The following is a 144,179-nucleotide window of genomic DNA, read 5'->3' on the forward strand; positions in this document are numbered from 1 at the left end:
AAGAGAAGACTGTTATAGTCGTAAATTATTCTTTAAGAAAGGAAGTAAACATAAATGAAGAAACATCAAGTAATTTTCGGAAAAAGGTAAAGGCAATATTAAAACCAAACTAGAGACAACATAATAATATTTTGGGTTTTCGTTCAGATTTTTTTTTAAGCGAGATTTTAAGCAACAAAAGCATAAATACAGTTTGTTTCAAACAAATTTTTGCAGAATAGCAGTGTATTCTTACATTATTTCTCATAATATGAAGTAAAATACATTTCATAGGGGTCATATTTTATTTCTAAAAATTTAGGGACGTAGTAAATAAGGAAAAATCATTAAAAAAGTTAATCATATAGAAAAATCACATATGCAGTTAGTTAATTTTCTAACTAGTTTTCTTATATGTATAGTTATATGTACTTTATATACATGTATTAATTTATGTAAATATTTTCCAATAACGTGTTTACAATAATTTGAATAATTCGCAATGTAAAGTATTTGAATAATTATTGAAATATTTCAAAATCTTCTAGATTCTAGAGCATTGTGCAAACATATGATATTTTTTATTTTAATAATAAACGCGAGGAAAACTGCGAGTATAGATTTGAAGGGCCGAATTTTGAACAGTATACATTTTATGTTTGCTAGACAAGTTTAAAATATCGATACTTCAAGAATGTGTCAATGATTTCATAAATATTCAATAGAACATTAAACGATTTCAAAAAATTAGAAGAGTGTGTAAATATTAAAAGAGTGTTATTGTTATAAAATTAGTGAAAGTTCAACAGAACTAATTTTATAACAATAACACTAGGAACTAGACAAATCTGTTTGAATTAATCAAATTCAATATTTCATTTAAGTTTTAGCATGAAAAGTTTCAAAATCTAATTAATTTTTTATAATTTTTGGTAATGCTGTATACGGCAGTATTCACGCAACCTTCTATAATAATACATATTTGTATAACATTAATGATTCTTGTCACTCATGATTCAACATGCATCCTCACCAATTATGCGTATTTTGTCTCAACAACCTTGTTAATCGTTTTTAAATGCTGATTAATTTGCATATAGTTCATAAAACAAATCCAACTATTGCAGATTCTATTTACCATGAACACATTTTCTTATTTCAATTATTTAATTTCAGTTTTTCCAATACCAATTCCAAAACTTTTAAAATTATGTAAAAAACAAAAAATTTTGCAAATTTTAAAACCAATCAAATATATTTATTCATATTTTATAATTAAATCAATTTCAATAATATTTTCAATAAATATCCTTTTTAAAACTAATTTTATACTTCTATAAACAAAAACCAAACAAAAGGACAATATGTATAATATAATTATATAATTTCATTCGTTTAAATCTGTGTATGTTTTGTATGTATAAAATTATTCAATAAAACACAAAAAAATTTTTAAACTAATTTTCATCACAGCTTGGTTTGTTTTTCATTACATTTACCTCCTATACACATTAATACAGTTATAATATCAATATATAGCTATATACAAATAAATATATTTATATTAAAGATAAAATCTGTATGTACATTATATATATATATACCAACATTAAAATATTAATATAGATGTTGTTGTAATAACCCTTCAATTAACCAAGGAAGCCATAAATAAATCTAAAATTATTATCCTTTCTAAACCTTTCCGAAAACAAGTAAAAACAAGAATTATTAAATTTAGAACTGAAAGCGCAAATAAAATTAACTTTTAGAGTTCTACTAAAATCCACCTTTACCATAACTAAGTTAGAGAATTATATACAGACTATATAAGTAAAATTTATGTTTAGTATTATAGTACATAAATGTATATAGATGCGTTACATTGTATATATGTGTTGAATAACGGTTAAAGAAATAAAAATAATTGAAATGGAGAAAATTTTTTAGATATCACGCATTATTTTAGGATACAAATGTTTAATCTACGAGGTGAATTTATATTTAACTACCAAAGGAAAATAAATAGCTAGAAGTTTATTGAGCTCATTACGATTAATATTCTAATCTTTTCTGCATTTTTTAAAGTTCATATTGAGAAAGTATTATGCAAATTAGAATTAAGAAATTAAGAAAATTCGATCGCAATAACTCACATGTCAGCTTATTTGTTTCTTAAACTGGTTGTATTTGAGGGCAGATATTAAGGAATAATGTTGAGAGCATTGCAACATATTGCAACAGATTTTGCTGAATATTTAGCTTGCTTTAAATTTATTTGACTGTCTTCACTGAATTATTTAATGTGATTTAAAAGAGCGGTCGGTTTTTGGATTTGACAACTTATATATCAGTTATATTCATTTTTCATCGCACTATCTTGTTTTTGTATTCTCTTCAGCAAATTGTTATTAATTTATAGAAAAGCATTATAAACTAAAAATTATAAAGCCATTATAAACTAAGAAACAAATTTCTAATGCTTTACAATTCATATTGTATTTGTGTATGAGTATAGAAATGAAAAATATCAACCCAACCGTTTAAAAACCTTTTAAAGTAACCAGCTATACCTTTTTGAAAAGAAAATCTCTATTTATGAAAATTAACTAATTATAAATATGCATGTAAGGTATAAGCTAGAGAGAAGGAAGAGCACGGTTTATTTTATTTTCTAAGAGTACTACAAGTTTAACACGAAATGGTAGTTTGGTGTTAGTAGAAATAATTGTTGAGAATTCGGAGCTTATTTTCAAAATTTAATTTGAAATTTTCCTAAATTTTGAGCGTTTCTTGTAAATTTATAATTTTCACATAATGCATTAATTGAGATATTGTTGTGCTCTTTAAGTAAAAATAGAAATAAAACTTCCTTATATTGTTTTTCTTCCGTATAAAAGTATAATATGGTAACCCTTAACTTGATAATTGGTACTGTAAATTCATAACTCAAAAAAATGTAGGATAACATAAAACAAAAATAATATGGGGATTTTCTTTTTTTTTTTCAATTATTGTTTTTATTTTTGCAAAAATTGTTTAACTTTCTTCCTCATTAATCCTTGGGTGACTACCCGTACAAAAAAATAAATCATTTTGGTTCTCACGATAAAAATAAATTTTATAAAATTATACCTGTGTACATATTATGTGCATAAATATATATGTATGTCTATATTTGGTAAGATTTGGTATAATACACAAAATTTTATGAGCATTCATATAATTTTTAAATGTAACTTTGTGTAAACGGAATATAATGTAGATCACAGAAAAAAAAAATATAAAAACTTAAGGTAGAAAACATTGATGTCCTTTATCCTTTTTCATAATATTATGTAATGTTATTGTTCCTGAATATTAGAAGCAACAATGTGCTACTTTTGGTGATCATAAATATTTTTCCACAAAATTTTAAATCTTATACTACACGTTATTTAAAGCAGAATATGGAGAACACGGAAGCTTTGTATACATAGAAATTACGATAAATATTTCAAATTTAGAAATAACAATTAGATTTTTCCTTCCATGATTTCATCTGTAATACATCTGATTTCTTAATATAATTTTGTCGAAATCTTGGTTCGTAAGCTACAACATTTGTGGATAACTGAATATAGTTTAGAATACTTAGGAGTGAATTTGTTTTGATCTTAACCATTTTATTCTGTTAATTGGGGCAATAATTGAATTCTACAAAATCTTAATGACTTAAAATAAATTAACAAATTGTACTCCTCAATAATTAAATTGTTACATATAGCTTATAATGTAGGACAACTATTTAGAACATAATTAATTTATTTAAGGAATTTTATTCCATATTTTGTGGTTAACAATTAAAAATTTCCATTCTAATAATTTTGATTAACTATTTTACATTATATTATTAATTAACATTATATATATATACATATATTAAATAGGTAAATCTTAATATTTTATGAAAGAGTAAATTTTATAGATGTAGCTATTTATTTTGTATAAGAAGAAAAAGAATTTACTAGTTGATTTCATATTGCATAATTAATAAATTTCTGCAAAAAAACACAAAAGGTGCATGCGTACTCATACAAAAACTAAATTATAGTATGTAATGATAAAAATATCAACTCGTATGTATACCGGGACACATATAAAAATATTTAATAAGTGATAAAACTGGAACACTATTTGCATATTTCACGGTTCTTCTACTACTATAAGGAAGAATAAAATATTATAAAATAAAACTTTATGATTATGGGCTCGTAAATTCTATTCTAGTATTGGAATTCTAGTATTTGTATTCTAGTGTTGTAGATTATTTGTAGATTCTACAATTCTGGACTTACCATTCTAGTGTTAGTATAGTATGAGCATAATTGGCTAAAAAATGAATTTCGATTACTTCCGTCCCGTGTTGTAAGTTACTATTTCTTTACAAGTGCCATAAAGTCAATGATTAATCGTTATTAATAGCCTGATTCGTATTCTTTCCTATGAACTACTTTTGATAATTTTTAAAAGCACTTCTTTATTAAAAAAAATGTACTTTAGAATTCTTTGTCTTATTGAAAAATAATTGTTATCTTTATGTATTTAAAGGAATATTACAAAAAAAAAAAATATTTTGTAACTTTTTCTCAACAATATGGTAAAAAGTTCGAAATAATTATCCGCTTCATAGAAACATTATTGATCGATTCGCTTTTTCCTTTTCATTTTTTTTTTGTTAATTCAAATTTCTTTTTAATGAAAAATATTGTTAAGTAGGTATATAGGGATAAATTATCAAGTAAAAGGAAGCTTGTTTTTTTTGTAGTTTTTGTTTTAAAAAATTTTTCATAAAAAGGGAAAAAAGTCGATAACATTCAAATGACCTAGATCTTTAATTTTGCTCCAATAGCTATTTTGACAATTATTACTAAACTATAGAAAATAATTTTCGCATTCTTATTTTAACAAAAGAACAGTAAAATGCATAAATATTTATCCTTATTCCATTTTCATTTTTTTTTTTAATTTTTTCTTATTTTTAAATTAAAAGTTTCTTATTTCGAATTATATTCGTAAATATGTACATATTTTACTTTTATTTGTATTTAAGTTTTTTGTTTTGTATGCAATGCACGTTCACATAAAATTGTTATAAATAGAAAGTAAAAACTCCCATGCAATAAAAGCAAATAAAGAACACATCACTGAATGCAAAAAAGGATCCTCTTTCTCTCATGTATGTATATATGTATATAGACGAGTATAACCTATAATCCTTATAAAATTCCTTACTTTCATTGAATGGTTTGTTTTTGTTCTATTTACAACACCAATATTTTATTTTCATGTATAAATAAGTATATTTCTCAATGGCTCTTTATTTTCAGCCAGAAGTATAAAAGAGAAAATCTTACTCTTTCGTTATTTACTCTATGTACATATAGGTGATAATTTTATTTTATTTATTCTCAGAATGACAATTGGGTTGTGTTCGCGAACCAATTCCAATAAGTTAAGAAATTTGACAGAATAATGAATGAGTTAATTACAAGAACGATTGATTTATTACAGTAATAATAGCACCATCAAATCTGACAGAATCATCTCGCCGCCAAATCTTCAAAATTCTTATTTAAACACAATATTTTTTTTAATTAATTATCTCATTGTTTCGAAATTCGGGAAGAAATTACCCATTTTATCATTTTTTCTAAGTTGAATCGAATGATTAAAACCATTTAATCGTCCACCCTCTGTTAAATCTGTTGCGCAGTCGTACAAGGGTACTCTTCTTCTTTATTCTTCTCTCTGAGCTGGGGGTTTTTTTCTAGCAGATTATATAGATTAGGCCTCTCATTGTAGATTAGGGTTTGGCATTAGTTATGATAATAGAATTTGTTACCAAATAATTTAACAGGAACTCTTCCCAATTTTTAGTATTGGATTTTATTAAAATTAGGTTGGAAAAATTATATTAAAATTTAAATAGTAATGAAACTGAATTAAATTAAAATTAAATTCGAAGAAATATCTTTGTATCATCGGCTCATCATGAATAGGAAATATGCTAGTACATTCTTAAAGGAATTTATTACAATACGTATGGAATTTTTTTATATATAGAATATAAAATAAAGGTGAAAATTGAAAGTTATATAGGTAGGAATAGAAAGTATTGTACAACTAGAATTGATGATGTTCATTCCATTAAATCAACTTTCATTTTGAATATTGTGTGTGCATATATTTATATATAAAAGTGTATATAAAAAAGAAAAACAATAAAAACCTTTTGCAGTTCATTAAATATACACAATATGAGGAAAAGAGAGAAAATTCAAACATACAACTTGTTCTTGTGTTACACTAGTACGTTCAATGAAATGAAATGAAAACAAAAACAGAAAAAAAACTTGACTTATGTGTTGATATTAATATTTCAATATCTAAGAAAGTTTAGGTGAGAAATTCAATAAAATGTTGAAAAATTCGAAATTCAATTATATTTATGTAGATGATGAGAAAGAGAAGAAAAAAAAATTCTTATTATTTTGGATTATATTCTTTAATATCATATTATGCGTTATAATTATGCAACACACACATTTTTCTTTTTATTTATGCAAGTTTTAATTAAAAATTCATTTTATATTCTGTAGAATACTGAAGGAGAAGTTTATTACAGGAATCTTCATTGTTAATTACTTTATGCCGTAAACGTAATTGATTTTCTCATGATGAAGTAAGATTTTAAGCTCATTTTATTCGTTAGACTGTTTTCTATTTAACTATAGGTCTGCTCTACTTGTTTTGAGTTTTGATTCTTCCAAGTTTATTCAATGATATTTTATTATTTATATAGTTTATGCTAACTAAATACAAGTCTATGTAGTTTTAGAATTAATTTCCATGATCGGAAAAATTTAACCCATTAATTGTATAATCGAAAGTTTCTCGTAATATAATTGAAATTTCAATTAATAAATGTAAATTTTAATTGAATAGATTTTTTAATGTTTTATGAAAGCCTAGTTTTAATAAAACATAAACTTTATTTTTCAAATTATCAGGTTCTTGGTTATAATTGAAATTCTTGTAAGAAATTAAAGTATTTGAGTATTAGCGACTCAAGCTAGGACGTTTAGAAAATTGTAAGACATTTATACTAAGGAGCAATTGAAATTTATAATAGAATCTTTACATTTAATCTACTTTTGGAATAGCACTTCATTCACAATATTCAAAGATAAATTTATACAAAAAACTTTAGTTGGACTACAGTGTTCAGTATTGAGTTCGATTAATTCAGCTCATGGTATTGAGTTCGATCATTCACCTTGCATATAATTTCATACTGTGCAAAATTTTTCCAATGGAAAACTTTCTCAACAATTTTTGTTGTTCTTAATTTTTTTTTTGCGAAATAGAATTGTTTTTCTATTCGACTGGCTTACCTACTTTTATAATTTATAAAAAAAAATTTATAGAAATTCGGTAACAGTTGCAATTTTCTATATTATTATTATATAATTATGAGTTTATCATATTATCTTAATTTTAAATATAATAAATTAAACAAAAAAAAAACAAAAAACTTTGTTTATAAACATGTTTACATGCAACAATGCACATTTTTGATTATAAATCCCGTTATATATTTTTATTTTTTAATTTAGTATAATTTTTGTATTTAATTTTTTTTAAAATTTAACAAAAAAAAAAATTATTTTATTTAAAATGTTATGTATAATTATAATGCTAATAATCTACATTTTAAAACTAGTTCAAACAATTGTACTAAAAAAAAAACAAGAAAAGCAAACAACAACATGAAAAAGTTTTTGAAAACTTTTGCAAAATGAACGAAAACTTTTCCTGTTTTCAAAAAAAAAAAAAAACTACAAAAGTTCCAAGCAACTAAAAATTACATTTTTCCCCCTTTTGTTATACCCTGCACTTCGTGAAGGGTATATTAACTTTGGTATGGAGTTTGTAACTACTTGAAGGAGTCATCTGCGGTATGGACATATATATATATTCTTGCTCAGCGTAAAATTCTGAGTCGATTTAGACATGTCCGTCTGTCTGTCCGTCCGTCCGTCCGTCCGTCCGTCCGTCCGTCCGATCGCACGATAACTCAAAAACGAATAATGCAATCGACACCAAACTTTCACAAGTTTTTTCTTTTGTGCCAAGGACGAGCCCTATTGTTATTGGACTAATTCGGACAACGGGTTCGGGTAGCTGCCATACAACTCAAAGAGTTTATTTTAAATATTTCAAAAACTAATAAAGGTATAAATATAAAATTTTGTATACATGTGTCCAATTATATTCTACACATGTTCTAAAAATTATAATGGGATAGCTGCACCGGTTCGGGTGGCTGCCATACAACTCCAAAAGCAAATTTTAAATATTTTGAAGAAATATAAAGTCAGATTCATGAAACTTAGCAGTCATGTGTCCAATTATAGGTCAAATATATTTCTGAAGTTTTAGAGGAATCGCTTGACAGGTTCGGGTACCTGCCATACAACTCCAGAAGCTAATTTTAAATATTTGGAAAAATAATAAAGTCAGATTCATGAAACTTGGCAATCATGTGTCCAATTATGGCTCAAATATATTTCTGAAGTTTTGGTGGAATTGCTCGACAGGTTCGAGTAGCTCCCATACAAGTCTAAAAGCTTATTTTAAATATTTGGAAAAATAATAAAGTCAAATTCATGAGACTTGGCAGTCGTGTGTCCAATTATAGGTCCGACATATTTCTAAAGCTTTGGTGCGATTTCTTGGCAGGTTCGAGTAGCTCCCATGCAAGTCTAAAAGCTTATTCTTAATATTTGGAAAAATAATAGAGTCAGATTCATGAAACTTGGCAGTTGTGTGTCCGATTATAGATCAGATATATTTGTGAAGTTTTGATGGAATTGCTTGACAGGTTCAGGTACTTGCCATAAAACTCCAAAAGCTTATTCTAAATATTTGGAAAAATAATAAAGTCAGATTCATGAAACTTGGCAGTCGGATGTCCAATTATAGGTCAGACATGTCCGTGAAGTTTCTATAGAATGATTTTAGAGGTTCAAGTAATTGCTACACAATAACGAATGGTGCAGGGTATAATTCAATCGGTTTATACCGACTGAAACGTTTTTACTTGTTTTATATTTTGTTTGTTTTTTTTTTTACTTCCTTTACGTTTGTTTTCATTTTCTCCTAGTGCGCTCTCTTTATTAAATCTGCCCGTTTACAAATACACAAATCTCATATTTCTTTCATACATATATATATATACATATTAATAATTTTTTTTGCTATTTTCATTTATAAAAATTCTAAAAACGTTTCACTATGAAAAATGCTTCAAATATCCTTGTTAATAAATTTTTATTATGAATGCATTTTATATGTGCGTGCGGTTTTTTTTTTACTTACCTTACATTTATTTTTATTTTTGTGTTTGTTTTTTTCTACATTCATATATTAAATTTAGTGTACTGTACATAATATGTAAATATACTTTGTTTAGTAAGAAAAGAAAAAAATTTTTACATTATAAATATTACATCCTTCTATACGGATCTGATGTTATTTTATATACGCATACATTTAATATGTATGTGTACTGTAGTAATGTTATGTAGATATGCGGTTTCATATAGGCACGCATAACAAATTTTCAATAAACATTAATTGTTATAACACAAAAAAGCAAAAGTATTAGGTTTAGATGTAGTTACGCAAAATGTTGGCAACATCCCTATTGGACTTTCAATTGTTATTTTTAAATTAGTCATTCAATAAGGTTTATTACTGTAGTATTAATTTTTAGGTTTTATCAAGTATTTAATTTGGAAACTTGTTGACAATGAAATTGCAATTCTTTAATTTTTTTTAAATATTTAAGTGAATTTGATAAAATTATTAAAAATTTTTTTTTAAGCTTAAAAAATTCTTTTAAAATAAAAGAATTGACTACAAAGTTATGGGAATATTGAAGAAAGTTACCAGTGGATTTCGGGCGCTAACGATTTTGTTTATTTAAGTTTTTTTTAATTTTATAACTACTTCATTTTCAGTAAAAATATTGAGCAAATATTGAAAAAAATTTTCGGTCAATAAAAAATCTTACTTTTATTCAGTAAGGAACAATTTTCTTTAACGTCTACTAGGGATACGTACAAGTCAACTGAACATAATATTACGCATGAAAATAAGAAGAGAAAGAGAGTCAGAGAGCCAGGATAAAAAATTTATTTAAAAAAATTCATTTTTTCAATCGTTATTGTTAGCGTATAGTGTAGAGAGAAACTGTTTATTCGAGAATATTAAGGTGGAAACAATTTTCAAATTGAACATTTTACACACAAAATATTAAAAAACAACAGAAAAAGAGAGGCGGAAAAAATAAAAATCAAAACCAAAAACACAATAATAAAATGCGGGAAATATCAAAGATCCTTATAAAATTATAGCTGATTTTTTTGTTTTGTTTTTATTTTTACGTTAGAAAACGTTTTGTAACATTAATTTTCGATGTTTTTTTTTTCTTGTTTTTGCATTTAATTTTTTTCTTACCTACCAAAAAAAAAATTTTTTTCATGTTGTTTTTTTCTTTGTCAGACAACATAAATTTATTTACCGTTATTATAACATGACATTGTAAATATGTATCAAAATTTAATAGAAGGAATAAAAAAAAATATGATAAGAAATAAATATGAGAGAAAGAGAAAGAAAAATATAAAAGCAATTCTATATCAGATCCTGTAGACTGAGAGATAAGGGAAAATATAGTGTATAAAATTAACAGTAACAAAAACGATAACGGAACCAGCATGAAAAATATATGATCTTATAAACAGTTACAATACTTTTTAATATTTGATGCTGGAAATAAATTTGAATGGTTAAAATTGTACAATTTATAAATATATGAGTGTGTATATAGGTTTATACAAGTATACGCAGGAAAAGATAGTTAGTTGTTATTCGCGAGTGATTTTTTGTGTATGTACGAAACAATGAAAACCTCATATAGCAGAGGACTGATTTTAATTGACATTTCTAAAATCAAATTTAAATTGGGTTTCCTTTTCGTTATTCCAAAGAATATTTGTCATTTACATTTTTCAAAGGTTAAGGGATATTTTTAGTTGCGTATCTAAGTTGCGTATTAAGTTTGCTTCGAATATTGTGCGTATTTTACAGTACTGGTATTAACAGCAGTTATATTTACAGTAACTTAATACTTAGTCAATATTTTCTCTCGATATCTTCTTTACTAATTGTGTCACTTTGTTATCAATTACTGTATTTAGTTGCTTCTTACCTTAATATGTAATTAAATTGGCTTGTTCAAAAAAGAACAAACAAAATGACAATAAAATTTTCAAAGTTAAGCTAATGTAACTGCCGACCAGAAAGTAAAGAAGTAAAAAATCAGTAAATAGAACGAAAGTATAACTAATGCAACTCTAAGTAAAATGTCTACAAGAATAGTTACTTTTAAAAAAACTAATTACATAATTGTTAAATCTAATAAAAGTACTAACTAATTCAAAAATTAGTTAATATTTTTTTGTCCTAATTGACGAATAACTTTAATTATAGTAGTTAAGAATCAGAAACATTTTTTAAATGAATATCTCAACACTTCTTTCAGTTTTTAAATTGATCATCCTAAAAGTATGCAATTCTATGATATACATGTTTTGTTATTTGAGTGAAAGTAATTTAAATTTTGTAGTGGATTGTTTTTAAAGGCCGTATTTTAACTTGTTCAAGACAAAAGTGCTACTTTACATATAATTGGTTTGATCCAACTTATTTGATAACAAACCAAAGGGAAAAACCTAACAAAAACAAAATGTAATCTTCCCAAAGAACGTTCTCATTGACAAATTTTTTGTGTTAAATACGTTAAAACCACCATTTCTTTTGATATTATTTTTTTTCATATAATTTTATGTGGATGTAATCAGTTTTAAAGCTTTTCCAAATATAGGCAGCAAAACAAAAAGAAAAGACAAAATTAATACGATAAGAAACTTACAAGAGTGTATAGGTGCGTAAAATATTATAGAAAATGCTAAGCAGAAGAAAAACTTGCCAAGGAATAAGTGTTCATTTCTTTAATTTTATTTTGTTGCGGAGTATTTTGTTTATTTGGTGTTTTTGTTTCTTATATAATGCAATGTTCCTTAAAAAATTATAATAAAAATATGTAAAACGTGTATATAAACTTAATCACATAATATATTCGTATATATTATAAACAAATATAATAAATAAGTTAAAATTAAGTATGAATAACATGTAAATTGACATGAAGATGACTTTCATTTAAAAAAAAAAAATAGAGTAGAAAAATTTTATGAGAAAAAAAAATGCGATAGAAGCTCACTTGTATATTTTATAAGAAGGAAAATTAAAAGTGGTTTGGTGTTGAATAGGGGGTGAATAAAAAATAATTTTTATATTTGAGGTTCATGTATGTATGTGCTATAAAATTTTTTCTTATAAGAGTGTTTATTTATTTTCTGGATGATTAAAAGCATACGTTATTAAATTAAATTATAACAGAGAGAGGTCTGACATTTTAACAGAAAAACGTTTAATCGTTTCTTAAAAATAATTGTTTTTTTGTTTAATTTTATGTAGCTAATAATTTATGAAAAGCACGTACAATGTTTTCTTTTGATTTATTATTGCCTTAATATTATATTAAAAGTATAAGAGAAGTAATTTCGAAGGATGTAACCATTATTAATCAAGTGAATTAAATACATAGGTTTTTTTTGGTAATATTTTTCTTTTATTTTTTATTAAATAAGAAATTATAGATGCAATAATAGTTGTGAATTGGTTTCTGTTTCTATTTTCTGAAATTCAGAAAAATAAAGATTGGGAAATAATATACTGATATAGATTAAAAATAATATTTTATTGAAAAAGTACACGACATGGAATTAAATTAGATCTCTAAAATATTCTGCTATTTTGCTAAAAGACAAACTTTTAAGAAATATCTCCATAGGGTAAACTAAAGTGAGCTCTCGGTTTTAATTTAGATTGTAATTAAGCTCTATATAAGCTCTCTTAAGCTAATAGTATAATAATCATAATAGTAAAATTGGTTCACAATAAAATTTCTACAAGTACATACCTATACTTGGGAGGAGCTTGCGGAAATTAAAATAATTTGTAATAAAAATTGATTTTCTGATTTTATTTTCAAAGTTTCAAATATAAAATTTTTTTGATTTTAAAGCATAGGTTTGAATTTTTAGAAAATTTCACAAGAGTTTTAACAATAATGCCTAGTTAGAGTTGTGAACAATTCAGAGGTGCTGCTTTTTAATTAAAATTATCAGGGTAAAGGAACAAAAAATATTTTTAATCAACATTGTGGGAAAATTGAAAAATAAAATTTTTTATCAAAATTCAATATTAAATTTTCGTAGAGAATTTAAATTTAAGAATTTTAATAATTTGTATGCTTAGATATTATTAGCATACTTATTAATAATTAGTACAAAATATTTAATTGGAGTCGCAGGATAAAAAAACAAAATTATTTTTGCCTTATTTTGAAAGGTACTTTTTTTTTTATTTTGTTATGACTACGTTTATCAACGTAAAGATAAAAATAATTTTTCCTTTTCAAAAATATATTTTTAATTTTAGTCCTTAAAATATTCCATTTCTTGGTGCTTTTTTTTTATTTTTTAATGTCTGGCATATTTATTTTGTTATTTTATGCTATTATTATACAACGTTCATATATTTTTGTGTTTATTCATATTACCATTTTACACCATTCAACATATTATGCATGTATATAAAGTACGGGGATAATATGTGAAATATTCATGAAGTTAACAGAATCACAACATAAAGTATTAATAAATAAGAAGAAATCTTAAAAATAATTTAATGCTCAGTCATTTTATATTCGAATTATTTATGATGTCTTAAAATATTTCCTTTATATATTTCAGCTTTATATGTGTATTCTTTTTTTCGTATATGAAAAAATTTAAACCTCAAATGAAAATAGCATAACATTTTATATATCTAAAATTATATACTGTATATATGTATGATGTATGTATATAAATAATATAGAAGTACAATCTGTGTTATATTAAAAGGCAAATTAAAGTAAGAGGAATGAATATGAGACAGTAAAGAAAATTAAATCAGGAAGTATAATAAGAATTCATTTAATACATTTCATAATAAGTGTACAAAGAAATTTTTGGAAATTTTGAAAAAAAAAAATGCATTAAATATGAAGATTATAAGCTTTTAGTGTTTTCTTATGTAATTTCAATTGGATTTCAAAAATTCTTGCAAGTACGAGTATGGTATTAAAAATAAAAAATTTCGTTTAAGAGTAAAATCTTCATCTTGCATTGATACTACCTGAATTCAATTTAATGTAACGAAACTTGATCAACCAAATTTTGACCATATTTTTATTGGGAAATCAATTATAAAATAAAAAGACTGTATATACCTCGATTGGATTCAGAAACAGTGAAATTTCATGCGTGTAACACAAAACAAATTAGGGCGTTCCATAAAATTATTGATAATAAAATAATTGTTATTAGTTAGGATAATCAGAGAAATTCTTTTGCTCATATTTATGATTTTCTTAATGCGTTAATCAAATGAAGAAGCAATGGGAAATATTGTTTTGATTTTCGATTTCAAACTTCTATTCTAATATAATTTTACTCACATATTATAAACGTTATTTACAATTTATTATACTTTTGCTAAAATACTATTAGGATTTTATTAAAATTTCTTTTTGTTGCTAATAACAACGATCTATACGACTTGATCCAGAATTTTTTCCTTACCTTTCAAAATTTTAATTTTTGCTTTGTTTTTGGTTATATCTATATGCACAAGATATACAGGAATATTGTTGTGTTAGCTTACAAAAGTGAAAAATTGAAGAAAAAAAATCATGGATCTGTAACCGATTTTTGTTTCCAAAGAAAAAAAAAAACAACAAATATAGAGGAGAAAAGCTACTTTGATTCCGTAGACACTTATTTTTTATAATATTTATTTATTTTTATATATTCCAAAACGCATACACATAATATATAAAATACATACCCATATACCTATATACCTACGCATTTATTCATTTTTTTTTTGTTAAATGTTTTCTTCCTTTGTTATTTTTCCTTTATCCTACTCAATTTCATATCCTTTTAAGGAGTTTTACATGATTTGGTTCGTTGGTCTTGCACGCAATTTAGGCAATTTTTCTCTTAAATTTTTTTTTTCCAATTTCATTCTTCTTTCTTTTTTTGCTTATATTATTCGTTCTTATAGATGAGGAATATTTTCATTGCATGACATAATATAATATATCCAGAGTTAAGATTGAACGAGTATTTTGTTAGATTATTTAATATAATATACATATATAACAATAATAATAATGGTATAGTCTTGATCTCATATACTATACCTCATATAATAACTGAAATTTTAAGATTCCTTTAAGGTAAACCAAGGAAATTGGAGAGGAAGATGAGTGATATGAAAATTTTTTTTTGATTTTCTTTAAAATTGGATTGTATTTATATATTTATATATATAATATATATAATTATGTATAACAAAAAATATAATATGGAATAAGAAAATAAAAGAGAAAAGAGATTCCCATATGATTCCCGTTTTGTGTTTTGTTTCTCATCATTGTTATAAGGTAATGGATCGTGGTTTAAAGATGAAAATTTCATCAAAAATCATGAGGGCGATAAAAATGATTAGAAAACTGACATGGATTTCTTTCTGATAACATAAAGAACAAAAAGTGTTTTCTTTTATATTACAGTGTGGTAAGGTTGTTAGGTAGGCATTTTATATAAAAGAGATGAAAATTTTCTTGGAAAAATTAAAGTGTATCACAATATGTATAAGGAATTTTTTTTTTTTTTTGGATGATAAAATGAGGGAAATGAAGATGATTTTCTAAACGGTTTTTTATTTTTTTGATTTGTTCACAAGTGAAAAAGAAAAGAAAGGAAAGTCTACAGGATATTATTGTTTTGTTTTTCATGTTGTTGTAATGTTTGCGTTATCTTCAAAGGGATCCTTTAATTTTCTTAGTTTTTGTTTTGTTTCTTAATTTTTGTTACAAAATATTTCTGTAACATTATTATTTTTGCTTATTTTGTGTTCTTTTGTTTTTTGTATTTTGAGTGTATCCTATTAAGATTTTGATAAAATCAACAAGGATTTTGTGTACTGAAATGCTTGAATTATTTTTCATTTTCTTGATTATATTTACGGTTTTTTTCAATAATTTTTGAATTATATATTGGAAATATATTATATGTATTGTGAATTCTTGAAATAAAATATTAAATTTTAATTTTGTTTATGTTTTGCTTTTTATTTTTTGATTTTGAACATATAGAATGCTTTAATTTTGTATAGAAAACAATAGATTTGGGGAAAGAATGGTACTTACATGAATATTGTGCAGGAGTAATTTCATGAATATTATGTATTCGATGAATCATTGTAAAAGTATATACACGCATGGTATGTGATGCGGATGTGTTTTAAGAATAAAATTAATTTTCGTTAAATAATTTGATTTTTTTCTTAGTGTTAGGGTATTTACCTGTGCCATCTACATTTTGCAATCCATTTTATTCAGCAATTAAATTTTGTTATGAAAATATATTAGACTTGCAGTTTATAATAAAATTAATCATATTAAGGTGGTACTTAGCAAAATTTAAACTAGGAAACCATATTTAATCATGAAAAGCTGTAGTAAAGATGAAAATTTCTTAAGCACCTTGTGTTATTGTTTAAATTACCATCAATGAAATATTCATAAGAACTCAGGATTTTCACGTCAATAGGTCTTATGTCAGATTTTAATTGCATTTAGGCATTACAAAGTAATTAAAAGTTCTTTAACTTAATTTCTTACAAAAATAATTTTTTGGAATTAAAAATTCTTTTGTCGCCAATTAAATAATGTTTTTCCTTATTCGATTACATTTTAAATGTAATTTTTTTTTAATAAAAATATTTTAGCATTTTTTTTAAGAAAAAAAATCTTTTCTTAAAAATTTCACTTTCCCTTTGAAAACTGAAAGAAGAAAATGTTATAAGAACGGGATAAAAAGAGGTCAAGGTGTATTTTTTTTGAAAATGTCATTGAGACTTTCTAATTTGTTTGTTTGTTTTCATTTTCTGTTATTTTGTTGTTATTTTCTGTAAAGATTTGTTTTCGAAATTTAAAGGTTTCAAATTTATTAAGAGTTTCAATATTACGTACTTGATTTTTCTTTTTTTGATTTATTTTTCCAAATAATGATGATTTAATTGAGGTTCTTAAGAAATTTACGAGAAAAAAATCAATGGAAACGATTTTGTTTTTTTTTTTGGTTGCTTTCTTTGTTCTATATAGAGAGCGATTGAGTTTTTTTTTTCTGATTTTCTTTTATTTTATCCGTAAACCGCTTAAGATCAATAAGATTATTGGAAATTTTGTTAAAAATTTTAAGAAGATTATTGTTATTGTTGTTAACATTATCGTGATTGACTTGAATTTCAAGTATAAATAATTGGGGATTTTATTTATTTGATATTTATATATATGTAAATTAATTTATAGGTATATAAATTTAAGGAATAAATTAATAAAAAATGGAATTTTCTAAAAAAAATTGAAAAATTAGTGAATAATTTAAAAGAAATTGCTGTAAATATTTTTGGATATTGGAGTGTAATTTTTGCAAAATTTTTTAAATGTTTATATAACAGCAGGTTAAAGACTCGATTAGAATTTCGAATTGAATTAGAATTGTGCTCTATTTTTTTTAGAATTTTTAGATTTTATTAAATTCGAAAAGACAAATGCAAAAAATTCACAACTTAAATTTTCTATAATATGGAAAAATTTGTTCTGATTCTTCAAATTTGGAATTATGGAATTCTTTTGCTATATAACTAACTCAATGTTATAGATTTGGGGCTTGAAAGGAGAGGCATAAGTTAATTTTGTGAATTTCAACTGTTCAGATATTAAGGGTACAATTTCCAAAATTTTTTGAAGTAATTAGACAGGAATAAGATAAAGTTCAATATACGAGTAAGACGTCCATTAAGAATTTAATTTCTTATTTGAATTTCGAATTGAAAAGGATTTAAAATTTCTTACTTTTAATTTGTTTTAAAATTTTTACAAAAAATGAAATACTTACTTTCACTTTCGAATAGTTTAAGTTCAAAATTACTAACAGTTTTCACCGACTGCCCTTTGTATACTTTAAAATTAAAAAATTGAATTTAAAGAAATGAAAAGCAATATTCTTTTTTTTACTGTAAATTAAATTTTATTTTTAACACAAATAACAGTAACTTTGTACAATTTTTGTTTTTTATTTTATTAATTATAGTATTTTGTTTTATTATTTAAATTTTTAAATTTATTTAGTTAGTTTTTATGCAATTTTTTTATTTATTTTGAATATTTTTTCTTCCTTTATCAAGCTTGTACCACAAATGAGCCATTTTGAAATGTAATGAAAAGAATTTACATTTTTTACTAAAAAATAAATTATTGACTTTGATATTTTGTTAATCGCAGACATCATGTAAATATGTAAGGTTTTTATGAATTCAAATCTGGGTCTGCATATTTACATGTGTAATATATTAGTACGGAAGAGTAAAAAAAAATTTTATTTACATTATTGCCATTTTTTTATGAATTTAAATTAAAAATTATGGAAAAAAATCTAAAATTAAGCGAATTACTAAAATTAAACGAACTGATTTAATTTTGATTGCATTTACTTAATTAAATAAAGTACATTAATTTTGATTGTTTTTTTTATGTAGATAACTATAGTAAATTATTTACAAAAGTAAATTTATGTACTTAACAGTTAATTTTGTTTAAACATAATTTTAAAAGTGAGTGTTTCAATTTATGTTACAAGAACTCGATTATTGCATTTCCAAGTCGTGATTAAAGTATTCAAACGCTCAAAATTTTTTGACGCTCCTCATACTTGGACATGGCAATGATGCCTTTTATGTTAATCAACTAATTATATTTTTAAATTTTGTTTTACACTATTAATAAGAGAAATGAAGAAAAAAATATTTATTTGAGTGATATGATGCCTAAATTTTTCAACTGAATTTTAACGAAATTGATTCGACAATAAAAAGACAAAAACTGAAGTAGAATTAAAATGGAATATTAATAATTGAAAGGAGATTAAGCCTTAACTTGTATCTCACTTTTTCATCTTACTCTTTATTCACTAGTCTAATCAGAAGTTTCATTTTTGAAAATTCTAATGGTTATGTTATTTTTTCATTAATTTTGTATGCATTTTGGAGAAATTAAAACACGGAATACTCGTATGAAAAAATCTTTTGACTCGAAAATTATGCACGTATTTTAACTCGATATTCACTCAATTTTTCCACAATCGGCGAGTAAAAATGTGAGTTACACGAATAAGACTTTAATTACAGAATAATTACAATTGTTTAAGCAATGCTCCTATTGATTTATCAGAAAGTTTCTATTATAGAAAGCGTCTAATATAAGAAATAGAATTACAATTTACAATTACTTAATATTACTGTAATATTTCAGAGTTAAAATATAATTATGAATTTCTTAATTTTTATGAAAATAAATATAGTTAATTTTCTGATTTAAATGATTTTGGTTTCATAGAAAAGAAAAATCGCTCTCAACTTCTAATTTGTTCAAAGAAAATTTCATATCTACAAATAAATTAAATATTTAATTTTAGATTTAATAATTTCATTAGAAAATTATCGAAGAATCTTCTGGAAGATTTGAATTTTGAATAGCAATTGAATAATTTTTGCATAGTTCTGTAACAGTTTTTGGTACAAACTTCTTTTAAATTTACAAATTATAAAAAAATCATTTATTTCATTTGTGGTACACTCATTATGAAAGCTTGAGTTCGTCATCCCCATGGTTTTATTTCAATTATGAATTTTTTTCATTTCTAATTAAACTATAATCAGTTTAGTTTTTTTTTTTTAATTTTTTTTATAATTAGTTGATAATTTACATTGAATTTTTAAGTTAGTTTCTAAGTGCATTTTATTGAAATTTATTCTAGTATTTTTTTTTAAGAGAACTGATAAATTTTATTTATATGGTTTTTTTTTGTATTTTAATATTTTTTTGCCTGAAAATTTTTTAACTATATTGAAAAATAATTTATGTTTGTTCGTTTTTTTTTTTTACGTGCAAAAAGTTAGTGCTAAGGAATTTCTTTTTTGTTTTGTTTTTAAGATTAAATTTCATTTTATTTTCAAATTTTTTGGTTTTTTTCGTATTTTGATTTTTTTAATATCCTAAAATTTATTTCACTTTTATGAATAATATTATAATATTTATATGTATTATAGGTATGTATGTATATATGTAGATAGTTTAAATTAAGATGTACAGGATGAGTAAAAAGTTCATGTTTAAGTATAATTTTTTTTTTTTCAATGAGCAAAAAACCATTTTATGCGGACTCTTCTTAAATATTTGGAATAAATATTTGGACAATTATAACAATAAATTTTGTAAAAAGTATGTGTATTACAATAAATTTTCGTATATAATATAAAAGTAAAATAGATTTAAAAATTTTTCAATTCTATATAATTATAAATTTAATATTTCAGTCCTGTTAATTTCTAAATGGTTAAGTAAATAATGTTTTTTATTTAAAATTTGTATTTTTTTTTTAATGAATATCAAATGTTTCTAAGTATTTTAATATTTTATTTGTTCATATTAAATAATATATGTATATATGTATGTAAATACTTCTGATTTTAAATAAAATTATCAAAATTTTTACTACTTTCTGGTTTTCTTTTAGATGATAATAAGAAAATGACCGCTTAAAATGGTTAAATACGAATAAATTTGTTTTTTGTTGATTTTAATGATTGGCTGAATTTATATTTAATTAAATTATTAAATTATTATGATTATAATTAATTATATATATATTTTTTATTAAATAATGTAAAATTCTAAATTTTAAAAAATTAATTTATTTTTTCATCATTTTTTAAAAATTAAATTTATTTTGTTAACTATTGATCTGTCTTATATTAGAAGTATTCATTATAAAAGTTTGTAAATTTTATAAATCTTGCAAATATTTTCATTTAGATGGAAATGTTTTTTGTGTTGTTCAGAGGATAATATTTTGTGAACTATCGAAAAGATTGTACAAGTATGTGCATTTGTCCATTTAAATTATTCAAGTAATAATTTTTCTTCAAACAATAGAAATTTTGAGTTTATACTTACAACTTATAATTTAATATTTAATTATTGAATTAGCTAACTAAATTTAGTTTGTTAATAAATTAAATTGTGCCGTATTAAATGCTTAAAAACCAAAGAAGAATACAGAATTCCCGTGAAGTATGCAATTTTTTTTAATAATTTCTTAATACACAATTAATACTGGTATACATTTCATTTTATTCATCGGTTTTTTTTGAAAATTTATGGAAAACTTCATAATTTCTGTTCTTTTTGCATTCAATTTATCAAAATATAATGTGTTATATACTGAATTGCCAGGGCTCGTCACCAAAATAATGTTATACTTTTAAACTTTTTTCTTAATAATTTCGTCATTCTATGCATTCTTGCTTATTTGAACCACTTAATATAAAATAGTTTTATTAAATATTTTTTCCATATTCTCTATTCAACACATTTATAGAATACACAAGATTACAAAAATTTACAAAACTTAATAAATATACAATTCTAAAATGAATACAACCATTTTTTATTGGCGATTTGAAACTTTTGGAAAATTTTTGGCAGAGATAATTTACAATTTTCTTATTTTTTATATTTATATTTTTATTTGTATATATATATATATTATATATTTATTTTGGTTTCTATTTTACACCCTGTAACTATTGGTTTTGTTTTTTTTTTAATTTTTTTTGTTTTATATTTAATTCTTAAAACATATTGTACAAATATATCTGACTTGTCTATATATATATATATGCAATGATATTTATATACTGTGTATGTGTATGTGTATCTTTATATTAATTTGAATGCTATTTTTAATCCTATAAATGCATAAATGCATATTCTCTTTTTTTTTATTAATTTATTTTATAGTTTTTCGTTTTATGTTATGGTTGTTTTTTTTTTTGTTTTCTGTTTTTATAAAAATTTTTTTTTTATAATAAATTTTAATAAAAAAAATACAAATATATAAATTATTATTTTTCATACCCTTTTCTTTATCTAGTTTTATTTTTGTTTTTGTAATTTTTCACCTATCTAAATAAATTCCATTTTGTAGCATATGAGAAAAAGCAAACTAAAAATAGCAATACACTTATGCTTTTTGCATTATTTTTGCGTTTTATTTGAATATTTTAAAATAGTTTATAGGAAATAATGGTAATGATTATATAATAAAATGAACTAAAAGGACTTACGAAAAAAAAATTCAATTCAATATTTTTAATCAAAATATTCAAATTAGTTTAAGTTTTTCTATATAGTTGTTATGTTTTATAAAATTCGTTTATATTTTATTTTTATATTTAGTTTTTTATTCTAAAACAAAAATTTTTTGTACCGTACATAATTTTACATAAATATTGAATCAAGAGAGATATTTTCCTTATATTTATGTGCAGATTATGTGTATTTTTAGATAGATATATTTTCAAATGTTTATTGGTTCCGGAAAGAAGTCTTATAATTCTAAAATGGGGTAAGAATGCATTCGACATCCTACTTTGACAAGTTATTTTTAAATATTTGTAAAATAGCCCTTACCTCTGAAACACGCTAAAATACTTGAAGTATTTGTTTTAACAAAAAATATCAATACTAGCTATTCTCATGTGTAATCGTTATGAATATCATTGCAAATCATTGTCGGAAGGAAATTTTAATTATATAAAAAGAGTACAAGACATTTTCTGAAATTTTACTTCGACTTTGTAAGAAAGGAAGTCTAAGAAAGAGTTTTTGTAAAAATTTTCCATACTTATCAAATTTTTCAAACGAGTTAATATGTTTCCACATAATTATGCAAAAATTTTGTTCATATTTAAGATTTTTGAGGACCTCAAGCCGCCCTGTAAAATTTCCTTTTGAATATATTAAAATTTATCAAATATCATTGGTCCAGAGTTGCTATACTGTGCATAAAATTATATTCAATAATTTTTCTTTGTATAACTTCTTTGAGACCTGGCGTCTTATAACACGGCTTAAAATGGGCTCGAACATTCTACTTTTGTGGTACAACTTCTGAACTAATATGTTTTTATACCTTTTAGAAAGTATAAAAAAATCAAATTTTTGTTAGTAAGTGGAAGTACAGAATGAGGTACAGCAGGCCACTACGATGTTCATTAAATTTATAAACAATAAGTTATTCTATTCTGAGCCTTAATCTTAAAATATTTTAAATCTTAAAACATCTTAAGCCTTAATCTTAAAACATATAACTAAATTATCGAATAATATTTCCATTTTGTATATGAAAACAAAATATGATACGCCTTAAATATTATTATGTAAAAGTATATGTGGGAGAATAATTTTTAGTTTATTGTAAAAAAAAATTTCCTTCACTTTATGTTTAAAACAACAATATAAATGATAATATATCGATTGAGCCTAAATGTATGCAATTTAATTTAAAATATACATTATATTGTACACATAAACAATATGTGTAATAATGTATGTACATGTGTACCTTCAGAATTTGAATTTAAATATAAAAATTATCTTGTATGATTTTCATCTTTGAAATTTATTTTTATATTGTTTTTATTTATTCTTTTTTTTTGTTTTTTTTTTTTTTATTTCACTGTAGGATATATGAATAAAATTTATCCTTGAAATTGTTTCTGTTATCTTTAAATGTATATATGTATTTTTTTAAACATTTTATTATTCACAAAATTGTCGTATTTATATACAAAGTATGAAATAAAATCGATCGTAAATTTAAAAATAAAAAAAAATAAATAAAAATTACGAATATTTAAACTAAAGTACCTGTGTATATTTTTAGAAATTAATGGAATATATTTAAATTTTACTTATGTAGTGTAATAGGAGTAGTAAATAAATCGTATGTTTTTATTTTTTTTCAGATAATATTGTGTAGGTATATTGGCATTTTAAAATTTTAATTAGAAAATAATGAATATAGATTCTTCGCCAATTAATTTAAAAAAAAATAAAAATAAATGTTTTTCAAAAATAATTTTTAAACATTAAATTATCGATTATAAAGCTTAACATTGAAAATTTGCATGATAATTTTAAATATTCTTCTCCAATGGTACACTACATAGCTATTATTTTTAGTTTCAGAATAGAATTTTTTATTTCAAATACCGGCAAATAATTTCTAATTTATTGAAGTAGTATGGGTAATTAATATAATTTGAAAGGAAAATGATAATATTTTACTGCCGAAACCATATGGCATTTAATCACTTTGAGGACAAATGGCCATTAAATTACTTTTACAGAGATAGTAATGTCGCAAGCCAAAACGATTTTAAGCATCTATTTTATTAGTAAGTTATTGAATTGTGTTATATAAATTTAACATACTTATGTACAAGGGCATTCAAAAGTTAAAATTTAAGTATTAGTTTTGAAATTTTTTTAAACTGAAGGTCTTGAATAGAGAATTCCTTGGAGCCTGTTAAAATTTTCTTCAATTGAAATATTCATGAATCATTAAAATTTTTATTAATTGTTTTTAAATAAATTTTATTAAATTAATTTTTAATTTTATAATTTTTATAAAAATATATTTTATTATGTTTTAACAAAATTACATTATTATGTGATTGATTAATCAACGATTACTTTTTGAACTTTAATTTATAATCATCAATAACGGAGTGTATATAATAAGAAGAAAAAAAAAAAATGTCAAAAACTCAATCCCTTTTAAAAATCATCATCAAAAAGTTTCTCTAATAATTTAATATCAAAATCATAAATTAATAATTAAATTTATTAAGTTACTGTCAATATCTAAAATGATTTTCAATCATTTTTCATAATATATAATATATTAACTCATACCTATGTATGTACATACACATATTGCCCATGAATTGAAGATTAGTTGTTCTTTTCAAAAATTACAACCACTCTTTCGTTTTTTTGTGATTTTTTTTATTTTTCTTCTTTGACAATAATTGGTTTAATTTTTTTTTGAGCTTTCCTTGTGAAATTAAAAATGATAAAGAAGCATAAGGAGGGGAAAAGAAAGAGAGAGTGAGAGAGAAAAAAAAAATAAATAAAACTTTTTTTTTTATAAAATAATTTTTTTCCCCTTAAACTTTTCTTAGAAAAATATTTTTTAATAAATTTTCTTTTCAATTTTCTTTCAAATTTTCATTAATAAAACATTTATAATAATTTTTGTCCATTGATTTCCCTTTGAAATTATACAACTATACGCATACGCCTACATAATTTTATTGAATTATCTACACACACTTTTATAAAATACATCCCGTTTCTATATTTGTGGAGTAAAATTATATATAGTAGAGCCCCTATATCTATTTCCCTTATTATTATTATAATAAATTGAAATATAACAGAAGAAAATTAGTTTTTCTTTAATATTTTTTTTATTTTTGTTCCGAAATTTTACTTTTTTTTTATGTTTGATTATTAAAAGGCAATATAAATCAAAATAAAAAAAAAATAAAGATTAAATATTTATTTAAAAAGACAAACACACACTACTCGTATCATCTGGCATGGCGCTGTTGTATATACGAAAAATACTTGTACGCATACGGAATACAGTTGGAAATGAGTAATGGTAATAATCAAAAGGATAAGAAATCCTTTGAAAAAACGAAAATTTTCAATAAGAATAAAAAACTTTGTATATAGAGGTATATTTCGTCTTTTATGATTGCATCAATCGCCTCTTTTCTCATTTTTCGTTTTAAACTGTATAAAAAGCAGAAAAAAAAATCAAAATTTAAGGAAAATTATAAAGTAAAAAGAAAAGAGAAGGAAAACATAATAAAAATAATAAATAACAGTGAAAACCATAGAAAGTTTGAGGACCTTAAGACCATCAATTCATCAACGATTTTGATTTATGAAAGAACTGATAAGCTAAAACAGAATATAGAAAGTATAAATAAAAGAGCATGAGAAATGAGAGAAAAAAAAAAACAAATTAGCGATTTGAAAAAGAAAAAAGGTTCAGCAATAAAGAAAATTTTAACAAATATTAAAGAAACTGTAAAAATTTAAATTGTTATACGAAACTGAATTGGTTTTCGAAAATAAAAAATACTAAGATGACATTTTTATTAGGATTTAAAAGATTTATATATGCAGACTCAGTCATGATAATTTATAGCATTTCGGTTTTTAGCAAAAAAATTAAAGTCAAATATAAAGTGTTTTTGGAAGTTACTTTTATTCCAGCCTGATTGAAGATATTAAATTGAAATTGAGCCTTAAATCATAAATATAGATTAAAATGCGGAAAGGATCAGGTTGTTTTCATGAGAACTTTTAACTAAATGTTTTTGTCGAATTTCATTATTAGTGGTTTTGAGTTGTTACATGTGGTAATTCTAAATGAATTTTGTGAGAAAACTACCAAGGTACCGAAGTCACATGCATTTAAATTTTGGATTTATATATTAAATAAAAAAAAAATATTTGTGCAACGGAAGAATGATTTTTATAAATTTGAAACTGTAAAGCGGATACTAAGTCTCCAGTTCCAAAATACGGTAATATCGTTAGTTTAATTAAATACAGAGTTTATTAATGGTTTGAATAAAAGATATGAAAAGAAATTGAAAATTGCGGTTTTGTTAAGAAATTTTAAGAACAAATTCGCTTCTTTTCTTTAATATATTGATTTGATATAGATGTAGAATAGTTTTCATCTTAAATGTACTAGAACAAGTTGAATACGGTTCAATTCTTGAAAATTCCATATTATTCCATTTAAATTTTTAATGGTGTTTACACAAGCATAAAAAAAAATTATAATATTTATTGATTTTCCCAAAACTATTATAAACGTTTAACGAAAATTAAAATATATTTGTTTCAACTGAATAATTTACAAAAAAAACAAGCAATGAGAATTCAAAAAAAAAAAAATAAAGAAACAAAGACAAAATTTCTGATTTATTATTCCAATATTTTCTTTTGTAATTCTCTATTTTCCTCTATTTTCCTCTCATTTTCCTTTTAATTTCCTACCGTTTTTATTTCCCGTTCTAAAATTTTTGTATTTCTTTAAAATTTCATTTTTTTTTTCTTAAATAAATTTTTTCTTATTTTCATTTTTTCTTTTTATTATTAATATTTTCTATGAAATTGAAGTGGGAGAAGTAAGAAAAGAAAAAAGCTGGAAAATCACAAGAAATAAAAAAAAATACAAGAAACTGAGATTTTTTCTTTGTTTTTTTTTGTTTTTTTGTTTTGATCCAGGAAGATTAAATTTTGATGGTTTCACTGTTGTTGTACATGTTTTGTCGTCGTCTTGACAAATTAATCCTCGTCATTTTTGAATTAATTTTAGAATTTTCTTTTTTTTTTGTAATTTTACTGTTGTTTTATTATTAAAATTTTTTTTTCTTATTTTATTTTATTATTATTATAATTTTCTGTTTTGTTTTATTTTTTTATACTTTATCTTCTTTTGATTAATCAAATGCGAATAATTTCAATCAAAACCTTCTCATAACCTTAAAGGCAATGGCTTTAAGTCAAGTGATTTTTATTTTACCCTTAGTTTATTTAAATATGTATATATATAATACGTTTGTTTGTATATGCGTTTATTTCGTTCGTTTGGAAAAAAATCATAATAAGAAAATAAATGAGAAGGAATGGCGGATAAAGGAAACGGAAATAGAAAATTTTGATGGGTACTGCGTTATCATAATTTTCATTTTTTGTTTTTTGTTCACCTATATTGTAAAATTTTCAAAAGTGTGCTTGTGTATGTGTTGTACATGCAGCCCAAGAAAAGAACTTGTAATATTTGTTTGTAGTTGTTGTTGTTCTTGATTATCCTTAGTGGCTTATAAAATGAATACAAAAAATTTGTACCTGATTTTTCTCTTCATACCAAACATATTGAGGAAGAAAATTTATTTTTAAGTAATCATTTGTGCGTTTAGCTTTCTTTTCTTTCATTTATCTAATAGCTTTGGTTTTTTGGTTTAAAGAATGTAATAAAATTGTTGCCTCGTTTATGATGCTATTTTCACAAATATACGAATTTTATGTTGGTATACGAAGAAAAGGACATTTAGTTGTAAATCACGTTTTAAGGAATTGTGTACTTTCTTTTAATGCCAAATAAATATTTTCTCACAAATAATTAAATTTAAAATTAAAGAATTAAAAGCTGGTCATTTATTTTAATTATTAAAATTACTTGAATTTCAGTAGTAATAAACAGGTTAAATTTTTTTAATAATTTTTCAAGGATAATTTCAGTTAGCAATAAGACCGCATTGAATCATCCTACAGCTCGGAAACTTAACTATTAAGGTTTGTCTTGCTTTGATTTAATTTTTTCGTAATTGAAAGATTTTGAATAATTTTTAAATATTATTTTTGTTTTCTCTTATTATAAATGAATTTAACTTCCATCTGTTTAGTAAAGTATAAACAGAAATTAAATGAAGGTAGAGAAGACCAAAATTGGTTTTTCTTGTTTTCTTGTTTTTTTTTTGCAATCTTAAGAGCAAGGGAATAAGAAATTTCGTCTTTGTTTTGTTTTTGGTTTTACTACTTGTTTTTTACTTACGTAAAATAAATTAAAACAGTTTTAATGAATAATTATTATATTTTGGTTATTAGGAACAGAAGATGAAAAATTTAAACAGATTTGAATGTGAATTTTGGAGATGAAGAATTTTTTAAGGATGAAATTTTTTATTTATAGAGCGAGAAGAGGAAAAAATTTAAAGAGAAAAAAATCATGATATTTTTTCTTTTGTCGTTTTTCTTATTTTGTTGCAAAAAAAAAAATTTATTTTAAGGATAATTTATTTTTTGTTTTTCCTTTTTACATTTTCTTTATTTAAAGTTTGTATAAATTTCTGCTCTTTTATTTCCCTTAAGGTTAATTTTAATGTTTAATAATTATAAAATTATGAGAATTAATGAAGGATGAAAAATTATTTTAAAGCTGTTTATTGAGGTTTTTTCTTTTGCATTCGTTTTTTTTTTGTCTTTGTTTAAAAAAGTGAAGTGAAACTTATATTTTCTTTTTCTTTAAAGTTTTGTTTAAAAAAAAAATTTTTCTTTTTTTTTCTTTTTGCGGAATTGTACATTAATTTTGCATAAAATGTTCATTATACATAATTATTTTTACCACATTTTTAAAAGAATGCATTATACGCTATAAAATTATTCAACAGCTGCAGTTTATTGTTCATTTTTGTTATATAATAATGATTTTATTATAATTAAAATTATTAAAAGGAAAACGAGGAAGAAAAAAATGTTGTTGCTGGGAAAAAATTTGTTCGTTGAAGCAAAAATTTTCAGCATATTTCATTTGAATTTTTTTTTTTGTTTTTCGTATAATATTAAAATATTTTAATGCATTATGTACGAGTGTGCCACAATTCAAAAATAAATTATAATTAAAAACCGACTCATTAAATTTTATATTGGTAATTAAATATAAAAAAGCAACTTTTTAATAAAATATTTTAGTCAAAAATAAATGCTTTTTCCATTAAAATTTTTAATTCTTTATGTGCAAAATTTCAAAATAGAATTGTGTTGGATTTATTTAAACTAAAAAATTAAGATTAAAATATAATTTTTTGAAAAAATTCTTAAATATTTTTATGTAATTGATTTTTTCTGATAAATTTTTTGTTTCATCATCCGATTTTCATTCTTTTATATTTTAAAATTTTAATTTCAAATAATAATCCTTTAGGGTTATGTTATGATGTTGACCCACTTTATATGATGTAAATTTAAGTGAAGCGTATGATTGAATAAAATAAATTTTTTATAATTTAAATTGCTTTTAAAAATTTTTACTTACGGGCACATTAAATCAATATATTTTTCAAGATGTTATTCTTCTTCAAATATTTAGTTAATTTAAATCTTCCTGAGTTCTGTAAGGAATACAATCCTAAAAACTTTAATTATGGCGTAAAATAAATTGTGATGAAACATAAATATTTTCCGTATTTATTAATTTTTAATATTATAGAATTTTTTATTAATTTGTTTAAATGTTGTTGTTTAAGGCGATAATTAGTTAGAATTCAATTATTTAACTTATATTAATGTAGCGGATATTTTTAATTTAAAAATATATAAAAAATGTAACCACCAGGTGGGCGTTTTACAATATTTTAATATAGTTCATTTTAGCATATTATGGCAACACTAAAATGTCATATTATTCTGTTTCACAAAAAGAATAGTTAGTACGTTAATAGGCGACCGTCTACATTTTAAAAAGACCTAGTTAATGATAATTTAGATGACCTATAGACACCTTCTCTTCACAGTTACAATCCTAATTTCAACAGAGTTCTAATTATGTTATCATGACAAATATTTTTACATTAATTCAAACGCAAACCCTTAAATATCTCAATATATGAAAAAATGGGCTTATACCACTTTCAACAAATTCAGCTCATATATGATTTTAACTGTATCAGCTCATATATGACATTTAAAATATAATATAAATTATTGTCAAAAACATGAAGGACATAGAATAGAAGGAACTAAAAATATCTCTCTCAATAGAATTAAATTTTTTTGTTTCTCGTCCTCTTAATAATATCACAAATCACAATCCTTTTTCATATTGTATAAGTATTAAAATCGTAACAAACCTATAATATAAGAATATTTTTTTTTGCATTTAATATTTTTTAACAAAGATTTATTTTGAAATATTGAATACAAAATTATTATTAAAAAAGTTTAATGGAATTAATATTAATTAATGGAAATTCTTATAGAAATTATAAATATAATTAAATTAATAGCCGAGATAACATTCTAAATGCACATTAAAAAACTCATTCAATGTGTAATCGAGTATAATGTAGTGACATATGACGCTTAAAACTTATTGTACATAAACCATAAAACCAAAATTTTTGAAATGAAGATTTGGGAGAAAATTTGTTAGAAAATTTTATACATCTATGAAATTAAATCATTTTCAATTCCATTTAAAATTTACAGTGATTTTTATTAAAAATAAATTAACAATTTTAAATTACACATAAATTTTTTATGCTACATAAATATATTTTTTAATATTGCTTATATTATAATTATTTAAATTATAATTTAATTGAATAAAATTGATTTTAAATGCATAGTTAAATTTAATTCTGCATTATTAAAATATACAAAATAAATAAAATATAGTTATGTATAAAGATTTTTTTATTTTATATTTTTTTTTACCTAATTAAAATAATTAAATTTTATTTTTTTGTTTTTCTTAGTTCGTTTTGGAAAATTTCTTTTTTCTTTATTATATATATAACATTGTATTTTTTTTATTTTATTTCCATTAATTTATTTATATTTACTATTGTTATTATTATTATTAAATATTTTATCTTAAATTTATTATATTACTATTATATAATTATATATTAATAATTTTAAACTTATATATTAATTATTTAAGTATAGAAATATACATTTTGTGTTTTTTTATATAATATATATATATGTATAATTATATAACTTAGTTATTTTATAAATCTGTCATGTTTTCACTTATTACGACTACAGCCATGATTTTAATTTTATTTTCTTCTTTTCATTTTGATATCTTCCTTTTTATGTGTTTTTCTATATATTTAATAATTTCTATTTCATATTTTTTTTGATATTTTATTATTTTGTTAATTTTATTTATTATACAATTATTAATATTAAAATATATTATATAAGAATATATATATATATATATATATATATATTTTTTAAAATAACTATCTTGTATTAAAATTAATAATTTGTATTGATATTGATAATAAAATTAAAATATTTTTGAAGAATGTTCTTGATATTAGGTCTGTAAAATAAATTTAATTACAATAATTAAATTATTTGTGATTTTTAATTTAAAATTTTGAAAATAAATTAAAAAATTATAAGTAAAAATGAATAAATTACTTAAAATTTCCGAAAATCGTGTTTGAAATTTGATTTTTGTATTCAAGACGGTCAAATATTTATGTGCGCATACTTGTGGTATGAGAGAAATGCAAACGTTATTCTCAGTGCCTTTTAATATAAGTAACGTCGGCTGAATTCTATTCTGTTCCAACCACCATTTTTGAAAATTTTGACTTAAGAGTGGTTTTATAGGTTTTGATGGGTGATCTTTCACGTGACGTAACCCGTTTTTTCCTATCTTCCTTACTGTGTAAAATAATCGGTGCCGTTTTTGCTCCATAAACCATATTTTAAAATATTTTTTTGGCATGGGTATAGTAAAATGGTCTAAAATTGCATTTAGCATATATATTGTTTATGAAAATAGAGCAAAATTTAAAATTTAAAGGTTAAAGTTTTACTTGCTTCAAGTGCATTTAAAATGTATTAAAAAGTATAATAATAATAAATTTTTATGATATTTTTTATCTGATTAATTGAATGAAATCTGATTAATTGAATTTCTCCAAAAAATTTAGACTTGGAAAGATGAAGCTTTAGTACGTTGTACATAAATAATTAATAAATCAAACTGCCAAATAATTAATAAACCAAGATTTGAATAAAATCGTCCGAAAATTTTTTTTTAATTAAGGTTTAAACTTTCTTTTTCAAATTTCTCGAGAACGTGTTGGTGGCGTATGGAGCAAATTAGAACTCAGCCGACGATAAGCAAAATTATTACAATTAGACTAATAATTGTTGAAAATGCTTGTTAACTTTACATAAATGATAAGTTCAATGTTGTGTTAGTTTAAGATTTTAAATGATTAAAACAAATATTCCGAAATAATTTTTTTAAAATTTAAAATGAAAACATTATTCAGTTCGCATGGTAAGCCTACCTTGTAAATTAATTATTTTTGGTTCGATTAAGAAATTACACATTTTATTTAAGAAATTTTATCAAGCGAAGTTTAACTGTGTGTTAATTCTTCTAGACCGAAATATGTGAATTTTTCAACAAACATGTAAATTTTTAAGTTCTCTTCTTAAAATTTATAAATAATAATAATTTATTGGTTTTCATCAGAAATTGAATGCATTCGTCTATATAAAGCTACACAAAATATTATATGAAAATCATCATTTTATTGAAATTTTAGAACACAAAAAAAAAATCAACTTATTTAAATACAAAAACTTTGAATCGATAAATGTTCAATTTCATTAAAAACTATTCATATAATTTGTAAAATTTACAAACCATTAGTTTTTTAATTAGCAAATTTTCATTATAAATCATTTGGAATGAAAAGTAATTGAAATATGCCTCTGAAAAGAAATCATACGTCGTTATGTGAATTTAAAAAATGAATTGAAAATTTTTTGATTGCCTCATTTATTTCCCAAAAAATATAAAAAAACATGAAACCAATTTCTTTAATAATTCGATTATTTTTGATTAAAAATTGAATTAATTTGTAAAATTGGACCATAAAATCATGTTAAGAAGGATTCAATTACTTTTAATATAAAATAATATACGCATGTATGTATGAATGCGTAATATGGTATGTTTGTCCTGATGATAAAACTATAAAATAGTGCTATATGTATGTATATGTAAGTGCATTTGCTATGATATTTTACTTACCATTTCCACAATCTTTACCATTCACTAATTTTTCATTATTTAAATCATTTTTTGATAGTATAGATGTTTTAACAATTACTTCTCTACGTAATGCTGGAACTCTCATTATATCAGATATACAACGTAAATGTAATTTACCATTTGGTAAAATATAATTTAAATTATCAATATAAAATCGAATTTCAAGACTTCTTGAATAAACTGTAAAACCATCATTATTACTTGATATTTCATGCTGTTGTTGAAGAAATTCCTGTGGTGCCTATATTAATATAAGTTTTATAAAAATATTTAAATTAATACAAAAATATTTTTATTACATTCAAATTTTAGAGATTAATTCAATTAATAAATATCACTTGATAAAAGTAACCTGAATTTATGTTGGGATTAAAATCTTTGTATTTTCCAAAATTAATTCACAATTTATTTCTTTTCCAATTTTTTTCTTATGAATTAAAATCTATTTCAAAAATTCTCATATTTTTAAAGAAATTAAAAATCATTCCGGTTTAATTATTATACCATATGTGCAAATAATGTAGCAGCATGTTAGACTCTGCTGTTATATTATAGTACAGTAGTTTAATGTGTATTTTACATACAAATGAATTTAAAATTTTCGAAATGATGGACAGCTTAAAAATATTGTTGAATTTGGAATTCAAGAAAAAATTTTGTATGGTTCCTATACTCTTATTTAAAATTTCAAATAAAAAGCTTTCAGGATTTTTTTGTATCAAATAACAAAATGTAAAAGTGTAATACAAGTTTTAGTATAAAAGTATTTGATTCAAAAGACTTAAATAAAGTAGAGATTGTATTTTAAAAATATTATAGGGTTATCCAATAAAATGATTTACTTTAAATATTAAATGGGGAATTTCATGTTAAAGTACAAATTTTCTAGAGGTCTAAAGATAATAAATTTTCAATTTTCCTTTAAAAGTATCCTAATTTCCTGTTAATTATAAAATGTTAAAAGTTTAGATTGTAAATATTTTGACTCGTTTTCATTCCCCCTTTATTTCCTGTATTTCATACCCTTATCACTAAGTTAGGGGCTGTATGAGTTTTTGATTTAAAACTGTTCCAAATGAATTTATTTTCTTTATGAGAATCTTTATATGCCAAATAAATTTTATTGGAAATTTACAATTTCAAATTTATGACCCAATAAACTATACTTAATATTATTTGATGATACCATAATTCGTGTATCACCCAATGAAAAGTGCAATACTCTACTTCTTTTGATTTCTAAGTCAACTAATGGTCCTAATATTGTTGATAAATTAATGGAAATCACTAACTAAAGCAAACAAATATGATTTGTTCTTATAGGGAAAACCAATGCAAAATAAAATTAAGTAAAAAAAATAAAATAAAATTCCACTAACCTAAAGAACCCTTTAATTGAACAATTTATTTAACTTTTACTCTAATAGAAATGAAGCATCATTGCATCACATACAAATATTATTGGTAAAGTTTTACTTGCTTAGCCTATAGGCAATAATTTATATTGGAATGATTGGGAATGTTTATGATATAGTGCCGTTGTAACACTATGAAAGTGAATTTATATTTTTAGTTTTTGTTATGACAATTTTGAATTTAAATGCAAATTTGAAGAAAGTGCAAAAGTTTTCAAAATAGAAAATTTTATAATATGAACCACCCTATAATATACATGTATTATATATGCTGTTTCACAAATTTCTCTCAGTTTAATGTACAACTATATGTATACTGTATATGTATGTAGAAATACAAGGATTTTGATATTGAATTTAGAGTATACGAATGCATGAAATTTTTTCAGATATGTAAATTTCTTATTTGTATATTTATGTATAAAAACTTTTCATTTTGGAATTTGAAATCGAATATTTTGAAGCGATTTTAAAAATCTTTTGAATGTTATATAAAAATCTATATAAATAAATCTATAATATAAAAAATCTGCAATATATGTAGATGAAAAACATCCCATTCAATATATATAATTCGATATATACAAGTACAAATGTAGATTGGTAGCATGATTTGATTTATTCCTCTTGATAAAATTTACAAGTGATTTGGAACACTACTTGAAATTTTTCGATTAAAGACTTTTCGATTTTTTTTTTCTGTTAACAAATTTAAGTAAAATTTTACGAATAAATGTGTTCTATTTTGTGCATATACATACATATATATTACATACACATTTCTACGTGAAATAGCTTTACAACTGTATTTGCTTTATAACGGGGAGAATTTTTGTTTGTACGTGTATATTTGGAAAATACTCATTTATATCCTTGGAATTCAAGAGAATATGAATGTTATGTAAATATTTCGAATTTATAAATTAGATGAAATTTTTTAAAAATTGAAATGTTGATATATGAGCTAAATTGTGTTATATGTTTAGGAACTAAGTATTTTCGAATAAAAAAATATCAAATATAAGAAAATTGATTACTATAGTGAATAGTTTTGTAGTTTCAATATAGTGATTCGCACATGGTTCGAATTGTTCAGTTCTTTTCGTGTAAAAAGTATTACAGGGCTGGAAAAATTCAAAGTACAAACATTTGTGTCATAATTGAAATTTTTTTTTTCAATTGATAGCGTTTTAAATGGCTGAATAAAATTAAAATTGAGTAGTACTCTTTTATGCAATTTTCTATTGCTTCGCTATAATTTGTGTAATCACTTAGATGTAAATTAATTGTATAGTTGAATAACAGCCTTAATTTCATTGTAATGTAATGTTAGAAAATTTTTTGAATTTACTAAAAAATTTCTGTTAGTAGATTTAATTTTCAAATGAATTTGAAATGATTAATTCGTAAACCATTTGAAGAAACAATAGCCAAATTGAGAAGAAGCTGGTGAATTTTTAAGAAATACAAAATAATTGTGTTAAAAAATGTATTATTTATGAAAGAGGATCGAATATCTTAAGAAACATAATATAGTTATTAACCATTTCGTTTAATTCATGTTCTAATTGCTAATTTGTAACCTTTTCTGTTACTCAATAAACAATAATTTTCAATGTATTCGATTGATTTCTCCAATTATTAATGAATAATTTTTGCACTTTTCGTACAAAATGAAGCATACTTTTAGGGGTGCAAGTGTTTTCCTCGTATTATGCTTGGAAACTATTTAATTTCTTAAAATTCAAAAATGATAAGAAATGAAATGGAGGTTTTTTGTTGACCTTTTCCATATTAACTTTTGAAATTATATGGAAATGAACCATTTATTTTATATGCTTATTTACATGGTATATTGAAAATGTTATTTATTGCGAATGAAGCAATTTTTTTGATTTGAATTTTGAAAAATTGACTATTTTAGTGTTGCAATTTGATAAAACTGGATTTATTGTTTTTCAATATAAATTTTTTATTGTGTTTATATTAGTGAAATTAATAAATAATAATCTGTATGAAGTACAATAACATAATGATTATATGGAATATTTTAAAAATGCGCTATTATTAACATGTTTTCCTTGAAATTTCAGATGAAATCACTTGTTCTTGCCTTGATTGATTTTTATTTTAAAATTAAGTAAACATATTAAATCTGAAGTAATGAAATTTCTGTATTGTTCAATAATATTTGGGTAAGATAATTAAAAAACATATATTTAATATGCCGTACTATCATTAAAATTAAAAGCCGTGCTAGAGAACAATGGTTATTGATCTTGTTTTAAATTGACTTCTAAAGAATAGTGTACGTGCTATGTCAACTCCATAAATACATGATCTATTTTAACTTTGTATTTAAAAGTCAAAATTTATTTAATGAAAAATTAATTAAATTTTTTCCTTTTCAATTTGTTGAATTTAATCTTAAATTTTCCACACTGATTTTTTATACATTTTTATTGTTTATTTCGGATTTTCAATTAAATATCATATATGTATGTGAGTACCTGTTCATCATTTATAAACCATGTTAATGTGGCACCAGGTGATGACCAATCTGTTGTACAATTTGCTGATATTTGTTCACCAAATCGATAAAATCTACCAATATTACTAATTGTAGGACTATACTGTGGAAAAACTATATTAAAAGTGAAAAGTGAAAATTAAAAAAATAGTTTTCGTATTTAATTTTATTTTGTTTTTAATTTTTTTTTTTAATTCTTTTTGATTAAAATGTGAAGTATAAATCAAATACAAACCTCCAACAGTCATATTTGCTTGTTGACCAACTAATTTAAATTCAGGTGCATCACCAGATACTTCACAACGATATGCTCCAGATGAGTCACGTGTTAAATGTTTTAATTCAACATTGCATATAAATTGATTACAAAAATAATCTGTGCTACCAATTCTTACACCAGCCACTTCAAATGTCATTATTGAACGTTGTGTCATCGGTGAATATCTTTGAATAATTAATATTTGTATGTTGTTTTGTTGAAATTGAAAAAAAAAATGGAAATGAAACAAGAATAAAATTTTAAAATTATTTTTAAAATATAAGGAAATTTTCAAATTTATAAAAGATATTTAAAGATTTTTGATTCAAATTCAGCAAAATTCAAAGTAAAATATATTTTCTAATATATTTGGTTTTGGTTTGGAAAATCTCGTACTAGAAGGTTTTAATATGGTAATAAAATTTTCACCAATTCAAAATCAATCACATAATTTAATAACAAGCAGCCAATTTTCGTTGAAAATTTTCCAATAATACAAAATGTTTTTTTTTTTATAAATGTGATAAACAAAATTTCTGAGTTCCATTGAGATTACAAAAATAATAAAATTAATAATATTATGTGGTCCAATTTCATTAGAGGTTAATTAAATGGTTTCGAATGTCATGGGTCATCATCTAAATTTTTAAATTAAATTTATTTACGGTTTCTGTTGATTTTGTATTTTTTGCAAATTTTTTGTTATTTAAAAATATGTTTTTTTTGATGGTATAACAAAATTATTATTTCGTTCATGTATTCATACAGACATTTTAATTCCATTTTGGTTTTTAGGTAAATGCGAGTATATGGTGTAAAAGATCTTTGAATTGAAGCTTTTGTTCCTGATTGAATTCTTTTATTGAAAAAGTAAAATATGCAATTTGAAATCTAGAGGACAGAAAATTTAAGGAAATTTTTTAGGGTAGGGAAAACATTTATTAGTGAAATATAAAAAAGTCACTGAATTTTTTGATATAATCCTTATTATAAGTGTAATTAATAATGGGAAATTTATATATAATATTTTTTGTGGCCTAAATTATGTATGCATTCGCAAGTTAAATTTCATTATAAAATGTAATTTGCGGTGTTTTTCGTAAAATTGTTTACGAATCTCAGTTAGATGCCGAAATGCTACAATGGGATTAGTGAGAAACTACTAAGTGTAAGGCGAAACAAAAACATCTGTTTAATGTTTTCATATTTCCTTTAAGCGAATTTTTCGTATTTTTGCGGTGACTTGGTGACATAAAGTTTATTAACCATTGAGAGTTAATAAATTAGCTATGAGCTATTTTTCTTCAAATCTCAATTTCAGTGCAACAACATACATTTGTTGTTATACATTTGTATAGTCTCCATTTGTATTAGAAACCAGTCAATGAAGTTGATTAATATGATAACAACATTAATATAATAGCTTACAGTTGCCATCAACAACGCAAAAAATTATATATTTTTTGCTATTTTTTATTATTTTTTGCCAAATGTTGATATATTTTGTTATAAATGATGAGTTGCATATCATACTAATAAACACTTGTGTGCACGTTCGTTATAAATTTATACAAATTTATAGATATATATATATATTTTATTCGTATATTAGCACATACGTTCGTATGTGGTGTACATAAATATTAATCTAAAAACGTAAGATACAAAAGCAACCAAATTTTATACCATTCTTTGTTGATATCGAGATTTGTTTGCTTTTTTTTTGTTTTTATTGTTCTTTCTCTTTCTAACACCTATTTTCCACTATACGATTTCATTACAGTTATTTTTTTTTTTGTTTTGTTTATTGTTTTTAATATTAATTTTTTTTTCTTCTTTTGGGTATCTGGGGTTTTTGTGGTTTAACCATTGAAAATGAAATTTCATGTTGATTGAAAGTTTAATTGAATTTTCTTGTTGTAATAATATACGTATGGTTTTATATATGTATATATATTTATATTAATATGTACACAAGCATGTACTTATTGCCTTACATATAAATATAATATGTAATTTGTACAACATATATATACGTATAGAATAGTACAGTACTATACACTTGTGTGTAGAAATTTGTATTTCAAATTATTATTATAAATTTAGTATGTTGTTTATGTTGACAAATACATGTAACATGATGACATAATAATATACATGTCATAGATAATGTATGAGCACAACATGGGAATTGAATTTAAAAAAAAAAAAACAGAATAACGAAATAATATTTCTATTTAATTTATTTTATAAAAAATGTACACACACATATGAATGTGTATAAAAAGAATATAATATATCTCTGTATTTTGTAGAACAAAATAAATAGAATTTTTATTTTTACATTATATGTATAAGAGAAAGTTAAAAAATGCATTAAATGCTAATATAAGAAAAAAGTAAATGTGATTATTGAATTTGCTTTTATTTGGAAAGTTTTCAAATTTATGGCAATAAATCAATTTGTAAGGTTTAAGGATCTGTATATTTTAAGTGTATCTTAATCCTTACAAAATAAGTTTGATAATGTTTTTCTGGAAAAAAAATTATTCCTAAATATTAAATTAAATTGTGCCATGGTGTAATCATTAGAAATTTTTCATGTATTTTTCAAATTTATTTTAATCTCGTGTCACTCATCAGAAATCTCTTCCAGTTTTTTTAATATTTAAAATAATTAGCAAATGTATGAAATAAGCTTTTTGGTTCTCAATTAGCGAATTTTAATTTCAAATTAAAAAATAGAAAAATTTCTATAGTTTAGCAAAAATAAATAAAAATTTTATGTGTGAAAATGAAAAATCACGATTTTATAATGTGCTTAATATTTTTCATATTTTAACAAAAAAAAAAGGTCGAAACTATCTTCTTAAATTAACTGCTATTTGTTAAAAAATCAAAGCTTATTTCTTTATTCAAACTATAATCTTGTTAAAAGCTATTAAAATAATTATATTTGAGGTTTAATATTAAGTATATTTTATATATAGTGAATCCTAAAAACCCTAAATTTTTATAGTGATTTCATGGTTTTTGGTATATGCACAATATGTAATTGCGGAAATTTTATTTGGTGTTCTTTTATTTTATAAAATTCCTGTTTTGGAAATCAAAAGATTTTAACGAAATAGAGGAAAATATGCTAAAAGATTAGTGGTTTAGTATAATATTTAATATTATGTTATATGTTTCTAGAATATGGTACAAAGATACACAGCTATAATAAATAATAATGTTAAAGATAGAATGTTTAACAGCTATTTATAATGGAATATTTTCAATTATCTCATACATATACCCATATATGTATGGAGTACTTTTAATAAATAACATTTTAAAGGTTAAAATAATAACATATTGTCCGCATATTTTTGTGGTATTCTAATATTATAAATATAGCTGGAAGAGTTTTAATAGAAACCTTTTTAATAACAATTTTAAAATTTAAATTTTAATCTTTCCACAAATATAATAATATGTTGTTTAACGATAAGAAATTAATTTAATAATGTTAATATATTTTAAAACATGTACTTTTCTATATTATTATAATTTGCGTATTTGTATAAATAAGGGATGTAATAGTATTATAATCAAAATGTAATTAAAAAGGTTAATTTGTAAATGAAAGTCATAAATAGAGATTTTAAACACACTTTTAATTATTTAAGATTGAATATCACAAAACCAAACATGTGTTCGTATATATATGAGAGGATTTGATATATTATTTTAAGTTGAATGTTAAATTAATAATAATAATTTTAGCAACAGATGATTTTAACAATTTGGTGTTCAAAAATGAATGCTCAACTCAGGTAGGTAACGTTAAATTAAGTGCAAAAATTAAAAATGGATTAATAATTTCCCTTAAATACAAGTTGTATACTGTAAATAATTTTTAATTCTCTATTTATGTTATTTAAAAGTAGAGATAATTTATAAATTCATTAATTTGTGGCAGAAAAGAAACAAAAAATTTTAGTAATTTTTAATCACACTATTATGATTTGCTAAAATTTTACGATAATTTTTAACAAATATAATACAAATAAGACGATTTACCTCTAAATGAATGAAAATTTTTAAAGAATTTTGGAAAAAAAGTCTATAATGAGGAACTGATAATTTTCTACTTTATATGTCAGCTAAGTTAAATTAAATCCAATCAGTTTTGTAAGTTTTATTCAGGAAATTCAATTAATAATATTGGCAATACACTTGTATTTCTAAAATCATTCTGTATTTCATTCACAATGGAAATATTTAACATATGGCTAAAGTCATCACGACAATACGTATTCTCAGCTCGTTAAAATACTTTCTGTGGGCTTTTTTTGCAAAAGTATAGTCTATATGAATAAGCCAATAACAACTCCAGAGTTGCAACATAACATTCAGAACAAGATTTCTGCATTTCACGTGATAATGTGTGAGCGAGTCATTGAATACTTATTTTCGTATGGCAGCCTGTAATGCCGTCTTGTGGTGTGTAGAATAATGATGTAATATTTCTCTAAGTTATATTTTTTAATAATAACAGGAAAAAAATTAAAAAATCTTGTTTTTCGCATGTTTCATTTGTAAAGAACATTTAGACCTTTATACTATTTGCGTAAAGCCCCTGTGGGTATGTGAGCTTGTTTTTATAAAAGTTTGGAATTGAAAATTGGAAAATTTTAGTTGAAATTTCATGTTAAAAATTTTTATTAAATACTCTTATCCGTACAAATAAAATTTAGTAAGAGTTGTTGAAGTTTCATTTTTAAAATTTTACTTGTAAAATCAAAATAATATTAGAATACCGAAATTCAATAATACGTATATAATGTTTATCTATATACTTGCATTATATTGGAGTATTATGTTGACCTACTATAGAGGTCATGATTTTTGTATACATATTACCAAAATTAGTGATATTTTAAACTTTAAATTTATGTAAATTTTATTTTATAACAAATAACTATAAAATTAAATTATAGTTATTCAATATCTCAGTTTTCCTTTGCCATATTATAATACCGTATCTATTTACATAATATATGTATATTAACTGTCTATAACACAATTTTCATATTAGATTATGGGTTAGATGTTAGAGTAATTTAATTATTTAATAATATTTCAAATTTTATTGTTTCATACAAATGTCAAAGGCAATTATAAACTAATTTTAATGTACAATAATTATTGAACTTTAAATAGGAAATTAAATGAAAATTTTATTGTATGTAGGCATATACGAAACATGAATAAAATATTATTTAGGTTATTCATTTGGAAAAAAAACTAAAACAAAAAATTGTTTTTTTTTTGTTGTTGTTGTTTTTATAATCATATAATAAATAATTTGAAATTTGTATTTGACTAATTCCCATTAAGATTAGATCCGTTTAGATATAATGTGAAAAAAAAATATATTTTAATTTATTTAATTGGCTGTAATTCAATTTAATGTGCAAATATTAATTTAATTTAAAAATCTATGTAATATTAGTGAAAAAAATATTTAATTTGAATAAATAAAATGTGCACGTTTCAATAAAAAATTAGTTTAAAGTTATTTAATCTAAATTATTTAAAATAAATAATATAAAATTGTATAAGTAATTAATTAACGTATAACATGTTATATAATATTATTATATATAAAATTTCTAAATTTAATTTTTTTTTATATTCAGGATTGATTAAATTCGTGAGAAAATTCTTACAAATTTTGTAAATCTTATATTCTGAAAAAGAGTGCCCCCTAAAGTATGCAATATTTACGCTTCTGTTAATTTTCTTAAAACAATTACATTATTTTTTCAAATTTCCTTAAAGTTTTAATAATTTATATTTAATTATGATTTGCCTCATATTATTATCAACAAAAATATGAAATTTTAAATCAAAAGGGGTTCCTTAACAATGAAATTTTCCAATTTTTGAAATGACGATTAAATTAAATAAAATAAAATTTTAATTTAATAAATAATATTTGATAAATAAATGGCAATTAGCTATATGAATACAAATTAAATTTCAAAAAAAGAGAACTGCCATTATATTATGGATTTCATATACAAATATTTTGTATTTTCATATTTCAGATAAAATATCTGTTTATATTCATGATTTTATCTTTATATATTGTGCAAATAAATAATGATTTATAAATTAAGATAATGTCACTTCAAAAAAAATTTATTTCAAATAATTTTTGAGGCTATATACAGAAAACAGTTGCTCTTACTAATAAATCCGTTCTAGTAGAAGAGTTACATGAATTTATGATATGAATTTTACATAATATGAATTAAAATATGAATTATGACGCGATTAAAATCAGCAATATTTTTTAGTAAATATTTAATATTTTTGTATTAAATACATTTGACAATTTTAATATTGATATGGAATAGTCAAATTTCTTATAGTTATGGGATAATGTGCTAAAACAATGTTGTTGTAAAAATTGCTCGAATACTAATTAAATTATAATTATTTAAAGGGTAAGTTACAATTTTTAATATTTTTTGGATTTATAATTACACTAATTATCTCCCAAGGCACAAGATATTAATAAGGCTTTTATAAATTTTTAATGAAATAACGAAGTGAAGTGAGAACAATGAACACAAATATTTTAATAATTCTATTTGGGTTCTAATTTGAAATACTCTATACAACACCACTGATATTAAAATTGTTTTATAAAACATTAAATATTCTATTAAATTCTCGATATGCGCAAAATAGAAATATTCAATTTATATTTATTTCTACAAAATTTTGTAAATTAATATGTTGTACCAAATTATATCCCTAATTTACAATGAAATATCACTTAATTTAACGTGTCATTTATAATAACATTTTCCAGGGCACGTATATATTCGCACATTTAACCCTCATTTGATATTTTTCGCTATAATTTGATATTTTTTTATTATAATACGTGCGATGTAGTCAATTCATTATTACATTATCCTTTAACATGCAATAATCCTCGTACATCCTGTCAACTACAATATTTTTCCATATATCTATATTTCGATTTTATTCCTTTTGTGTGAATTTAATTACTTAAAATATAATTTTTATAATTAAAATCAAATATTTTATTATAAATATGATTTATCAAGAGCATTATGTAATTTTTTAAACTAATTTGAATTATTCGTGCATCAAAAGTTATTCACAAGTGAATAGAATTATTTGCTTTTTAATTAAATGCATTATTTTTTTGGAAATAAAAATTGAATTTTTCATGCTATATTATTAAAAGTCATACGCTTATTTTCAGGTTGAATTTGGTTTTATACATAATGGTCCAGTCCAAGAGTTAAAAGTCTCAGGAGGTGATTTATTTGAGTTTTTTAGGAAGAAAATTGTATGATTAGGGAGGGGACTCAAACCTTTACTTGTATTTGTTTTTAGCGTAGTTGATATTTTTTACAGAAATCAAAAAAGTTACTTACATAAATTATCATTTTCCCTGCAAAATGACACGCGTGTCATGAAATCCATGTATAGCAAAATTGTAAGGGATAATGTAGTGCATAAAAGAAATAGTGGGCTTTTTGAGATTATTAGCGGTTTTTAAAAAATTTTCAGTTTTCAAAATTTTTGTATTCGAGCAATTACTATTTGAAAACGGTAAATCTGACACCAATTATCTGAATACTGTTATGTAGGTTTATCAATTGACAAAAAAGTTACGGAACACGATTTTGCTCTAACTTCAACAATTTCAAAGCTATTGCGGATATTCGTCGAACAAAAACCCTAGATTTTCAAAACTATCTCTAGATTTGTTGTTGTCGAGATCATCCTAAACAACTCCAATGAATCACTCCCGAGAGCTTTAAAACTGGACCACCATGTGCATGTACTATGTAAATACGCTATAAGAATATCCCTTTAAAAATTATTTATCATTAAATATGGAAAATTTTTAAGTTTAGTTTTCTTATATATAGGTCTAATACATTTTAGACGCATAGATTTTGGAAATGCAACTTACTTTAATGTTACAAATTAATTTCAGTAATATTAGATTTATGAAATATATTTGAGATTATGAAGCTTAATAAGTACTTCCTTTTTTTCGAATAAAATTTTTAGATTTTCCATCATACAGTTAATAAGGTTATACACAAGTACAAACAATATTTTTTACAAAATTTTTTACCCTTAACCATATTAAAAATATATCAAAATTCTTATAAATTTTCTAATACAAAAAAAAAAGAACTTCTTCATTTTAAAATTAATTTGCAAAACCATAAAATTTTGATGAAAAAAATAATTAATAATAATGGAGTAAAATCACTCCGATTGATATTTGACATTGGTTATGCTTTCATGTTTAACCACAAATTTAAAAAAACCAAAAAAGGAAAACAAACTCAAAAAAAAATTTTCAATTTTTTTTTTGTTTTTTTTTTGAAAATAATTCAAGATTTTTTTTTTTTAAATAAAATGGTTGAATAAATTTTAACAAATTATTGTTGATAGGTACTTTAATGTATTTGTGGTTAAACATATTATGCCATGGCATTGCATTTATACAATATGTATGTATGTATGAATTGATATTTAATGACATACATTTTTATAATATTTAATATTGCTTTATTCTGATAAAAACCTCATATTATTATATTGTATTAAACACATTAGAATTTCAATACGTAATATATTGAAATATTTTTAATTATAAGAAGTATATTAAATTATAATACACATAACAGCAACATAATATAGTAATAATTTTGGACGTGTTCAATTTAAAATTATTATGTTAAATATTTCTCATATATATACATATATATATATAAAAACCAAAATAATTTTTCAGGATATACCTGATTCGAATAAATAATTGTCTTCGAGTTGAGTACATATTTAGTATTTTTTTTATGTTTTGCATTGTATATATACATTGTGGTGTGTTTCAGGATGCTAAAATATTAGGTTTTTCAAAAAAAAATGTACACAATATATGTACATATACGAATATATATATTTATATTGTAATTTGTGAGATTAGATTTTTATTGTTATGCACATTAAATTTATTAGGATTAAATAAGTAATTTTTTTTTAAGAGATTATAATTTATAAAATATGCATAAAATTTATTGAGTTTGAAATACAAAAAAAAAAAAAAGTGCGGTAATCGTATAGTGATCTTTTATACATTGTTTAAGTGGGGGAATTGGAAAATTGTTATATAATTTTTTGGTTTTTTGATTGCAGTTTAGTTTATTATAAAATGATTTTTATTTAATTTTATTTGGAAAATTTTAGATAAATTAAATATTTATTTTATTGTGTTTGTTTTGTGTGTTTTTTTTTTAAATTTTTTTTGTGAATTTGTTTTATTTAATTTTGTCTGTCATAGTTGAATTATTTAATTTTAAAGACTTTTTAAAATTAAATAATTCAATATTTAATATTGGATTATTGCAAAATTGTTACAGGAACCAAAATAATTAAATCGAATCTACTTCAGCTAAATTTCTATGTTAGAATGAGAGATATCCAATTTCGCGGCAGTAAAAATTTTGCTTGTATTCTTCCAGCGCGAATTTTCAAAAGATTTTATTTAATTCAATTTTTGATTTATAAAACGCAATCAATTTTTCTCAAGATTTTTAAAATTGCATAAAATGTGCTAAGTATTTTATATTTCAGATAAAAATAATTATATAGGCTTTTAGTGGAAAGGCTAGCCGATTAGTCTCGGTATTTATGTAAATTATAAAATAAAAATATTCTATATGTGTGGTTGGCTATGTTAAATTTTTAATTTCATTCTCGGAAACAGGTATAATCTTAAAAATTCTGAAATATATTAGTATTATAGGGAAAAATAAAATAGGGTTAACATTATATTAATTACTATAGGGTTGACTGGTATATTATTGAAACATATCTTAACCAAATACTTCTATAAAATATTTTTAAGTTAAAAAAATTTATTTAATTCTTATGAAAATAATTTCAGATTTTTTTTTATTTATAAAAAATAATTTTTAGTAAACAAATAAAGCGATTTGAATTTAAAATTCCATTCATAATTTATTTGAAAATAATTTCATTATTTATGCTTTATAACTAAATAATAAAATTAAATAAATATTTCTTATTTAATTTGTTCTTTAAAAATTTTTTTAACTATACTATATTCAATATAATATAATTAAATAATTTATATAATTTTCTACAACATTCTATTCTCTAGATATGTATAAATAAAATCTCTATTCTCTAGATAAGTATGAATCGTGTATTATAGATCTACAAACATTGAAAATCATTAATAATTCATGAAATAATAAAAATTGTAATTTAAAATGTAATATTTTGATCTCTATATTTTATATAATATATATGTGTGCGTATGTATATGAAATCCTTATAAATTTAATATTAAATATAATTTTATGAATTCTTAACAAATTATATTTATCCTTTTATTAATAATTCTTTGTTTTTTTTTGTTTTCTTATTATTATTTTGATATTTTTTATTTTGATATTATTGTCATATTATAAACAAATTATTCACACACTTCCATATGAAAAAAAATATTATGTAGAATATAGGGGATAAAAAATATAAAAAGGAAGAAAATAATTTACAATAGAGAAAAAAAATATATAAAATAAAGAGAAAAACTTTTAATTTCTTGCTCTCATTTTCACAGTTTTTTTTTTATGTTGGTTTAGCAACAACACTAAAAGTTTTGTATTTATGTATTGATAATCTATTCTCATACTTTTCGTTGTTCTCTCTCTTAGTCTCTTAATAAAGATTGAATTTCATACGAAAAGGGGGGTATTATTTCATATATGAAATTTCGTGTATGTATTGAGTTTTTAATGAAAATTTGTACTTTTCCTTTTAAGAGTACTTCAAAATAAGCTCTTATGGCGGGGTTCCAGTGGATGTTTGCTCCTAGTTGGTTGTATATTTGTCAATTGTTTTGTGACCTTTTTTACTTCTACAGTCATAGAGTTTTGATTAGGAAATTCGGTTAGGAGTTTATTTTAAATAAAATTTTTTGTGAAAATCTTATATTTCTGCCATGTTTGCTATAACGAAATCAAAAACCTCCTTTGGAAATTCGGATTCCTGATTATGAAAATCAACTAAATTAGAAAAAAATAATCTTTTATAATTCTGTTCAAATTTTTAGCTGTTAAATAAATATAGATTTATTTAAATTCGGAAAGTATTATTCAACTTCACGTCATGTAGTCGAATATGAGACGATCACATCCTATTTGTTTTTTTTTTTGTTAATAATTTATACAAATGTTCTATTCATATTTTCTAATTTCTATTCATTTACTCATTCTTTGTGGTATATAAAATTATTATATGTACATACATATTTGGTTTTTCTTTTGTTAGTTATTTTCCTATAAACATTTAACAACTATTTAACACCCCATACCACCCACTTGAAAATTATAATAATATTTGTGGTTTTTAGCAACAGTTTCTTTTTTTATTCAAGTTTTTGTTTTTTACTTTTCGATATCATCTTCACATCTCTATATCTCATTTTTTTTGCCTGTTTCTCATTCTATTGTTATTTTCATGATTGTGTTTTTTTTTGTGCTGGTCATAAAATTTCTATATATTCATATAATATGTAATCAATGGTTTTGTATATCTATAATAAGATAATAATTTGTTAATAATATACGAATATTTCTTTATAATACATAATGTATGTATGTAGGTTAGACATTAAACTATTTACGTGTTGTCATATTATTTATACATTCTATATTCTATATTGTGTATTAAAATATCTATTATATTGCAGGAAGCTCAATTGTATATATATCTATATATAAATATGCATATATAAATTTGTATTTAATATATGATAATGATTTCAAAAATCCTGATCAATGATTAGACATATGAGAATATTTTAGTGACTCACACAAGGGATGCAATATATCTGCTTACTGTTAATATTAAAAGTTACATATTAAAAGTTATATATACACATATTCGGAGTGATAGAAAAAGGACATTATTAACAAAAAAAAAAATGAAGGAAAAGAATTAATACTATTTTGATTTACGATTTTGATTTATGAATACATAAATATTAACATTTAATATTTTATTGATTGGTACAAAACGAGGTTTTGTCGGTTTTTTTTCTATTCTGTTTTGCTTTTTAATATTTATGTTTCAAATGTTATTTCTATAGAAAAATTGCAAGGATTTATTCAAATTTTATGCACATACATAAATATTTCTAAATAAGTATACAGGATGTGTACATGAATTTAATATGTTTAAACCATGGGGATGTAGAACAAGGGAAAATTGATATAAGGACTGCAAATCACGATTTAGGAGGGTATTTCCAATAGAGAAACTTTCATACACAATTAAGACTAAATTTATTTTTACATTGAGGTTCTAGTGGAAATAAGGATTAAATGTAAAAAATTTTTTTTTTATCCTACTTCGCTCCTGGGAGGAACATAGGGCTAGTGTATGATATTGTAGATAACCATTAACTAGATTCTTGACTTTACTGGATAGGTGAGAAGCCTACCATAAAATATTTTAAATACATATAATTATCTATCGTTACACTTGTTTTCAAATTAACCTTTTCCTTGTTTTAAAATGGGTTATTAATCAAAAATATTTTGGAAAACAATTATTTTAAATTTGAATTTTTATAAAAATTCTGTACCATAATAATAGTTTGCTAATTACAGCTCGAAATTTTCATCACATTAAGGGAAGTGCAAGTAATTTATTACAATTTGTTCTTTTATTCAAAATCATCCTGTACAATAAATAGTTTGAATGGAAAAAAGAAATGTATAATTTCATATTCCATCATAAAAATATTTCATTTATGTGCATGTTCTATATTATATATGTACGTTTGAAAAATCATAAAAGGAGATTTTATTGGAATTTTATGGAACTGAAATACATATCGAATAATAATTTAGTTAGATCAACAATATTTTTCTTTTGTACTTGTCGGACAAAATATAATATTAAATTTCGAATATAGAAGAAAATCCAAATTTAATATGTCCTCTCTCTTTTTTTTTTGTTGTAATAAATAAAAATATAGAATGAATTTTAGAAATGAAAATTATCAGAAGAATTTAAGATTTAAAACTTAAATTTTTTTAGATAAATTTTAAAAAAAAATTCTATTTAAATCAAAACTGAATTTTATGATAAGGATAAAAATTTCGCAAATTTTCAATGAATTGCATTTTTTTGTTTGTTTTCTATTTTCTATTGAAATTTAATAAAATTTAAAAAGGACTCTTAATTCAAGCATTATTCAGCTATATTAAATGTGTAGGCTTAATAATTTCAAAATCTTGTTTTGATTCAAATTATTTCATAGTTATTTAAGAAACTGAAAATTTGAGCTGTTAAATAATTTTAGAAATTTTAAAATTATTTATCAGCTCAAAGAAATAAATAGTATTTCCTCTTAATTCTGTGAATTCTTTTTTCTCGCTCAAACTATACCTTGCGGTGATAGCTTTTCAATTCATCTGGCTGCAGTTAATTCTCTCAAAACTAATTTGATTCAATAATTACTAATTTACTTACGAAATTCCTCAACAACTCCAATCCAATCAAAGGTTACCTTGTATATTTTAAAATTAAATGCGTAGATATCAAGATCATATCATAACCCTATGTACATAATATATAAAATAAAATATAATTATGTTATCTATAAATTTAGCTAGATAAATATTCGGTCAAAGTAATACATTTCATTCAACATTACCATTAAAATTTTTTTATTTCTAAAAATTACAATGTCCTTGTTATCATATGCAATAAAATTGTAAAAAATAATTTAAAATTTATATTTTTCATTCGAATGCAGAATTTTGAATTAATTTTAGTTTGTTTTTTTGCGGTTCATTTTGTATGTTATGTAAAAGAATTAATTGATAGTTTTTGAACTTTGAATTTATTGGAAATTTTTAATTTAAATATTTTTATATTAGTAGGCTAGAAGCTATACGTATAGAATTTTTGTTAATCAGAATATTTATAACAAATTTTATTTTTCGTTTATGGTATTTTATAGAAAAAATTTAATTGTAATGTTAGTAGTTATACCAAAATTATTTCATAAAATTATCTGGAATACTTATTAAAATTATTACTCTAAAAATACTCAAGAACAATGAATATTGTATGATTCTTTGAAAAATCGATTTTTTGGCTCTTATAATGAAAGAAGCAATACAGTTTCCATTTGTATATTACAAATATTTTCAAAATTCTGGTTGTGTTTTTGGAAGTGAGAATTAAAAACTCTACAATTTCCCTATAATTTTAAAATGATCCCGTGCAAAGTGGACGTACCTATATAACAATTCTAAAACTTTTATACAATTTAAAAATAAGATTCATGAATAGGGGATTGGAATTTTCTTTTAAAATTTCGTTCTTTAATAATATAAATTATATTGTTAAATAGTTAATTAAAAATTAAAATTCACTTAATTGACTATAAAATATTTAAAATTTTACACACTTTTAAAAATAAATAGAAGATATAATTGTATGTATAACGATTACCTCGCATAAAGATTAGGAATATGGGGGAAAAATTATAAAATTTTAAATTAGGAAAAAATTCTATAATAAAATCATTTTATGTGGATGATATACGTTTACAGTTCCATTTATAACATCAGAACGAGAGACTCATTTTTACGCTCATCATGGGAGAGTTTTTTCTACGCACATTAAATTTTGTCATATGTCTATTTTTCACTTAAAGGATCTTCCTTAAATAGTTTGTGTTCGTAGTTTTCTGATATTACCCTCGATATATTATGGAGGCACATTAACGAAATAATTTGTATCAATTATTGAGTATATTGGAAATTATTATGTTTCTGTGAATATCTAATCCGCTGTTGCTAAGACTAACTTAAAATTTTTTGATATTATTTTTTATATCTTTATATTGTAATCATTTCAGTATCCCTCGTCTACATTCAGGGATTTAATTTTAATAGATTATAATCATAGTGCTACTATCTATATAACACTAAATATATATTTTTATTTTCGTAAGAGTTCTCCTTTTTCATCTTTATCCTTCCTTTACATTTTCCATTTCAAAAGTTTTTGATATTAAAAAAAAAAATCGAAAAAAAATTATAATTTTTTTTTTTTATTTTTTATATTAAATATTTCACTTTAAAATTTTATCTATTGTTAAAAAATTATAATATGGTAATATGGGAATATTTTTCATTTTATGGGTAACAGGGTCAAGGATTAGTAGCTATTTAGTATCATTTAGTGTATATCCTCATATACATACGTATATATACGTATATGCAATACAAATATAGAAAAAGAGAAAAATAAGTTGAATTTTTAAATTACACACACACAGATACATTCACACATCATAACTATATTCTTTTGATATTTAATTTTTTCACTTTTTTTTTTTCTTTTTATAATAATATGAATTTTGAAATAAGTTATATAATAGTGGTTATTTTGAAATAAAAAAAAATAGTAGAAAAGATTTTCTTTGATAATGAATTTTTTATTTATTTAATTTATAAAGCTCTGCATTTTAGTAGCCGAGAAGTTGTGCAGCTTTTCGTTATTTTGAAATTAAATTTTAATTTAATCAAATTTCTTTTCTGCTTTTATGTTTTTTTTTTCTTTACAAAATTTAATATTTTTATTTTAATAGATTGGTAATTGTACTATATATATTGTTCTATTTAAATAAAAATACTTTAAGGATACGGGAGCGGAAATGTACATTTTAATTTTGAAATTTAATTTGAAAAAAAAAAAAAATTGGAATCCATTAGCTAATCGATTTCAATGCAGTTTAATTTTTGAATTGAATTTTTGATTGGTTTTTACTTGTATTTGCATTTTTATTATTTGAAATTTTATTTGAATTTTTTATTATTTTTGTAATTAAAGGAACGATTTATAATGGAAGTAGGTATACAGAATCTATATTATGTTAACATAAGGAAAAAATTTGTATTTTAACTTGTAATGATTCGATGTCTGTTAATGTTGCCTGTGCAACTCAAATTTATCGAAAGAAAATATTGTAATATAATAATAAATTTAATTTCTCATTTTGGGCACAATTCTTCGTACCATACTGACAAATTATTTGAAATTTAGTAATAATTTTCATAATTATAAATTTAAATTATCTAAACGAATTTCAGTCCTAGTAAACAATTTTTCAACTAATAAAGAATACATGAAACAATTTTCATTTGAAAATTTTTATGAACTTCTCGAAAAATATAGAGAATTTTCTATATAGATCCATTTGATAATTCTTCTCGATTCTCTTTTGAAATTTTACATAAACCGTTTCATATGAAAAAGTAAAGGTATTAGAATATTAAAGCTCAACATTTTATGATAAACATCTAAATTTTTAGTATTTATGAACTAAAAATTCGGCCCACTTAATTTGAGCAATTGCATTAATAGAATAGAATAAGAGTTAACCATCCTGAAATTGAACATTATATATAGAATTTGTTTTATTATCAACTTACCTAAAAAATTCCAATCCATCTTTATAAAATTTTACAGAATTTAGTTTATGTTTTCCCATTTCATATGTACATGATAATTTTGCTATGGTTCGATAATCTGCAACACGTGGTACTGTTAAATTTGTTAATGATAGTGCTTTAATTAAACGTAAATCTGAAATTAATTTGAAAAAAGAAAAATTATGTTTTTTATTTTATAAAATCCACTTCAATAAATTATTCTTTTAATTTGTTATTAACTTTTAAAAATTATTAATTTGTATTTCTATATAAAATTGAATTATTTTTGTTATACATAATCGGTTTAAATTATGCATGTAATTCGAAATTATTTTTGAATTATTCACATTAAAAATTTATTTATATATACATACATGTATTTTAGTATTAAATAGTCATTAATTGAATAAATTTCAAATAATAATTAATTAAATATAAAAATAATTTTTTAAGTGCTATTTCAGTAAAATTCTAAAAAAAAAATATTATTTTAGTTAATATTACAACGTAAGTCTATAAGTACATTTTTAATAAAAAACTTATTAACTGAAATGAGAAGCAGAAATTCAAAGATTTCTGTTTTATTTTTTTTACACGGTTACGAAAATATTCAAAAAGATGACTAACTTTTCACACTGATTTGTTTCTTTTAAAAAATGCGGCCCCTAAAAATATGCAAATTTGAATTTTTTTAAATTTCTGGTGCAAAAATTGAAAAGTTTTCAAATCTCTGGTAATTTTTTTAAATATTTAAAATTTCACAAAAAACTTGCTATAATTATACTGAACTATTGGATCTGTTTTCCTAAAATAAAAAATAATTTTAATTTGTGTTTGTGAATGAATTCAATAATTTTATTTGAAAAGATTTGCAATTAAATCGCTGGAACATTTTTTAATAATTAAATACTTTTCACACTCTTAATAACCTAGAAAATTTATGCAAATCTTTCATTAATTGAAAAAATTAAAATGTTTAAATTTAATTTAATATTTGACCATGGTATAATTTTAGTATATTTAAAAAATAAATACTAAATAGCGTGCAGATTTAATAGAATTTTGGTAATGATCAATAAATTGAATTTGGTTTTGTTAAATGCTTTGTAAAAAATATTTTCTGCTATTTTTTTAATTGAAGATTTGTGAAAATAAAAAATTTAATTAGAAAAGTAGACCTTTTTAAGTAAAATACGTAGATGTTTCAAAATTTTACATTATTCACATATAACATTTTGAGCTTTAATTAAAATTTATTTTCCCGAAATTTCATTTATTTTTGGTTTTCAAGTAACACCATCATTACCAATTTAACATAATATTTAACATGGCTATAAAAAATATTAAATGTTATAATTTTCACATAAAAAATATGTAATTTTCTTTTAATGTTTCATTACAGCTAATTATATTCTTAAATTGTTATAAATTATAATATGAATGTGAATATGAATATTTATGTATCTACGCATTATGTACTTAAAATAATAATTACAATGATACTCGTAATGTAAAAAAATTATTCAATATGAAAATTCTTATAAAAAAACAATTAAATCATATACAATAATAAAAAAAAGAAGGAAAATAAAAATCAAAATAAACGTCAACACCAACAAGTCGAAATACCGAATTTGGTTTACCTTTGAATATTTCCAAAAAAAAAAAAAAAAAACAACAAGGAACATAAGAGGAGAAAATTTATTTCTCATATATCCTTTATTATTATTATTATTTTTATGATTATTTCTTTTGTGTCCTTAAAAGTTAATCCTTTTAACATACTTCCTTTTTGTTTTGTGTTACTTTAAGTTGTACCTTCCGCAGAGAATGGCAAAAAAAAGGAAAAAATCCAAAAAAATAAAAACAATTTTTATTTTTTTAAGTAACATAAAAATTATGCGACTTTATTTTTTATGTTTTATTTTCGTTTTTTTTTTTCTAAAGTACAGACGCCTATAAATATTTTCATACATATTTTTCTCCCCTTTTTATATTTATTATCCTCTTTATCCTTTTTGTTTTTTATTATAACAGGGAACATTTTTCCTTTTCCTTTCCGTTTTTTTTTTTGTTTTTTTGAGACCATGAAAGTAAACATGGGTCAAATTATATCACGCATTTAAGAATATCCTTTTAGATAAAGAATTTTTAAATAAAAAAAATTATGTAAAATTTGAATATGTTATTTTTGTACATGATTATATTGTATACTTAACATATAATATGAGTTAAAATTTTAAATATTAATGTATAGGTATTATGTACATATGTGTATGTGTATAAACATTTGAAATCTATCTGAAAACGTTATGTAAATCTAAAGTATTCCTAGAGAATTGATAACAGAACTGTTAAAAGAATAAATGAAAAAAAATGTTCTCTGGTTCCGGATTTTTGACCTCTCCTTGCATTTTTCTTGTACATCACACAAGAGTTACCAGACTTATACTTAAAAAATTTAAAATTAGACTATTAAATTAAAATTTTGTTTAAGTTACAATGAAAATTAATGTTGCTCTTTCAGTTTCAATATAAGAGAGCGTAAATGGAATTTTTGATTTACTCAGAGTGAAAGAGAAATTATTCAGATTGAAAGAGAACTCAGAGTAAAAGAGAAATTAATGTCGTAACTAAACTCAATAATGTCATAAACTGGCTCAAATGGTCAATAACATAAAAATATTTAGGAAAATAAGAATAATTAGAACAATAATAAGAATGAGAGAGCCGGAATTAGTAGCTTATATACTTTTGAGAAAATTTATATCATAGGAGTAGGAGTTATTAACCAAAAATAATTATACTGTGCGAGTTACACTTAAAGTTGTAATAAAGCTTTAAATTTACCAATATATTTTATTTAAAATTTCAACATATTTAATAACTAATAGAAATTTAATGAATTTTTAATAATAAACTGAATTTGTAAATTGAAACTCAAATATAAGAATTAAATTTTAACGTAGATGTTATTTATTGGTATTTATGGAAATAATCTAATCCATATATTTTTAAATTTAAACAAAATAGATGCTATTTTCTCCAAATTAAACAAAAAAGAATGAAAATAATAAATATCGCAATATAAAAGTATTATGGAGCAACAAAAATCAACAAAAACAAAAAAAAAATTTATAAAATTCTCAAATATTTTTAATATTATACGTGTGATATGTATAGGAAATTTTTAATGCCTCTTGTGAGAGTAATTATCTTAAGTATTCACCGCAGGTTAAGTTATAAACAGGTTATACCTACACTTTCCCCTTTATTTCTTTACAAACATATATTGAAACCAATCTCTATTTATTTTTTTTTTTTTTCAATTTTATTAATTTTTTTTCATTTTGTTTATATGTGTGTATATACACAAAAGGTTATGTTTTACACGTATGTGCTTTATAACTTTTGTTAATATGTAAATTTGTATATTTTTGTATTTGAGCCCTTAAAATATATTAAAATGGTACAAAAATATTTGTTATATCTTTAAATTTCAAGGATACGAGTATTATATAGACAAAAACTTTTCATTTCTTCTTCTTGCTATATAGAGCTGTATTAACTTCCACATTCTTATTACATGTTGACACATTCGTTAGAAGTCTATTATTATATAATATGTATATTGTTGTTTGGTGTTGAAATTTGAAATGTCATTGACAAAAATGATTTTTACCTTATCTACATAAATGGTTACCCTATATGAACGGCATATTTTATTTTACTTTGAAGTGTTTTCAGTATGAATCAGAAATATTAGAGCAAAATAATACAAAGGAGCATGAGTTTTAACTTTTTGTTCTATAGTGGAAAATGAAAAAAAAACATACACACACATGTACAATATCGTAGACAGAATTGTGTGTATACATTAAGTATGTATATAATTTCTCTATTTGTAGAATAGAATATTATTATATAGTATAATTTTTGAAATTAAGTGATTTTCATAATGGGACTTTAGTTGTTTAAAGTGTTGGTAAATAGCAAACATGTGTAACTCTATATATGTGTATGAAGGCGTTTACATATATACAAATAATATTTTCATATTTGTATCAATAAATTTGATTATATATTTACATTATATTTAGGTATTTAAAATTATAAATATTATATAATTTATTTAATTATTTTAAATTGTTGAAGTTGTTCATTATAATGTTGATTATATTTAATTAACTAAAAATAAAAGTGTAATTTTTAATAATAATAAAATAATATAAAAATGAAAATGAGGAAAAAAAATAAAAAAATAATTTAAAATTATTCTCTAGAACTTAATTTTTTTGTAAAAAAAATTGAAGAGTAGTAGAGTTTTTGGTTTTTTCATTTTTGATTTTTATCATTTTACATAATTAGATTTTGTATTATTTTTTGTTTTTTATTAAATATTTAAAATTTAATTGAATGCACGTGAATGAATAAATTATTTTTTTAAAAACTATAATTTAAAAACGTTTAAAAAATTATTTTGAAATTAAATTAAAGTTAATTTTTTTAAATATTATAGAATTGATCTGTAACAGGGGTTGAATATTTCCTGATTTTAGGCAATATAATTAGAATGGGTATGAAGTCCTGCATTCATATTTATAATGGGTATGAAGTCCGCATTCATACTCATTTAAAAAAATTTAAATTTGCTATATAAATTTTAAAATTTATGTTAATTAAATTTAATTCATTTTATAATTTAAACAATTTTATTAAATTAAGTTCTAAATTGACTGTATGTTTTTTTTTTAAATAAACGACAGTAGAGGCTCAGGCAGATATGCAGTTTATGTTTAAGTACGCACACATGCTACTATATGATCGTATGCAATTAAACAATTAAACATTTCGTAATTTTTGCAAACTGTTTGCAATTTTTAATTAAATCAATCGATTTTGTAACTAAACAGTAATTGTAAAACTAAAAATTGCATGTCTGCCTGAGCCCTAAATCGAGTATTTTGTTGCAATTTCGGATAAGTAGCAACTGGATTTTCATTAGGAAGATAATATATTTTCCAGTTTTAAAATAATTCCCAATACTTTGAGCTGAAATGTATTTTTCACATTCTCTTGTAAGTTGCTTGTTATATCATGTTACAAAATTTGCTAAGCTAATCAGGTGTAATTATCAGACGGCAATTATTATAGTCTGCATTTTATAGTTTCTCATTTCTTACGTTTACGAATTATTATCCTGTAGCCTTAAATTGCTTAATTCTACTTTATTGTATTTAATAAAGCAAAAATTCTTTAAGCTGTGATCAATTTATTAAAACAACACTTTGTTTACTAGTATCGTATGTAAGAATTAATTTTTCACTTGAAAACATTTTAAACTCAGAAATTTAAGTTTTAAGGAATTTTAATTATTATTTATTGCTTTTTTGTTTTCCTTTGATTCAAATGAAACTAATTATGAACAGTCATGTTTAAAAAATTAAACTTAAAATACTTATAGTTTTAGTGTCATTTGCAAAATAAAAGAAAAAATTCCAAAGCAGATTGTCCAAATCACTTAAAAAACTTAAAAATAAGATTAAGAATTTTCGAATAAAACTCATTAAAATTTCAATGTGTTAAGAATATTGTATTTTCATTTTGTTTTCGTTTTTTTTTTCTTTTTTTGGTCAACTTCAATTAAAGACAAAATAAAATTGAACTTAAATTTCATTTTAATGCAAAATCCAATTGTCACAATAATTTCAATGCAATTGTCCTATAAAATCTTCAATTAACATTTGAAATCATGTTATACTAAAAGTTAATTTTGTAGAAAACTAAAAATTAGGAATTCGTTTTTTAAAAATCTTTTTGCTAACACAAAATAAACAAGGATATTTCTTTTTTTTTTTTTGGGGATAATTAAAGCAATTAGAAATACAAAATAGAGAAATGTGTATGGAAAAAGGAAAAATTGTATCCTTTTTTTATTGAAAAGAAGAGAAGCTTTTCAGACAAAATCTCTGTATTAAAGAGAAATTTAATGGCAATAAAATCCTTTACTATGATATCCTTTGTATGTTTGTAATTTTATTTGAATTTTTTTTTTCTTTTATTTAAATTAGAAGTAATTACATTTGCAATCAATGAATATTTAATGACTTCATCTATTTAGCTTTGTGTTGTCATTTTAAAATTTTTCTTTATACTGAAATTGCATATGGACTTGTACAGATGATCTTCTAATATTCATTACAGTGCACAATATTTAATTGTTTCTCAAATATTTTAGACATTTTCGAAGCATTTAATTCCTAAAAAATATTTTGTACATTATTTTTATTTGAATTAAAAGGAACTCTGCTAAGGAGTTAAAGGTCTCTGATTTTATTATTTAAATTTGTTGGAAAGTATTAAATTTGTAATATTCAGGAATTTGTCATTATAAGCAGCTTCTGTCCTTTGTTTATAAAATCATCTTACTCAATAATAATAATAATAATATTAAAGATAAGAACGTTAGCCCTTAATTTTTGCAGATTTCAGATTCACTGTCATAGTTAAGTTAAGTTTTGCATATCACTATTTCTTTGAGTTAAACACCATATGTGTAAAGCCTATTTGTATATAGTACGAGTCCATTCTTGAATTACCGTATATGGAACACGAAACATTTTTAAAAAGAAATGCGTTCTCTTGTGCTAGAAGAAGGGTAAACAAACTATTTCAGGAAATTTCAGTCAATATGCCTGACTGCCTGTGTATTCCTATATCTCATAGCTTTCCATGAAACTATATCTTACTATACTTTCAGGGAGGGATGGTTTGATCAACTTTTTGAATATGTCTAATTTTTGGAATTAGACGTTTACTAAGCGCAAATTTTATATTTTTTATCACATTCCGAGAATGCATTCTGCATGCTAAAGAAATTGAATGGGAAACTTCGCGGCAAAATCATATCACAAAAAATGAATTTTTACTAAGAACCAAATTTACATTTTCCTATAGGTATATTGATTAAAAGTAACATAATCTTTCAAAGAATTTGAAATAAAAATTTTAAAAAATACTTTCAAATCCTACACAAGTCTTAAACAATGCTATCGGTAATATTCTGTTCACACCAAATTCTTTTAGTTTAAAATTATAGCAAACTATACGAAGGTTTTAATCCCAAACATCTGTGACATCATTGATCATCCTGATTAAATACATTTATTTTTGTTTCTCATTTAATTACTTGCAGTCCAAGAAATATAACATAAAGCATATAGGATAATCATTGTGTATTTACATGAGTGAATTATTGGAGTACATTTCTATAGGGTATTGTAATTTATTTCTCGTCTACATATACAACTTAACAATTTTAATCATTTTAAGAGCCATGATGTTTTAAGCGTTTTAAAATTTTTATTATAAATGCAGGTGCGAGTAGTCAGATAGTCAAAAATACTTAGGTGGCTAGAAGTATACAAAAATTTTTAAAGCTTTATAATCGTTTAATTTCCTGGCTTTCATTTTTTTGTATTCTGTTTTTTTTTTTGTTTTTAGCAGTTGAATTTTTGTATCCTTTTTCATTTTATGTTTAATTAAACGATTTGTCGTTTTTAATTTTTTATTTTTCAGTAATTAAAGCAGAAATAAAAATTAAATTGTCGTCTTGTTTCTTTTTTTTTAAATGCATACATATATAATTTGAAGGTATGAGCGAATATATAGCCGGATAGGTAAATTAATATTGTGTGGGCTTGGATGAATATTCATTTTTGTCCGTCAATTAAGTTTTTACACAATTTTTATGAATAGGAGCGAATAAAATGTTTATTTAACATGAAAAAAGTATCTCAATAGTAAAGATTCAAACCAATTACCAATTTGATTAAATTCAAAAGCAGTTTAGCAACAATTTTAAGCTGAATTAAATATATTGCACAGATTACACTTAAGAGGACTGCTCGTTAATATTAGCAACTTTTCATAGAGTGGGCATCGTAGCAAATATCAAAGATCTCTATAGATCTATAGTGTTCATATAAGAGAGCACCTACAGCTCTAGAGAAAAATTATAAAGCCATGAATAGTCTATTCAATATTTCTATTTAAAAAAAGTGGTGAAGTCTACAATTCAATCAATAATATTAAATATAAAGCATTTCCAATAAAAATACGTAATAACTTTGTTGCCAACAATTTTTTCAAAAATTTCACAGGATGTTCGCAAATGTGCCTATATATGTATAGAAATCCTTTTCAATTATATCATACTTTTTATAAAGTAAAAAAAAAAAAATTTTTTTTTTTCGTGTTGTTCGTCGCCGCCAATGTTCACTACTATCCGGGACATTTTCTCTTACTTTTTTTTTTCATTAATTTGCGTTTCTTTCCTTTTTACTGATTTTATGTTTTAATTTTTGTCGCTAAATTGACTTTTAATCCTTTTTTTTTGTGCCTGGTCCAGCCACAACATGGTGGGCAATGAAATCGACTTTTGAAATCTTCGTTTTTTTCATTCGTTTGATTTTTATTTTGCCTTTTCCGTGTTCTTAATACTTTCCTTGGCTACCGAAAAAGACAAAAGGCACAAAGAAAAAAAAGAAAAAGGTGGTGATGAGAACCAGGATGTAAAATAATTTTTTTCTCGCGAATTTTCTCATTTTTGGTTTTTATAAATTTTTCTTTTTTCGCTTTATATTCGTTTTTTGTTCATCATTAAATGTAAGAATGGAAAGAATCCTTTTTTTTTTGCAATTTTTATTTGGATTCCCTTTTAGTGTTGTAAAATTACACAGCTACTGGTTTGATGTTTTCTCTATTATTTGAGATGTTAATGAATTGTAGATTGGAAAAGAGCCGAGAAAAGAGGGAAAATTGAAATGAAGTATTGGGTACAGCAAAAATTGAAAATTTGAAAAAAAAAAGAAATTAAACGAAAAGGGTTTAAGGCGGATATCAAAAATCAATAAACTTTGTTAAAATGAAAATTAATTTCATAATTTTTTTTTTTCATTTTCATATTTTTCTTCTTTGAAAGGAAAGCGATAATAATATACAAGAAATGAAAAAAAAATGAGAAATTTGCAAGCCATAACTGAATAAGTTCAGAAAAAATACTGAAAATAATTTATTGGGAAAAAGCATAGTTTTGAACTTTTTGATCGGCATTATTACTTTTGGTGTTGTTCGCCGATATTATTAATGTTTCTTGTACTATGTTCTACTTGTTACCAAGTTCAAACTTTTCAAAAGAGTAAATTATTAAAATTCAGGAAACCTGCAAATAATTTGCTTTACTTTCCTTGCATTTTTATTTAATTGAACTCATTTTTACCCTCATTTCTCTTTTTTTATTATTCTAAAGGTATGGATGAATCGATATTAGTGGCAGAGTTCAAATGTATTAGCAAATAAAATTTTGAAATTAAACAAAAAAAAAATACCAACTTTTATGAAATTTCAGAAATTTTATTTTATTTTCCGCCAATTTTTACAATTATACCATTTTCTTTGAAATAGAAAGGAATTTTGTATTTGGGTTCGATTGAAAATGCAATTATTGTGTTCATTTCGAACATAAATAGAGCAATTCAAGTATAGGGAAAGTAAAATTCAATAAAAAGTAAAATTTTCAATTAAAAAAAAAAATTTTTTTTGTATTGAAAATCATAAATAGAGCATGCAACTTTATTAGATTTAGGGAGAGAAAAAAAATGAATGTTTGAATTTTTCGTCACTTCTATTTTTCACGTAATTCTTTATTTTGTTCCAATTTAAATTGTTATAAAAAAAAAATTTAAATTATTAACTTAATTATTGTAGTAGAAATTTAAATATAGTCGAAGAAAATTTTTTTCATAGATAACTGGTGGCGGTTGTGGATATGAAAATGAAATATCTCCGCGGAATTCGAGTTGAAATCGAATTCATTCTGTAATAATGGAGACAAAGTTAGCCTAATTTTATTAGATAGAAAGAAAATGTAAACGACGGCCCGGAATAATTTGGGACATTGTTGTTAAAATGCTTTGATATACATACTTTGAACGCATTTCATGGATGGCATAAAGGATACACTTCAGAAAAGTTTGAGTGCTTTTTTGCAGTTTGTATGAAATTCCTTAAGTTCAAGGAATAAGGCAATCGAAACCTAACAAGGCAGTCGAAATATTTGAAAAAAAAAATTTTGTTCTCAATTTTAAGCGTTTTCTATAGTTAATCTAGAAGTAACAAAACGAACTATTGCAATTAATTATTAGAATTTGAATCTAAAGAATTTTATGGCAATTCTGTGAGGATAATACTTTTGATAGATAACGTGAAAATATTTTTTTTTGCAAAATTTTAAATACACTAAAAAATGAATCTTAAAATGAACTTAAAGCGATCTCCTATTTTTACTATAAATTAAATAATAGAAGAATTACAAAATGTTCAAACCTTCATTATGCAATATTATTATACGCTTTAATGCATTCTCAGTTTCAACCGAACAGAATATTAAAGTGGTAAATAAATATCCTTACGTACAATATAAATAATATTAAATCTTTAAATGGAATACTTATTAGATTTAATGTAATAATAATGTTTAAGGTCAATGGCGTTAATATATTTTATTATATGATGCTGATGGCTGACAGAGCTTATAATGGGATTTTCATTTGAGCGAATATCTACGATATGAGAATAATAAAAGGGATGCATCACTTAAAATGCTATTAATTTTAACAATTTAAAAGAAAAAGTATATTTAAGTTATTTAAAAAGCACTTTAAACTATTTTCATTTTTTAAAAAGTGGTTTAAAAAACTGTTATATACATTATATATTAAATAAGGGCATACTTAAATTTTTGTAAAAAAAATATTATAGACCTTGATTTTTAATTTCCTTAGTATAGAAAATAATAAATAATTCAAATGAAATTAATTTTATTTCTTTTTTTAAAAATTTATTCTTCTGGATAATACTTGACTTTTGATGGAAATGCATTCTTAGTATCTATATGTAAGAAAAAAAGGAATTCTCAAATAGAGGGTCGCAAAACCAACTTGGATTTATAAGAAAATTAATTAACATAATGTAAAATGCTACTTAACTTGAGAAACGCTAGAAATTTACCACATAAAATCGTTTACAGAGATGCCAGGTGTGTATAAAGCAGAAAAAGTGGCAATGTTCCATGACATAGAATTGATATTTATAAGAACTTTTCTGAAATTTTCAAATCATGTACAATAATGCATTTTTCTAACATAAAAGCGGGACTATACTTCAAATTTCAAGAAGTAAAAAGAAATTGTCGAGATTGACTTTAAATGGCCGCATCTCGATACGTATGGAGCTGATACCATTTTGACCAATTTATGAGGGTCTATAAGTTTGTATATAACACTTAGATGCTTCTAAGATGATTTCGGAAAATATAGGAAACAAAGAGCTTGTTAATTTTAGTACTTCAAATTTCTGTATGAAGAAACTTTGAACAGATAAAGAAATTATAGTTGAACAATTATGGAAACAGTAATTAAGAGTAGTTAAAAAAGGTTTTCCTCCGAAGAATGAGAAGAAGTAGTCTGCAGAAACGTATTTATAACATAATTATGTTATAGGAATACCGTAGTGTATAATTTTATGAAGAGGTCAATTAAAAAATGTTTAGGAAACAATGGTTAATGAAATACTTTTAATAATTTCTACTTCTAATTAATTATCTTTTAAGATTATTTATAATAGTTTTTATTTAATGAAATTATGTTGTAAAATATACATACATTTATACAAAATTATAAATAATTTATCCTTCGCTTTATAATAAAGAATCTATTTCGTTTTTGAGAGTATAAAAAATGAAAAGGATACTTTGATAATTATTTGTAATTATTGCTTTCCTTTCAATTTTTTTATGAATATCGGGGTCATATTTGAAATTTTTTAGTTTAATAATTAAAAATAGAATCATAATGAAGTTAAATTTGTAAAGTACTCGTATAATGGACAATAATAGAAAATAGGAGAACCATTTTTTAATACTGACAACTCTGCGGTTACTTTTTTGGTAACTGTTTAAGTCGAGTTTCCTAGGACTTAATTAATTTTCAAACTCAAAGTGTTTTATAATAATTTTGGTGAAAGCTCAAATCGGCCTATAGTCGGTGTATGACCAAAATTACGTCTGTATTGCGGTTACAAGAAGTCTTGATTAATAATTTTTGAAACTTAATTATTTTGCTGAAAAACTTTTAGATTCTTTAGATTATTAGAAGGATATTGGGATATTTAAACATTATCTATTATTTTTTTGCTCAAAATTTTATAATTTTTTAACTTTGAGTAGAATAGAATTTAAAATTACAATCCATTACTAAATATAAAATGTATTCTAATTTTTTGTTTGCTTTGTATAAGGATAATTTATTTATTCTGCTAAGCAGTCTAAAGACTACTTTCATCCCTTCCAAATAAATCTCTCTTAAATATTATAATTAAATAATTATTTCCTTCATATACACCATTATTGCCACACCATCACCTTCATCTATTTATTTTACTACCCCATTTCATATAATTTCCCCAATATTTTATAGTGCTTCTTTTTATTTCTACTCTATAGCTATATGTCATTCAGGATTTTTTATTTATTTTAATCTTGATGGGAAAAAATAAAATTTACTTTTGTTTTGTTATAATTTTCAATCTATTTTCTTCCTAAATTAAGAATTTTCTAGTTACTTTGTTTTATTCAACTTATCCTTTCTAGTTTTTTAAAAAAATAAAATAAATTAAATAGAAATTAAAAGGAAAAAAAATATTGGGAATTATAGCTAGTATGAGTATATTAGTTCGCCTACTTAATTCTAGGATATTTATAATCTATTACAAAAATAATACGAAAATGATATTTTGCATTTTAAATAGGATCTCTAGTGAACGAAAATCGGATGTAATTAATTAATAATTTTAAAATAATTAGTCTAGAAAATAAAAATATTGCATATTTTTAGGTAACTGGAAAAAAAGAGGAAAATTTGCATAATATTTTTGTTACAATCTGATGAAGGTATAAAAGAGTTAAACATATAGACGAAAGAGTGAGGGAATTTAGAAACAGAGATAATTTTTAAACGATAACTAATTAAGACCTTTCAAAATTTATGTTAATTTTTGAAGGGATGGAAAATTTCCTTTTATATGTACGATTTCGGAAAATTCAATGTCTATTTTTATTAAAGTAACTCAAGTATTTTTAAAAATATTCTTTTGTTTTCAGAGGGTATGATGGAATTTGTTTGGAGTTCATAAATTATGTACTTATTTTTATGTTAATTTGAATAAATTTGTGTTATTTATAGTAGATAATAAAGTAGTAAAAAACTGGTGTTCTTGTTCTTATCTTATAAAATTTAGAATTTGTTTATCATTAATAAATGAAATTGTTAATTAAAATATTTTGGGTAAATTATGGGTAAGTAACAAAATTGCAAGTTATTTACATATACTTTAAATAGGTAATCTTGTCTTTGAAAAATTTTACAAGATTTAATGCAAATTTCAATAAAATTTAAATTTTGAGATCGAGATTATTTGGGATACAGAATTATAATTTTGAGATGTGATTTCATCAATTTGTAATAAAATTACATTAAGATCTAAGCCTATATGCTATTGAAATATTCTATGAATTATGAATTTTGAACAAATTTCATTCAATAAAAATTGAATTAAATAAATATTGCTCCTAGGCTAAGGTGAGGTTAGTGTAAAAATCTCTTTTTGTACAACAAAAATAAAGAATTTGTTAAAGGTTTAGATACTAAGATTTTTCGGAAAATTTTCGCAGTATCTAAAATATGTAACAGAATTTTGAAACGGCGTGAAATTTCTATTTCTTGCCTATTCGGGGCCATATTACATACATAAATACAATTATTGATTTGTAATTTCTAATTATCGGCATTATTCAGGTGATAACAGCTAAAAATGGTAACTAAATCATACAATTTAACAAACTTTGGAACTTTCCAAAGTTAATATCAATTTCATTTTATGAAAAATATTCGTTTCTATATAATTTAATTTATTTATATTTTTTTTAGAATTTTTTGAGAATATTAGAAAGAATTTTCTATTTTTCTTTTAAATTTTCCTCTATTATACGAAAACTTATTTAGCACGTGGAATTTTATATAAGATTTTCTTATTTATACAAATAAAACAAAATAGCACTTGATCTCTAAGGCGATAAACAGGAGCTTAACTTTTTGATAACATCATATTATATTTATATATTTATATTCTTAAATAAATTAAATAATATTTTATATATCCATAATATATAGGTAGTAGGTACATTACATAATATTTATGTATAATTATGTTTGCAATTTTATAAAAATGGTTGTGTGTAAATGAAAAAAACCACTGTAATAATCATATATAAAATAAAAATCTATTTAGATTATTTTCCTTAAAGTTATTCAAAAAAATAAAAAGTTACTTTTTAAATATAAAAATTGAGGTTAAGTATATTTTGTGGTTTTTATTTTTCCTATATATATAGGTATATATAGTGAATAAAAGGCAACAATCCTATATAACAATTTAACAACGTAAAATATAATAAAAGTCAAGGCAAGCGTAACTATAATAAAATTAAAAATTATATTGTATTCAGTCACGAAGAGATCAAAAATGTAAAAGTAAAAACATAAGTAAACAAGGAAGAAGAAAATAAAATGAAGTAAAAATACTCGACTAACACAAGCACAAAGAAAATTTCATCAAAATACGGTTGGTATTAAAAAAAAAACAAATAAGAACAAAAAATCTGAAAATTTTTTTTCTTTTCTCTCAGAAAACTTGACTTTTATGTGCCCATGCTTTATATATATATATATTAAATATGTATACATATATATATATATATATATATGTATATATATACGTATTTAAGAACACGTTCATATTTGAGTACATGTGTATACTATTTTCTATTGTAACTTATTACACATTCAAATATACACATATAATTTTAATCACTGCGGGTAATAAAAAACACTGTTCAGAGAATATAATGGAATAAAAATAGGTAGCCTAATGAATTTCAAAAGGATTCAATTAACCAGCTAGATATTTTATATATACGTAATTTCAATATTATAATGGATTGAGTAAATTTTTTCACAAGTATCTACTTTAAATTATCATAGAAACAGTAATGTTATCATTTAGTTCCGTGAGAGTTCTTAAGTGTTAATATTCCTTAAAAGAATTTAATAATTGTAATTTTTAATTTACAATCACTTTAATGTCTCCGACAACTTTAAATAATTTCTTTATCAAAGGAATTTGTTTCAATTTTAAACAATAATTTACTTTAAAGAATATTAAAAAATTTCGATATAGAAACGCATATTTAGGGAACAAAGTAATAATATCCTTATAATCGGAGTCACAAAGGACAAACGGACAGATGAACGAACTAATAAGATTTTTTTTTTGGGAAAATTGCAAAAAATTCACGATTTTTTTATTTATTAAAATTTATTAATTAATTATTAGAAATTAATTAATTTTTTAAATAATAATTTTTTTTAATACAGGTGTTAAAAATCATCTAAAGACAAAGACAGGCGGACTCAACCTATCATGAGATCTATCAATAGTGGGGGACTTTTACCCAACATAAAACGCATATGGATAGTCATAAACTGCTAAAACTAGTCAAACTGACTAACCATTAGTTTTGCACTATCGTGTTTTTCAGCTTCAGTCTTTTTGTCCAAACTCTCTTCCCTATAAGTTGGGAAGAGGGCTTGGAAAAAAAGGCTCGAAATTTACATGCTGTTCCAAACGCGTCCTACGTTTTATGGCACAGTTTCTTCTGAAACCCAATAATAAAAATATTTAATAGACGCTCATGTTTTATATAATATACATTTCAATTTTACCGTATTTATATTACCGTAATTATGGTACTATTAAAGTTTTAAATATTTTCATTTCAATTTCTATATAAATGTATATACATATACATCTATATTATGTAATAATTATTGTACATAAACCAGTGAAATAAAACCATTTAAAGCTTTCTAGCTAATATAAAAGTTAACAAACGATATTATTTTGAAGTTTAGTAAATATTTACATTACATATATATTCTATGTATATACATACATATATATATACAATAATGTACATATATAGCGACACCTATAGGTAAAATATAAGTGAAAATGGTTTCTATAAATAGAGTTATTGTTAAAATGTTAGTCCTTTTTATAAGTTTTACGCAAGGGTATTAAAACTGAAATAATAAGAAAGAAAAAAAATAGAAAGGAAAAACAAAAAGAAGAAAATAAACAGACAAATAAACAAACAAACAAAAGAAAGAAAAATGATGAAACTGTTTTATTAGTGATATAAAAATACACAATTATACACAAACATATATAAATAGATCTATTAACAAAATTTATAATAAAAATATAGTTGGGGTATACAGAATCGCTGTTAGATGGCGATAATTGTTTCAAAAGATTTATTTTCTACTGTTTTTTTGCTTTTCTTTTTGTTTTTCTTATTTTTCATATAATTTTTGTTTTCATGGGAAAAACAAAAATACAAAGGAAGAGAAAAATAACAAAGGCAGTGAATTTAAGTGGCAAGTAAAAGTTTTTAGGGAAGGTGTGTCTTTCCTAAAACAAATCACTAAAAATTCAGACTATGGTGTTAAAACTAAGGATGATGTTGAAGGATGAAGGAAAAACAAAAAAATTCATTATTTTCAAAATGTTTATCTTTTCCTCTCCTTTTCTTTTTTTACATTATAGTTGTGCTACTGCAATTTCAATGAAAATAATGACACTTGTGTACTTTTGTGATAATAGAAAAGATGAGAAGAAAAATCAAAAATTACAAGAAAATATTTTTTAATTAATATTTAAGAAAAAAGCAAAAAACAAAAAAATGCGAATATTTGACCCAAGTTTTCTTTTTTCATTTCTCCAACTGAAGGATTATACTCGTAGTTTTCATGCATTTTTGATTATTCTATTTTATTCGAATTTATTTTAAAGGACAATTGGAATTTAAGTAGAAATTTTAATTTTTTAAATATGTAGATATTCACAAAAAAATTTTTATAACATATTTAATAACGCATTGATTGATCAAGGAATCTTAATTTTTTAGTGTTTAGCTGTGATTTTTTGCCAACTCAAGGCTACTTTTAAGGTTACTTTTTCCTCTAGTTACTAATCATTGTAATTTAATGTTTTCGGATAAAGTAAACTTGCATTATTCTAACGATGCTTTCAAGAATTCATTTTTACCATTCCAAAAGTATCCATTAGAGTTCGCAGTTGGGGTTGCATTAGGCATCATAAAGAGCTGCAATATAATTTAAATAAAATGTAGGTGTAAAGTATTTTGTAAGTATGTTGACTTTATAAGAAAAAAGTAATGAAAGTTCCTTCATACAACTACAGAACAGATGAATGACTTGAACAGAAAACATGACATAACCAAGAAAGAAAAATTGAAAAATTATGATTTCATATTGCAAGATGTTAAGCTTTAATTTACTAATAAGCCTGTAGTGATGTTCAAATTCACATAATGATGAATTTGCTCCATTTTTGAGCAAATAATGCTCTTTATTAAAATTTCTAATTTTAGTTTCTAATTAATGAAATCTACCGTCTCTTAATGTAGTAATATAAGTTAGCTGCAAAATTTTTCAAAACACTGTAGTTTGTAATAAATGCAAAATTATCAAATGGTTGAGGATATTTGCACTTATATAGTACAGTAACACTGCCTTAACACAGAAATTACAAAGTCAATACTGACTTCGTGACTTTAGTTGCTTAATTTTAAGGTAATAAAGGATTAAATTTGTGAATTTTTTAAAATTAATTTGTAAAATTACCTTTACTGTGGATTTACTGATAGACTCAAAATCAAATAGTTTTTGGCAGTAATGGAAGCAATACTTGGCCATTTACAATGAAAATGTTGGTAAATAACTAATATTGAAATAAAATTAAAAATCTCATATACCGCAAATTTTGTGATATGTGGTCAATGTTATTTTATAATTGCGAGGCGACACATTCGTAAAGAAATAAAATGTGAAACCCCAAAAAAACATTAAAAAGCCCATAATATAAAATGCTTAAATTTTTAAAAATCTCTACAAATACTTTTTGCTTTTTGAATATTTTCATTTTTTTTCCTCTATATTTGTATGTATGTATATATAGAAACTCAAAATACAATTTTATTTCTTTAGGCACTGTAATATCCAATGGCTAACAGAGTGGTGTAAATTTTTCTCTTTGTATAAATATACATATTACATACATACATATTATATTCAAATAAAATATGAACTCATTTTGTTCTTATACATACTCGTATAGTAAAACATCAGTAAAATTGATTAATTGCCAAAAGCGAAAATAAGAGTTCAACTTTTAAACTTATTTTAGGGCAATAATGAATAAAATGATAGCGTATATGATAGCGTGTATAATGTACTAACGTAAATTTTTAGAAAGGGGGATGCTATAAGGCGGTAAAAGTGTAATTATTTTTGACAGTTTGTTTGTTTGTATGGAATTTACACGATCGAAAATATAAAAAAGTAGAGATAAAATGAATTTTTTGTATTATAAAGGATATTGAGTGAGGTATAGGGTAGGTGGTATAGAGATGGTATTGAGTATAACGTGTAAGATATATACTCGCATGTATTTATAAAAAATTTGCTACTTATCTTGTTAAAAATATAATTTTTAAAATGAAAACTTTCTATAGAGTAAATAAATAATAGATTTAACATGCGGCATACACCCCCATGTAAACATCAATAAGTGAATACAGTTTTGTGTATGTATTTGAAAATTATGGAAAAACGGCAAGGCCATTTATTCAAAAATTTATTTTTACAAAAGCCGATAGGTTCTGCTTTTGTACGTTTTCTATTTGTAATGTTACGGGCAATTTTACTAGTAAGTATGTATATAGAATAAATCTATTTGCAAAGTAAATTTGATGAACAGAAAAGTAATCATTTTGTGCTTATCATTTCATTTCAATCATAGTATAATAATTTTGAGAGTTTTTGTATTTGAAAATCACACAAGAAATACGAATTTTTGATAACTTCAATTTGAGCGTATATAAAAATATTTTTTCGGATAATTCATGCAATGGCTAACATTGTAATAAACTCATAAATTCTTATAGCCTCCAGATCTCACATACAGGGTGGGTGAAACAATACTGTCTGTATTGCTTTAAAATATGGAAATTTTAGCCGATATTCAATATTTTTATGAAAAACATTAGTATCTACTTGGATTCAGAAAATGAAACTGGTTAAAATAAAATAAGAGTAGAAGAGAGAGAAAATTATTTCTTGTTATTGTTAAATAATCTCAATATAAAGAGGGAGTGAATATATTAAGTGAATCTATATTGACTGTATGAAAAATGAACAGATCACAGTTTCATTAGATAGTTATTACAATTTTTTTTTATGCCTATATATAAATTAGAATTCTTCTTAACACACCTAAGTACATATAAAAGAAATGAATTCAAAATTATAAATCCCTGTAATAGGTTAGGTTAGGTTGTCGTGGCCCTTCGGCTTACGCATAGGCCAACTAGGCCCGTTGTGGTACCACCTGATCCTTCCTCTTCCGTTGCTCATTCGAACTAGCTGGGGCCCCTTAAAAATCGGTTCAAACTCCTAACGCTTATATTTGCTAAGCCTGTAGCGCGTCCGAAGAAGTAAAACCCAAGAAAACTCTGTCTGGAGTTCACCAGCGCCGGATATGATCATAGAAGGTGGGCCACCGTTTCCTCCTCTCCTTTGTCACAGCAGCTTCTACAAAGATCGTTTGGTCAATCCCTGTAATAACGATACCGTAAATTCCAAGAAATGATTGTAATTTGTACGAGAGTTAAACGTAATTAGTTTCTAAATAGTGAAATATTAAAATTGTTTATAGTAGAAATGTTGAACGTTGTACTAAATTTATAATACCCAGCCCTAATAAAACTTTGAATTAAGCAATATGAACCCAAATCACTTGAATATTTATTATTATTATTATAATTATTATTGTTGGTTAAAAATGTTATACACTCGTACAACACTATATGTATGTATGTGGTTAAAGAAGCGTTTCAAAGTTATACTAGATATATAGATAGAAGGATTTCTTTGATTTTTCCTATCCTATTTGTTGAATTTTCATTTAAAATTTAAAAATATTTTCTTATTTGTTTTTATTATTTATTTTCTTCATTTTGATGTTGAAAATTGAGCCTGAAGTTACTGAAAATAATAATAATTTAGCGTTTTGTTGATATTTTTGAAAATCAACAAAAACACGAAAGAGCAAAAATAAAAATTGTAGTATAAAAGTTGCAGTTAATAACGATTTGGGAGTAAATTTTCTTTAAAATTAACGGCACAAAATTAAGGAATGAAAAGATGAAAAATAAAACTTTTATACAATTTTTTTTTGTTGTTTTTTCTTCTGTTCTTACGAGAAAACGGAAAAAAAAAGAATGGGAGACAGAAGATCATAAATTTTGTTTTACATATATTTTATTTTTCATTTAATTTTTGACATTTTCCGACGGAATAAAAGGCGGGATGCCACGCAAATGAATTATGCGAAAAAATGTTTTACTTATGAAAATTTTATATAAAAAGTTTAGCTAAAAAGTCAAAGTTTTTCTCTTACACTTTAAATAGCTTGGAATCCAAATGAAATATTTAAAATTATCTTAAATATTCTAAAGAATATTTTAACTTAATATTTAAAGACTTTTTGTTCATTTTTCTTTATTAAAATTATTAACTCTATACTAAATCTTTAATTTTAGGGAAAGAGCGAGAAATTTTTAATATAAGATTTTTTTTTCAATTTTTCTTTGTTTATATATACGCGAGACTATATGAGAATATTGGTTTGATATTGTTTGTGTATATTTTAGCAGATGTAGGCTCAACAGAATTTATTTTAGTTATAAGTACTTGTATATAGTTATAGAAATAGAACTTTATCGATATTTGACTTGACTCTAATTATATAAGTAAAGTAAATTAAAAAAATATTTCAATGACAAGGAAAGAATTTTTCAATAGAATTATGAATTCAAAATGTAGTGTGTATAGTATAAGGTTAAGATTTTTGAGTTGTGTCGTTATTGTTCCCAATGTGCGTTACATGAAAAAAATCACTTATTCTCTGACAATTAAGATTCCAAGAGTATTTATTTGTTAAATTAAATTAAATATTAAATTTTTGAGAAAGAACAAAATTTCTTTACTTATTTAAAGATGCTATTTCGTTATCTTTTGATTACAGTACAGTATATTTTTTTTATTATGAAATCTTGAATGAGAGTTGAAATTAAATATTCTAATTGATTGAATTCTTTTTATACAGTTTAACATATTAATCGATCTAAATTTCAATATTAATTGGCAATGATTATGTGGTTGAATTAGCCTCTTAATTAGAAACAGTATACTCATACTAACACTATAACTCGTAATTATTGCTCTTAAGTAGAGTGTAAAATTTTGAAATGTAGCATTGTGTTATGTTAGAAATTACCTTAACTATAATTACTTTCTTGCGAGTGCAACATAAGGAATACAATTTCTCTTACTGAAGAAAAAAACATTATTGTTAATAAATATCGTCGATTCAGAAGGAATCGCTGTGAAAATTAAATATGCTGTTATATTTAAAAATTTCTCATTTATTACTGAGAAGTAAAAGTTCGACTTTTACAAATGTTTAATTACAAATTCTTGAAAAACTAAATTTAATTTTTTTATAAAGACAACTAAGTATCAATAATTCAATTAAAAATTTTTAAAATTTAACAAAAAAATTTTTTTGTTGCATTAAAAAACTTTAGGCAAATTAAGATTTTTCTCTCTTTAAACCAAAAACGTCTGAAATAATATTTTGTAATTTGTTTTCGCGGTTGTAAATTTATTCAATTAGCATAAAAATTTATTACAAGAAAAAAAACCAAGTATGCAAAGAAATCAATTTGAAATTAGAAAAATTTTGAAATTAAAAACATTAGACGGATTTAAGAATTGAAAATAGCAGCAAATGCATAAAAATGTTAATCACTTCTTACTAAGAATTCAGTTTGAAAATTTTTGTACAAAGAAAAACGGGGCTACTGTTAAATGTTTAGACGCTACTTGGCAAAGCTAACTTAATTAACTAATTGCTAAACATTGTAGTCGTATTTTTTATGTGGCAATTATTAATTGGTTTTCAAAAAAGGATTGCGTTGTCAAAATTAGATCTGCATTATCAAGTAACTCAGGCTCTTATGGCCTTTTGAAATATCATCATATTTATTTTAAATTTTGTAAAATGAGTAGTGCAATATTTCATTAAATTCATGATCTGGGATTTAAAGGAACAGAATGTGAAGAAAGGATTAAACACAAAAATGGCAGAAAATCAGACCATGCGAGGCTTTATACATAAAGTTATTATGTCTAACTCAAAAACTGAACTTAGAACGTCTTTTTTGTAATGCCAGGTAAAATTTAGTTATAAAATTTTGAAAATAGGCTTTGTTTTTCGTCACTAGTAAAATTTTGTTAGAATTGTTTTTTTGTATTTTTGTAAATTTAAAATAAATTACATTGTTCTTCTAATTCTCAGCAGTGTTGAATAAAAATTAGTCAAATTGAGAGATTTTTAAAAATATTTTCAACTTTGTAAATCCGCAATTGTTTTTATTTTAAAGATAAAGACTTTAATTTGCCAGACAAAAAGAATTTAAAAATATTATTTTTATAAAAATTTTGCAAATTTTGTAAATATCTCGGAAATAACAGCGAAAATATTTCCAAAGAACCGGAATGTTCCAAGAAAATCACCTGAGTGTTTGCGAACCAAAATACACAAAAACAAAAATGGGTATAGAATTTATAAAGCTCCTCATTTCTATGTAAAAGACCTCTACATAGGTACAAAACAAAGAAGAACAAAGAAAGAAAGAAAAGTTAATGAGATAAACTTAGTGTATATGAAGAGTACCAACGATACCAACACCATATCCCAATGAACAAAATAAAAAATAAAAACTAATTAACCAAAGTCAAAAAAAAAAAAAAGAAAAGAAAAGGGAAAACAAAAATAATTATCTAATTCTTTCAACAATAATAATCCCAAGGAAGCCATAATTGTTCATTTAATGCAGACCCCGAAATAAAATTTAGGGAAAGAACACATTTAAAGAAAATATATAAGAGCACGTACATATCCATATACACATATAAAAATACTAATGTGTAGGTATGAGTTACATTAAGAGAAAAAAACAAAATGAATAAGGAAAGCATTTAAAAATGTTTATAGGATAAAAAGCTAAAATGTCTGAAAAGGATCCTTTTTTTTTGTTTCATTGTTATTATGTTTTCTGTTATTTTTTTTTTGGTTTCGGCGGTAGATTTCTGTTTTTATTATTTTGGTCTTGTTTATTGTGTATATTTCTAAGTTTCAAGTTTTCTATGGAATTTTCATTTCTGTTTCAAGGTAATTTGAGTTTTAAAAATCCAAAAAGTTTTTATTTTTTTGTTTTTATTTTTTGCCTATATTTTTTATTTCTCAATATGGTAGTACACTTCTAAAAGCTAATTTTATGGTTAAAACAGTAGTGATAATAACTATTGTGTTTTTTTTTTTATTTTTAGTTGATAAAAACGAATGCCTAATGAAAGTTGGCACAAATTTTTCACAATAGATGAAGCTAAAACTGCTGATTTTATATTTAAGATATTTTATTGTATAGCTAGCAACAATATTGTCTACTATAAGAAATTTATGCTAGAATACATTTAGAATGCGTGAATTCTGAATTCTTCTTCTTTTTACTCATACGAGTATATAAATTTCCTCTATTATACCTAATGAACAGTGTTACACTTTTATGTTAGTTGAGATGAATTTGAAAATTATTAAAATAGTAGTTTTTAGATCAATTGACAAAATTTTTCAAATATTCTTAATTGAGCACATAGAGCATTCGGCATTTTCAATAAAAAAAAAAAAGATTTTATCGGGTTTAGAATTGAATTAAATACACAAAATATTGGAATTGTTGGCAAACATTAAAAAAAATAAACGATTTCCAAGATTTTCTACATTTGATTACTGAATTTCGTAAAGACCTTGTTCGTAATCCCATATTTTACCTTACAATATTTTAATGTGCCATAATCGGAAATAAAATCAGGAAAACATTTTTTTCCTTTATTATTTCTTCTTTTTTCGCTTTCTCAACCACTGTATCCGTTATACTCGTAATTTTGGTAAATTTTGTTCCGTAAACTACGAAATTAAAGAATTTTTTATCATATAATTGTATTGGTTTTTATCGGATTATATAAATTTATATAAAGTATATAAATCTCGTGTATTTGTATGAGTATATGAGTGTACTTTTAGATTTGTATTTTTTTTTCCGCATATATTTTTAATTATCTGCTTGTATGTGCAATTATCGTTATTTCTAGATCAAAGTTTTAAGTATTTTTTTTACTCTAGTCATAAAAGGCAAAAGTTGATAGTTTTATTTGAATGTTGCAATAATAATTATAAAACGCTTAAATTGTTAAAGATGTTTGACAGTACCAGCAACTTGCACTTAATTTTGTTATCCTTTTTTATTATATACTTTATATATTTTAGAAATTATCCTTGGAATATTGTATTTTGCACTAAGTATTGTATTTTTAGCATAATCAGACTGTGTTTTTAGCATTGATAAATGAAAATTTATTCAGAATATTGATTGCTATTTTGGAAAAATGTTGAAATTTTCGAATATATAGGTTAAAGAACAAAATCGATGTATGTGTGGAATGAAAGAGACTTATCAAATGATAGATAAAAAAATTCACTTAAATATTATAGTTGAAATAAATTTCAAATTAATTAATAATTTCACATTCCTCATTTATTTGGTTGTGGAAATATAAAATAAAATTTTGAAACTGCACTCTGTACATTGCATGTATGTATGGGGCTTAAAAGAATACAAATATCACCTGGGTGACAAAGCAATTATTGAAGGTGTAGGTATTATAACAACTGAAGGAATAAAGACATTTTCAAAAATTTAAAAAAAATTAACATGTAAAAGCTGATTGTAAAACTGATGATATCGAAATGATTTAGGGAGTGAAATATAAACCATCACAAATGGTGTTACCCGATCTCCATATCTTCAAATCGATTACTATTCTAGGTAATCATATCCATCAGAATCCCTTTGGCAAAGGTGGATATGACCACAAGAGATGGGTGCTCCTCCTCACAGCAGTTTATGCAGAAATCAGTTTTTACGGCACCTTACCGTCTTTTTATATTTGCCAAACGTACAATGTTCCTGTGTAACCCTTAGCACAGCTTCGATGTCTGTCTTGCGAAGAAATATCAGACAACTTGTCATTTTCGTCATAATTTATATTTCGAGTAATTATTTATATATTTTCTTTTGAGTCCTTGAAGGTTGGAAATATCAGAAGAAATTAAGTAAGATTTTACAAGTTGAAAAATGAAAAATAAACGCCCGAGAGCATGTCTCTTTTTAAGTGAAAGTAAGCTAATCAATTTGAATATGTCTATTATGTTCATAAGGAGGAAAGATGATGGAGTGTTCCCATGGAAGTAGACATAGTGTATAGCAAATACACATATAAGAACTGCGAGTATAATACAAAATAAATCATCTGCATCATAGATAGAGGATTCTGTTTTACAATATTTCAATAAATTAAAAGTTTTTTTATGGATTGCAGCTTACTAATCAGTCCAAACTGTGTATTTAAAGTTTTAGTATACATACATGTATAGTTGCATATATCATTTATAAAAGTGACCTAAATTTTTGTTTTTAGTTTCGCTAATTATTTCGAATGCAAAACTTTCCAACAAAAAAAAAAAATAAAAAAAAATTATTTTCCACCTAAAAGATTTGATTTTAAATAATTCAAAAAAACAATAAGAAAAATAAACGAAAATTAAAACTTTCTTTTTTAGAAATTCCTATTGGATTTCCAAAAGATAACAAACACAATAGTAACAGTGGAAAACTTTTAAAGTGACTTCATCATTTTCTTTAAAAAGGAAAAAACGGTCTTTTATCATGGATAAATACTTTTATACCGCCGAAAATTGAAATATAAAATAAAGTTGGGTCAAACCAATGGTTTGTATTGTAGCACTTTTCCCTTCAACAAGTGAAAATTCTGCTTTTAACTACACTATGTACACCTATCACACTATTAGAATTATTTTCATTCATATTCAAAGCTATTTCCAGGATTGCATATATTTAGGATGACGCATATATGCAGTCTTTGAAATAAAGCAAAAATTAATATAAAAAGGGGTTAACAGAATGCTCGATTTTAAGGGTTAATTGTGTGAGTTAAGAAAAATAATTATATTTTTTAATGTCATGGAATTTACCGTTAGCTTTTGGCGTTTATAGAAATTTGAAAAAGCTTGCGGTTTCGGAAATATAAGGTGTCAAAAATTCAAATTTTACAAATTTCAAGAGGCCATAACTTGAGAGGGGGTGGAGATGGAAAAAAATTTTCTTCTAACGAAATGAAGCATTTATTAGTGTATAATTGCTCCTAAAATTTTAAGCTTCTACAGGCTGGGGTCTAGAAGAAAAACGACATCAAAAATTTGGAAAAAAAGGACTTTAGATTACGGTAAATTTTAACGGGCATTTTGGTTTTCTAAAGTTTAACTATAGTATACCGCGGTAGGAGAAGCAAGCCACTGCCTTTCTGCGTTTGCAAAATTTCAAAAATGCTTATGGTTTCATTGCAACAAATAGTTAAAATAAGCTATTTTTAGTGCTTTGAGGGGGTATAACTTCTAAAGGGGGGGAGATAGGTAAAAATTTTGTTCTACGAAAATAAGTTTCTAGTAAATATCTATGTACGTATTAAATTTCAGCTTTCTATCTTTAAGAATGTAGAAGTTTTGTAAACAGACACACGGACAGACGGACGGACGGACGGACGGACAGAGTGAAACTAATAAGCACTTTTCTTCAAAAATTTTTTGGAAAAGTGCTAAAAATAACAATAAAATAAAGGAAAATCAAATAAAAATTCACACAACTGGAGGCAGAACCAAATAATGAATGAACAAAGATTGAAAGTGAAATAAAAAAAAAAAGTTCATTTTTCTTGAATATGGTGGAAATGGTGGAATCACAGAGGATAAAAATAAATGAAAACCAAAAAAGAAAAAGTAAAATAAAAAAAAAACAAATAATAAAAAGCAACAAAGGAAAATTTTATGTAGGTCCGCGGGAAAATTTCCCAAAACAACAAGCGAAAAGCAGAAGAAAGAAAAAAAAGGAAAATATATGTAAAAACTATTAAGTAAATCACAATCAGTAGAAAAAAAACTTTTCCTAGAAGTTTTTCTTTTTCATTGTTTGTTTGTTTTGATTTGTTTTTTTTTTGCATTTCTATTTATTCACTTATTCGTTGCAATTTTTTTTTTATTATTTATACATATAAATTCCTTTATATATTGCCTTCTTTATTATATAATTTTTCCTTTATTTTGTTTTTCCTTTTCCAAAAATTTTATTATTTTTAACAAACTTTGTTAGCATAAAAATATGCATAAAGTGCCTCAATAAATCTTTACATATATAAAAGAATTTACCCAAAAAATTATAACAGTTTTCTAGAATTCGATATTGTTACATAACTATATATATATATGAATTAAAGATGTGCAATATAGCAAATTTTGATATAAGATAGCATAAATTTTTGTTTTGCATTGAGCATGAATATTCATTTAAAATAGCATACTTTTAGGGTAAATTTAAATAATTTTCCATACTGTGGGAATGTTTTAGAAAAAAAATTTTTATGTTACAAATATTAATTCAATGAATAGCTTTAACGAGAGAGTGATTTGTACGAATGGAAATATTAATTCAATATGAGTAAATTTAATGCAGGTCTTTTTCTAATTTGTTCAGAACCCTACCCAGTTTGTGAAAGGTGCTTCTCCGTCCCCACTTTTCAAAGCAATAAACAATATGCAATAATCATTGCGTATTACTCATAATAAATTACTTCCTTGTAACCTTATCATGTTGAATGCAGGATTAGTCATATAATTAAAGTCTGGAATTAAACTTTAAGTTTTTTGTTTTGCAATGTTTTTATACAGCCGCAAATTATCAAGTTAATTTTACCGTTAATAGAAAGAAAAAAATTTTAGAAAATAAGTAACGAAAAAAATTTTTATTTTTTAAAATTTAGTTTTTATTTCAAGTTTCTAAAAGGGCCCACGTTTTCCAGCTCTCATAGTTACTTTGTATTTATGGTAAATCAGGCGCAGCTCTAATGAAAGAGTTCAATACTCAAAGAAAGTAGAGATCGGAACAATTAGTAATTTTCCATTTGGGAACAGTAGTTTTATAGAATGTAGCTTGCTCAAAAATATTATAAATTTTTGTACTTAATTATTAATATTAATGATCTATGGTCTTCTTAATGACAACTTTTGGTTTTTCTGAAAGTAGCTTCTTGATAAAAGGCTATTTTTTCAAATTAATTAGAAAAATTAAAACTTATCGGTCAAAAATAATATAATGTAGTGAAAAAATTAAAAAAAATACCAAATCCGTACGAAAATTTTCCATAAACTAAACAAAAAATGATAATTTCCAATTTATTTAATTAAAATAAAGCAAATAAATTGGAAAATTCAGTAATGCTTAATTAAAGTTTAATGTGAATTTAATACGAGATTTGAATTTTTTATAAAAAATTAAATTTACCATTAAAATGACTTCGTTTCTGCTTACAAATTTTAACATGCCAGTAGCATTGTTAAATAAATTAACAGAACAAATTATTTTGAAAACCGCCTTAAAACTGAATTCAATTGCATAAATTGTTAATTTTCTTCTCAAACTCTTAACATTTTTTTTAAAAATTGCTAAACATTTAATAAATTCGTTTAACAAATTTTTTAATAATTTTTTATGAAAAATAACTGAGTAAGAACAAATAAAATTGAATTACAAATCACAAAAAATCATTGTGTCTGCCCATTATGTAATTTAACTGACAAGAGATTCCTAAAAAATTTTACTATGATCCTTTCTTCATCTTGAGTATAATTTGTTTTTATTACAATTCTTAGAACTTAAAATTTAGAAGTTTGAGAGAAGAAGTTAACAGTTTGGAAAGAGAAATTAAAAGAAAAAATTGAAATCTTAAGAAGAACCAAAATGAAAATAAGAAAATATTCGCGAGAGATTCTTATTTTTTTTTTGCATTAAATAAGAAAACCATTGAATTAAAGCTGTTTTTAACATAAGTTTGTATAGGTTTCAATGAAATAAAAGTTTAATATTAAATAAATACAATCAAAAAAGTCACAAGGGTAAAAGAAAAGCTCTGTAATGTTGAAATGAAAAAAGTTTGAATGAAAGTTTACAGGAATAAATTTTTTCCTTTATTATAAGAAATTATAAAAAAGTGTGTGAAAATTTAAAAAGAATTTAAAATTTCCGGATTAGAAATTCTTCAGGAGTATTGAGAAACAAAAGTATAATGTAGAAATTATTAAAAATTTTATATCTATCCCAAATCTTATTAAACTATAAATATAATTTATTGAGAAACGTATATGAGTCTTATTATTTATTCAAAATGTAGACATAAATTTGAATGAGACCTAAATCAATCAATTATTTTGCACAAATTCTTTAAATTTAAAATTGAATAAACTATATCAGTGCTTGCGTAACCATAAATCCCATTAATGAACTTCGATATTTAAATTAACAATTAAAATTGAATCCTTCCGAATTTTCAAAAAATCTTAACACATTTAAATTTTAAATATTAACTTACAACCTGTATTCATACCTTATAATGTAAATTTATTTTCATTGTTTTGGAATATATGAATTTCGAAATTAATCATACACAAGGTAAAAAACATACATGCTTTAAATATAGCTAATAACATCCTTATTGAAATTTCTTTGCTCCTTTCTTTCATTAACGATTAGTTATTACAATCCTATGTATGGATTGTGGTATAAAAAAACACCATAATTAATTCGCGATCCCAAAATTAATTGGATTAAAAATTAAATAATATTTTCACTTATAAATTATTTATTTCTTGAAAGAACCCTATTAAGGAACATTAAAATCAGTTTATAATATTTATTAAAACTTTGAACCATTTAATAAAATAAATTCATGCACACACATAGTGAAAAGAATAATTTATATTTCCTAAGTTGATTTTAAAGTATTTCTCATTTATGTCTACTGAACCCGAAAAATTGATATACATATACACATACATATATTTCCTTTCCTTCGTTCATTGTTGTAAAACTTTAAAAATGCTAATGAAATGGGTCTTATTTTTTTTTTTTGTAATGAAGTGTGTTCTTAAGGAGTAATCAAAAAATTATAAAGCGAAAACTATAATTCAATTGAATTCTTTATATATAAACAAACAAATATATAATAATATGTTATATATATGGTTAAATATATGCATATTATGTATAAATTTCCAAGAACTATTTAGAGTCTCGAAATATTTTAATTAAATAATACTTGAATTTTAAAATTTTCTTATCCTTATCATCTTTTCCATTCATAAAAGTGTCATAAAAATATTCTCTTAATAAATTTATTTATTCTCTCTTTTCTTTCTCGTTTTCTTTTTATTTTCATTTTTTCTCATTCTTAAATTTATATTTTCTTGTTTTTGTTTTCAAAATTGTCGAATCTGGCAGCTCTAACAATAAATTTCTTTTCTTTTATTTTAATTTTTTTTTTTGTTTAAGATTTTAAGCAATTATTGTTATTGTAGAAAGTTGATTGCACAAAATATCTGCATCATTGGATCATCATAGTCATCATAGTTGCATTTTCCAATTTTTCAGTTTCTCTTTAGTATAATTTTATTGTAGATTTTATATTGTTAAAGAAGTGGGCTTAAAAAGAAGATTTTGTGTTTTTTTTAGATAACATCTAGACTATAATTTGGTTTTTTTTTTTGATTTTAGATTTTGGAATGAACTCTGTGATACAAGCTAAATATGTATGCATAATTTAAATATGGAAAAAAATAAATTTTTTTGAGAATTTTATTAAATATTACAATAAAAAATGAACTTTGGATGATAATAAAAAGAAAAAGAACAGAAAAAAATGAAAACTATATTTTCATTTCAAACCAAAAGAAATCAACAAAAGAATAGAGTGGGAAGTAAGAATAACAATGTAAAAAATTTCAAAATATGAAAAATAAAATGCTGGTTTTAATATTATTGTGCATTATTCTTTGGTATGATGGGGCAGGGGCGGCAAACATTATTTTTTTTGTGACAATTAATATCAAAATTCGTAATGTTTCCTTTCAAATTTGCGCTTAAATTTGAACTCAATTTCACGACTACCATTAATATAAGTTTCATATTGTGTTTACATAGTAATTTCACTCTAAAATTTCCAATTTACTTTACACACACACAAAATTACTCTATCGCTACGCACATTCCCTCTCTAAGTAACTAACTTATACTAACTAACAATAACTAACCACATGCAAAAATTTATTTTTTCCAAATAATTTTATATAATGAACAAAATCTCATTTGATTGTTTGGTATTCTGTTGTCTATGTCATAATTATTAGTTTTGATTATTGCTATTCAAAAATTTAATATTTCGCATGGTTAGCTTGGTTGTAGTTTTCGGAATCAATTGGTCATTTGACAAAATAAAAGAATTTTTCGAATAGAATTAAATGTTGCATTATTACCAATGTGAATATTGAGTATTAAAATATTGTAAAATCCCAATTTCGTTCTAATTCGGTTGACTTAGACATATTTTTCTTGTTCCTAATTTCTAAAATTTTTTTTTTAACAATCTGTACAGGTTGGCAACAGTTGCTTAATATAACTTAGACACGTATATGTATAGATAATACATTATTTTGGTTAAAGAGCCATAATGATAGAATAATCTTATTTTCAAAGTTGCAGCAATTCTTAAGAAGAGTAACAAAAAACGTAAATAATACAATGTAAAAGAAGGAAGCAAAGAAGTTTGAATCATGCCTCGGTCATGCCTTATGGTTTTTTTTTTGTTTGTTTGATTGTATTTTAGTTGATTTTATTCACTTTACTTCTTTCTCTCTTTTGCCATTATTCACTCAATATAATTGTATAAAAGTATAAGATAATATTATTCCAAAAAAAAAAGAAAAAAAAAAGAAAAAGCGGAAAAACCAAATAAACAAAATTTATTTTTTTTTCTCTCATTTTTGAAAAATAAAAATTTGTTTTTGTTTTCTTTTAAAGTCTTTTTAAGGACACTTACTTAAATTCTATAAATAGAAAAAAAATAAGAAAACAGCAAGACAAAAATCAAATCAACTTGTAAATTTTAAGGAAAAAAAAGAATGGAAATTTTTGTCGCATACTTGAAATCAGGAATCTAGGATTCAAAAAAAAATTTTTTTTCCTTTTTTGCATTTTCGCATTTGTTAAATTTTCAAGTAAGCTTTAGTGAATTTTATTTCACTTTTTTTTTCCTTTTTCCTATTTAAACATTATTTTGTAGTAGTTTATCATTCTGATGAGATTTGTATTAGAATTAAGGACAATAGCATTTCGGTGGAAAAAAATTTGGACAGGAATATTAAAGTTTTTGAAATTATGTACAAAAAAAAAATGCAAATGAATTGTAAATTGTGTTTTTCATACAAAATATTGTTGTTTTTTTTTCGAGAAAATGTGGAAATTCTATTCTACCCCTTAACTCCTTCAGATGAATTTGAAATTTAGGAAAATTTAATGTATTTTTGAGGTCGTAAATTTATTAAGATTGTATTAAAATATTTAAAAAAAAATTACTTATTTTCCATTGAACGCAAATTTTAAATGAATTAAATTTTTTTTTAATTTGAAATTTAAATAGAATATTCAATTAATTTTACGTATAAGGTATGGAAAATTACTTCGGCTCTTAATAATTATTGATTGAAGAACACTAAGAACTTGTGAACAATATTTGACTTATAAACTGCAATGTTTTTAAAATTTAGAATTAATATTAAGCCAAGTTTGTGTTTCAAGCCAGGGTCTTATTAACTTTTACTGGCAAAACTATGAGATATAGAGGAAAATGCAATATGGTTTAACTTTTAGATCTTATAGCATTACATCGAAAAAAACAAAAAAAAAATAATAATAACAAAAAGTTTCGAGAAATTTCGCGTTTTGTAAAAAAAATTTCAAAAAAAAAAAAAAAATTCTGATTTTGACGAGCTATATCTCGAAAACTATGACTCAAATCAAATTAATTGCCGAACTAAAAATAAAGAACAATCAATCACCTGTAAACTTAGCAATAACTTTATGTTGTATGGTTCCGAAGTTATAAGCATTTATTTATACGCAGGAAAAGGCTGGTATTTTTTTTTCAACAGGCTGCAGCTCGAAAACGAGTATATCTGCGATATCCCACCTATAGAATTTTTTGCTGGAAATTGATCAAAGGATCATCCCTGAAATTATGTGCCATCTTATGCCAAACATCCTGCATATAATTTTGAAAATTAAATATTGAGAAATATACGTACTAAAATATTAAAGTAATATTAACTACATTTTTTAAGATTTGTACAATATAGTGGAAAAATTTCTTATAACTCGGTTAAGCTTTGTATATCAGGCACTATATGATTGAAAAACTGTTCTCTTAACCACAGCATTATTGAACTGATTTATACTTGGCATAAAATAAGAAAAACAGCTAAGGTTAAGTCATTCATACAATACGTTCGTTCTTCTCGGAACAGAAGCTCCAAATACTTGATGTAAATGTCATGTCAGTAAGTATTGAAAAATTATGTAGTGTTATGCAAATTATGAATTTCTATCAAATTTTTTACAAAATTGTTAAACAATAAAAATAGATTTAGAAATTTTTCATTTCGTTTGTTGGATTAATCGTGACTTCAACTCAAAACAAAAAATGTTCTTCATTTCTTAACATTTTTACCCTCTCAACATACAGGCCATAAATAATTTAAGAATACTCATAATTGAATTCATAACACAAGATCCAAAAATAATAGCTATTAAATATTAATTCAAGGTGCGTGACCACAATTCAAGATGATGGAAAGAGTTGTCTACAAAGTATGCGTTACAAATACATTTTAATAATATAATTTATTAATATTGAAATTTCAATTTTAATCTTGAAAAGAAATTAATTACATTTGTATGTATATACCTATACTATAATCACCTACATATATAACAATATATTTAAGAATAATTTTTATATTGAATATACAATAGACTTTGTATTAAAAAAAAATGTTAGATTGTTAAACAATAGTTCTTTAAGCCCCCCCCGCCATTCCCGATTTTTCTAATGTATATGTACATAAATAATTTATTAATACTGTTATATGTGTTATATTCGACTCATTTACAAATGAATTAATATATTATTTTTACTCAAATTTTTTTCCTATACCTACTTTTAATTTTATTTATGTACTCTTAATAACATTTTGAAGACATTGTTAAAGAAATTTCACACTCAATTCTTATGCTTTTTTTGTTTTAATGCGTGATAACCGCATACAGTTGTTCTACACAATTATAAATATATATATATATATATATATATATATATATATATTATTTATTATTTTTTTTTGTTTTACCGCACTACAATAAAATATTTATTAGTGTAATAAACAAGAACATCGAAAAGTAATTTCTTTCATTATAATAAATTTATTTTTATTTTTTTCCAAACTTTCTTACATATACACACACATACACACCCATATACATAAATATTTTTGTCATTTTCTCTTTCTGAAATCATTCTTCACTTATGTTCCTTTGGAATGAATGAAAACCCGTACGGAAAATTTAAGCAAACAAAAACCAAGAAAAAATAAAATAAAAACACATTATAGAAATGTGGTGAGAAATTAAGAATGTTATGTTATGGGCACCAATAATAAAATGAAAAAACACAATATAAGAACAAGGATAACATAATAAAAAAGGAAAACATGAAAAAAATTAGGAAGAAAAAAGAATAAAAACATGCATACAAACACTAAAAACATCTTTGTAAGTTGTAACAATTTTCTGTGTTGACAAATGTCTTAATCACATGAAAATCCTAATGAAAATCTTCATATAAATTACCAGATATTTTCATTATTAAAGAACATACAACGGTAAAATGTAATAGGGAGCAAAAAAAAAAGTAGAAAAAAAAAGATGAAACTAACCACCAACTATAATTATAACGGTAGTTTTTTTTTCTTGTTTTTGTTTTGTTTTTGGTTCTTTTAATTAATGGACTTTCTCTGAAATTTCGTTCATTCATTAATTTTAAGATCAGGTCGTTTATCAGTTCGTATGTTTACTTATTTATTTTTTGCTATTGTTTTTTTTTTTTTTTGGAAAGCTTGCCAAATTGATATTAAAATATTAATATTAATTATGGTTTCAGAGGTTGATATGGTTGCTTGCATGATATACTGCCCGAAATTTACTAATATTATTTTAGAAAATAACTCAACTACTCGTATGTATAGATATGTGCGATCAGAAATTAAAATTTGGTTACTTTGCCTTTTAAGCTTATTCTTCATATTGACGCTAATGGGTTGTCCTTTAGATTAAAAATTTGATTTTATAATTAAGCTCCACGTAATATTAATTCTTACATCAATTACAAACCAACGGAATCAATTTCAATACAATAACAAAAATTTTTATGCATCACGTTAGACAGAGTGAGGCCATTACTGTGCACCAAATTTCATATATCGAATTTTCAATGGAATTGAATTTCTGTTTGTTAGAGAATTTTTAAAAAATTCTATTGAAAATATGTCAGTCTGTCTGTTTGTGGAATTTCCTCAATTTTATTTGAATCGATTTTTATAATATACACTTTAGAAAACTGAGTCTCATTGTTGATCCTAAGATAAATATTTGAAAATTTACGTCGAAAATGGCAGTAACACGAACTTGTGAAAAAGGCAGTAATATTGTTTCTGAATAAACTGAAACAAATATAATTCATAGAGCAAAGATCAAAGGAACGGACAATTTTACTAAATTCTAAAGCATTTGCTCACGTATAATATAAAAAAAATGTGACTCTTTCTAATGAAAAAAGCAGATTCTTTAATCAAATATATTGGAAAATTTATAAAGGATTTAAAATTTTTGATCTCAATTTATGTGCTTAGAATTTTCTTATTTAATTAAAATTTCGTATTTCACATAACTGTTCAGTAATCGTAACAAGTTTGGTAATCTTAACATCAAAATCATGATAAAGTACTTTATTAATAATTTATGTATGTATATGTATGTATGTATGTATTCGTATTTTATAAATATGTATATGGAAATTTAGGTTAGTTAATAAAATATTGAAAATAAAGTAAACAACTTCCATGACATTATAACGTATAACAAGATTTTCTCTCAATGCATCATACTCATACAAAAAATACACTTACATTGAATATTTCTCTTTTTTTTTTTTTGGAATTATATGATGTAAACCTTTCCTTTCCTTTTTAACAATAAACAGAATTCATTCAAAATTAAACAAGTTTTTTTACTTAATATTACAATATATTAGTATATTAGTTTCGAAAAAAAAAATTTATCATGAAAAAAAAGGACATTATAACTTATAATAGCTTTTAGAATAGAATGTCAAGATATCATGACAAGCATACATACATAAATAAACACGTATTCAATGAAATTCATTTGTACGTTCATTTTACATACATAAAAATTGAATTTCATCTAAAACATTTGTACAAGAATTCTAAACATTAAATAAAATTATTCTTTTTCTTTCCGAAAATGAAGATCATGTTCATATAAAATAAAAGAAGGTGTTCCTCTATTAAATATAGAAAAAAATGTTATATATAGTGTTAAAATTCATTGTGATTCATTAAAATGTCCTTTATTAACAAAAACTAAAAATGTCAACAAAAAAATACTTACTTAGACATTAAAATAAAGGTGGCGAATGATTGAAGCTCAATCATTTTTATACAGTTAATGCATGTCTAAAAATTCTTATGTAAAAAGTAGGAAGTAATATGTCCAACTCTTAATCAGTTAATAAAAGCTAATTCTTCTTATATTTTCTTTTTGACAACATCTTAATATGTACACATTATATGAAAAATACATAGTTTTAAAAGACTAATGATATCTTAAATGTTATAACGTTGTAAGGACTAAATATCCTTTTCTTAATTATATGAAAAGTAAAGTGGTTTTCGTATATAACATTTTAATAACATTATAGAATATTTATTCAAGTTCTATGTTATCACATGTTATATGTATATAAAAATGTATTATTGTAGAATATACGGATATAGTTCACGAAAAAGTTTGACTGCATAAATGAAAAAAGAAAAAAAATTTTTAATGAAAACAGAAAGAAAAAGAACAAAAATGACCAAAAGTAATAGGTTTTTAAAGTAAGTTAGACATTTTGTTCATAGGGAAGAAAAAAAACTTCCATTTTTAAGGATAATGAATTGAAAATCATATGTGTATGTGTATAATATGTCTATATAAATTTATACATCCTTATAATCTACTTTATTTAACCAATGTTACAACTTGTTACTGAGATATTCTGTAGAAATGATAGGAAGAAAATTTACTAAGTTTTTTTTTTCAACTTTTTCTCCTTTCTGAACTCTTAACTAGGAAAAATTATAATGGAAATTTTAGTTAGTAGAATTATTAGGATATAATTTTATAGAATTAAAATTTTTCCTTTAAATTTTATAAATTAAATTTTTGAAAAGAAAAACTTATAAGCGTTGTATGTGAACTTTTAGACTCTTAAATCAAAATAAAATTAAATTATTAAATTGAATTTGAAAATTTAATTTGAAAATTTTATATAAAGAAATTCAATTGTAGTTTTAATTTTCTGTGCATAATTATGTTCTTGAAAAAGTATAAAAATAATTAAAGTTTAAAAAAAAATTATTAAATTTTTGCAAAAACATTTTTAGTATTTAATTTTTCTTCCTTAATTTTCATAATTTCTTTTAGGTTTAGTAGTAATAGGTTTATTACATGCAACATATTAGCAGTAATCTTGTTGCGGTTGTACTGGAAGAGTATTCTAACTAATACCCTTGCGAATGAAGGTAATTAAGTCTACATTTGATAAAAGAACCTTTAACTGAATGTTCTTGTCTTAAAGTGTCTTCGGTGATTCGCTAAGCCGACGTGATGTCTATTTGACAACACGCAGGTGGATTTGTCATATGCTGCATCATTAAGTCCGCCACAACTGAGGGCCCGCTTTATTTCGCTACTACGAAGAAGTGTGTACACGGCGGGGTTCTTTCATCCTTTCTTTTGTCTATTGTATTGGATGACTTGATCGTTGTCCTCAGAGCCTCTGGGGCTGGGGTGAGAGGCTGAGAACTGATTTTGTAACAGAAACTAAAGGTTGTGGAAAAATGGTGGCAAATATAAATGCCAGTAGGAACACACTGGTTGCTTTCACAAAATTCTAAATGGAACGGGAAGTTTACCGGCTTCTTACGGGTGATAATGTTGCAGGGAAGAAATTGGCCCAAGGCACTTACAGGACTTTCACTGAGAATGACCTATTCCTCTGTCTCAGTAGCTATTTCAGACATCTGTCTCCCGAGGTATAACTTCGGTCGTGTATAACTTCGGTACACTGATGGGTCCAGAACGGGAGACAGGGGCAATGATATTGCTTGCGAATTGGTGCGGAGGGGATTCGAGTTGCTTTCGCTCGGCCGGCCCCCTTCTGGGGATGATTAATGCCTGCTATTAGGGACAGGCAACTGAATTTTTTTTTGATTTGAATTATATTATAAATTATAACCTTATCATTGACTGTATGATTTTAAGATTAAGCGAAACCTGTATGTCCTTCATCTAATTAACATAAAATAATATCGTTCTTTCAACATAATTATATACTTAATTAAAATATATTTTAGCCTAATCATAAAAAGGAAAATTGTTGGAGTGTACTATAATCTGTGGTTTTTCCTTGAGTATAGATTATTGGTGGAGTCAAATTTCTTATAATAACCTCTCGATGAAAATCGTTTTAATAATAATTAATCCTTGTCATTTTAAAAAACCAAAATCATTAATTATTATATTTATGGTATAGACATTGATAGCCATAATAAAATTATTATTGAAAATTAAATTTTATTCATACAATAAAATTGGTTCTTAATGTAAAGAATAACCTATAATTTTGAAATGATAAAATGGAGAAAATGAAAATATATTTTTTAATTATACATTATTCGTGTCTAGTATGACAAAGTAGAAGTATCTGTAATTATTTTCCTAGAAATTTGATACAGAAACTGGAACCAAATTATATTGATGTACAAATATGTATAGAGCAATTGCAGAAATATCATGTTGAATTAAAATTGTGAAGTTATATTGGTGGCAGTGACGTTTAGAATTATTGTAGATAATAATGAGGTTAAAATTGCTTTTACTAACTTTTCTAGTTACAAAAATCTTCCTTGAAGTTAATTGTATTTTCGGATTTTAAGAGAATCAAATGAATTTTGCTATAAATTAAGTTTTAATAATAATTTTGTATAACTTTAATTTCCATTGCCGATTCCTCACTCTTTTACTATCCTTTCTACACCCTTTTCATTTCCAAGACAAATATGTATGAATGTTTATATGTATTTATAATGTTTTATTATATGGAAAACTTAAAACCAAAATTAATTTAATTTTTATATGTAAGAGAGAAATTGGAAAGGATCGAAAAGGATTTTTGCTTTTCTTATGAAGTAATAATTATTAATGTTTTATTATCTTAAAATTGGTATATGTTCAAGTATAGGGGGCTTAATTATAAACGAAAACATTAATTATATAATTTGCTGTAATATCATAAAATTGCTCCCTGCTTTTTGGAAAACCGTAATAGTTACTGCGTTTAATATGGTAAAGTAGCATAGGTTTAGCTTACATTACATTATATTATGTATAGATTATTCAATTTGGTTATTAAATTTTTCACAAAGATAAGCTTCATTCCGAATTTGAAAATTCAAAACTATAGGTTTTAATTTTATTGAACACTGTTTGCCAGATTCGTTCGGCAATATATTGAGCGATGTTTTTAGATTTTACACAATCTCAGACCTATACAATATTGAAAATGTATTAGAAAGCTACTACATGAATTACTGTTATTAAAATAATATTGTATTTTAGAGCAAAATATTTTAAATTCATAATGAATACTAGACTGATTTTACTCAAGAAGTTATTTTTAATAAAAATGCTATATAAAAGTTCCAATCAAATTAATTATTATACATAAAGAAACCATTTCAATAACAAAAAGACCCTGTTTTACCATATTACATTTTTTTTAAGACTAGCTTTATATTAAATTAAAATAAAAACCTTGAAAATATTCTTTGAAACCTTAATCCTTAACAATTTACTTTTCCAGCCAATTTCAGTTGAATTAAAAGAAGAAGGAGAATAATAAAAAAACAAAAAACCTGTTCATTTCTAACATTAAGGATTTTAATTTTAATAATACAATATGAGTATTTTATTTTTATTCTATTACAATATGGTATAAAATACACTTTTACTCATACATGTGTGTTTAAGTACAGTAAATGATGTATATAGGATGCTTTAGTAACGAAGCATAAACATATCATTACAAAATACGACCATAAATGTACGTAATATAGGATAGAAGATAATAAGAAAATAAAACGATTACATCCGTACACATACAAACATGTGTAAATAATAATATTGTGTAAGTACCATCATTATTTCCCTACATAAACGTACATATATATATATATATCATATGTACTATGATGTCGTCTAATTTAAGCAATTTTCACATAATATCCTTAAATATATTATTATAATATTTAAAGGCGGCATATGATTTCATTATGTATAATATGTCCTTAAAATAATGTACTCACATAATGTATATACGTATTAATTTTAAATAGAGGAAATCAGAAAATAGTGTGTACGGTATATCCATGTAAGATTGTTATGACCGAATACCATTTATTGTGTAATATGTGTGCATGGGTGTGTGTAGAGAATGCGATTATACGAAATGTGTAATTACAGTTATAAAACATAATTTTTTTTTCTGGCATAATTTTTTATTTCTCATTTTTTTTTCTTTTTGAAATTCAGGTTAATAGGTTTCTTATTTTTGTTGTTGGCTGATTTCCTTTTCCATTTTTTCTCTTTTAATTTTATTATTATTTTCTCTTGCAAATTTTCTTAAAGAAAATTAAGGCAAAATACCCTTAAACACTTCCAATAAAGTTTTACTAAATTCGTTGGTATATTCTTCATCATCGTATCGGAGTAGCAAGGGAATATACCAACAAAGTATAGTAAATGATGGGAGTGAGGAGTGAGGGGGAGAGAAGAGGAAAACGGAACAAAATTTTTATACATTTTAAGGAGTTTATGTTAGCGATAACATGGCGGCACAGGTCATTTATCTCATTTGGATCATTAACTAAAAGGATATTTCTTTTTTTTATTGATATTATTATGAATGTTTATATGTGTATGCATATACTACATTTCCTTGATGTATTTAACACTGAATGTACACTTAGTGCTTGTATATATGTAAATTTGAAATAAAGACAAATGATTCGGTTAAGTTGGATGAACACAAAATTTTCATTTTTTCTACACATTTTATTTTAAATATTATATTTCTATATAAATGGTGTGAATATAATTTTAGTGCTCCCAATAGAGATGACTTTGAATATTAAAATAAAGTAATTTTTGCTTTTTAATATTATAAATTTTGCGTTGGAAAGCATAAAATTTGCATTTTTTTAAATAAAATATATTTAAATATTTTATACGATTTTATAAGTGTCTTTGAAGAACCGTTAAATATCTATATAATAAAATTTTAGTAATTTTTTCTTAAATTTAAATTATAAAATGTTTTCGTTACCTATTTTTCTATGTTAAGTGCCATATTTTTGCCACTCAATTTGAGGTTAAAATGATCAATATACTTTAAACTAAATGTATGTACGAGTATATTCGTTAATGATATTATTTAAGTATGTTATAAAATTAAAATTTCCACTATTTGGCCTCATACACTTGCATAAATTATAGAAAAAATGCTATAAAATACTAGAATTTTCAAAAATTATGTTAAATGTTTAATTAAAATTCAAAGTCAATAGGAAGAAAATCAAATAAATTGCTGAAATAAAAATTTTTCTTCTAAACTTCGTTCCAACATATAAGAGTTTTTTCTTTCATATAAGCATATAGTCAAGAAAGTTTTGAATTAAATGAATTCATGCTGAAGGTCCCATAAAGAATTTATAGTATAAATTTAAAAAAAAAAACAGTAAAATTTAATTTATAAATTTTAAACATCAAATATTTGACATTTATTAGACATTTTATTATTTTATTCGAAACCCGTCTGTCGAGACAATTTTAATGTTTTAATACAATGCTGCGAAATGGCGTATTCTTCGCTTTTAGTTTTGATATTTTAGTTAGATTATAATTAGAGCAAAACATCATTTTAACTGTTATACATAATTTATCCGATTCGTATAAAATATTATGGAAATTAATTTTTACAAAGCAAAAGTGTTAATAATTAAGAAATTTTATGAAATACGTATATATTGGTGAAAATGTATAACACTTTTCAAATTTTACCTTTTCAAATTTTGAGACAAAAAAAGCAAAATTGCTGATTCCCAACCAATTTCAGTAATTGAATATAATTAACTGGAACTTGAATTTTATTAAAAATTTCGATGTTGATTTTAACTTTATTCAATAAGCTAATAAGTCATGGTTAAGACTAACCTCAAATTTAAAATATTTGTAATTACCTACTGAAATTAATAATCTGATTATGATATTTAAGCAGTGCATTTATAGACGATCTCTCACATTTCTGGAAAGCATGTATATTGGGTATATAAATTTGCTCCACATATATTTAATTTCCTATATATGTATGGGAGGTGAAGAGATGACAACTATATTACATAAATAAATTATAAATGTTTTGGAATAGCTGATTCTACATATGCCAAAATTCAATATTGTTAAATTTATTCTAAATTTAAAAATTCTCTTAATTGAATTCTTAACTAATGAAAGTTCCTATGTGCATTTTATTTTAAAAATTCTAGTTTATCATACTCAATTGACGCAAGCGTTTCAAAAATTAAGACGACAAGACAAATAATTGCAAAACTAGTAACTTGAATGTTGATTGTAATAAAAATTATGAGCTCCTCTAGCATTGTTTGAAATAAAAATCTATGACATACTACAATACCATTACCAGTATTTAAATTACTTGCATTTTCCAGAATTTACGCTTTTACCAATTAGAACTTTCATACATTTAAATCGACTTAGATAAAGAACGCCTATTTCTTCTTATTTTACAATAAATTCTAATTTTTTGATAAATTTCTAAAATAAATCAACAAAAAAGAAAAACTTTTATTAAAAAAGAAGAGAAAAAAATCACCTGGCTTTTTGGGTTGTAAATTTGTTTCCGTAATCCTTAAATATTTTTTTTTTATTTTCATTTTCTTATTTTTCCATAGCAATTTTTTTTATTATAACAATTTTGATATCAAAGGCAACTTGTTTTGTGTAATGTCTAGAACAGAAATTTTCATTTCCTGTTAATTTACAAAAAAAAAAATTTTGATTGTAATGTTTGACATGTACAAATTCAACTCGTTCTTTAAAATTAAAAAGGTACTACAAACACACACAATGTTATAAATGTAAAAGAGGTAAAAAGGATTTGATTTCATTTTCTTCTTCAATTTTTTTTTTCATATTAAGGATATTGCAAACAAATAATTTTTTCTTTTGCTTATTGTTTTTACTTTGAAATCATTTCAATCATTTTTACTAATCAGGTATAAAAGTAAAAAAAAAGAACAAAAGAGCAAGGAGGAAACAAAATGAAAACCATTAATAACAGTCACCTTAATATTCTAATTTTTTTTTTTATTTTTTGAAATTTGTAGAAATGAAGACTGCCACATTTATAAGGGTGCTTTTTTCTAGGTATTTTGAAATTTTGTTTCAAGGTACTTTTAATTTTTTTTTTCTAAAATAAATTTGAAATATATTCTAAAAAAAAAAAATTTTACAAACTTTTAAAAAAGTTGAAAATTTTTTGATTATTTGGAATTCTCTCCCTGTGAGTTCGAAATTAAATTTAACGGTAATTTTACTTTTTTCTAATGAAACAAGTTATGAGTATTTTTTTTCTAAGATTTGCTTAAAGAGGTGATTAAATTTTTAATTATTAAGTGATTTTTTTTAAATTATTATTTAATTCCTAATTGTTAGTATGGAATTACTAATATTATACACTAACATCGTACTGCAGTTCTTAAATAGTAATTACATTTTCAATATAGAAGTTAGAATTAATGAGTCATGTCACAGCACTATCGAGCGTTATGAAATACGCTTAATTGCCAATATTACATATTGTACTTTTCGCTCCGAGTCAAAGAGTTCATCATAAACAATTATCTGAAACGCTCTATAATCATAATAATTGACAAGTTTCCATGGCAATTCGGTAAATTTTAAATCTTTTCTGAAACATTTCGAATAATTGAAATTATTCATTTAATATTGTACATTGCTTCTTAAATTAAACATTGCTTAAAATTAATTAAATTTATGAGACCCAGTGTGTAATAAAAACTACTCACAATAATTAACAAATTTTGATTGGATGATGAGATTGAATTCTTGAATGTTAACACGGCACAATTTAATATTAAAAATAGTAGCTGAGAGAGATTGAGATTTAGTAACGAGCAAATAAATAATGAGGAATATGAGACAAAAAATAACAGCACATAGAGATAAATAATGAGATTGAGGAATTTTGAAATGTCTAAGTAAGGGCGACATGCGATAAGGAATTTAAAGAAATCATACGATTTTCATTTAATTTGTAATCAGTTTATGTAAGCATTAAACAATGTGATTTAACTGTATTCGTATCTCCATTTGAACACTTACAAAAAAATATCTAAAATCGGTACAAAAATATGAAATAAGTGCGCGTATTCGGTAAAACAATAACAATAAAACAACAACTAAAAAATAAAATGTCCGCTAAAGTTTTCCCATTATCTTCCTACGCTTTACTATACAAGAAAAACGTTTAATTTCTTTAAAATAAAAATATTTTGCACAAAGTTTTTTCTGTTGACGTCATTTAATTTTTTTTTTTGCAAGTAGAAAATTTATTTCCATTGATTACGATTTCAGTTACTTGTTTACTACTTATACTGTTTAAATTTTTCATTTCTGAATAAATTCGCATCATTCGGTTTGTAAAGTAGCACATTTTTCCTTTTAAAAATGTTAAAATACTTTTTTTTCTAAAATAATCGTCTACATAGCAAAATACTTAAATTATTTCAAATACCTAGCTACGAGTATGTAGTTATGTGTACAAAAATTTCATTGTGAAAGAAAATCATTGCATATTTCCAGGCGAATGAACAAAAGTTAAAGAAAGCTTTAGCATAAACAAATTTGCCAGTAAATTAGATGAGCTGAAATAAATAATTAAATATTTCGCTGCGGAGATATTTGGTTTTATGGAAATTTGGAAAAGCTTGCAATTTCTATATTCTAAAATATTAAAAATTAAAAGAATTGAAAACCTTACAACAAAAGCAGGGATGAGGCTATTATTTAAAGCAAAATTGATCGTGTAAAAACCTTAAGGAATTTGCACAAAAGAAAAAATAAAATTACCTTAGAAATACTTTATAAAATATCCAAAAATATTTTTAATAATTCAAATATCCTGTCTGAAAAAATTTTATACAGAAAAAACAAATGAAAAGAATTCTTGTTTAAAATTTCTGTAATTCTAATCAAATAATTTTTGCAGAAAAAAAATTTTTATGCTCTTGTTTGTGCTTGTGTGTTCCAGCACAATAAGTAAAAGAATTTCTTTTAAGAATTGCTTTTTTTTTTGCTCAAAATATCATTGCACTCAAAGTGTTCATTAACACTACATCACATACTTAGATATTACTTTACTTTATGTATAAAAATGCAATTTAATTTAGTTTTTTTTTATAGAATTTGAAAAAAAGAATGAAGAGAAAAAAAATGTTTAAAAAGAAAATTAATAAAATATTTTCTTTCCTTATACAACAATTTTCATCCTTTTTGTCATTTTATTTTTTATATTTTTCTTGTTTTTTTTCTTTTCAAATAAAAAATTTTAAGTGATCATATATCTATCGTAAGTTAATATGAAATATTTTCACTTTTTCATTATTAGTTTTCTTTTCTGTAATTTTTTTTCTTTTCTTAAAATATATATGTACACCATATGTACACAATTTATAAGTGCTTGTACAATGCATATACGTATGTCTGTGTATAGATAGAATTACAAAAGGAAAAATTTCAAATAAATTTGAAGATAATTTATTATAAGATAGGGTGGGCTGAGCTACAAGTTTATTATTAACTTCAGAAACCAATTGAGTAATTTTTTACTGTTCTAGTACAATAGTGGCCAGCTAAATACGACACCGCAATTTTCAAAAATTAAAGTAGGAAAATTTAATGTTTACCATCGTACTTAATAGCCTTTATAGAGTAGAGTAGGTTGCAAGACTCATTTTTAAGACAACAAACGTAGCTTTTACCGTCGCTACAGACGCTATTGAATTTACTTTCATTAGCCCATAATATATATTTTCATTATAAAAGCGGTTTTTCTTTATGAATTTTTGCAAATTATAAGCGACGTTTTCTATTTTTGAAAGACACAAGAGGTTTCTCGCAAATCAACGTCTTTGTACAAAACAACGAGATCTTCCTACTAAGGTCGATATTTGGCTTTTACCATTACCTTTTCCAAACACACTCCAATTAAACCGCCTTTCATCTGAAGTTAAGTGTTTTCTTCTCCCCATTTTCCTATTTTATGAATATTTTCACAATATTTCTTAGCAATATTTATTTCTTGAAAAATTATTAAGATAATAGGTTCTTTTGCACATTGTCTTATTTAAATGTTCACAGTATTTGAAGCATAGTAAATTTAAGGTGTCTGTTATATCGAAAACCAAAACTTTTGTTTTCTGTAAAACGTATTTTTAAATTCTGTAAGCTAACATCAAAAAAATATATAATCAATGCTTTCTTATTTAGCTGGCCACCTGTGTCGATTTTAACAAAATTATGCCTCTAAGAAATAATGGCAAGGCGAGTATCTTTCTGTAATGAAAATGTATTTATTAAATTGTTATTTAATTGTCTCTTTATAGGTTATGTTTAAAAACAAAATTTTATGGGACTGACCCACCCGTTATGGTATAAGTAAATTGGTATACAGAGATTGATATTAGTATTAATTCATTTTCTACATAATATTTTAACAATGTTCATTTCAATGTCTATATATTATATAATCGATCAATACATACATTGGACATGAAATATTTAAAAATTTATAAAGTTAAGAAAAATGAGTTTATGATAAAAAGTATAATATGTAGAAAATATTCGAACATATTATTAATATTAGTATGTTTATATATGTAAGTCCTTTTTCGATACATAAATTTTGTAAAAAACATTGAATCCAAATGTGTAGATGAAAATTTGTTCTCTCTCTTTTTTCTCTTTAATTTTAATTTAATATTTTTATTTTTACTAAATTTCATTTAATTTCTTTTTATTATTTTATTATTCTATGTATGACATACACATATATTATATATCCTTTGTCTAAGCTCTTACGTTAAGGATAATAACATAAGATCTTATTGCTAGTGTTCATTGTACGTTCTCTATTGTTTTATTATTATACTTGCAAACTTTTAATATAACTTATATATACACTTACCTCATACTCAAATGTAACAGCAGAGAGAGAGAGAGAGAGCTAGAGAGTATAATAGTATAGTAATCTAAATAATATAAATAGATAACATAACATAACTTTTCGATATCAAAGAGAAAGGGAGAGAAAGAACAAAAAGAAAAAAATTTATAGTATCATAAATAAACATGAGCAACAAATAAACTTGGCTGCATTTCATACACATACTACATATGAAGCAAACATAATAATAATAAGAAATAAACAGAAAGAACAGTTAGAGTACAAAACAAAATCAAAAGAGCAAAAAAATGAAACATCACATATAAAAAAGAAGAAGAAAATGGAAAATTTTTTAAGGATATTTTCTTTTTTGTTTTTTTTTTTTTGTCATGGCTATCAATTTATCTCTTGTTATTTTTTTAACATTGTTGAATTTTTCTTTATTTATAAAAGGAAAACAGAAAAAATAATAATATTTATCAATACATAATATTGTTATACATCTATACTGTTATACATATATATTGTTATACATATTATGGTAGTGTATGCATAAATATGTACAACAAAGTTCCGAAATTTATTTAGTGACAGTATAATCGTGTATTTAATAGAGTTGGCCAACAACAAAAGTTTTGCACGAAAACATGCATGACTTCTCTTTATAAAGAGAATTAAAACAACAAATAATTTAAAAATAGAATTTTGATTTCTTCATTTTGGTAATACTCGTATTTTCATAAAATAAATAAATTTATTAAATATTTTTTTTTCAAATTTCAAAAGTTTACGATATACGAGTCTGTGATATTTTTTATATCTCATGAAATAAAATTTAAAAAAAATCTTACTTAAACTAAATTAAAAATTGAAATTATTCCTTAATATTTCAGTTGAATTCAAGCAATGCCTCATTAAAACTAGGAAACTTTAATTTAAGATCTTGTTTAAAACTAGGAAAATATGAAATGAATTGATATTGAAAGCTATTATGTATTATGTAAACTACCCTTTTTTACCAGTGGCGCTTACACATACGACAAAATTTAAGATCATATCTACGACAAAGTATGGAAGCTGTTTATATATCAGACTGAAATTATTGAATGAATCACGGATTTTATGACAAAACTTGATAATTTTGTAATAAAATAGAAAAAAATTTGCTGGCCACTGCGCAAAATTTCCATAAAAAATTAATTATTCGCACATTGCTTTTAAAAAATCAGACAGTAAGTCTCATGATAATAGATTAATTTCTGCAAGGTCGTGCAATGTTTAATGTCAAATAGTGTTAACGTATACGTCTTTCATCATATTCACATTAAATTTAAGATTTTGTTGTATATGCTCTATGTCGTATAAAGCCAAAGTAATTGTCGTATATATTCTTAGATTTTAGCATATATGTCCGATGCCGTATAAGGTCTAAAAATTTGTTGTATATGGCTTAAGCAGTTCCTCTGAAAATAAATATAGTACCTTAAAGTTCTGTTACAATTCTCTTGATAAATATTTAGCCAGTTAATAATATTCTGGCTTAAAAATGTGAATTAATTTTGTAATTTTAATAGCATCTACAACAAATTCTATTTACTCTTTCTAAATGTTATATTTGCATAATATAAGTTTTCAGTTAAATATTTCAATTAAATGTTATGTAAGCGAACTTGGATTAGAAATTAAGAATTAAAAGAAAATTTCACTTGATTTTTCAAATTGTTGCGTCGTAGTTTTTAAAAAAAGTCACGAGAGGGAGTAAACTTTTAATTATGAGAAAATTATCCTATATAATTTATTTAATTTTAATTTAACTAACATTTATTTGTCACCCAATCCAACGCATACTAAATAATAAAAATGTTATACTAAATACATACTCAAGCTGAAGTGTTTATCAATTTTAATGCCGACATAAGCTCAAAAAACAATTGGGACCCAATAATTTTTTTTTTCTACTTTATTTTTTTTTCTTCCTTTAATGTATAAGAATTTAACGCTTCGTTAACAATCATTGTTATTTTTATATTTATTATAACGAGTATAATATGAACAATTTTAGGACCAATAAAATTCCAAAATATTATCAAAAACGTTTTATACGAAAGATAAATGCCCTTTTATTATATTATACATATGTATGTATGGGAACATTAAATTATGTGTTTATAATATTATTTGGTATTTCTTAAGAAATAAATATTTGGATTAGTAGAAGAATATATTATGTATTAAATTCTAAAAATGTACTAAAAATCTTAATGTTTCATAATATTTTCGTTTATTAAAGTTGACAAAATTTTATATTAGACCCATCAATATGGTATTGTAACTATACATAATATGTATATGTATACGTTTGCATGTATGAAGACCTTATTTTTCAGCAGTTTAATAAATATTGAATGGAAGAAGAATTAATGTCTTTTTTTTAATTATTCATATACGAGAGCGAGTATATTTACGAAGGATGTGTCCAACACACACAAACTTGTATGTGTTATGAATCAATTTTTATATTGATTCATAACACATACAAGTTTGTGTTATGAATCAATATAAAAAATTCAATTGAGTGTGTGGAATGGGAGACTATGTGGGAGAGTATAGCAGAAATTTTATAATAAAATTTTGTGCAACTTTGCTTACCATATAATATATACTTGCACAATATGTGAATGCTTTATATTAAGCGAATAGAATGTAGATGAATAAATTGTAGATAATTCAATGAAGTTTAGTGTAAAGACGCTCGATATTTGTGATAGAATTGCTGTTGTAACCACTGTTATGTACAGTCATTTAAAGATTTGTGCGTTTAAATCAAATTTATTTTAAAATTATTAAGATGAAGCTCTTCAAACCAGTCTTAAATTTACAAAATCCTAGCTCTCTAATGTAATAGAAACCAAATTGTTGTTCCAACTAATATTTTTCTGCTCTTGTGCTCGTCTTTTAAAAGGAGTATTCGTTAAACGTGTGTTCGAGTTTGTTTTTATAAATTTAACTATAGAGAATTGTTTCTATTCTATAACTAAATTTTTAAATTTAAATTTAAATTTTTTCTTTAGATTTTTACAAAAATATAAACAAAATATGAAAATATTCCCACGCTTTCCCCAAGTTTTTTTGTTTTTATATAAATTGTATCTCTAACACAAAACAAAAACAAAAATTAGAAAACGGAAAGGTCCTTTGAATTTTTCAATTTTTTATTTTTTTTTTCAATTTTAACATATGTAATTTCCTAGCTATTTTTCATTTCATGCATCTATTGTTTGTATCTAATAAAGGATTGAATCCTTTTTTGTTTGTTTCTTCACTATACTGTACTATACACACATAGTACACTTTGTGTTTTTTGTTCCTATCTCATTTTTAAGGGTTCATTTTATTTTTACAATTTTTTTCTTCTTTTTTTGCTTTTTCTATCTCAAATGTCAAACATATTTATCGAAAATATATTGAAAATGACTGGTAAAACATAGAAATGAATTCAATGTTGTTACGAAGAATAAAGGATAATGTTATCCGAAAAACTAATATACAAAAATAACAAAAACATAACGAGCAGAAAAAAAAACACTAACGTATAACAATATTTTATAAAAATATATACGAACGTAATGGTTTATTATAGTGTGTTTCAAGTTTTAAAAGCAGTTGTTGAGGTTATGTACAAAGTAACTTATGGATGGAAAAGTAAATGTGACACAAGAAAACAAGAAAACAAGAAAAACAAAAATAAAAAATAAAAATTAGAAAAAAAAGCAAATTTTTTAAAATCATTTTCTTTCTAATACTAAAAAATTCTTTAAAGTTAATCGTATATGGCAAAGGATATTATTTAAAGTAAGGAACGTGGGAGAGTAAAAAGGATTTTCGTAATTTTTAAAAAAATTTTTTCTCTTGTTTTTTTTTTTTGTTTGTTTGTTATAGTTAAAGGTTTTAATACTGAAAGAAAATTGTTATAAATAAAATTTTATTGGCAGATTTTCATTTTTTTGTGATGTGAGAAACTTTAATTTAGTATTTGATTGAGAAATTTAATTTCAATTGACTTGTAAATTTTGTAGGTTGACTAATTTGTAAAAAAAATATTGAAGTATAGAAACAAAAAATTGATGTTTGTATATGCGGGGATGACAATCTGAAATATTAAAATATTTTTTTGATATTCCTTCAGTTGTTATGATTTCAAATAAGGCGTTATTTGTTGAGGTATTCTTTCAAAATAGTTTCAGTAAATTCTTCCTTGCTCACATTAGGTTTTCTGCTAAATTACAGAGGATTAATATAATAAAGATTCTTCAGTTTGTAATTGAAAATGTGTAATAATAGTAGCATATGAGGTCAAATAAAAATGTTGATATATAGAGTAGATTTTTAGATGCCGAAATTGTTTACATGGTTTAAGTGAAATCTTCTTCTGTTAATAAACATTAAGCTTGTTTTCGAAATTAAATTACTATTGCAAATTAGAGACAAAAACCTTATAATAATTTAAAAATCCAAATGGAATTCATTTGTGAAATTATACTTTTATAAATTTTTATTTTCGGCTGGAATTTAAGCAACTTACACAGTGAAAAAAGACCCTTTTGAATAAATTTTCAGCAATTTGATCGTGATTATACTACTTTGTTAACTGTGATCATGTTTTTCCCCTAGAAAACTTGAATTTTACGAAGAGTAGTTTTCATACTTGATAATCTAATTGAAAAAGCATTAGTATATCAAATGAGATTTTGAAACAATTTCAAAAGCATTGAATTGAATATTGTATTTTGGAAAATAATTTGGAGAATGCTATACATATGAAAGGTTATTGCTGTAATTGAAAAAATATTTCAATTTCTTATAATTTTTTTAAGTCAGGTTCACGAATTACATTCAATTCAATTTATTAATATAATTTTTAGGTTGCTTTACAAATTTTTAATTCGCAGAAAACAGTATGCGTTTCATTTACGAAATTAACAAACTAAAAATTTAATTAATTCTTAGAATGAAATGTAAGAAATACAATGTCGATAACTACAACGTAAATATTGTTATACAATTACGATTTTTGGAAATCGAACGAACTCATTATTAATATAATTTGAAAAACCTTGATATACCCACATAAAGTTTTGTTTATATACGAACCAATTTGAAATTTTATCTACGTGGAGCTCTTTACTACCAAGAATGGACTAGATTCAAATTTAAATTTAAAAATTAATTAATTCTGTAATTAAGATCAATTTTGTTTTCCCGCATTTTGAAGCTGAAATTCAAGAAATGAAAAGGGTTTTGCTTTATTTTGTTTTAATAATGTTTTTAAAAAAATTTTGTACGTGTGTAAATCAAACTTTGAGTTCGAGTTTAATTTCGCACAAAATTCTATAAGTTTTTTTCATTTTTCTCGCCTATTTTCTTTTATATTAAGTTGTATACACAATATATATATATATTTTTATATATATATGTAGGTAGTTATGTAGGTGAGTATATATAATGCTCCTTCTTGTATACGAAGGTGTATTTTGTATCAAAAGAATTCTTCTTTTTATTTCTTTATTACATTTTCTTCATATATGTACATATAGGACTAGTATAAGAGTTCAAAAATTCTTTGTAAGGATTTAGAAAAATATTATTTGCAATAGCGATATATTATAAACATATATCCTTTAAGAAAAGGATTCTAAAAATTTAAAATTCAAATAAACATTACAATAAAGTATGAAAGTATATGGATATGTTATATATGTGTATGTATATGTAGGTGTTTGTGTGTTATGCCTCATGTAAGATTTCGTCTAAAATTTCATGAATATTTCAAAAGAGTGTGATTTTTTTTTCTCTTTATTTTATTTTACACATAAACAAAATGTAAGCCATTTTAATTTTATTTTTATTTTGTTTTGTAGGTTTTTTTTTATCAAAAAAAAAATTTGTATATATATATATATACATATATATATATTTTCTTCTTTGAAAAACTTTGAGAAAAATAAAACAAAATATGTGAAAATTCATATGAGAAGTTGAAAGTAGATCGAATACAAGAGTTGAAGTGAAAAAGATGAAGTGGAAAAGGGTTATAGGGAATTTTTCATGTTTTTTTTTTTGGGGAAATTCGATATTTGTATATAAAGAAACCCCATTTTCTAGATATAAAAATTTGTTTTTTTGATTTTTTCAGATTCTTTTGAAAAATGAGTAACAAAAAGGGTTAAAACTTTTAACTCTTATTCTCTTCTATATACATATATATATATTTTTTTTTATTGTATGATGGCAATTGTCGTTACCATTCATATGGCCAATGTAATTAAGGAACAGATGTGGAATAAATTTAATCTTTCGTTCGTCATTTTGTTTTATTTTTTCTGGCTCGTTTCTTTTATGAATTTTATACTTTTTATTTTTTTTTTGTTCCTTGATATCCTGAATGCAAGAGTGTAAAATTAAGATGGCAGAGAAATGAAAAATAAGGATAAGAAATGAAAACAAGTTATTTCAGCTATCTCTCTAACGAAATTATATTGAAAAGTTTAAGAAACAACTAAAACAAAAATATAGGAAAAATAAAAAAACTGAAAGAAAATTTAGAAAATTCATTCATTTTAAAATCAAAAAGAATGAAAAAGTTTTTTTTTTTTTATTCACTTTTATCAAGTCATGTTCATATTTTGATGAAATAGAAAAAAAAAATTCATTTTAAAACTAAATATGATCAGTGTTAGAAAAAGTATTAAGGCTATAAAAAAAGAAAGACTATGAAAATTATGGAAAAGAAATTGAAAAATTTGTAATTAAATTTTTTGTTTTTTATTTTATTTTTTTTTTGTTTCAAAACTCAGAAATTTTATTAATTTTCATTATGTGAATTTTTAAGAATTTGAAGAATTTTTTGTACTTTTTTTGTATATTTTTAGATTTAAAATAAAATAATAAGGATGTGGAAAAAAATTTTAACATATAAAATTGGAGAGCATATGGTTTTGATTTTGTCTTAAAATTATATGAAATTAAAAAGGATTATGTTACATGAAGATTAGAAATGGTTTTTGTGATAATAAGAAGCATTTGAAAACTAATGCAATCTAGTCTGATTATGTTGCAATTAAAACCGATTTAAATTGAGTCAATAAAACCCATCATTTGTAAAATAAAACATTGTCCTTAATATTTTTAATTTTATGATAAATTTAGATCTAAATAATGAAAGCAATATTAGCTAGAATAATCAGGCAGAACGTGGGCAGAAATAAACAGATTGGTACAAAACAGAGAGAATTGGAGATGCTATGTTGAAGTCCTATGTTCCCAAGGGGAATAACAAGAAAAAAAACTGAAAGCAATATTAATTTTCTATTGAAATATGTAGTTTTTTTTATCGTTTTAATAATATTGCATAATTTTAGGGACAATGCTAAAATTCGTAGGCTGGCATCAATGCTTAATAGGTCGGTACAGGGTCAATCACTTTTTGATAATAGATCGATTTCTATTATATTTTTGCTTTTATAGAATTTTGATGGAATTGCAGTGTTAAATAATAATTATGCGACATTTGATGAATTACAAAATTTCAAATAAGTGATTTAAATTGTTATCTAAAAATGTTAAATTGTGACTAAATTATAAGAGCAATTAAAGGATTTTCCTACAATTTTACTACTTAATAGTGATGAAGTGAAATACATTTAATACATGATCTTTGGCCTAAAAATTAGGTTTTTTTTTAATTGAATATCATAGCTTGGCAGAAAGGTTAAAGTGACAAGAATAGAAAACGATATGTGGAAATTGTAAGAGTACGTTTGTATGTAAAGAGCAATTTGCATCACTTTTATGATTTATCGATTTTAAATGAACAACTTTCAAAATCTATTAGTGATTCTTGGTTGTATGAGATGAATTTTAGCTAAAACAAATTCTTCACTTTCAATATCAAGAATTTTCAGCTTACGTATTCCAATATTATTTTCTAAAAAACTAAATTTTTGATTTACATGCAATATTGAAGGTATTAAAATTAAAAAATTCTGTCATACATCTACTTTTAAAGTTCGAGCAACACTTTACGTGTCTTTTATGAAATATAAAAAATCACAAATTTTTTTTATCTTGTAATTTATACATAGAATTTATCAATTTTTAATCACATGTTGTGTTTTTTTTTTTCCTGATTTTAATTAAATTTGTAATTTAAAAAAATCGAATAATGATTTAATAAATCAAAATGAAAGAGCATTTAAACAGCTGAAGAGCTCAATATTACAGTTAACATGCACACATACAGAGTAAATATATTTTAAAGTCATTGAATTGAATTAATTATTGGCACTTAGAATATGCGTTTATTAATAAATACAATTAATTAATTCGAATCAATTGTGTTAATGATAATCTCTGGAAATTTTTTATATTTGTTATCTTTTCAGATTTTTTTAAAATCTGTTTATCAAAAAAAATACAAAATTTACATCATATTTCAAGCATAAAAAATTTCAAAATTATAATTTTATATTATTAAAATATTTTATATTATAAATGTAAAAAAAAAATAAATAAAATAAATAATGTGATTAAATAAATTCAATGATATTGTCAGGGCTTGAAGTACTTACACAATTGTGGAAATTTTGTTATCTGAAAGTGCATGTGTTCAAGTTGATTTCAATCGAATTAAATTTAAGTAGTTTTTGACATGTGATTCTCACTCAAACGCACAATCATAATTTTTATAACTATACTACTGTTCTATTATATATGTATAATAGACTTACTTGAATAGGTAGTGAGAGAGACAACATTATGTCATTTGCAATTTTTTTTAAAATGACATTTGACTTAATACGAATTTTTTTTTTCATTTGCAAATATTTAAAAACAATTGATTTTATCATTAAGCACATAAATACGCATTGTAACAGGAATTTCGAGGAAAACAGATTAAATTTGAAATTTTAATTACAAAATAATAAAAAATAAATCTCATTTGTAATATTTTATCCAAGTGCATTCATTATTGTCAAATGAATTTTTCATAGGAATTGAATATTTGTTCGGAATGTTTTGGAATGAGACATAATTAGATTTTTCGATACAATTTTATAAATAATTTTCTTGTTCATTGAAAGTCCAACAGAAATGATAATGTAATGTATATAGTTCAATTAGTAGATCTCAATCGGGATAATATTTAGCTTTTAATAACCAATTGTACATTAAATTTAATTAATCGTTTTTTGTCCGGGAGATAAAATTTTTCCTTTATGTATACAAGTAAGGAGAACCTAATTCATTTAAAATTTGTAAAGTTGTCATATAAGATTTTCGAAATGTATACTTATATAAAAATCAGAGTTCTCACTTGATCTCAAATATATTCGGAATCACACATAGTCAAAATAAATGATTTTGGCAATCAAATCCCCAAAAATATTTCAGCAATAAGATGTTAGATTCACAACTTTTTTTTTGAAATGCAAAAATTTTGGCTTTTATTTAAGCCTCGCGAAAGAGTTCTAATCAAGTATTAATAAGGCAGCCATTTCGAAGTAAATGTCAAGATTTTTTCTATAACCCTTATTCTCTACAGACATTAAGAGTTCTGACCTTTGGTTTCTACTAACTCTAATGACTTTTTTCAATATTTTTTTTTACTTTGTAAAATTTTTGGCTCCATTTTATTAACTTAAATAAAAAGTTTTTTTTTGCATTTAATCGAAAATTTCATTTTAAATAATCAAAATTTCTGAAACAGTAATTAAAAATATTAGTTTTACTACATTATAGTGTACTTAAATACTTATAAATTTTTAAATATACTTTTTAATTAAATATTCAAATCAAAGACACATGTATGCTTACATATTGTACATACATGTATACTAAGTGCTCTAAGCAATATTTTAAAAGAGAATTTATTTGAAAATTAAATTAATAAAAAGAGAGAGAGAAACTGTAAACTTCTGTTACATAATAAAGAGTGTTGAACTTTGAATTGACATTTTTATTATGGTACTAAATGTAATTATAGTGTTACAGAAGCAATAGAATTCTCATGATTTTGTTCATAACAGTAGATCATGATATAAAAGTTATTGTTAAAGTTTTCGAATAAAAAAAAATAGCAATTATTATGCAAGACAAATTTGAAATATTTTAGTTGATCTTGTCAATGCTAATGTCTAATTAGATTGCATTAGAAGAACTTTTGTTTTTCGAAGACCATGTACACATCTTTATTAATTGGTCTATTTAAAATAATTTTTAAAAAAAATTGCATTTATATATGAGGCGTTTAGCACATTACGAACGTGTTTGCAAAAATGATATTTCGAGTAAATTGCGATTGAAATATTTAAATACTTAATTTTTAAGAAAATTTTTTAAATGGTAAAAACGAACTAATATTAAAATAGGGTGAAAATAGGAGTAAAGTAGGTATTTTGAGAATATAGAGCAATTCTTTAGGCCATTACAGCTCTATTAAACAAAATAACTCAATTTTGCAAAAATATTGGATGGGCTACTAATGTTCTGACCGGCTCATATGGTTTCGTAAATCTAATATCAATGAAATTGTTCACTCGTTTATTATTTCTAATTGTATAACTATGAAAATATAGTTGGAGTTTTGATTTATTCGAGTATATTATTGAGCCCTTTAATATTATAAATTGCATATTTTTTACTTATTATATGACTAAATTTAAATTATGTAAAGAAACAAAATAAATTTTTAAATTATAAAAGAAAACTTACAAATTCTTGTGATCTAGAAAGAATTCAAATGAATCAAATTTATAATTTAAATCCAATATTCTGGACAGCACTATAGAAAAATTTTACTTTAAAAACAATCTTAAAATTAAAAACAGAATTAGATCTTTGTTAAAAGGATTAAAAATCCGTAAAATGAAAAGGGTATTATAAAATTGTCATAACTAAAAATTTAAATTTTCTATCAGAAAAGCATAACAAAAGCAAGCAAATCCATTCATAGACTAAGGAGCATCACATATACAGACAAACTTTTAATGTAAGACTGTAAAAATGACTAAGAATAAATCAAAATTCTCTTTCCATCAAAAAAAAAATAATGGAAGAAGACTTTTCATATATGTATGTCATGTTATATAGTTTTAAGGAGAACAAAAATTTTATTTGGATTTTAGCTCAACTTTTCCAATTAAAAAACTTTTCCCTTTTATCAAAAGTTCCTTTTTGTGCTTCTCTTTGTTGTAGTATTTAATTGAATATTGCATAATATGCTGCATTAAACAATGTCATAGCTTTTTTACCCATAAAATAACAAAGAATTGGTTAAGTTTTTCTTCTTTTTTTTTTTGTTTTAAATTTCGAGCTTAATTGTAAGTAATTATGTGTCTGGTTTAGAAAAGTTTAAACAAAAAAAAAAGAGAGATTCAATTTTAATAAAGTTTGAAGTTTAAATAAAAAATAAAGGGAAGAATAAGAACGTAAAAATTTTTTTGAAATTTGGTTTACCATTTCTATGCCATAGAAAATAAAATAGAGGAAAATTTTAGATGATTACAATTTGAAAAACTCCAACCAAAACCAAAAGAAATGTGTCCCAAGTCTTAAATGTAAGCGTAGTTTTAGTTGTTTGAACACATAAAAATAATTATTAGAAATTAAAAAGAAAAAGGAAATTTCTAAAGGGATAAGAAATTTTTTTATTTACTTTTTATTTTTTTTCATTTCAGTAAAATTTAATGACGTCTGAGAAAAATTACGCTTATTTGGATAAAATGAAAATGTACAAATTAACATGAAAAAATGGAAATTTAATGTATGCAGCAAAAGTTCAATTTCATTTTATATTTTCTGAATAAAAGCTATTGAGCTATGGAACAGTATATAACAAGCGTAGTGACAGTTAGAGGGCAATATAAACTATGTCCTTCGTCCTTGTTTAGCTCATATAATCACAAATTTCTTAGATATTTGTTTCAACAGAATCATGAAGAAAAACAAATACTCTGTTATTTCATTATTGCAACAAAGATGTTTAAATAAACTCTTCATACGTATCAAAAGAACATTCTCATTACATCTTAAATTAGCTGATTAAACTCTATGCAGAAAACGCAATCATAGGATTTCATGATTATCTCTATATATAGATCAAATTTAATTTAAATGATTAAAAATAGAGTTGATCATGTAAACTCGGAGCAGATATTCGTACGAAAACTTGTTTGTCTATGACATAGCTGACTATAGGGATGACTATGATTTTAATTACGCTTGTTTTGTTCTAAAAGAAAAAAATAAATTTAGAATTCGATACTGAGTAAGAATATAATATATAATTATGTAATTGACATCACAAGCTGTTATTTTTTAGCATTACAAACGATGAGACAATTTTTTTTTTTAATTTTTACTAGAATTATTTTGAGCAATTTTATAAATGATTATTGACTTAAAAGAACATCGCCGGAAAAATTTTATATTTTTGTGGAAGATTGCAGCGAAAATGGAGTTAAAAATATTTATTAGTATATTTAACATAGTTTTCGCATTCCATTTCAAAATTTCGAGCAACTTTTTCTATGTTAGAAATTTAACATTTACTCAAATTAAACATATACTGTTGAGCAAAATTTTCAATTATTTTCTTTAAGACTTAACAATTTTGCATTACAAAAATTCACAATGTAATAATTTTAGATTCAATACCAAAAACAAATTAATTATTTAATAAATTCATAAACAAAAATATTTTTAAATTAAATATTTAATAATTAATAATAATTTCAATAAATTTAATTTACTTACCATATAATAAACAAAATATGAATAATTGAATCAATCCTATTATAATTTTATCCATTCTCAATTAAATTTTTTTTTCTATTATGATATCGTTATTTATAATTAATTTTTTTAGTATTAATTATATATTATAATTAATTAATTAGTTCTATTTTTAATAATTCTGTATTTTTTTCTCCTAAATTACCATTTTGGTAAGGTTATTTTTTTTTTTGTGTTTAAATTTTAAATTAAAATTGAAAATTATTCAATTTATACACTTAAAATACATTTAAAATTCACAATTAGATTCAATTTTTTTTTTATTAAATAAACACACTGATAAAATCATTTAAGTATGCCATGTATTCAAAATTTTTTCAGGTTTTTATTAGTTATTTACTTGGTTATTCGGTTATTTTACACTTACAATCCGAAATTTCCACACGTTTGAATACACAAGCCAAAAAGAGGAACAAATAGAAAAATAAGTAAAGTAGAATAAGTAAAGGAAAAATTTAAGAATTTTCCCTTAAGGAAAACATGAAAATATTCTTTAAAATATGAAAAAAGAAGGGAATATTTTTCTTACACAACACTTCTCTTGTATGAGGACACTTTTTTTGTATTGTATACGAATGTATGTGCATTCCAGTGTATAATAACAAATGTGTATTGTGTTTATATAAAAATTATTTATAGTGTGTTTTATGCCTTTAGATGAAAATTTATAAATTTTCCGAATATATGTACGTATACCCTCTTCTTATATTATAAATATTTCACACGTATTCCAAAAGGAAAGCAAAAAACAAAAAAAAAAAGATATTACAGCATGTAAACGAAGGGAATTTGTGTGAAACAGAGAGAGAGAGAGAGAAAGTGCGAACCGAGTAGGAAAAAAAAAAACAGAATATTGTACGGGATTTAAGAAATGAAAATCACTCTTTGAGAAAAAAAGGACACTCTTGGTGTTTTGTTTTACTATTTTTCTTTTATTGTTATTTCTGTTGTTGTTGTTGTTATTGTTGCGTTTTCTTTATTGATGATGTGTTCCTTCCAAACTCTTAGTCTCTTTTCTTCCACTTTTTTCTTATTTTTAATTTAGGTTATTCTCTGTTTTAAAGAGTTTTTTCTTTATTTTGTTTTATATTTTTTTTTTTGGTGCCTTTATTTCGTCCTTATATGCGAATTTCATTTTTTTATTTTTATTTAAGAAGTAAGTATATGTAGAATGAAAAAAAATCACAGTAACTGAAATGGAATTAATCCTAAAATATCCTTACATATATCCTTGAAAATACAATAAAGAAAATAAGAGTATAAAATTCACAAAAAAAAATTAATATTAAGCATTGAAAGTGTTTATTCTATTTTTCAATACATACGACATTATCGCACTATATACACTATATGCTTACTATATTGTACATTTACATAATGTATGTGAGTATGTGTAGGTGTATACGTCGTATGCACATAATAGAATTTTTACTATTTTATATTCTCATTCCTTTATTGTTGTTTTTAAATGTCCTGGGATTTTTTTTTTGTGATACCGTTACAAGGTCCAACTTTTATTCCATTTTTCTTTTTTTATTCCATTTTTTCGGTAAGTCGTATAGGAATGTATAAATGTATATGAATGTAATGTGTGAAAAAGGGGTCATATATACAAACAAATATAATATATAAAATGTCTTCGGAACTTATTGTTAATGGTTTGTTGCTTCTGTTGCTCTTCTCTGTTGCTAATATTTTTATTCCTTGCAGTTTTTGTTTTTTCGTTTCTTATCCCTGTTGTTATTGTTGTAGTTAGTTATGTTGTTTAGGTATTATTGAATGACTGGATATTTAGAAAGCAAGGATTCTTTAGAGTTTATTTTTTGTTTTGTTCTAGTTGTTTTTGATCCCGTTCCGTATATAAGATTTTTTTGCTTTTTTTGTTTTCGTATTGTTATTATTTTTTATTTTGATTTTATTGTTTAATTTTGTTTGTTTTTTTACTTTTATTTTGAACGTTTTATTTTGCTGACCCACCGAGATGAAAAATGTTGTCAGTGAATTTTTTGAAAGTAACCATACACGCTGGCTGCTTATTGATATTTTGTCCTTTTTGTTTTTTGTTGTTTTTTTTTTCTTTTTTTGTGGATTTTATTTACATTTTTATTTAGTTTTATTAGAGTTTTTTCAATTTTTTTTACTTTTACTTTTTCTTTGTTCAGTTCGATTATTTATTCCGGTTTTTGTTTTTATCCTTTTTTGTTATTTTTTGTTTTTGTTGTTTGTTTTTTTTATGAATTATTACATAAGACTTTTGTGAACATTTTTTATTAGGAAGAGTTTTTTCTTTATTTTCATTTTTGTTTTATTTTTGCTCCATTGAAATTGAATTTAAAGAGAATTAAAGAGAATTGCAGTGAAATTGCAATAAATGAAAATGGAGAAGAAAAGAGAGAGGGATTAACAACACTTTGCATAGAATTTGTGCATCCAAGGTTACCACCGAACTAATTTCCTTCAAAACGAAGAAAATGTTACCAAATGGAATCCTAAAATTAAATTTCTGATGTTTGCTTAACATTTTTATTTTTTTTTACTTACTTACTTAGTATAGACCTTACAGATCATGAAGGGCCTGAAATTTTTTTACAAACTAATTAGAAAATTAAAATACTCATTTCCAATAAATTTTCAGGGTTTTGTAATCGACGAATCGAAAGGAAGAGAGTGAATTTTTACATGTTTTAATATAGAAAAATTTTTCTACTTTATGCATGTGATTATTTCGACATTTGCAAAATATAGCCACCATTCAGTATTTGCTTTAAAAATGGCAAGTTTAATCGATATTTTGAAAAAATTTGTACAACACCAATTGGGGAAATCAGTATTTTTAAAACTAGATTTCTGATTAACTTTAGAATTTCAATTTTAAAAAATTTGGAACTCTCTACAAAAATTAATTAATTGAAAATAATATTGCGAAGTTAAATATTAATAAAATTAAGAACTTTTGTAAAATATTACTAGAATGGCAACTATTTACACAATATCGTGCTCATTGCTCAAAAAGGCAGCTTTTAAGCTACTGATTACGAGGCAATTTATGCGTTTATTCTGTAAAGCTTTCCATTTTCATTTCGTTTAGGTGAATAAAGGAAATGCTTTCTTTTCGATGGAAATTTCTTGGTCTATTCAATGATTATACAAATATGATTGAATTCTTGCGAGTGAGCAAAAGTTGAGCATATTAACTACCACACATAATTAATATAACACGAATTATAATAATTAAAATGCTGCAATTTAAAATATCAATAGTCAAGCACGAAATCTAAGAAAAGTAAGTAAACCTTCATTTTTTAAAACTAATACAACCTGCAAAAAGTAGTACTTAAATTCCTTTAAAACATTTTAATTACAAATTTTCATTATAATTTTGTTTAATTTTCCAAAAATTTCGTAGAAAAACCCAATAAAAATCTCATTGTCGTCTAATATTATTCTCATACATACATGCATATATGGAGTATGAGACCACTTGTTTCTTTTATATAAACAAAGGTGAATATAATCTTAAATTTTCCTCAAGTACACCAATATTTTATTATTGAAAAAATAAGATCTAAGGTGGCTTTCTTTAAATGAAAAAGTCTAGTAAAAAAATTTATATTTTTCATTCAAGTATTTTCATAAGAGCATGAATTGAAAGTTCTTCTTTAAAATATTTTTCTTTTCCAAAAATTCCAAGAAAAGCCTACTCTTCGGTTAACTCATATATATATGTACGTATGTAGGTAAAGAACAAATAAAATTCAAGATTAAATAAATAAAATGAAAAGAAAAAAATGGAAAGGAAGAAAAAATATTTTTCCTTTTTCAAATTTTCATCCACATAAAATATTCAAAACTGACTAATTTTATTACTGAACAGAGAGAAGTCCTTTAAATCAGAATCCTTTTGTTCTATTATTGTTTCTTGATTTTTTTGTTTTTTCTTATATAAAATGTGAAAATAATAAAAAAGCAAGTAAATATAATGATTTACTTACGATTCCTTTTTCTTTTTTCTTTATATGTACATTCCATTAACCAACTAACATACCCAACATACTTTAATTTTAAGGATATAAATATTTTATTAAAGGATTACATTTCAATGTGTTTCCATGTATAAAAATATTTTTCTATTGTTTATCAATTTTCTTAACTGTTTTTGTCCTACATTTATGTTTTTTTTTTAAGTAGAAATGTACATACATACAAGATATGATTTTGTCTAGATACTCGACCGAGTTCTATTGTATAGACTTAGTTATCGTATTATGTATTGAGTGTACGTATTATTTGTATGAAGACTGTGGTGAAAATATTTGTTCTCTTGAATGAGAAGCATTTATTATAAATAAAGAATGAAAAAAAATTTTCAACATATTTTCTTTCTCTCTATTGTTTTTCATTTTTTTCGTTCTTGTTCAATTTTCAATCAAATTTTTTGAATTTATATACCTATATGTGTGTATGTGTTTATTATTACATGATCCTTATAAACAATAGAGAGAGCAGTCTTATATGTAATTTATTAATTTAAAATTAAAGGAAAAGAACAAATAGCAGAAAATAAAACAAATAAATAAAAAGAATAGTTGAAAATCGATTTTTGTTATTTTTTGTCTTGTTTTTTTTCTATTTAAAATATTTTTATAAGGAAATATAAAACAAAAATAAAAAGAGGAGAAAAAAAATAAAGGCATTAATCTTATAGTTTTTGTTTTTGAGAGCAGAATAAAATCTATTTTTATTTAAATTAAAAATATTATTGCTATATAAATGATCCAATTTTATTTTATACATAATCCCCATATCTACATATGTATATAAGCAATAATACAACAGTAATATAAATGCACATCATATAGTTGACTTGGGATATAAACTAAAAATAAAAAAAAAAGCAAGGGGAGAAATTGAAAAAGTCTATTATAAAAAATTCATGATGCTGAAATGATTTCTTACATTTTGAAATTTAATTATTATGAGTTTTTCATTTTAATATTCTATATATATATGTATGTTTGTGTGTGTATTAAATTTCGATTTTTTTATGTAATAATAAATTTAATTGTGTGTATGGATATGAAGTAATTTTATATATGGGTATTGTTCGTATAATTTAATTGTTTTCAATTACTGAAATTTAAAAAGAAACTTTTTTGAATACCTACACATATAAATTTTTTATTTAAACTGTGTAACATTTAATTTTTTAATTGTTATATTTTTGTTGAAAAATTTAATTTTTCTAAAATTGTATATGATAAGGTAAATTTTAATCATATTTTATAGTTAATATGACGTGCTCCAGCCCCCGGGAAATTCAAATTGCCGTATCAGAAATGTTAATATGTTTATAATATTTTAAAAGTGATGACGCTGCACTGTACATAATAATTGACACTATGTGTATATGTACATATACATTATTGTTACATGTCATTGTAATTTCCGATTCTTTTCTACTTAATTCAAAGTACGTACATACTCTTGACTGCCAATCGTCGTGTGCTTCAAAGTAATCTGAATTAATTAGAATAATCTTACAATACAAATATAAAATAAATATTAATAATAATAAATAATAACAAAAACTATTATATTAAATTATTAAAATAAAATCAATTGAATTTAATATTATACTAAAGGTCTTATTAAGAAATAATTAGAATTTTATATTTTTAATAATTTTCATATGGGTATTTAATAACCTATAAAAACACTTAAATATTTTTTATTTTTTTAAGCAATGTTTTAAAATTAGTGTTTATTTGGAATTTTAGAGAAAAACAAATGTCCAAAACAAATTAAATTTTTAATTTTCTGTTTAAAATAAATTAATAATAGAAATATAATTGCTATATTGTATTAAAATTTTTTTTTTAAATTGTTTTCAAACTAAGAAATTCAAGAGCTTTGTTTCTTCTCCTACTATTCTTAGGAACATTAGAAGCTTTCATTAGATTTTTAATTGTAACATGACAGCTAGTTTTTAAATTCTCATTCATGGTTATCACAGAAATAAGTACGATTTTTTTTTTTCATTGTGTTATCTAATAATCCGAAAATATTTTACACTATATTTCAATTTTCAAGAATTTTATGTAACATCACTGTCCAGTGAATTCTAATTCCTTGAATTAATTCCTAATTTATTCAAAGCAAGTCAATTGCGATATTATTCTAAGCCTATACTATACATTTACCAATCTTAAAATTTTATAAAAATAGTGAAGTTCCGCATAAAAGTACTGGTAAAATTTTATAATATTAAAACAAAAAAATTCTTTTAAAAATTTAAAATACGCGAATACTCCTGCAGTAATCCATATCTATACACGTACGTATGTATATGTATATCATTAATATTGTAAAACATCGCTTCAATTATTATTATTCATTTATTATGAGAACATTAGATGAAATATTAAACCCAAAAATACATTTTTAAGTCCAAAATTCATGTTCAATAGTTATTTTTATAAACTTCAAAATTTATTACGATATATTCAATCTGTATTATATTACAATTTCTATTGAATTACTATTTTAGAGTGAAAATGAAAACCACAAACATTCATCGAATTTTGAATAGAAGATATTTTATACGATATAAGCTATTGTATGTTTTGAATAAAATTCAAAAATCCTTTAAACAAATTGATTGGTTTTTAAATATAAAATATTTTTCAAAATCTAAACTGAACCATATATAATAAACTATATTATAATTTATTAATTAAAAATAAATTCAGTATAGAATGCATATCGTATGATGATCCACAGTACATTGTAATTATTAAGCGGATATCCTTACAATATAAATTCTGAATAACAAATCATTGTACAAAAATTTTTAATACAAACACATGTACTATGTGCATGATTTTATTAATGATTGTACATATATGTATTTTGTTATTAATCTAACATTTGAGTAACAAAAATCAAATGGTTAAGCAAAAAAAAAATTTTTCCAAAATTTCTATTTAATCACCAAATTTAACTTTTCTATAAATTTTAAAATATCGTAAATAATTGAACTAATTTTATAGTATATATAAATTTCCCTTTAATATATATGTATATATGTATTAAGCAATATATTTTAAAGGATATCGAATAATATTAAAACCATAAATTCACTTTATTTTTAATTATTTAAGTATACAAGCAGAGTACTACAAAATTTTGTAAAATTGATTTAAACATTTATTTTATGTACCTATACCCGTATATACATATGTATATAAGGAATGTAATACTCGCATATACTCTACATTGCAACAATAATTTATCAATTCCATATACATTTGATTCTACTAAAATCAGGCATTAGATATGGTAAAGGATACTCGAGAAAAAAAAATTTTTAAAAATAGAAAAATGGATTTTTGGTATTGGCTTTTCTGCTTGAAATTTTGACTAATTTATTATTACATTGACATACATTTTGCTTTAGTTTAACTGTATATGTAAACAAATATAATCCTACATATATATGGACATATGTATTGTATGTATATATAAATAAATGAAAAATTCAAATATTGACATAATGGAACAGAGATTTTTAACTCTTTATATTGTTTGTATGTTTTTTGTATGTATGTATAATATTGGTGTAAAATACATGTCTGTATTATGTAGATTAATTTTATTACCAATATTTTTTAATGTTAATACTATATTCAGTTAAACGTCAGTTAATACGACATTATTTATATAATAAGCATATAGGATGTGTATGCAAATGCCATGTGGAATGAAACTGATTTTAAAATGAATTGCTTTAAAATCTTTCGATTTAGATTCTATTGTGGAAATATGTTAATAATTCTCATTATGGAAGCACGTTCAGAATTTCTATTATGGAAATATTTTAAGGGATATACGTTAATTAAATCGATTGAAAATTTTTGGGTATAACAAAGTCAGATTACATATAATTTTCGTTAAATTGGTAGAATTATATTTTTTTCGCAACTGTAAATGATAATTAAAGAGGAGGAAATATAATTAATGTTTTCAGTCAAAAAAAAAAACAAAAAATTACAAAACAAAAATAAAAGCTTAAAATTTGTTGAGCCTAATAGATTGAAAAAAACTGGGCTATAAGAATAGTTCTACCAGAGACCCTTAATGTCATTGGTGTCAACTTCAGTAATTACAATAATGCAATAAAACTATATTCCAAAGAAGCACTTTCGTAATAAGAAATAATTTTTACAAAATTCCGAACAAAGTTGTTGTTGATTTTCTAAACATGCAGTCCGACAAACCGCATCTCCTCCGGAGAGAGTACATAAATCCTAGGATTTCTTCCTCGTCTCATAGAAAATTCTGCAAGTATACTCCCCTATGTTTGCTAATGCCGAAATACCGATGAGAATTCTCACTTGATTCCTGCCTAACCACATAATCTTCTTAATTACAGGGTTATCGACATCGATAGGTTTTGTAAACCCAATTGCCTTGTCTTGATAGGTATTCAATAAAATTTCTCGAATAATTGTATTTAATTTTCCATTAAAATTTTTTTGAATTTTTAAACTTTCTCAGCATTTTTTTGAACATTTTATAAAAATTGCTAATGCCTACATTTGAAAAGTGTTTGATAATCGAAAAAATTACAAAAAAATTTTTATTAAAATAATTTTAATTTTTTTTCGCAATTTTCTTAAATCAGAACAAATTTTATTACTAAATCCATTCAAAAAAAAAAGTCCTCTTTAAATGCATAATTTTAAAATAGTTTTGTTTAATGCAAAAATCTTTATTACAATCTAGCTTTATTGAATAAATTTAAATTTCAAATTATTTATATGTAGGGTTTTAAATTTTATTTTAAAGGTCGAATTGAAACCTAGAAATCAATTTTAGTTTCTGATTTCTAAATTAATTCCATTTTAAACAATGATGACATTTAAAGTTTTTCATATTTTAAAATCAAGTAGATTCGAAATGAGATCAAGAATTTTCAATTTTTTTTCTCTCTCCTCTCAAATCTAAATAAAAATTCAATGATTTCATTTCTTTTTCTTTTTGTAATTTTATTTTACTTGGTTTCGTTTTTGTTCTTAAAATACAATAATAAAAAGTCAATAACGTATCCATGATAATTCTGTTAGACATTTTTTTCCTACAAATTAAACACATTTAAAGTCAAAAACCTTTCATTCTCTATTCATTTTTATTTCCCATCAATTTAATATGAAAAAAAAAAACAAGAAGAATTAGAAGAAAAACAAGGAAAAATCAAAATATTACAATTCATTTATCCTTGCCCCAAAAATAGAATATCCTTATACCTATTACACATATTTATACATACACATACATACACACATAATATTTACATAGAAACATTTATACATTTTTTTTACTGATATTTTATAACAAGAACAACTTTATTTAATCCTTATTTTCCTAGCATACATATTAAATCTTTTAACAATTTTTCATTCCAAATTTTTTGTTGTTTTTTTCTTTGCTCGTTCATATTTCGATTTTATTCAACATTTTTTGTTTTGTTTTGCATATTTTTCGGCGTAATATTTATCCTGTAATTTTACATTTTCGTTGTATATAATCTGAATATTTGTAAAAATAGAAACCAACAACAGAAATATAGAGAAATAATAAAAGAAATAAAATAAAGGAAAAATACCGTTACTTACAAATGAATATTAATCATAATTTATTCATTTATATTTTCCTCCATAAGATTTTCCTGGTGCAAAACAAAAAAATAAAAAAAATTTCTACATTACACATTGCTATGTGTACATTCATGATATATGATATACGAGTAAGAACATGGTAGTTTCGTGTCACACCTTCAATACAATACCGAAATGAGTAAATTACTGTGATGACATAAATGATACAGTGAGAGAGTATATGTACTATGAGAATGTTGTTATTGTATCATTTGACTTAAAAATTTAATGAATTTGAAAAGTTGTATGTGAATTTAAAAATGAGAGTGAATTGGCACGAAGAATGAGTAATGCAAAATAAAATCATTAATAACCAAAATATTCAAAAATTTAGACAGTAAAAGTCAACAAAGCTCATCACCAAATGCAATTTATTAATTAATATAATACGTTTAAAAATATTTTTAAAATTCATAGGGTTAACTAATTATAAAATCGATATTATAAATCCAATACTTTATATTACAACTAAATTATACGGAAATTACCATAGCATTTTCTGTGAAATTCAGTCTTTTCTTTTAGAAAATTTGTCATACTATATGATACTCGGAAAATTGAAAATATAGTAGTTCACAAATTTTTTAAATGTAGTATTGATTTTCATTCCAATCAACTTTAGATGTACATATGAATATACCTTACCATATTGAATTTCGAATGAAAATTGTTTAACATACTTGAAATATGGATTGTATATCAGTTTATTAAAAGCTCCTCAGGAAAATTACCAAGTATACATTAAAAGGTTACATTAAATTTCAAATTTAATATTTTAAATCATGGCATATATTGATAAATTTTAAGGCTTAATGAATCTCAATCCGAATTTAGTTGAAATTTATTGATTGTACTACAATAATGGTTCCATTTTCGGACACCTTTCATCAGTCAACCTGATTGGTAAAAAAATTTTTTTCGTATTTAAAATTTAGGCAAACTAGATTAAGGGGTGCAATTAATTCATGAATCTATGTATCGAAATATATAGATAACATATGTGTGTATACTTGTAAAATGTTAAGGATGAAAATAGAAAAATAGAAAAAAAAAAGAACAAAAATTAATAAAAATACAACACCGGAAAAAAAAAACAGTACATATACTAGTATATTTGAAATCATAAGAGAAAATGTACATTATTTTTCCATTCCTTTACTTTCTCTATACACACATTCACATATCATCATAATACGTGTTATAACACATTGTAACAACAAATATCAATTTTTTTTGGGTAATGATGTGTGTATATGTAAGTACACACATTTTATAAATTGTTCATATCTGTATTTATGTATGATTATTATTGTTATGTTATTGTTATTATATACTTTATATACTTATACATATGTGTTCATGAAATTGCGAAAAATTTTTCAAAGTGATGTTGAATAATAATAATTTTCCACTAAATTAAACTAAATTGATGGTAATTCATTGAATCACTTACAATAACAACAAACACGAGTAAAGTAACAAAACAAAAAAAAAATATGCTATATACGTTTGTATTATGTGTATGTATATATGTTTATATTCTATGTATACAACTATATTATCGTGTATATAAAGTAAAATAACGAAAAATTTTACAAAAATTGTAAGTTTTAATGTTCTATTCTATAGGAAATTGCTGTTGTAAACAATACGACACTTCTATGATGAATCATATTTAATAGGATCAAATAAGCCATATCGATCTAAAATGACACTATAGAATAATCGTTGTATTAAAAGTTCTTTGATTTCAAACGTTAAATTTGTGTAGTTGTTCGAGTTTCTAAAATGTCCTTTCTTTTGAATTTCGCACATTTTTTCTTCCTATGTTTTTGTTTTTGTATTTTTTTTTCTGCTCAATATTAAATTTCAAAATATTTTGATGGAGTTTTTGTGTTAAATATTATTTCAACTAGGAATTAATTTCATTTGGGAGCTATTTTTAAAAAAATTAAAAATATAAATGGAATTTTATACAATTTATTTTTTGCTTTTTTTGAAACGAAAACCTGAAAACAGAAAGAATAAAAGAGTGAGAATTTATAAAATTTTTTTGCTTTCATCACGAATAAAGCGACGACAATTTTAATTAGCTCTGATTTGTTGTCCACTGGAATGGAATATTTGAGTGATATTTTTATTGAAAGGTTCATTTATGATTGAATTATGTTTTTTTTTATTTTATATATAAATATTTCATTTTTTTTAAATTTTAAAGTTATTTGAAGTATTTTAGTAAAAAAAAATGTTTCTTGTATTATTGGGAATTTGTTTCAAATATTGCTCGACCCTTATGCGTGTCGCTTTCAAGTCCTTTTATTTCAAAGTACGTTCTGTATTCTTTCAGTTCCAAAATTAGGAGATAATTGCATTGTTTGTAAACATTCTCTCTATTGCGAATTTGTTAACTAATCACAATAAAATCGTATAAAATTATCAAATAAGTCGATTCTATAACAATATAGAATAAATTAATAAAAATGAGAAAATAAAAAACAATTTTTACTGTAAAGTTACAATTATTATACTCCCTTATAAAACTGAATATTAAAAGTAATTAACTCAAGTATAAAAATTATAACATTCACTCAAGTGCCGTGGATAACAAGTATTAGTGGATAACAAGTACAAATTGCAGTAAAAACTGTGGAAAATTCCTTAAAATAAAAATAATAAAGTATGTATTTGAAAATTTTAAAACTAATGTTAGAGTTCTGCATTGCTTGTACTTGTATAATGACAAAATCTATAATTTAGTTATTCCAGTTATGTACAACAATATGTGGAATAAATTTTAAAAATATTGCATATGTTTAGGCGAAAACCAAATTATTTTAGTCTGGTTTGTTTAGTTTTAGTAGAATAAGCAAATCAAACAGGTACTTAATGTAGGCAATTTTTTTGAGATGAAATATTTAAATTTTAAAATAATGCGATTTCACTACCAATAGAAAGTAAAATAAGAAATTAGCATAATTGACTCGAAGTTGCTATTTATCACATAGCGAATAATATAAAAATCAATTTATTTTTTTTCCTAATAAATTACTTATAAGACCGCATTGTATACTTCAAAAATTCCAATTTAATTTTTCGATGAATTCCCGGAAAATGGCAATTAATCTGAAAAATTTCAAAAGTTTTATAGGCGTATTTTACAAAATAAAGTTACTGGCTTTTTAACAGCAGCATAAAATATTGAAATTATAAATTTATAATAAATTTGTATATATATATATATATAATATATAAACATAAAATTCATTCCATCATTCCTTCAACCAAAAAAAAAATTTGTAGTTTTAGTATCCATTAAATTTAAATTTGAAAAAAAAGAAGGAAAAATAAAATATTTATAGAATATTAAATGTTCAAGAAAACTGACATAAAGTTCAAAAGATCAGTAACATTTAAAATATTAACATATTTATGTAGGAATGTATTTTAAAGAAAGTCGAAAAATTTTTTTTTTATATTTTTGTTCAATTTCTCTTCTCTTCATTTTTGTTATATTGTTTTTTTTTGGTATAAAATTACTGTACAGCAATAACAGCAGTAACAGTACAGCAGCGCGTTTTATCATTTCTGATATAATTTCAATATTTTCTCTCTTTACACTTTTCAAACCTTAAAACTTTGTAACCTATACGGAATGGAAATTTGACAAGAAGTTCAGTTCAGTTTCTTATATTTTGTTATTAATTTTTTTCTTCCTTTTTCTCTTTTTTCTTTCATACATTTTTGATTTTCTTATGGAAATTTTTTTCTTGTTTTTGTTAAATTTTTATAATTTTATTACAAAAAAATGACAACAATAATAACAAGAGCGATTGTATACATAAGTATTTATAATATAGGGAAATAGGAAAAATTAAAAAATATATATATGCATTATAAATAAATGTATGTGTATAAAAAAAATAACAAAGTAAATTTCTTTGAAAAAATCGTTATTTATACATTCTAATATTATATTATTATATGTATGTGTATGTATATCATTTCAAAGGAATCGCGAATGAATAAAATATGAATTTTTACTTTACTTTCAAAAGTCTAGAACTGAGAAAAGAATAATAACTTAAGTTATGTATTTGAAGATATTTTCTTATTTTATATACCTACATAATATATGTATATATATAAAAAAGCAATATACATGTAAACATAAATTTATTTATGTACGCAAGAATATTATTAAATATTTATTAAATAAATATTGGATATTCCATGTAAGATTAAAATGCTGTACCATATAAAAAAGAATTCGCGTATCCATTATCATATTAACCATACTATATTATTAGTATCCAGAAATTTTGTATATATTAACCCTCTAATAGGAAAAGGTCCAATTTTTTAAGTAAACTCTATTTTGCATGAATAAGTACATTCAACTGGAGCTCTAAGGAATTCAAAATGGTAAATATGCGTAATAAAAGAAATTAAATCTGATCTTTTAAATCAAACTTAATAAAAAGCCAAATTTTCTATTCTGTTGAAAAAAAACTCATGCATTGCAGGGTTAAAATATCGTTTACTGCTACATTTTTGCTTTATATTAATTAATTACATAAATATTTCGTATATTTTGCAACAAATAAGTTAATTTTCAAAAATTTTATCAACAATATTACACCAGAAGTAAAGCGACGCCAAAAAGTGTCCAAAAATGCAATAGCAAAAAGTAAAAGCAATATTTTTTCATAAGTAATAATATGAATCAGGAAGAAGAATTTAAAATGAATTTATTATTAAATTATAATTAAATTGTTTAAAACCTATAGGTATATATGATATTGAACAGATCTAGGGCACACATTTAATTGCCTTTGCATATTATTTGTGAAATTTCATCAAGCGTAAATTAACTTTACATACAAAAATGCGTGTTATTTAATAATTTACATGTAGATGTTGTTAAAGATCAATGATAAGGGTAGAGTTTCAGTCGCAAAATATTTCAAACTAAGCTTATTGCATTCATAAATAAACTACATATAAAATTTAATTTCCCAAATTTTTTTCATCAGAAAATTTAAATCTCAAGATAAATTTAAATATGAATAGGTTCCATCGAATATATGTTTGAAATTAGATGGAAATTTACAAAAAATTCATAAAATTCACAATTATAAAAAGTTTTAATACAAAAATTGCCTTAATGAAACATGAATTTTATTCATTATGTTCCCGGAACACACATTTGTTATAAAATTTTTAGAAAAATTAACATTAACAAAATAGTAAGAGAAAATTTTAATAAATTAAATAAAGTTCAAATAGAAAATTTATGCTTATTTCCAACTTTAAATTAAATTTTAAAAAATGGAATGCCCGTTTTATAAAATCCCGTTATTAATACACATTTCGGCTATATACATAATATAACGAATATTGCGAATTTTTTTTTATGAAAATATGAAAAATATTCTAAAATTTTTATTATACATATATTATAATATGTACATATATATGTATGTGAATGAATATTTGTTTATAAATATTATTATATTCTTAAGTACATAGTATTCGTCCTTGTACAATAAATTAAATGATCGCTCTTTATATATACAATAATAATATATTATTTACATAATGTTACAAAATGAAAAGGATATCATGCTTTTTTTTTGTATAACAGAGAGACAGAGAGAGAGAAAAAAAAATTAAATTAGAATTTATTTATGTTAGATGGAGTGAATAAAAAAAATTTTTTTTTTGGAGAATTCTACTTCAATAACTCAAAAACATTTACTAAAGAACAACAACACAAAAAGCAAAGAAAAGAAAATTCTAAAAATATAAAAATAAGAAAATAAAAATTACGAGTAAAAATAAACAGCTAGAAAATGAATTTTAATATAAAATAAGAATTTTACAAAATTTCGCAGGATATCTTTTGTACATACACAATGTATGTGTTCATATATTTACGTGTGCATATATATGTATACGAACAAAAGAAAGGAATTTTTATAAATCTTATATATCTGTGTGTACATATGTACAAATATTAATTTATATTTACAAACGGAAGTTAGTGTATACATTATTTAATAAAGTGTAATTTTGTTTATAATGCAAATAAAAATGCTAACAATTTTCATATTGATCGTTCAAAAGTACGAAAATTCAAGTTCAATTTTATTCCTCCCCCTCTCTCTCTCTCTCTTTCTCGCACTGTATGTGTTTCTCTTCTTTATGTTTTGCTTTTCCTTGTGTTTTAATAATGTCTGTAATTTATTAAATGCTTAACAAATACCATATGGGAAACCATCATACTATTATACTATACAAACCATTCATTTGCTCTCGGAATATTTAACATTCTATGTATTATACATTTATACTGTTATACCATTTTATTAAAAATTCTATAATACATTTACGAAGCGTGTACGAAAATATATATATAATTTTTTTTTAATAATATTTTAAAAAATTTAGAAAGCGCATTCAATAATTTCTGGAATTTTAAAGTATTATACATGTTTTTAGTATATACATATACATATAATATAGAATATATGTATATGAGTAAAAAAGACCTTCGCAGGAAATTGAATTTACCTCGTATTAAATACACTTTGTAATTATTATTCTTTACAATTCATGCGAATTATGCCTATTGGATTTCAAATTTCTAAGGATAACCTTCTTTCTGAATGTATGTGAAAATAAGGGAAAACAAAAACAAGGTCAGTGTTTATAATCTTTTTTAAATCAGATTTTAGTAACATAATTTAAAAATCTGAATTATGAGATTTATTAATTTTAATATATTCAGTTTGGTATTAAACAATTTTTATTTTTCACATCGTTTTTTTTTTTAAGAATTTAATGTTGGATAAACAGGGTGATTAAGATTGTGTAAAATTTATGAAGTGAGATGGAGAAAGGATGGAATCGCAATAACAAAAAAAATTTGTGGGCATTTTTTTTGCATCGCCTTAGTTGTTGATTGTTTTGAATTGATTTAAACAAAGCAATTTGATTTTCATGAAAAATATTATAAATTTTTAGAGCCGATTTGACGTCAGGAATTTTGTCTTAGGAAGGATAAAGTCTTTCTCTTAATTTTTAAAATCCTAAATTAATACGAATAGATTTCAAATTAGACTGAGTACATCTTATATTAATTTATTTAAATACTGTTTCAATTTCGAGTAATTCTTATTTTCTTAAGATTTAAAGCTAAAAAATTTTTTGTATTAAAAAATAATAATAAGGTATACTGTTGTACATACGTTTCTCGGAATTAATATAATAGTGTCATAAATTTATAGATTGTTTTACACTCTGTCAGACAGCGTGGCTATTTTCAGGACTCTTTTCGTCTGACATGGTAATATCAAATCCAATTAGAGAGTGCGTCGACGTCCTCGGGGTTTTACTTAGGTGGAACAGTTTTATGCTGATGTTGATGCCCAGGCATCGAGCAATTCAATTTTAATAATTATTTAAATTGTGTTTTAATTTTTAAACTTTGTTTCCCATTCTCATTTTTAAGATTTGTATATGATTTTCGAATAAAAAAATAATTTTACTATGTAAGAATAAATATAATATAGCAGTACAGTTATATAAAAACCTATAACTCTTCAAATGTAGGAGAATATACTGCGATTTTAAAGAAGTTGTTAAATTGTGACTGGAAAGGCTTCTATTTCCTACTGTTTTAATAATTTCCTAAAGAAATGTAATAAACTTTACAAAAAACGAAAGTACCCAAAAGATAAAACTAATTCTAGGGACCCTAACGATATCATATTCTAATTTTTCAAAAACGTAAACTATAGTATGGTACCAATTCGTTGATTTCTTCTCCAAGTATTGGTGAAATTAATCATTTCATTTTATTGTTACTCACACTCAAACATATTGTATTTAAAATTTTGCTGTGATTTTAGTAAATTGTTTTTATAAAACAGAAGAAGAATAATCGTTTGTGTTTAATTTTTTCTCATACACTTAGGTCTAAAGGCTTCGTATAAGGCTTCTCGTATTTTAATTAACTAAAATGGTTTTTATCAATTCATTATACATGAATAAAATGTTATGCTATTAACATTTTAATGTACTTGCCTATATGCGTACAACCACACATTATATACTTTTGTGTATATATGTGTGTGTTTATTTAACTAATTAATATTAATAGCATGCTATTATTTTTGGAAGGATAAGAAATAATTATGGTGAAAAGAAGAAAAAAGAGAAAACATCAAAAAAAAAATTTTTTTTTGTTTTTGCTTTTCATTTCCTTAATTCACTAATAAAACATTTTATGCAACTGGTGTAAATAATTGATTTCCTTGTCAGTATTAAAATTAATTTTTCTATTTTGCAAATAATTATTAGTGTAATTTTTTTGTAAGTTCATCATTTTTTAACTTAACTTTTGACGTAGGTACAAAATAAAAAGGCATTATGTTAATTAACCTCCCAAAAAAAATTTTCATTATTAAATTAACTGGTGAAATTTAAAATTTACATCAAATTAAAGGATTTTAAAGGTTGTAGGAAACGAATTTGAGTTAAAATTTTATTCTTCAAAATATTTAAGTAATTATTTTAAGTATTTAAAAAATGAAGCCAATTAAAATTTTGTAAAATTGTTAATTTTTATGACTATGACCATAGGAAACCAAAAAAATAATATTTATAATAAGTGGAGCGAACCTCTTGGGTTCGAGATCACAATTTTAATATTGTATTTTAATTATAATTTTATTTTATATTCGCTCCAACTACTTTTATGAAAATATCATGGTGAAAGGCTCTAATAACAATTACTTAAATTTCCATAAAAAAATTAATTAAGCTTTTAAACGATTTTAATTTCAACATTAAATTTAAAAAGAAAAAAATTTTAACAAATACAAATAAAATTTAAGTGTCAAATTAATAAAATAATGTTGTACATCAAGTCGTTATCCTTTTTTGTTATTTCTCTTAAAATTTAAATATTTCTAAGATTTGGCAATCAGTTTTAGGATTTTTATTTATGTTGTATTCATTCGTGTAGGATGCAGAATTTTAATATTACTGTAATAGGATGCATGTTGGCCTATATTGCTGTAACTGCTATTATTTATGTTCATCTTGTTCAAAAGTTAGGTTTTGTGTCAAGACAATCGCGCTTACAAAAATCTCTTGCATTTAGAAATTTTATATTTATTTCATATACAAATGTTTTTTAGAACGTTTATAATTTTGAAGCTAGAAACAAAAAACTGTGTAAGCCGAGTTTGATTCGTGTTCTGAATAGTATAATCTAGATTGTCTAAACAATAGCTTTACGTTTCGAAATTGTGGGTCAAAGCATTGGCAGTTATAACATTTTTTTTAACTTAAAGTTTCAATTTTGAATTTGAATAATTGCCATTTCCCTTTCCCAAGTTAGTACACATAAGCTGCGCTTTGAATGTTGTTTAAACGTCTTTAAAATTGATAGAAATTATTCTCACTTATTGAATTTCAAATTCAAATTCTTGTTTTCGTGTCTACGATTCATAAATGTCTCCCTAATATTTTGTTTCCAATGTTAAGCAAATTAATGTCGTTCATACTTTTATAACATTTTATTAACTAGCCTTAGAATTTTCCATTAAGAGTAAGATAACAAACAAAAATTTTCTTATAGTAATTGACTAATACAAGAACTTACTAGTAGTAGTTTTATAAATTTTTATTATATTAAATTGCATATTACATAAAATAAATTTCGTTTATAGTTACCAGATTTACCATCGAGTTATTGTTGAATATTTTTTTTAAAATTGACTTGTGTTTTTAAAAAACTTAGATGCTGAACAATTAAAAAAATTTCCATAATTGCGACTTGGGAAATTTCAAATTTATTATTCCTTTCACCTTGACTTTTTTGACACAAAATTTTTCCCAAACCCCAATAAACCCCTATAATTCAAATTAAAACCAATTTAAGAAAAAAATTTCCGGAATTTCATTAAATTATAATTTGACTTTTAAATATTCCGGAAATGGAAAAAATTAAAATACTTTTTTATTCTTACAACATTTTCAATGTCAGAGCAACCGTAATACTCTATTCATGTAATTTGAGGAAATATATGTATACATTTTCTTAAATTGCTTAACTTGAAATAACAATAAGCACTACAAATGTAAAAATATGTGAAAAGTTAAAAAATATTTCCATATTTCAAAATTGAATTTTTAATGAAGGATTATAAGAAATTTCAAGGATTTTAAATTGAATTCTATTATTTTGTTTGTTAACTGATATATTGAATTAATTTATTCTTTTGAATATTTTTATATAGATGTTAAGTGTATATTTGATTTAGGAAAATTGTAAAAAATAACATGGTTAATAGCTAGTATTAATTTGTTAGTAAAACTTGAAGATCAATATAGAACTGCAGGCTTTCTAATAAAAAAACTCAGTATTTCTCAGATAATTCCTTATAATAGACTCTTGCAAAATATGCCCCAAATATTCTTTAGGAGATTTTACTATAAATATAAAGAATTATAAAACGCAACTTTATAAATTCTAAAGAAAAGAAAATCATGTGTGGCATAAATGTTAAATGCCCATAAATATGCAATATTCTTTTAATAAATTACTTTTTATAGTTTTGTTCCTCTTTTCCTCTTTTGAATTATATAATATTAAAACACTTAATATTACCTACATATTTTATCTAAATTACTCACTCAATTTATTATAAATTTTTATATTCTGTTTTTCTTTTTTTTTTGCATTTTTCAAGCAAAAATATATATAATGTTAATAAATTTTTATTTTATTATTATATTAAATATTAAATTAAATCCTTATGGTAATGGTTATTAAAAAAATTTTTTTTTTCTTGTGATTTACACTCTACTTGGACACACGTACACAACCATATATAAAATATTAAAATCCAAAAACAAAAAATAAAAAAAAACATTTATTTTTACTTTGTTGACATATTCTTGTTTTTTTTTTATTTATGTTATGTGTCCATTATATATATATATATATATATACATACGAAATTCGCATTTGTGGATATACAACGTTTTAATAAATATATAAAATAAATATAAAATAAAATAAAAATGAAAAGATAAAATTAAAAAGAGGGCAAAAAACTTTATTGAAATTTATTAATCTAACGGGACCGGAACGGAACACAATAAAAAAAAAAACCGGATTTTTTTTCGGTTCTTGTCTTTGTTCTTCCTTTTTTTACGTTTTGAATATTCAATATGCGAATCTTATATTTGTATAGAGTATACACATAAAAAAAAAAATTAAACCGTGAAAGAAGCAAAAATGGTTCTTTCTTATTTTTATGCTTTTGTTTTTTTTTTTATAGAATTTTTTCGTTTTTACATAGTTAAAATAAGTTTTCTCGTTTTTTTTCCACCCGAATTCAACCGAAAATACATCCTTCTATAAAGGATATTTTCTTAAGACTAAAATTTTTGGAATCATTTATAAAAAAAAAAAAATAATAATAATAATAAAATACAAAATAATTGAAAATAAAAAAATTATAATAAAAAAAAAGGTTAACTGTTTTCTTCTTGTAACTGTTTTGGTTGTAGATCTTTTTCACTTTTATGTTTTTTTCCTTTTTGTTATTTTTTTTATTTTTACAGAATTACTGCAGATTGTAAAATGGACCAAAAAAAAATGTATTCTATACTAAATTTTACTCCGCAATTTATGCAAAATTTTTTTTATTAAGCAAACGAAACGAATACAAAATTGAGAGAGAGAGAGAATAGAAATAAAATGAACAACAGATTTTTCGTGCTTTAATTTTGCAGAGCTGATAATTTTTTTTCTCAATAAACAGATTTTAACAAATGCTGTACAGAGATTTTTTTTCTTATAAAAGTAAAAAAGAGAGAAAAATTTATAATGAAATAAGATAATTTTACATCTGTAAACGTTTAAATAAAAAACTGTTATACAGTGTTAAAATATTGTGCTTTCTCTTTTCTATTGATAACATTTGTTATCGTTTTAAGAGAAATGCAAGAAAGAGAAAAATTTTTATTATAATTAGTACAAGAATTTGCATTACAAAAATCTTAATCTTTTAAATTCAGTTAACAGATTAGCAAATTTATTACCAATTTCTCATGTTGAATTCATTTTGAAAAAAAAAGGAAATTAACAGTGAAAATCTTGATTTTAAACAATTTTACATTAAATGAATAAAAAATAACAGATTGTAATAAATATTAATTAGGACAATTTAAATTCAAAGAAAATTTTAGAGAACAGTCGGAGAATTTAATTTGCAGGCAAAAATAATATTACCTGCTATGATAATATTACATTTTAAGTAAAATGATATTGCAAGTTTATTAGGTTAAGTTAAAAAATTTATAATGCAATAGTAAAAAAAATAACGATAACATTACAGAAATGTTAATTATTTTACTATTATGGTAATAAAATGTTATACAGAAAAAATTCTATATAAAGTAGGTACTGAATAAGAGTTTCTGCAATTTCGGTTTAAATAAAGTACTTATATATTTTCACAGTAAGTGAATCTTCTAATTAGCAATAAAAAAAGAATAAACAAAAAATTTTAAGGTCAAAAAAACTATGATCTCATAGTAGATTTATTTATGTTTAAATGTAAAAGTTTGAAATTTTAATATTATCATATTTTACTTCACAAGTGTAGTAAAACTTTATAAAATTATTTTCATATTATTCAAATTATATATTTAATTTAATGGTGAAATGTTAAGTGCATAATATAACACCGAAAATTGACAAATTTTTATTTCAGTCCCATATTTTTTATTCAGATCCCTTTAAATTTAAACTAACAGAGAATGGATCCAATACTTCGTTATAATATGAATCGAATCCAACATTTTTGACTCAATTAAATTTACACAATATTATTTGCTATATAAAACTCAGGATTCGGTGAATGCGATGATAAAATCCATCATAACACATAGCAAATTCAGCGAACAATACAATAAATGATAAACTACCTGAAATGATTATTAATTATACAAGTAATTTTAGTGAAAAATTAAAGTAATTCTAAATTAAAGTAACAAGTTTCAATGGCAATAGTAAAATGCAGAATGCCTTGCAAATTAAAAAAATATAGTATGATAATATTTTACCGAAGAAGAGTAAGCATTTTATTTAAAAACTGATTTTCATAAAGGTGAAGTTATTTTAGAAAATACAATATTACAGAACTTCATTAGATTTTTTTAAAATTCTTCTCAAAATTTTATAATTTTTCAAAAAGAAAAGGGGAATTTAAAATTGTCACTGTTAAAATTATTTCAATTTTAAATTTCTGTTAATTTCTCTTAATGTCTATTAATTAATTTTTTGTTATACATCGACAAAATATACATAAAAAACCTACTTTATCTATATCCATTAAGTTTCGTGTAAAAACTAATAAAATAAATTATAACAGTTTTTATAAATTTGAAGAACACAGTTGGGTAACAATAAAATATATAAGGTACTGTAATTAAAGAAAAACTTTTTTATTTAAAAATTTATTATATAAAGGTGAGACTTTCAGAAATAAATTAAATATGAAATATTCTTACTAAAATTAATCATATAAACTTTAAAGATTACTTAATTTTAAAAAACAATAATTTTTAAAAGCTTGTAGCTAAGACAAAAACCACACTATTCTATTGTTAATTATGCTGAAATACTTAAGAAGTAGTAGTGATATTTTAGTTATAATGTGACATGTTAATTAAGAGACATTAATTTTTCAAATTCTTCCCAGTTTTTTTATTCTAATTTTCCTAAATCCTAGAAGAAATAAAGAAAACTTCAAAAGTCTTCCGCAATAAATATGTTAATATAACATTTATATTTTAGTTACTATACTCGTAATGACTGACAATTACTGCATAAAAGAGAAAATGAGAGTTCCTTTGATGAGAGTATAATTGCATTTTACTAATTACATTTACATTCCTCACATAAACTTTTAATAAGACTGTTAAATCTAATACCTTCGGTTACTATTGCCTATATTTATTTTAAAAAATATTAAAAAATAATTTATTTTGTTTTGATTTATAAAAATATTTTAATTTATAATTACTCATTTATTATAATTTTAAATTTTAATTAATTCCATAATTCTCATAAAATTTCCTTTATACATTTGTTTTGAGACTGAATTGAGTCTTCATTTTAAATTTATTTCGAATAAAGCTTTCCGAAATATATAGCTTTCGAATTCAGCTTTCCGAATGATAAGTCTAGGTTGAAGAGTTGCTAGAAACAGATTTCTATAATTTGAACAGCTTCGAATTTCATTAATATTTGTCATAGACAAGATATCACATAATGAGAGCTTTAATACCAGCTCTGGACCACTCTGTATTATGTAGGATGAAAATATAGCTAATTTGTAACCGTATATCGAACTTTGACCCATGTGAAATAAAATAAATAAGTTTTCATAACCGGTGAAAAAAATTACATTATGTTTTAATTTTATTGTTTTCTTTATATAAAAATTAATTTTATTATTTTTCTTCTGTTATATTTTTTTTTTTAAATAGAAATTAACTTAAAATATTTTTCCTTTCTATTTGTTATACCACCGTTTCGGATAATAAATTTCTATTTGTTGAGTTCTCCTTTTGTTTTTATTACAATAATAATAAATTTTTTTTTTGTTGTTCCTTTAAAGAAATTTTATTTATTTTTATACCTTAAATTTTTTGTTTTAGAATGCGACGACTTTGATAATTTATGTTTATTGTCCAGACATAAAGAAAATTAAGCACATAAGGATACACACGCACACAAATTATAGTCATATAGACTAATTTTCTGTTTGTATACCACATACATACATACATATATTTGTGTACGTAAATATACTACCCGAGAATTTTCTATTTACTTCATTATATTTTATTTTAAAGGAAATATATTTCTAAATTATTTTATTTTATTATACTTAAAATAATTATTGTGAGTTTGGTTATCTTAAAACCGTAGAAATTTTCTCTAATATTTTGTTGAAAAGTTGAAAGAATTTTGAGAGAAATATTTTATTGGTATAATTAAAAACGATTTTCTCTATACCATATAGAAAACATTATTTATGTAATATGTAATTAAAATAATAAATTAGAGGCATGATCTTATACTTGAAACGTATATGGGGGTTTAAAAAATAATTTTTTTTTTCTTAAAAAATATTTTTCTTTAATTTATATTGTGGACCTAAATGAATGAAAAAAAAAAAACAAAATTTAAGGATTTTCCGGTGTCTACACCTTGGTTATCTCTAATATTCGTTAGAGTCTGAAATATTCCAGTAAATTTTTGAAGTAATTTTAAAAATTTTTATTAAATTTTCTTTTAAATCATTTTATTTATTACATATATTAAATGAGTATTTTTCTGCTCGTGTGCTCTTTCAAGGTTTGTTTTTCTCTATTTTAAAATTTAAAATCTAAGAATATTATACAGGATCATTTATTGAGTATAAAAATTAAATAAAATTTTAAATTAATTCTTATTTATTTATTATTAAATTCTTATGAATTGCAATATTTTTTTAGGTATATGTGAACATTTTCTTTTTTTGGGCTTTTGCTTGTTTTCAGTATAAAATCACCTTTTTTACTACACCCAGTTTACGAGATATGTGCCCTATACATGTGCTATAAATTGAAGGCTCAGTCTATAACACTTAAAATAAATATAAATGGTTTGTTTAACATATTATTAATGAGAATTACATATTTTATGTCGAGTTAAGAATTTCTTTCTCATTGATCTAAAACTAATTGAGCCTATATATGTGGTTTTAATAAACACCAAAATTTAATTCAAATTCGACACAATATAGTGATTCGAAAAACTGTCATACAACTTTAAAAATTATTCATGCATAACTACTGTGATTCGGGACAATGTAAATACCAAACATTTCAATACGTCGGCGTTAAGAAAACTGTATTGGTACATAATATTATCTACAACTCATGTAACGCTATGAGAACTATATGCACTCGTGCAGGTACCACAAAGTTAGCACGATTAACTTACCTAATATTCCAATTTGAAATATTTTTTTATTATCAATTTAAATTAAAATTGTTTTAAATGTTTTTCTGGTGAAAACAAAATTTATGTATGGGTGTGATTACATTTAGACATTTCCTTTTCTTTCGGAATAGAACCGTATATTTCTTACGAATTTATTTGGGTCTTGTCTTCGATTTACCCACACTCTTAATATACTCGTATTGAATGATAATTTCAATACATCAATATAGATCTTCAAATATTATGTCGTACAAATAAACACTAAATTTTGCAACATTTTCACTCAAATGTAAGGTGTGGTTATAAAAATAATTTGTCGTAACACTATTCGTATAGTAAGTAAAATCAAATTTTGTCCGAATTTGTTCATTTTATAGCTGCAATGATTTAACATTGCATAGATATATGTGCGCTTTGTCACTTTTGGCTTAGTATCATGTAAATTAAGATTTCATATTCAGCATTTCGGTTTTGGAAGACGTTATCCGGTATAAGTCAATTTTGCCTCACTACTTTTTCCCTAATTTGCCTACAGAAAAGTTAAATTTATAACATTATTATAATGTTGAATATTACATACATACTCGTAATATAACACTCTAGTCTAAAGTTGTATATATTTATTTTGTATTTATTTATTTTGCATTTTCATAATGGTTATTACTCATTACAGTGTACAACAGAGGAAAATGTAAATAATTTTTTTGTCATGTTTATCCATCATTTCATTACAGAGTCGATGTAATCGTTATGACAATATTGACATTGGAATTGTCATTTTAATTATTTTACATCTTACTTTTTCTTAAATTGAATAAAAAAAATTCATTCATGAGAAATTCCAATGCTTCTTTTTTTTAATAAAATGCAGAATTGTTGCATATTTTAATATTAAATATCAGAAAAAGCATAAATTTTATATGAATGAATAAATTCTTTTATAAATAATATTGAGAACATTGATACAAGCACAATATTTCCATAATTATGTTATACGTTATTTATGTTCATATTATGTAGGTGGAAATTTGTTCCCATTATTTTTTACAATGAAAAATATTGTTATACATAATTTTACAATGAAGTTTTTGTTTTATATTTTATTTTCATATGAATTCAAAAGTAAAATAATTGGCTTATGTTATTTTCTTTTTTAACTATATTATCAAGAATAAATAATTAATAAATTTTTTGTATCTATGAACAGTAATATTTTCTTTATTAAAAGTGTATAACCAATATATACAAAACGATTTTTATTTTCAATACTTATTATTTAAAATCGGAAAAAGGAAAACTGTAAAAACCTCCATGAATATGTAGGTAATTATGTGTCCTTGGCTGACTTTTAGCATACATGCAAATTTATAGAACAGTTTTAAATTGTAATCAATAGCCCCCATATTACGTATAAATGACCAGTAATATACATACATTGTATGTATAGACATTTAGCGAAATTCTATGATTTCAAAATTGCAGTGGTTCAAAATTAATAAATAATTCAGCAAAAAAAATTTGTAATCTGAAAGTCTTATCAATAAATTCTTTTAAAATAAATCAAAGTAAAGAAATTGAATAACAGATTTTCTAATAAATTGTAAGTGACATTAGAAATAATTGAAATTTAATTGTAGATTATTGTGAATTGGCAATGAAACAGAAAAAAATTTAAGGAAAAGGGAATCTGTAAAGTTAGAAGCCGATCTTTTTCAAATAGCTTTAGCAAACCTATAATTATACGTTGGGAATAAGTGCTCATAAAATGAAGCAAACCTTAATCTCACTAAAACAAATAAGGAAGAGTGATTGCAGGAAAAAGTGCTTCAGAAATTCTGTAAGAAAATAATTACTTTATAATATACAAATAATTGTTAAATCTTTTTATCATTGAATTTTTGTATAGGCAAAATAATCAATGAAAAAATTTGAAAGTAATTTTCTGGTGAAAAATCAATTTATGATGCAACTTTGGAAAACCTCGATAATCAACTATGATTTCTCGCTCTAAATGCACATTATTGCAGCACAAATCATTCTTAGACTAATTATTTAATTTTTCTTAAAACTAAACGAATTGAGCCTGTAATTTGATTTAAACTTTCTGCTTTTATTCCAAATTTAATGTATGAAAAATCAACAGCAAATTTCAATGTATGATACGTGAATGTGTATGATGCCGTAAGAACTACATTCTCGTACAAATATAGGTTCTTACTTCTGTTCGAATATATTAAAAGAATCTATTATTAGACTCTAAAAATATATTTCTATTAATATTTCAGTTAGAAATTAAACAGATTTGAAGAGATTACAAAAATTATTCATGCATAACTACTGTGATTCGGGACAATGTAATTTTTTAAGAATTGTTAAAACAAAAATTAATATTCTTCATAAGAGTTGTCACTGTTATTACATTTTAACCCTTATAGACAATTTGTATTTCGCTCTTGAGACTTACCACATGTTGCTTACTAAAAACAGTGCTAAAAAATTTAGTTAAGAAGAATGTTCAAAAATGTTGAATCAGCTGTGCTAAAAACAATTAAAGATCGTAGCTAATTTTTATTACTCGTAAGAAACGCTGATGCAATATAAACGAAATATCAAGTAAATAAGGTTAATATTTTGTAAATCTAACAATAAAAACTATTTTATTATATTA

At 23.2% G+C, this 144,179-nt stretch overlaps 1 protein-coding gene across 1 annotated transcript; it reads right to left on the bottom strand.

Moving 5' to 3' along the window:
• Window positions 1-31,718: 31,718 nt before the first annotated feature.
• Window positions 31,719-115,773, bottom strand: LOC129612058 (uncharacterized). Its single transcript, XM_055525508.1, has 6 exons — window positions 115,676-115,773; window positions 54,738-54,891; window positions 38,110-38,318; window positions 37,855-37,988; window positions 33,909-34,170; window positions 31,719-32,168 (listed from the first exon to the last, which is right to left on the bottom strand). The coding sequence occupies exons 1-6, from the start codon at window positions 115,728-115,730 to the stop codon at window positions 32,086-32,088; spliced, it is 897 nt and encodes a 298-aa protein (XP_055381483.1). The 5' UTR covers window positions 115,731-115,773; the 3' UTR covers window positions 31,719-32,085.
• Window positions 115,774-144,179: the final 28,406 nt, after the last annotated feature.

The sequence above is a fragment of the Condylostylus longicornis genome, unplaced genomic scaffold, assembly GCF_029603195.1.
Source record: "Condylostylus longicornis isolate FDR11 unplaced genomic scaffold, ASM2960319v2 ptg000055l, whole genome shotgun sequence".
Classification (NCBI taxonomy): domain Eukaryota; kingdom Metazoa; phylum Arthropoda; class Insecta; order Diptera; family Dolichopodidae; genus Condylostylus; species Condylostylus longicornis.

What these genes read in the sequence shown, in the direction of transcription:
- LOC129612058 (XM_055525508.1), bottom strand. Translation starts at nt 115,730, where the DNA reads ATGGATAAAATTATAATAGGATTGATTCAATTATTCATATTTTGTTTA. An exon ending in AGCAAATATGACTGTTGGAG is followed by an intron (nt 37,989 to 38,109) that starts GTTTGTATTTGA and finishes CTTTTAATATAG; the next exon opens with TTTTTCCACAGTATAGTCCT. An exon ending in TGGTAAAGATTGTGGAAATG is followed by an intron (nt 32,169 to 33,908) that starts GTAAGTAAAATA and finishes TTTATTTTACAG; the next exon opens with ACCTAATATCAAGAACATTC.